Genomic DNA, 144179 nt, shown 5'->3' with positions numbered 1-144179 from the left:
ATGCGAACGTGGCCAGAATGTTAACGTAACATAGCTATTAAGATTTTTTCAGACAACTATAACATAAAGAACATGCTAAGTTTACCAAACCATCAGTGTCACTCCAAAACACCAAAATAACATGTGAAATGATATAATAATAACAATAATATACATATATATATATATATATATATATATATATATATATATATATATATATATATATATAAAAAATGAATGAAATGAACAAAAATACTTTTTATAATGGGTCGAAAATGTTTTTCGAGCACCTTAGAAAGTGAAATGAAGTGTGAAATGATATAATAATAACAATAATATATATATATATATATATATATATATATATATATATATATATATATATATATATATATATATATATTAGAGAAAAATATTTTTTTTAAATAATTTTTTTCTTTGATTGAAAATATTTTTTTTTTGATTGAAGCAACTTTTTGGGGGATTGAATGATTTAGACACAAAGGTCCTAATCATAATATGGCCTAAACACAAAAAGGATTGCTCCAATCAAAGAAAACGTTTTCGATGAAAAATTAAGTTTTCAAATGCAAGTTGTTCAATCTCAAATATTTTTTTGTATTCAAAAACTTTTTTCTATGATTGAAAATTTCCCTTTTTTTGATTGAAGTGATTTTCCTTTTGAAAATGTATATATTTTTTAAGCAACTTATTTTTTGATTGGTGAATAATTGAGAAAAATGTCCTAGCCAAAATGTGACCCAAACACAAATCAACATTACTTCAATCAAAAAAATCTAGACTTAAATAAAAAATCAATAAAATAAAATTTAATCAAAGAAAAATAGCTTTCACATGCAGTTTTTTGAGTTTCAAATTTATTTTTGCATTCAAACACATTTTTTTTTGATGAAGCGACTTTTTTTGGTTGAAAATATATATTTTAATTGAAGTAACTTTTTTTTTTTTAATTGAAGCAACAGTTTTGATTGAATAATAAAGATACAAATCTACCTCCATATGGCTCCGCCCAGGGAATACAATTTTTGACTGGGGTAACTACATTGGCACGACACCGGCGCGTGTACGAAATTCAATGGATGACGATCTTGGCGAAAAGTATTGCCTAAGCAGCCTGATTTACAATTCCCCTCAAGAATGGTTGGAAACAAAAAACGCTCATTGTCAACTTATTATTATAAATATTCTTGTGAGTTAATTTTATTGCTGACACTGCGTTTTGGGGTCATCAACATGTTGTGCCCCCCCTGCCCCAAAAGTCAAACTTCGCCTATGGCTATGCCTTAATCTCTGCGTATGCTAACGACACGTAAAAATTAGGGTTGGGAATCTCTGGCATGAAGCCGATTCGAAATGTATCTAGATACACAGGTTAAGATTCGATTAAAAAAAACGATACATTTTTAAGGCCGAGCAATTCGATACAATTCGATACAGTTTAAGAACGATACGGGTCGATACAGAGTGAAAACGATACGATAGTAAACATTTGTTGTGTGTGTTTCGTACAGTATTTTAAACATATAAAAAAGATTAATGATTAAATTAAACAACAAAATTTCATACCAATGTTATGTTTTATTTTTTTATGAAAAAAAAATAAAGCTTACTATATGACCGTCATTTTGTTGGATGGGATTGATTATAAAATAAAACTCCAGTGACAGACAACAATAAAGTGCAGTAATTTAATTACTGTATTTCCTGGTGTTTTGAACACAATAGGTCAGTAATTTAAGTGCAAACTTTCAACGTAAACATCTTTCAAGCGAAAAATATTAATTATATGCAGCAGCTCTAGAAAAAAGAATTAAACCTGCTAGTGTTATCATAAATAAATAAATTATGCTTTACCACTGGTATAACTGGGGGAATAAAAACATGGCATTTTAGACAGACAGGTCTATAATCATTACTTTAACCTTATACACAGCAAAGTCATTCACTTATGCCTGTGCATCCACATTTTTTTTATTTCTCATCACTGTCTATATCTTTTTTGAAGGGCAGATTTTTCTTGAGGAAGACCAACTGATCCACATGTTCATGTTTAAGTAGACTACATTTCGTGGAAACAATATGCCGCCCTTTTCACCATTGTAGTGGGTTATTTTTCAGGGTTAAAATCTCACGATCTCTGTACTGCTTCACACTTCACACTAGCTCTGTCCCAGGCGAACAGATCTGGCTGCCTTCGTCACTTCAAAGTCCGACTTTTATTTTCCGGGGTGCGTTGTAAATCAATCGCTGCACGTCATTGTTTTAGCATGTTGCTTCATTGCCACTGCTAATTTCGTTTTGGGCTGTGAAGAAAACGCTATGGAGCGTGCGTTACAGTGGTTTTTTTAGCTCTCGCGTTGTTATGACACGCCCATAGCGATCGGGCAATGACGGTGACTACTAGCGGTTCTGCCGAAATGAATGGGAAGTTGAGGCAACCATGACGGCGGTCACAATCTAAGTGCGCTGTGTGGTAAATGACACAAGCGCTGCATGTGAGGTAAAAGCTAAATTATCATATTAAGCAATGCATTGAACTAGGCATTAAAAGCTGATTCTTGTGCTCGCGATAGCCGAATTCTATCTCTACTATCGGTTCATTCAATATTTAATGGCTTATTACTGTCGAATGGTAACTTAACTATCGATACAGCTGTATCTCTCACCTGTAAAACCGGATATCCGGTCGTATCGGTTTATCGTTCTCAAGCTTAGTAAAAATGTTAAGCATTGTGAAGATGTGACGGAAACTATGACTCATTTTCGTCTTGTTCTCGTCTCGTCAGGTGAAAACTGACTTACGTTTTAGTCTTGCAAGACACATTTTTAGCTTGTTATCATCTCACCATCGTCATGGAAAAAAATTGTTTGTCGACAAAATATTTTCGCTATCGTTAATAAAAACAACACCGCTTCACTGGTCACAAACATTTGCATAACAACAGTCATGTTTCATTAGCGCACTGACGCTAGGTCTATAGGACTTCTGTCATTTATCGACGCAATAGATTATTTCATTCCGCCCTGGCAACGCCAATTAACCTCCATGGATTGGTAATGCTTCCTGGCGCAGGCTCCAATGTGTGCGGCCGAGCGGGACTGCCACACATGGAAAAAGAAAAAATTAGTGTCAGAAAGTTCTGTCCGTTCAAGTCACCTCAGGAGTGAATTCATATGGAGATTACTATTTTTTACCAACATCCACCTCGAGTACCTATCAATTTTGCTTCTCCTTCTCAAGGGATAAAAAACACTTTTACTGTTTATCACTGTAATATAGAGCCTGCTGAGCTAACTGGTTAACAAACAAGAAAAGTCTTGTTCTGCACTCTACTAAATCTTTTTTTTGGGGGGGGGGGCTGTGCGTTTATAGAAAGCTGTGATGTTAAAGTGCAGCCCGAGGCTCTTTCTGATCAAATGATTAGCTTTTTACAAAAGCAGAAAAATAACCTCAGCTACCCTCCTGAGCTACTGAGAAGCTGAAGCAGTTTGTAAAAAAAAATGTTTTAAAAAGTGCGAAGGCGCGTTTGCTTTGCTTTTTTTTTTCCGCATTTTGTTGGCTGGCACCCTGTTTAGCCTGGCTGGCTATGTGCTTACCAGTCGCCACTTTGATTGTACAAAGTGAAAGCACAGGCACGTACCCTACCTTTGCTTAAATTCACCTTGGACGTGCACTATACAACATGTCCATGTGTGCATCTGTGATAAAAGAGGAACCATCAAGTGATGAAGTCACCATGGCAACGCCGCACTGCTGGACCACAGTGAAACTGATGGTTGATTACTATGAGAGAGGATAGAAAAAACTGTCGGTGATTGAAACGTCAGTGAAAGGTCAGCCAGATAATAAAAGCAACCGGTGGAGATTTTACGATAACACGGTCGAATGATATGCACGCTGATAAGAGATCGTGTGAAAGAAAAGAAGCTACCCAGTCACGCTGGTAAGGAGATTATTGCGGGTCTCAGGTTCAAACAGCGACTTGAGTTCATCATTGTTGCGCCGAGAGCCGCCCTGAGCTACTCTTGCTCTGCTCTACCTTCCCTTCCCAGCAATCGCGTCTCTGCCTTTGATTCATCTCCTTCGATCCGTCTCTGCCTCTAAGCAAGGTGACATTGGCAACTTTAATGGATATTAATAGGATTTCTTTGGGAAGATGCAGAAGTGAAGCCGAGTGAGTGCGTCCCACATGCTGATTGACTTTTACAGGCTAGAAGAAAAAAAGAAAAAAGGGTGCACGTGCCAAAATTACTCAACAGCGTCTTAGAGCTGTAGGATGACGTACAACTCTACTTAATCGTGCTTTTTATACTTTTCATGTGCCTTCACCTATGGACAAGACATGCCTACAAAGACATTATTCTCTACAAAACCCCAACCTCCAGCTCTAACTACATATAAAGTAAGTGTTGTCAGTAACGTGTTACTGTAATCTAATTACCGTATTGGCCCGAATATAAGACAAACCTGATTATAAGACGACCCCCTCTTTTTTTAAAACTCAAGTTTGAAAAAAGACTTTTTGAACACCAAATTAATTTTTGTACAGAAAAAAATTACAGTACATCTGAAACATGATTATAACAATATATTTGAGAGAAAAAGCATGTTATTTTGCCTAATATCTGAACATTTAAATATGTAAACTAGAGATGCGGGTCCGATCACGCTATATTCAAAGTATCGGAATCGGCAAGAAAATATTGGACATGCCTTTTTTAAATATATATATATTTTTTTCTTTTATATATATTTTATATATATTTTTTAATCGTTTTCTAATTGTATTTAACGTTACAGACATAATATGTTACACTCATCCACTTAAGGTAGGGTTATCAAATTTATCCCGTTAACTGCGGTAATTTTTTTTTTTTTTTTTTAAATTAGCACGTTAAAATATTTAACGCAATTAATGCATGCGCTGCATGACCCACTCACACATTGTCGCGTTCAATCTGTAATGGCAGCGTTTTACCTATATACAGAGCTAAAAGGCAGCGTAAAATGAGTACAGTGAATTTTGGCAGCCTTTGGAGCATTTTTTTAATTGGCTAAAGCCTTACAATACCTCTCCCTACGATTAGAAATATCATGGGAAGCAATGTGGGGAAGAAAGGTAGTAATTGATCTTTTTCTTAACACCCTATGTTATTTCCCAACGCAGAGAAGATATATCAATTGGTGTCACTACGCACAGCCACGGGCACACTTCCCATCATGCATTTGGGCACAACAGTCAAATGGCTACAGCAGGGGTCAGCAACCTTTTTGGTGTGGCGTGCCACTTTCAAATTTTCTTGTCAATCAGTGTGCCACACCAAGATTAATGACGCACATCCGAATTTTTATATCCAACAGAGCTGTAATTTTACTCCAAAGAAAACAACATGAACATACGTTGAAATCTTACAACTACCATTCTTCTTTATCAAATAACTAAAAAATAAAAGTATATTGTAGAAAATATCAAAACTTGAGCATCATCTTATGTAAACATATCACACACACACACAACCCAGCAAGAAAAGAGGAAAGAGCGTGATTCTCAGTGCAGGTCTCTCACAGTACAGAGCGGGCTGTTTTAACCTTCAAAGTCAGGCGACTACTTTGTCTTTTTCACTAACAGTAAATTCTATGCACAATTTTAGATTTTATATAACAAATACAAAAGATGCCTACCTTAATGTGATCCCTGGCCCTGTTTTCCATGAATTTCATGTTTTGTCTCGTAGTTGCGTTTGACACTTGTGCGACACACACACAACGCTCCCGAGGCATAATGCACAGAGCAAGCGGAAGTAACCAGCCAACCAGTTGTTACCGGCACCCCCAAGGGGCCGCTGTCCCCTACAGTATGACCAGCTTACTAGTTAAGCGTAAGAAAAAGAGAGGCAGGGAGCAAGGTGTTGAGAGAGAGTTGTGCGAAGAGCGCCATGAAAAGTGGCTGTGTCCCATGCTGGTTTTAGTTTTGTTAATAAAAGTCTCCAGCAAAATACCATCCAACGTGTCACTGTGTTTTTATACACATCACCACCTCTCTGAAGTAAGCACCGGGCGAATCGACGACAACAAGCCACGTTAATCGGCTGTCCACTACACCCTCCGGTGCAGAGTTGCAATTACCAAAAAGTGCAATTGGTAACACAGTGTACTTCCGCCAGCTCTCTGATTGGTCGGCTTCGTGACATGTTAGTAGCGTGGGCTGAATTAAACGCGCAGAGAAAAAAAATCCGACAAGCGCAGAAGTCGAGAAATTGGGGAAGAGCTGGAGGTGTGCTCAAAATCCATTATTGCTCGCATATAACGCCACAGGCAGAGTGGGTGAGAGGGGCGGTCCCGTAAAGCCCCTAAATAACAGGGCGCGCAACTGAAAATGCCTTAATTTCTGGTAAAAAGGCACATTGTAAATGGGCTCGCTTCCGCTATCCAAACAGCTAAACATGAAAAGGTTCACACTCCGGATGTTTTCAGTAATCCTTTATGTGTCTCTTTTCTTTTTTATGAAACTAAAACAATGAAAAAATACATGCAATCAGCAACAATGCTGCAAATAACAAAAATGCCATCCATATATGCAAACACAATTAGCCTGTATTCAGTAGTTCTTAATTAGAAATATCAAACACATGTCCCCTCAAACATGCAACCTAAAGACAATATAAAGAGTGTAATTCTCAATTTGTGAACAAAATACTCACAGACGTTGCTCTAAAGAACACAAATGCCACTCAAGTTGTGAGAGTGGAGCTGCCATGTAACACACTGAATCCCATTTGAAGAACTTCCTATTTGCATTTTCCTTCTACTGTTTTAGAACCAATAAATAAAACGGCCACAAGATGGGGCGCTTGAGCAAGTGATAAAGATACAACCGACAATAAACATAACATGCATTTTTTTTTTTTTTTGCCATGCCCTCGCGTGTCACTGGTTGACCCTTCGCGTGCCAGTGCTGACACGCGTGTCATAGGTTGCCGACCCCTGGGCTACAGTATCATTTACTGAAAGCTCAACAAATACACTAGATGGAAATATTTAGTCACAATATACAAAGTCACATTTATCCTTTAAGAATGACAAGTCTTTCTATCCGTGGTTCTCTCTCACAGAAAGAATGTTAATAATGTAAATGCCATCTTGAGGATTTATTGTCATAATAAACAAATACAGTACTTATGTACTGTATGTTGATTGTATATATTCGTCCGAGTTTTATTCATTTTTTTCTTAATGCATTGCCAAAATGTATATGATTGGGAAAAGTTATCGGGAATGATTGGAATTGAATCGGGAGCAAAAAAAAAAAAAAAAAAAAAAAGCAATCGGATCGGGAAATATCGGGATCGGCAGATACTCATACTAAAATGATCGGGATCGGATCGGAAACAAAAAAACATGATCGGAACAACCCTAATGTAAACTAAAGTCCAATCACATTCGTAAATGAATGGCTTATGGTTTTTGTAATGTAAATAAACCAATCTATTGTGATAAAACAACAAAATTGCAATAACTGCATTAACCATCAAAGTGAAGTCTAACTAACTGTAGTCTTGAAACAAATCTGAATAAGGAAAAACGTTGCAATAAAATAGTACAAACTAGTTAAACTTGAGAGTAGCTGAGATCTGTCATGACAGAACATCGCTTCAATGATATCTGGCGCCATCTAGCGTCGTGAATGGGTATAACGTCTAGACCGCGAATATAAGACGACCCCCACTTTTTGAGTCTAATTTCAATGCAAAAAACACCGTCTCATATTCGGGTCAATACGGTACTTTCTTTCAGTGACAAGCAAGCTAACACTTTCATTTTTCCAAAGCAGTAATCTGATTAAAGTTATTGTCTGTGCGTTACTAGTTTGTTATTGCCTCATAATGTACTGTATGTAGAATGAAGAAGATTGTAGTCATGTACTAAGAACATTTTGAATAGAAATTTTTTGTCTCTGTGGTAACCGCTCATAGTTACTCCCTGTTGTTTGAATAGAAATTTTTTGTCTCTGTGGTAACCGCTCATAGTTACTCACTGTTTTGGTCTCAAGTAACACGTGCTAAGTGTTTTGGGACTGAGAAAGACCAATGCTAGAGCGGGGACACTTTCGAGCCGAGTGCAGCCAACTGTTGAGATGTGCGAGGGAATGTTCATCTGTGTGCGTCTTTGATTGAACGTATTTTTCCTTCATTCTGGAGGGTTCCAGCGATAGGTTGGAGCCGCTACGTTGCCGGTCGTTTCGTAGCTTTGCCGTTGCAACGGCGGGTAGTCATCGCTCCTGTTTGTCCTCGCGCAGTCCGCAAGAACTGTTTACATCACATTCGTGTTGCACATTTATGCCGTGAGGTGACGTGTTCGTTTAGCATTTTTGGGATGTGTTGTTAGTCCGACTGAGTGTAAAGTGCTTAGTTGCCGCCACGTTTTGTGGCCAAATTGACTGCTTGTTTGTACGGTGTACTTCCAGGCTGCGCGCATTCGCGCCCGCCCCCACATTTGTGTTTATTGCACCTCGCAATTAATTTGTGTGTTGTTGAGGATTGTGCAGTCAATTTGATTTGTTTTACAATGGCACTGATATGCTTATAACCCTAAACCGATATTCAGAATTTGTTACATTAGGCTTAATCTTCAAGTTAGCGGGGGTTTAATTAGTCGGTGGAGTTGATTTCAACAAATTCCATGCAGTTTGTCAGTTATTTGTTAGTTTGTGGCTAAGCTAGCCTGAGTCAATGCTGGTTGAAGTCAACTCCATCGACTAATTAAACCCCTGCTAACTCGAAGATTAAGCCTTAGATGAAAAATTCTGATCTTCTCCGATAAAATCAATTATCGGAAAGTCAATTACATATGATGACATTTTTCTATTGTCATTCTTATGTTGAGGCAGCAAAGGGAGAAAAAATAGTAAAAAAGTAACCGATAAATTACTTTTAAAGTAACTTAGTTAATAATAATAATAATAATAATACATTTTATTTATAGAGCGCTTTTACCGGTGCTCAAAGGCGCTTTACAGTTGAGGGAAAAAAATAAATAAAACTCACACAACGTGAGCAGTACAAAACAATAGAGGAAAGAATTACACATTAAAAGCTAGTTTAAAAAGGTGAGTTTTTAACAATTTTTTGAATGTGGGAAGATCAGAACAGGTGCGGATGGTTTTAGGGAGTGCGTTCCAAAGTGAGGGGGCAGCAATGGAGAAGGCTCTGTCCCCCCAAGTACGGTGTGTTATTTGTGGGGGCAGTGCGAGAATGTTTCCATTAGATGAACGGAGGTGACGGGAGGGGGTGTGGGGACAGAGAAGGTCCGTGAGGTAAGGAGGAGCCAAGTTATTGAGTGCTTTGTATGTGAGAAGGATGATTTTGAAATTTATCCTGTGTGAGATGGGAAGCCAGTGCAGTTTGTGAAGGACGGGGGTAATGTGATTCCTGTAGGGGGTACGGGTGAGAAGGCGTGCAGCGGAGTTCTGGATATATTGTAGTTTATTGAGGAGTTTGGCTGGAGATCCGAAAAGAATGCTGTTACAATAATCGAGTCTGGAGGTGACGAATGCATGTATGAGGGTTTCTGCAGCAGAGTAGGTGAGGGAGGGGCGGAGGCGGGCTATGTTCTTAAGGTGGAAGAAGGCGGTTCTGGTGATGTGGTTGATGTGCTGATCGAATCTTAGTTTATTGTCGAAGATGATACCTAAGTTGCGGGAGTGTGTTGAGATAGGGAGGGTGCAGTTGTCGATGGTAAGGGAGAATTGACTGTTTTTGATGTGAGCTGTAGGGTCTATGATGATTATGTCAGATTTGTTGCTGTTGAGTTGAAGGTAGTTAAGTTGCATCCAGGATTTGATTTCGCTGAAGCAGTTGTGGAGTGTAGTTTTAGTGCTGTGTGAGATGGTTTTAGTGGAGATGTATATTTGGATGTCATCGGCGTAGCAGTGAAATTGCAGTCCAAATTTGCGGATGATCTGACCAAGGGGGAGGATGTAAAGAATGAAGAGGAGGGGGCCAAGAACGGAACCTTGGGGGACACCTTGTGGTAGGGAAGCAGCAGGGGACGTGCAGTTGTTAATGCTGATGAATTGTTGTCGGCCAGTGAGGTAGGAGTGGAACCAGGAAAGTGCAGTGCCAGTGATATGTAGTGATTCTAGTCGGGAGAGCAGGATGGTGTGGTTGATTGTGTCAAAAGCAGCAGTGAGGTCCAGGAGGATGAGGATGGTGAGTTGTCCGGAGTCCGAGGAGAGGAGGATGTCGTTGGTTACTTTGAGAAGTGCTGTTTCGGTGCTATGTTGTGAGCGGAAGCCAGATTGGAAAAGTTCAAATAGCTTATTGTCGGTAAGGTGGGTTCGGAGTTGTGACGCAACTGCCCTTTCCAGTATTTTTGATAGAAAAGGCAGATTTGAAATGGGCCGGTAGTTGGTCGGGATGTCGGGGTCTAAACCAGTTTTCTTTATGATCGGCGTGATGACAGCCAGTTTGAGAAGTTTGGGGACAGAGCCAGAGCGTAGGGAGGTGTTAATGATATCAGTAATAAGTGAGGAGATGACGGGAAGACAGTCTTTTATTAGAACAGAGGGAATGGGATCTAGGGTGCAGGTGGCAGTTTTCATTCCAGACATAATGGTTGTAAGTTGAGTGGATGTTATTGGAGAAAGCTCAGTGAGTTCCTGGATAGTTGTGGGCGTAGAGGCAGATGGTAAAAAAGATGGAGGGGAAGGTGGAGCAGTAGACTGGATCCTGGAGGTGTTTAGGTTACTGTAAATGTTGTCTATTTTTGTTTGGAAAGATGAGAGAAATAATAAACACTTTTCAGGAGTGAATGAAGTAGAGGTGTTGTCATGCGGTTTGAGCAATGAGTTGATGGTGGAAAAGAGAGCCTTAGAATTGTTGGAGGCAGAACGAATAATGTTGGCATAGTGGGTGGTTCGGGCAGTGTTGATTGCTTCTTTGTATTGCAGTAAGTGGTCTTTGTATGCTAGTAGATGAACTGTTAAGCCGGTTTTCTTATGGAGTCTTTCGAGTTGTCTTTTCCTGGTCTTCATCAGGCGGAGAGTGGGTGTATACCAAGGGGCAGAGTGAGTAAAGGAGACTGTTTTTGTTTTAAGGGGGGCAAGCTGATTTAAGCAGGAAGAGAGTATGGTGTCATAATATTTTACCAGGATAGTGGGGTCATTAGTTGACGGGGGGGGGCGAGGTGGATAGATAGTTGGTGAGTGAGGCTGTTAAAGCTGTGGGAGAGATGGATTTAAGATTCCTGAAAATTATCGTGCGGTTTTGTTTGGTAATGGGAATAGGAGTGTCTATGTCCATAGTGATAGCTAGGTGATCAGAGATGTGACTTATGATGTGAGTTACTTTGATAATAAAGTAATCAGCAAAGAAACTAGATTACTTTTTTTAGGCGTAATCAGTAAATCATTTACTTTTTCAAGTAATCTGTGACAACACTGTATGGACCAAGGGCTTAAGTTTGGTCTCAATATTGGTAGGGACGATATAACAGCGTAACCTGCATGTACACTTTTTGCTGGGGACGGGACATTAATAAGACCAAACAGATTGGGTGAACGGCGGTCAGGGCTACATTTCTCACCAATATTATTCTAATTAATTGATAGGCTAAACGTTTTAATGCAAAATAAATCTGTATTGATTTGTCTGGTTTTTATTAGCAAATTTAAATTGCAATATTGAACACAAATTATATTAACATGCAGAAGACATAAAAACTTGGTAATAATCTCTTAATAATCCAGGAATGCAAAAAATATATATAAATAAACATTTGCCTTAAGACCACTCAAAATTGTCTAAATAAATTAAATATCACAACAAACTTCTTTGTCAGGGAATAACAAAAATAAACAAAAATGGAGCCTTTCTTCAGGTAAAACACTACTGCTTTTATCCACAAGCACTGCCAAACTCAACAAAAAAATGAAAGCTCGTTTGGGCTGCTTTCTGACAACATAAATAAATAAAAAATGAAAATTGCGGAAAAGGGGGTAAACCTTTGTTCATTACATTTCTCACAGCTTAATTAACGTGAACAGTAGAAAACACACAGGAAGATATTTCTCCGCGGCTTTGGAAAGTCGCCTGATTTAGCAAAAAAGTCACCAAATCGGCAACATTGCTCAAATTGTACCAATTCTGTAAATACATACACTATTTTGTCATTGTGTTCTACTGTTATCTACACTGCTGGTCAAAAGTATTGGCACACCTGCAATTCTGTAAGATAATGCTCAATTTCTCCCAGAAAATGATTGCAATTACAAATGCTTTGGTAATAATATCTTTATTTATTTTTGCTTGCAATAAAAAAACACAAGAGAGAATGGAATTTAAAAAAAAAAAAATCATTTTAAGTTTACACAAAACTCCAAAAAAAATGGGCCGGACAAAAATATTGGCATCCTTTAAAAAAATCATGTAATGCTTCTCTAATTTGTGTAATTAACAGCACCTGTTACTTACCTGTGGCACATAACAGGTGGTGGCAATAACTAAATCACGCTTGCAGCCAGTTAAAATGGATAAAAGATGACCCAACCTGTGTCCTTGTGTGTATCACGTTGAGCATGGAGAAAAGAAAGAAGACCAAATAACTGTCTGAGGACTTTAGAAGCAAAATTGTGAGGAAGCATGGGCAATCTCAAGGCTACAAGTCCATCTCCAAACACCTGAATGTTCCTCTGTCTACCGTGTCTTCTGGGCCATCAATAAGTGTAAAGCCCATGGCACTGTGGCTAACCTCCCTACATGTGGACAGAAAAGAAAAAATGACGAGAGAGTTCAACCAAAGATTGTGCAGATGGTGGATAAAGAACCTGACTAACATCCAAACAAGTTCAAGCTGTCCTGCAGTCCAAGACAGTGTCAACAGTGTCAACCCGTAATATCCCTCGGCGTCTGAATGAAAAGGGACTCTATGGTAGGATACCCAGGAAGACCCCACTTCTGACCCAGAGACATAAAAAGCGAGGCTGGAGTTGGCCAAAACTTACCTGAGAAAGCTAAAACGTTTTGGAAGAATGTTTTCTGGTCAGATGAAACAGAAATAGAGCTTTTTGGGAAAAGGCATCAACATAGAGTTTACAGAAAAAAAAAATAGGCCTTCAAAGAAAAGAACTTGGTTCCCACAGTCAAACATAGCGGAGGTTTCCTGATGTTTTGCAGTTGCTTTGCTGCCTCTGGCACTGGACTGCTTGACCGTGTGCATGGCATTATGAAGTCTATAGACAACCAACAAATTTTGCAGCATAATGTAGGGCCCAGTGTGAGAAAACTGTCTCCCCCTCAGAGGTCATGGGTCCCATTCCAGCAGAACAATGACCCAAAACACACTTTAAAAAAATACTAGAAAATAGTTTGAGAAAAATGGTTCGAGAAAAAGCACTGTTGACTTCTAAAGTGACCAGCAATAAGTCCAGACCTGAAACCCATAGAACACCCGTGGAAAGATCTGAAAATGACAGTTTGGAGAAGGTACCTTTCAAATATCAGAGACCTGGAGCAGTTGGCAGATGAAGAATTGTATAAAATTCCAGCAGAGCACTGTAAGAAACTCATTGATGGATACCAGAAGCGGTTGATCGCAGTTATTTTGTCTAAAGGTTGTGCTACCAAGTATTAGGCTGAGGGTACCAATACTTTTGTGCGGCCCATTTTTGGAGTTTTGTGTAAAATGATAATGATTTGATTTATTTTTTTTTCATTCTCTTTTGTGTTTTTTCATTGCAAACAAAACAAATGAAGATATTACCACCAAAGCATTTGTAATTGCAATCATTTTCTGGGAGAAATTGAGCATTATCTGTCAGAATTGCAGGGTTGCCAATACTTTTGGCCAGCAGTGTATCTAAAGTTTATCCACTTTCTGGCTCTTATAATCACATAAGTACAGCTACACTATCCAATTGGATGTACTGTTTCATGTGGGTTAGTAGCAGTAGATAATTAAAGATAATACTTCTACTAATCCTCATCTATTTAGCTACCAATTTATACCTGTGTAGTTTGACCTGACATTTTTTTCTCATAAACCAACAGTTTGCTCGCATTGACTAAAGCTTCACAATGTTCCAAATCTTAGTTAACTGCAGCAACTAAGAATAAAATAACCGAAATTATTGATCAATTGGAAAGACTACATCTTTCCTGATTGTATTTTTCACTTTCAAATCATGTTTTAAGCTTGCAAATCTGTTTTCCCATGCAGACTTGAAATAAAACATCAGAAATATACAGACTCAAATTCCTAATCATAACTGAAAATCTAAACTCCTTCTTTGCCTTTGATCGCAGTAGACGTCCAATACTTTTGAACTGAAGCAGTTCAAATGGGCCATGAGGTAAGTATGCATCCAACAATAACTTGGATAAACTTTCACTGTGATACTAATCCCCTGCTGTTTTTAGCTGTCAGAGCGTCTGTTTTCGCTTGAAAGCAGACGTCGACGTGAAGCTGCGTTTCCTCGCATCTGCTCTAATTGACACCTTGATCATCCCACACTGGATGACAACTCGGCAAAGACGAGGTCCAATTAGCATCTCTGCAAAACCAACCTCCAAGCCCAATCCGCCCTCCCCCCGTCTCCCCGCGAGCGAGTGCCAGGTGCTTCCACGGGATCTCATTTAAAGAAGAGCTGAAATGAACTCTTGAGTTGTCTCAATAAGAGGGGAAGAAAAAAAAAAGTTTCCCCACTTGTTATTGCCATGGCTTTATCTAGCTGCCAATCACTCGCTCTTGTTAGAAAATCCAGCAGTGTGAAGAAGAGAACGTGTTGAAGATAATAACACACTGATTGCGTCGTCTTCTGTGATCATAACGGCAGCTGTAAGACACCTGCAGAAAGCAAGAGAAAAGGTGGAGTGAGAGGTGCATTGTGGGAAATCCAGATGCAGTACAAAGGCTTCATTGCACATTAGAGAAATACCCAGAAAAGCACTAAAGGTGAAAATAGAGATCTACAGTCGCACTCAGGAGCTACAATGGACTTCATTTCATCAAACATTGATGCCATGCCGCAAGTACGATGAAAAAAAGTCAGTTGTTTTGGAAAATCTGAATAAATAGTGGCAATTGCTTCAAGACTGCTTCAAACAGCGTGGATGCGAGCAGTCTGCAGAGTTGAAAGTGAGTTGTTCCAGAGCAGCGAAATGAGTCGAGTCATTAGATATAGTGGGGCAAATACGTATTTAGTCAATCACCAATTGTGCAAGTTCTCCTACTTGAAAAGATTAGTGAGGCCTGTAATTGTCAACATGGGTAAACCTCAACTATGAGAGACAGAATGTGGAAAAAAAAAAACATAAAATCACATTGTTTGATTTTTAAAGAATTTATTTCCAAATTCGAGGGGAAAATAAGTATTTGGTCACCTACAAACAAGCAAGATTTCTGGCAGTCAAAGAGGTTTAACTTCATCTAACGAGGTCTAACGAGGCTCCACTCGTTACCTGTATTAATGGCGCCTGTTTTAACTCATTATTGGTATAAAAGACACCTGTCCACAATATCAGTCAGTCACACTCCAAACTCCACTATGGCCAAGACCAAAGAGATGTCGAAGGACACCAGAGACAAAATTGTAGACCTGCACCAGGCTGGGAAGACTGAATCTGCAACAGGTAAAACGCTTGGTGTAAAGAAATCAACTGTGGGAGCAATTATTAGAAAATGGAAGACATACAAGACCACTGATAATCTCCCTCGATCTGGGGCTCCATGCAAGATCTCACCCCCTGGCGTCAAAATGACAACAAGAACGGTGAGCAAAAATCCCAGAACCACACGGGGGGATCTAGTGAATGACCTATAGAGAGCTGGGACCACAGTAACACAGGCTACTATCAGTAACACAATGCGCCGACAGGGACTCAAATCCTGCACTGCCAGACGTGTCCCCCTGCTGAAGCCAGTACACGTCCAGGCCCGTCTGCGGTTCGCTAGAGAGCATTTGGATGATCCAGAAGAGGACTGGAACAATGTGTTATGGTCAGATGAAACCAAAATAGAACTTTTTGGTAGAAACAAAGGTTCTCATGTTTGGAGAAGAAAGAATACTGAATTGCATCTGAAGAACACCATACCCACTGTGAAGCATGGGGGTGGAAACAACATGCTTTGGGGCTGTTTTTCTGCAAAGGGACCAGGACGACTGATCTGTGTAAAGGAAAGAATGAATGGGGCCATGTATCAAGAGATTTTGAGTGAAAATCTCCTTCCATCAGCAAGGCAATTGAAGATGAGACGTGGCTGGGTCTTTCAGCATGACAATGATCCCAAACACACAGCCAGGGCAACAAAGGAGTGGCTTCGTAAGTGGCCTAGCCAGTCTCCAGATCTCAACCCCATAGAAAATCTGTGGAGGGAGTTGAAAGTCCGTGTTGCCCAACAACAGCCCCAAAACATCACTGCTCTAGAGGAGATCTGCATGGAGGAATGGGCCAAAATACCAGCAACAGTGTGTGAAAAGTTTGTGAAGAGTTACAGAAAATGTTGATTTGCAAATAAATTCTTTAAAAATCAAACAATGTGATTTTCAGTTTTTTTCCACATTATTTCTCTCATGGTTGAGGTTTACCCATGTTGACAATTACCTGCCTCTCTAATATTTTCAAGTGGGAGAACTTGCACAATTAGTGGTTGACTAAATACTTAATTGCCCCACTGTAACTGCATGGGCTTGCCCTGCCCATTGGACGCCGGGCATCTCTCGGGTTCTACGGGTAGTGGCGGGCCTCAGCCGGCCCGGGCTACACACTTCATGCATGGTGATTGGATGATCTGTCTGAAGCTGAATCCGTTTTTTTTCAGCGAAATAAGCGAATGAGTGATATTGTGGTGGAAATGTCTGTGCATAGACTTCATTACCTGACACTTCCTCATTCTTTGCGTCATGCTTTATCATAGGGGGCCGAGCTTCATTTAGTAATAGCTGAAGACGGTACACACTCATTTCTGATTTAAGCTTGGATTTTTGAAGAACTACGAAAGCTGTACCGCATACAAACAGGAAGGATTGTCTCAGGAGTGATTTGTTCGAGGATTCAAGGTAAATATTATATTTTTTGTACCATGCATGCATTTTGAAACATTATGGGAGAATGGGAAACGCTACGGCATTGGCGTCATTCTTCGACATAGGCTATATACTATGTAAAATAGATGTGTAACTGCCCGTTTTTTTGCTCTTATAACTAAGAATCGAGACAGTTTTTCATCCATATCTATATAGAATTGAGTGATTTAAGCATTTATTTACGAGAATTTTGAGCAGAAAAAGTCATTGTGGCAGCCCCCTTATCCTCAAAGAGCTAACTTGCTTTGTGCAGCCACTGTAACTCTGCTGCTCTCTGTGAACTCTCGTGAACTCTGAACTCAGCCGGAACGCGCACGGCTATTAAGTATATGTCACATGACTGTGACGTAGCCGGCAACGCGCTCGGCCAAACGCACACACAACTTCCGTGGGTGAATTATGTTCCAAAATAAAGGGTCACCACAATATTATAATTGATTCTGTATGCTTTCCTCAAGTATTAAGTTTCTGATGTGAAAATTGAGTGATTTATTATTATTATTATTATAGTGATTTATAGCTGTTGAAAACATTCAGTAAATACAAGAAAAAATAAGGTGGTATTTTGAGCTAAATCTTATATGATATGTTAAATATTGCTATTGATCCTGAAAATATAGGTGATTATCTCTGCATATGGTGATTTTTGTGAATCTAGTGTAAAATCTGAGAATTTTATATCCATTTAAAGTTTTGTTATAGTTATATAAAAATTAATTAATCAGGATTTTATTATGGAACGACTTTGAATTTTTTGATGCCGCTGCTCATGGAGACTCATATATTGCTAAGGTAGGAGCCTGTTTTGGATTTAGGTCAGTAGCAGCTTTGGTTTTGAAAATATTTGAATTTGAAGTTTTTGAAAATAGGCCCCTTATGGATCGTTCCCGTTTCCCGTGTCATGTCAATAGGTTATGAAATCAATGGTCTGTGATAGAATTATTCAATCTCCATTCTGTTGCTCTGAGTTGAACTGGAGACTTTCCTTATCATCCTAGCAACACTTTCTTTGTTAATAACAGCTAGCGAAAAATAGAGATCATTGCTGGTGTTTTTTTTTTTCTATTGTAGCTGCTTGCATTTGGAGACTTGACTTCTGGCACTCTCGTTTCTTTCCATACCGAGCCGCAGGTGCCGCTTAGCCCCTCCATCATAATGAAGCACTCACAGGTGGACGCATGCTGAGCTTCCCCTCACTGAAAGACCAGCATCTGCCTCTAGTATGTAGTAGACATGTGCTGATTACCAGGTTCAAGGTGTACCGTGGTATGAAAACGTCAAAGTTTCAATATCGCAAAAATGTTCCTTCATACCATCCCTAAGGTATTAGCTATTTTTTAGGGCCCAGCTGTGCTACACGATGGCTGAAGGAGGTGAAACTCCTGAACTTTTTCCAACATCGAAGCGATCTACCAACATCAGATTTACATACACAAGTGTTAACAACAAGCATAATAAAGTGCTTGTGTAGCGTAATCCGTTTCCACCGATATTTATTGTTTATTTTATTCCACGGACGGTATGGAGGTTTCCCAATCTGCTGCAGTTATCTGAGTCTGACAATGATGAGTCACGTCAACGTGCGAATGCAAAGCAAAACGCCTGGACTCATTTATCCGTTCAATTGGCTGACATTCTGACATGTGATCAGCAGAGATAGTTAGCTCTGGTTGGTTCAAATATGCATGTTTTCTTCAATTGGCTGACATTCTGACATGTGATCAGCAGAGATAGTTAGCTCAGGTTGGTTCAAATATGCATGTTTTCGGGAACAGCAAAAAAAAAAAAAAAAAGTGCTGAATTGATGCGATAAACAAAGGGCTAAATGGATCAAATCTTTAAGAGCAAGGAAAGAGTTGAGGAGGTTTATTTATCATATTTAGTTTTATTTGCTCTGATGGGCATGTTTAGAAGATCTTAAGTGTCAATGTCCACTTTGGACTTATATTTGTTCATTTATGTGAGGCTATTTATTCATTTCCCTATGATTTAAAAAACGTGTTTGCGCGGTCTTCAAAATATATTCCATTTCACTCTGCATAATATAAGTCATTTGTACTTATTTTTCTGAATGTACGTTACTTATATCTTTATTATTAAAAAAAAAGCCCTAAGCAAAAGTAAATGTTTACATTAACTTAAATTTGAATATACATCCTATGCTCTTAAGTAGTTAAAATTGAGATTTGGCATTTAGTATGTGAGGAAATGAGGGAAAATAAAAATTAGGAGTTAGAGGTTGGGTTATTGCTGTTTTTGCTAACCATTATTTTGCAAATCAGTGAAAAAACACCATTTTGAATTAAAAACAAGTTTTTGTATGTGTTATAGAAATAACTGTGCCAAAATAGTTTTCTTTGCATTTCAGTAGTTTTAGGAGGTTTGACCCCACCTCCCAAAAAATGAAAATACATACATTAAAAAAAATAACATTTCGGGGGACATTCACGTCGGGGAGTTCCGGCAAGAAATTCTAGCCACTTTCACCCCTGGATATAAGTCATACACATGTGCTTTTTATGGAATAGACAGGCTTATGGAGCTAAATTTAACATTTTTCAAATATGGAGTTTGTCCCACCTAAAATGAACCTAAAATGGCAGACTTCCCTTGTCTCTCAGCATTGCTTCTTCAGGCTTTTTTTTTGTGTGGGTCTCCTTTAATGATAGACATGCCAACCGAATTTCATGGCGCTAAGTTAAATCGGCTGTGGGGGCTGAATTTTCACGCGTCCTCACATCTGCAGTTGACTGTTAGTGTCTTGACTGAGTGTGCAGCCAGCAGCTCTCGACAAGTAGCCTGACACATGTTGCGATGCGTTTAGGGAGCGCTGGCCCTGCAGGTGCTTTCAACAACTGGGTCACATATCTAAAGAGCTCTGAGTGTGTTCGCGCCATCCCTGGCACGCCACACAACATTTGACGACACACAGCAGGTGTTGAATTTATAATGCGCTGACACGAAACAAGGCTGGGTGCAAAAGTAGCCTGAAAGCTTTAAGGCTTGCTGTTAACTACAAAAAAAATAAATAAATAAACAAACAAACAAACAAAAAGTAATGCAGTACAGTGATCCCTCGCTGCTTCGCGGCTCAGCTGTCGCGTCCCACTACATTGCGGATTTTTAAAACATTGTATAAGTACTGTATCTAGTAATGAAAATATAAGTTCTACAAACATTTTATGCATACTTTATTTACATGTATATACACTTACACACACACATGTCTATTATATGAGACAGTGAGAGAATAAATGTACAGTACATATTATCTATCTATCTAGCTATACTTATACATGAATATAACTTTGTGTGTGTGTCTGTGTTCATTCCCTATGGGGTCCGAAATAGCTGGGCAGATTTGGACAAAATTTTACACAGTTGTACTTTGTTTCTGGGAGTGTTTTTAATGGGTTTGGTCTCTGTAGTGTAGGCCTACATTTCGTGCGGAAAATCATTTCAAAACACCCAAAATTAGCATTGAAAATCCCTGATTGTGGAAGCAACAGCGCTATCTTTTGGGCAAAAGAGACATCTTTGCGATTGCAATGTCACAATTGGCTTTCAAACTTTACGGTTTCATGAACAAATTAAAATGTGCTGGGATGATACGTTGTGGTTTAGAGTACTCCACAACAAGATGCTGGATTAAAAAAACAAACAAACAGAAAAAAAGTATAATCTTCTGAAATATTACTAAGGGATTTATTTCGGCTGGATGGTCAAACTGTAGTGACTGTTATATATTACGTTTTACACCCGCAATGGTTCATGGGTAGTTGTGGCAACATGACAGAGTGGTGCTTGCCATATTGCGTTCACGTTACACAAACCCAAGTAACAGCTGGCCATACTGCTAGTTTATATAATTGATCCCTTATTTTATGTATGTTATTTATATTAATATTATATTTACAAGTTTCAAACTATTCTTTAATGTTCTAATGATAACATGTGCATTTATAGGGCTTTATATACACTTATTGATATTATTCATACACAGAGGTGGGTAGTAACGCGTTACATGTACTCCGTTACATTTACTTGGGTAACTTTTTGAGAAAAATGTACTTTTAAGAGTAGTTTTACTAAGTGTTACTTTTTACTTTTACTTGAGTAGATCTGTAAAAAAAAAAAAAATCCCGCTACTATTACTACTTTGGGCTACACAAGAGTCGTTACACAATAACAACAGTCATATGACTCCATTACACCAATCAGATGTAAGCTTGCTGTTCTATGAACATGCCAGCTTGTTCTATCCCGTGGCGTCTTTAAAGCACTGTAAAAAATGAAGTATTTGACACAAAGTGCTGCCCTCTTAATGACTCGAAAGCGCGGTTTTAAACCTCTGTCCCAGTCTTTATTTGGCACCAAATGACCATGGAAAACCAGCGTTATGATCCTTTTAGTTTCATAATAGTAACTATGAGAGGTGGGAATCTTTGGGCACCTATCGTTTCGATTATGTTTTAGAGGTTACGATTCAATTATACATCAATTTTTGATGCCCCCCCCCCCCCCCCTTTTAATGTTTTGTACAATAGTTCAAAAATTGTTCAAAAATCCTCTCAGGCTAAACCAAACCACTATTTCAGTATCAAGTTAACAGTTCAAAACAGTAAATAAAATACTCAAGTCCCCGTTCTGTATCAGCAGCTTTAAACTTCATTCAATGAATTTAATGTTGTGAATCAACCGTTAAAGTTGTTAAAATTGCTCCCGTTATACCATAACTTCCCTTCTGTCTACTTTCGACATGTGAAAGTTTTAAAACTGTTTCATCTTTTAACTCATTCACTCCCAGCCATTTTCACCGGAGCAAGGCCCTTCGCTCCTGGCCGTTTTACTGGATTTTGACTGATTTTGCAAGGCCCAGAGAAAATTCTGTTCTATTACTATATAAACATGGAACCTGCCAAAAGATAGATTAGACTCTGTTCTTTCAGCAGGAAAAAAGTAAGTTCATATCTTTTTCCATTCTTTAGAAATCAGCATTAGAAAATAGCTGAGTTTGAGCAATTTTCCAATTTCTGATGAAAAAAATAGAGAAATTGAGCTTTTTGTGAAAGCATACATTTCAAACATAACTTTGACTTTAACACAGTTATTTTTTGCTTGAGTTACATCCCAAACATCTGAATAGTGTCCCTTTTACAAAATAACATAAACAACAAGACAAATAGAGCTTTTGATAGCAAAGTAACAATTTATTTACACTTTAACTGAGAGATGACGTTGATGTCGCCGCGACAGCCGGGTAAACTTTTTCCTCATCGCAGCCTGTCTCATAAAGATGGATTTTTTTGAGTCTCTGCGGGGTCTGCTCGGCGGGCAGCACGGACTCAACGAGATTGTCCGCTGCACTGGTGGTCCTGGTGGTTCTGCTCGGTCGTCTAGCGCCTGGCATCCCGGGCGTCCTCTCGGTTATTCTGCTCGGTCGTCTGCCGCCTGGCATCCTTCCGCCAGCGCCCTGGCCATTCGTTGCCGCTGAATCGGGTTGCGGGTCTTACCAAATGCGCTACTGCCCTCCAGTGACGAGTTTTATTGCTTTAAAATGGATTTTCAGCTTTGTGCTTTGGAGCTCAGTTGAATCAAACCCCCAGAGATGTTTCTTACAAAAAAACTTAAAAAGACCTTTGGGACACTGAAACAATAAAAAATAGAACGTATTTATACGTTTTTGGGAGCAAATGAGTTAAAGATAGATTAAAGTCAAGATTTTTCCGATTTAGGAGTATTTTACATAAAATGTTAATTAGGTTCGCGACAAGTGAGCCTTCCAGAGAAGTCTACTGCTTTAAGATGGCGGCTGTTTACTAACGCTGGCAAGTCTGTCATTTCGCATCTAATTCTCTATATATGTTCTAACGCCGCTGTCGTCTGTCATTTCACATTTAGTTCTATATAAGTGTGATATCCACCGTAGCATTATGTGGCCAACTGGCTGTATGTTTGTAGCAACTCGCAACTCAGCGTTGTTTGTAGCGGCTGACGGCCGCATTCAGGTATTGTTTTTTTTTTATCTAGTGGCATGAGTTGAACATGATATTTACTCTCGGTCAGTTCCTTATTGCACCTGAAGACCGCGCTGACTGTGTTTAAGTTCCGCTTTACCTGGTATAATTCAATAATCAGAATTTGGATGTTTGTGAATCGTTCTCGAATCTTCCACAGCTGAATCGCGAATAATCTAAGAATCGGAAATTTTGCACGCCTATAGTAACTATGAAGGAACTACAGTATTCACTATTTAAAGTAGGAACTATTTTCTCCACAAGAGGACAGTCATACTCTTCGGACAAATAATGCTTCATTTTTGTCTTTTTTACTCCCTCTCTTGCCGGAATTCAATGTTTTTGTTATTTATTTATTTTTTTTGTATTTCTTTGGCTTGATGTGGTTATGTGATGGGTTATTGTACAGTATCATTATAACAAGAGTTCATACAGATATGTTTGAGCTGAGAGAGAGAGAAAAAAAAAACTAGTTTAAAAGAAAAAAAAAATCAAACAAAAATAAGCAGGTACTCACAATGCTACTCATTACTTGAGTATTCTTTTCACTTGATACTTTGAGTACATTTTTGGATGTCTACTTTTATTTTAGTAATATTATTTTTTAGTAACGCTACTCTTATTTGGGTAAACTTTTTGGCTATTCTACCCACCTCTGTTCATACAGTACATAAAAAATGTTAATGAGAGGGTGACACTACTTTGCGGTTGTTCACGTTACGCAGTCGGTTATGGTCCCCATTAACAGTAATAAGTGGGGGATCACTGTATATCTATGATGTGCAATTTTCGTCTGGTGAATGTTTTTACTGGTTAGTGTCAAACGGTATGTAGTACTACGAGCGGCATTCAAAAAGTAATGCATACAAGTGCATTGCTCGTACAGGATTTTACCAAATTTTGTTTATATTTGGCACAAACATGATACGACACACCTTTTTGCGATTATTACATGTTTTTCAAATTTTCTGATTTTTAAAGCTTAAACTAGCTTCCAAAATGTCTGCCCCTCTTGAAGCTCGTCAGAGGTGGATGGTAGAGCTGTAATCAAATTCCTTGTTGCAGAGGGGGAAACCCCTCTGAGGAGTCACAACCGGCTGGAAAATGTCTACAAGGATGATACCATAGACTATAGTACTGTAAAAAGATGGGTACAGCGATTTAAAAACAGTATTTGAAAACCATGTGGTGGGTAAAGCCAGCATAGCCGATAAGCCCCATAGTGGTCGCCCATCCACCTCTGACGAGCTTCAAGAGGGGCAGACATCTTGGAAGCTAGTTTAAGCTTTAAAAATCTGAAAATAAGAAAAACACATATAACAATCACAAAAAGGTGTGTCCTATCATATTTGTGCCAAATATAAACAGGTTTGTCAAATCCTGTACGAGCAATGCACTTGAGTGCATTACTTTTTGATTGCCCCTCGTAGTTATGATGTAACCATTTTGTTTTGATGCAGTCATTTTCGCCTCGGCCACATAAATTAGGTGCACATGTCTATGATAGCAGAATTCACGAAAAAGTTTCGACCAGAGCTGCCATTTTGGTTCACAGCAATAATTTTTAGACGAATTCCAGGATGTCAAGGAAAGATAAAACTACCCCTGACACCGGTTTTACCGCTTGACAAGATTTGCTGGACAAGCCTCTTAATGCAGTATACACAAAAAAGTGTCAAGGACCCAGAATTGAACAACAGGTCAGCCATTTTGTTTTGAACACACAATTTCAAGGCTTTGATGAACTCATACTAGAGAATTTGGCCAAATAAAACACATTTGGAAGCAGGCATCCCAGTCAGACGGCAACGTTATATTACGATGCTTTGTTGCTTATACGCCCTCTAATGCTGATGGAGCATGGTGTCAAAATTGGATTGTTTTCGAGCATTCACCACGAGAAATTGTGGTGTAAGCGCCCGTTCATCATTGTTTGTGGCTTCAATTGACTTTGCTCGAGAGAGCTTTTCCGCCAGATGACAATCCTCAGTAGCATCGCAAAGGTTCCCATGCTGTTGTTTTCAGTAAAAACGTTGCCTTAAGAAAAATAACAATGACAGAGCACTCGTTTACCCCAAACTCACCTCTAAAAGAATAATAACAAAGTAAAAAAAATCCTTGCCTTCATTGTTTCCCCTAAAAATGCTACTTTGCTTCGAGACAATCCAAGTGTGGCTCATTATTTGGATTTTTTTGTGCGGGGAAGAAAAACACCAACCAAAACAGGATCTTAATGTCACCTCAGGCTGAATTATTCTAGGGAATTAAAAAAGTTACAGCGTTACTCTTCATCTCTTTATCGCCGCCGTCCTCCCGCCGCGTAGATTTACGAGCGCATTAGCGTCACGCTAATGCCACGCGCTAGCTCATAATTCATGGTGAAAGGGAGACTGCAAAAAAAAAAAAAAAACGATCCTGGTGATCATTTGGGATGTCTCACTTCAATTTGGGTAGGCAGCTGGAAGATGGCAAGTTGTTTTAGCATTTATTCCACATCCTTGATACACTTTGTACTATTAGTGTGCATAAATATCATAATTTAGGGTGACCAAATGCCCTCTTTTGCCCGGACATGTCCACTTTTCACAGCCTGTCCGGGGCGTCCGGCGGCATTTTATAAATTCATGAAATGTCCGGTTTTCATTATTTTTCACAGGACTAATTAGCATGTGTTGAAATTGACTGACGCTTTGCACAGAATACTACGGTATTGTGCTGCCTGAGACGTGTTCCCAGAGAACTTGCTCAGTTGTCTGGAAAAAAAAAAATTCTTCTTTAAATGAAACTATCCCAACATGATATATACAATGGTTGTTTTGGTAATCATCTGTATAACAAGGTATTGTAATTCAGAATATTTTAATTTGCAATAGCTGATTGCCAAATGTAAAGTAAAACAAAATGTTTGCATATGTAACATAAAGCATTACATTTGTAAGATCAAAGTACTAACTGAGGATTTTCTTGGACGTTTATATTTTTGAATACTTATATACATATTACAATCTCTACCATGTAAAAATCTACCACGCCCTGCGTGTCTTGCTTGCTATACTTTCTCAGCACAACGCCGTCTATATGAAATATGATTGCACAATGATCTATTATATTACCATTTTAAGCCAAAAAAATAAAACCAAATTAGCCAATTCCGACTTGCCGTATATAAAGAAATGACGCCCCGTTCCAATAGCGTTAATGCCCTGTACTGTTCACTCATGCACACAAAAAAATAGTATATATACTATCAAATTAAAAAGATACTATCTCTAGTTTTCCGGAATCTATCACACGGGCGACGGTACGCGCCGTCGTTAATTGCCGTTTTTCCTGTCATGTCTTTCGAGTTCTTCCTATGCGTGTAACACCGTATCAACTCAACACTCGAAGTCAACATTGCTAACCGTAGGTAATTGGCTCGCCATCGATGTTCGTGCCCTATTTTAAATGCAAAATCAACTGATATTTAAATAGGGATTACGTTAGCTTGAAAAATCCTTTTAGTATATGACACCCAAGAGAAAACAAAGTAAACTCCTTACCTAAGGTGTTTCGCCATTTCTATCATCTGCCGTCATATGGAAGAGCAAGCAGAAGCCTAGCAGGTCGGCAATGGTGTGTCCCGCCCTCCTCCTGAACAATAGCCGTTCTGATTGGTCAGAATTTTGGCTCACATGCTTACCCCGAAATTTAGTTGTACATGCTCAGAAAACACTTGTAGACCATTAAAGAAAAAACACCCGAAAAACTATTCACTAGATTGTGTTCTTAACGTCTTCTTTTGACCACGACTTGGAATGATATTTTTGTTTTTGTGTTTTACAACAGATTATTTCGATGTACAAGTAGATTTTTTCATCTTTGGTTACAAGTGACTTTTGTCTCTGAAAACACGACAAGGGGGAGACATAACTCGCGAGGTTGTAAGCAAAGAAAAAACACCCGTAGAACAAAAAAATCACTTGTAAATGAAAAAAAAAACCCACTTGTAGAATTTTTTTTTATATTGTGTTTTTTTCATGTTTATTTCACAATGCAAAATTTGGAAATACAAGTTGTTGTTTTTTTTGTTTTACAAGTTAAAATGAGTCATTTTACAGGTATTTTTTTAATTTTAAAACTAGGTTACAAGTATCTTTTTTGGCTCATAAAACTCGACAAGAATGTGACAAAACTTGTGCACTTGTAATTGGTAATTTTTAACCCGTAGCGGAGAAAAAACACCCGTAGAACAAAAAAATCACTTGTAATTGGAAAAAAACGCTTGTAAAAATTTTTTTTTTCATTGGGTTTTTTTCATGTTTATTTCACAACGCAAAATTTGGAAAAAAAAGTTGGGGTTTTTTTGTTTTACAAGTTAAAATTAGTCATTTTACAGGTATGTTTTTATTTTAAAACTAGGTTAAGAGTATCTTTTTTGGCTCATAAAACTCGACAAGAATGTGACAAAACTTGTGCACTTGTAATTACTCATTTTTAACCCGTAGTGAAGAGAAAACACCTGCAGAACAAAAAAATCACTTGTAATTGAAAAAAAAAACACTTGTAGAATTTATTTTTTACATTGTGTTTTTTTCATGTTTATTACACAACGCAAAATTTGGAAATACAAGTGTTTTTTAGTTAAAATTGGTCATTTTACAGGGATAATTTTCATTTTACAACCTCACTTCTTTTCGCACTATTCTATCTCCATACTTTCGGAGCTTTGTACTGGTGTGATCTGTAAAATCCCGTTTGGTGTCGCATGATCGCATCGTTGCGCTGTCGATGATTGTAAACTTTTGTAGCTATGTATGATTTCGCCTCGGCTACCGGTGCTCACTATTAGGGTAGCTATACGGCTCTGGGGTAGCTGTCAGTGAGCTAAGCAGCGCTAGGCATTATGGGAAATATAGTTTTAAACTGCTGCATTTGGAAACAGGCTGGTTGAATCGTTTGTCAGTTTATTTCGGTTATTTTTTGCGTGCAATCTAGAACATTGAAAGAGTATAACAATTGAGAGGGAATGACAATTTGTCAATGACGATTGTCGCGATAGTAATTTATAAAAATGTTGAGTTGGCATATAGCCTACTGTGTGTGTGTATTGACTGGACAACATTTCCATGGGTCTGCATTATATTGCTATTTTTTCCATCAACATTTCATTTTTTTTTTTTTTTCCTCGATTATTTTTTAGGGAAAAAAAAGCCTGCTGAGTAACTTCTGAGAATTTGAATTTGTGTCTTTGGTTATATACTATATGGCTATAATTTTTTTTTTTTAACAAAACAGATTTATTTTTTTCCAGACGGAGAAGGCACACTTTAAATATGTTAAAGTGAAATATCTTTGAGTGAACTTTGAGTAAAATTCAAGTATCTCGGGGCTGGGCAGTGTCCTGTTTTTTGTTCACCCCAATACAGTTCTATTATGCTTTCACATCCAATCTGCTTTTAATCAGTACCCTGCTAAGAAATCCAGCATATGCTGGTTCATGTACCAGCAAAACCAGTAGCAAAAGTCAACAAATCCAGCACAACTTTACTGGATTTGTTACTGGTATTGCTGAAAAATGTGATGGATTTTTTTTAAATCAGGGTAGTGTGCTAAAATTATTTACTAATGAGGACATGGAGCATACTAGTACCCATTCACCTGCCATTGATTTGGCAGACATCCATCCAAAAATTGACGGCCGATAGATTTTTAGTGCAGACTGATAGACGAGGGACCGTCCTGATGAGACCGAGACAAATCTCGGGCGATTTGGAACGGATCCTTCTCATCCTGTGACAAGCGCATTCATCATCGGCGCTTGGAGACCAACATTTAGCTGTCACTGGCCGGACAAGGGAGGCGACGGGATGTATGTTGGAATGCCAATGAGGCATCGTTGAATACCTGAAGTCCATGCAGAAAACATCAATTATGCAATTGAGAAATTAAAATCTATGTATTGCATGTTATATTTTATTAGTACTATTAGTTATTTTTATTAGTTCAATACAAATGGTGAAATTTCTTTCTTTTTTTTTTTTTTTAATTAAAGTCTACAGATAATCAAAAACATTTCTCAAATAGCATTTAGAAAAATAAAACAATAACTTCTAGTATGGATGTTTTTCAAATATAGAAACCTTTATTTTCCTTTTTAAAACAGCTTCAGCAAAATATCATACAATTCCAGCTTTATTATACATAGTTAAATATCTAAATAATTTTTTTTTTTTTTAAACACTTTTTGCGACGTCAGTAGAAAATAAGATGCCACCATCATTCACGGAGTACAAAATTTACAATTTGCTACACACAAATTGGTCATATGACAAAGAAACACACCATAGGATTCATTCGTTCGCTGAATTGTTTGAACACAAGAAAAAAACAATTATAGAAATGGCCACAAATTTGCATAATACAGCATAGTTTTTAGACATTTAAAAAAAGCATTTTGGGTGCCTCAACATGCCCAAAAATTCCCCAATTCTGGCAAGAGTGTAAGGTAAAATAGACCACTTTAGTTTGCAATGGGGAAAAAAAGTCAAAAGAGTAAGGATTCCTTGGACTTTTCATATTTGATGGTAGAAACAACTTGTTGGACGACTGTCAACACATTTGTTTTTATCTTAAACACAAAGTCAAATCTATTTTGGGTTTTGTTTTTTCCCCCTAAAAATCCCAACAAAAGGTGTTGTTAAACCAGTGTCGGTAGTTCTGGGTCTCAAAACAATTTAGGTCATAAACTTGATGGAGTGAAATTGCTCTTTTGGAATGTTAAAAAATAAGATAATCCCTCTCACTTTCAACAATGGACATTTTAATGGCGTGAATAAAGCATATGTTTGGTCAAATGTATGTATACGTTCCCTGTGCAAATCCTTAGGTGTCTAAGGTCCAAAATAAAGAATGATATATTGAGAATTTGAAAAGGCAAACATGTATCATCATCATTGGCCATTTTCTTAGACTTATGACCTTGAATTTCCTAAAAAACACATACAAAAAAGGATTACTTTGTCAATTCTGATCGGATTCCAAATTTCTTGTGACAAAAGCTCATCGAAAGCTATTTTTAAAAAAAACCTTGGATCCAATTTTCTAGTGAATGCGCTTTTAAGCATTGACGACTTTGTGGTTTAAACCAACGATTGTAAAGGAGAGAAAATCTTTTGGCAAGTTTACTGCTTCTCGCATGACAAACAATAGGTCTTGAAAAAAAGAGAATGCCTGAATATGTCCACCGCAATCTTCGGACTATAAGCCGCTAGTTTGTTTCCTTTATTTTGAATCCTGCGGTTTATAGTCCAGTGTGGCTTATTTGTTGATTTATTTGGGTTAATAGGTAACTCTTTATTTGACAGCGGTGGCATAAGACTGTCATAAATATGACATGACACTATCATGGGCATTAATGAATGCCTATAACAGATGTCACGAACCCCTATTTATGTCCAGCTTGGATCTTTTACATCCATTCAAAAGTGGGATAATTGGCCGGATAATCCTAAATGACACTGGTTATAAGCGTCCATTATTGCTCACGACAGTGTCATGTCATAATTATTAATTTTCTAATGACAATCTTATGGTGCCACTATCCAATAAAGTGTTACCAAATACCGTAACTAGTAATTAATGAAACAACTGGAACAGTAACTGAAGAAATAATTAGCACAAACTATGAATTTGGATTGATATTTACATCTGTAGCGCTGCCATGCATGCTAGGAGGCATGTTGGACAACAAGAGTGTTGACAGCAGGTGGTAGCAGAGGTTGATTGTCTCCCCGAGCAGTGATGGCCAAATGAAGCTTCTTGAAGCAATGAAGCTTTGCAGGCAATTGGTACATGGTGACTCATTTGGTCTTATGACAGACACTTATAATACAGTGAGGACAGCTGTGACTTATAGTCCAGTCCAGCTTATTTATGAACAAATGCTGTTTTCATTTAAATTTGGTGGGTGGTGGTAAGACGTTCAATGAGTAACCGTTGAGCAATGAACAAAATGCAAACACGCCCTACTACTAGACTAGTTTTTCCAACTGACATGAGGAAGTGCTTTACAGGCCTGTTGAGCGTCCCAAAATCATCACGCTTAAGGATTACAAAAAAAAACAAAAACAAAAAAAAACAAAACTGTAAACCAACAACAAAAAAAGGCAAAGGTATAGCAGGTTTCATAAATCACTTAGAGCATCACGTAATGACTGAAATAGAAGTCAGTCAAATCGATTTTGTTGCCGTGAATCCACAATCTCATCACATGCACACACACACCTTCATACAGCTAAATTGCTCAACAAGGCACTAAGATTTTATTCAAGTTTATCACAAGTGCATTAAAGTTGCCCCCAGGAAGCCCATCCCTTCCTAGGTACCCTATCCCACCTGCCAATCATACACCAAGCGGGGCAAAACGGGGTCAGCCCATGCTCAACCGCCTGTGACGGAGTCCGTCCAGTGAGCGGTGACATCCACAGAGTCGAGAAAAGGGATAAAAAAATGAGGAAAGGGCAGAGAACAGGGGTCAAAGAAATTCTGGATGTATGTCAGGGTCTTTTCTAAGACATTCTGCCTGGTTTCACCACGATTTCGGCAATGATGCCCACTCCTAAAGGGGTCATTGAGAGGTAAAAAGGACGGTGACGGGACAAGATAAGGAACTCAGCGGTGAAGAAAAGGCCGGAAAAATAAGGCGAAGAAAAATAGGCTGGAGTGGAGGAACGCGTACGCCCAATGCGGCGTCAATCGGGCACACCTGGTAAGATAGTCAACAGCAGCGGCAGGTGGTTCCCGTTCAATTGACGGCCAGGTGGTTAAATCCTTCCAGCACGGTGGCATTAGTCTTCTCGAAGAGCCAACGCTGGCTGGACGAAGACGGGTCACAAGTGTTCATGAAGATGCGGTGCTCCGCCACGTTACCGTCCACGCAACTGTTGCTTACTGGGTGGTACAAGCTTTTATCCTGGTTGGTTGGGGTAAACAATGAGGAAATCATTTATTGGGGTGTTGTGGACAATCTTTCAAGATTTTTGCGGTTCAAAAATGGGAAACAAATGAGATTTACAGTGATATGACAAGTATCTGAACCTTTTGGAATTTCTCACATTTCTGCATAAAATCACCAATAAATGTGATCTGATCTTTGTCAAAATCACACATGGAAAAACAGTGTCTGCTTTAACTAAAACCACCCAAATATTTATAGGTTTTCATATTTTAATGAGGATAGAATGCAAACAATGATAGAAGGGAGAAAATAAATTAGTGAACCATCACATTTAACATTTTGTGACTCCCCCCCACCCCCCCCCCCACCCCCCCCGGCAGCAATAAATTCAACCAGACGCTTCCTGTAGCTGGAGATCAGTCTGGCATATTGATCAGGACTAATCTTGGCCCATTCTTTTCTACAAAACTGCTGTAGTTCAGTCAGATTCCGGGGATGTCTGACATGAATCACTGTCTTTAGGTCAAGCCACAGCATCTCAGTGGGGTTCAAGTCTGGACTTTGACTTTGCCATACTAGAATGTGTATTTTGTTCTTCTGAAACCATTCTGAAGTTGAATTATTTCTGTGTTTTGGATCATTGTCATGTTGCAGCATCTATCCTCCTTTTAGCTTCAACTGTCTGAGAGACGGCCTCAGGTTTTCCAGCAAAACATCGTGATAAACTTTTGAATTCATTCTTCTATCAATGATTTCAAGTTGTCCAGGCCCTGAGGTAGCAAAACAGCCTCAAATTGTGATGCTCGCTCAACCATGCTTCACGGTGGGGATGAGGTGTTGATGTTGGTGAGCTTTTCCGTTTTTCCTCCAGACATGACATTGCGTGTTACTCCCAAACAATTTAACTTTGGTTTTATCAGTCCGCAAAATATTTTGCCAAAACATTTGTGGAGTGTCCAAGTGTCTTTTAGTGAACATTAAACGAGCAACAATGTTTTAGACAGCAGTGGCTTCCTCCGTGGAGTCCTCGCACGAACACCATTCTTGGCCATAGTTTTACATGTAGTTGATGTGTGCACAGAGATATTGGACTGTGCCAGTGATTTCTGTAAGTCTTTTGCAGACACTCTGGGCTTTTTTACCTCTCTGAGTATTCTGTACTGAATTCTTGGCAGAATCTTTGATGGATGGCCACTCCTTGGGAGATTAGCAACAGTGCCAATCTCTCTCCATTTGTAGACAAATTCTCTGACTGTCGATTGATGAACATCGAGACGTTGAGAGATGGTTTTGTATACTTTCTCAGCTTTATACAAATCAACAATCCTTGAACGCAGGTCTTCAGACAGCTCTTTTGACAGAGCCATAATGCACATCAGACAATGCTTACCAGGTGTGTGTTTCATAATGGGCAGGGCAGCTTTAAGCAACTCATCAGTTATTGGGCACAAACCTGACTTAAATTGTTTCGCAAAAATTGGTTTCAATTGCTCTTTAAGTCTCCTTAGGCAGAAAGCTCACATATTTTTCCCCTTCTGTCATTGTTTGCATGCTATCCTCATTAAAATATGAAAACCTATAATTGTTTGGGTGGTTTTAGTTAAAGCAGACATTTTTTTTTTACATATGTGTGATTTTGACAAAGATCAGATCACACTTGATGGAGATTTTACGCAGAAATGTTAGAAATTCCATAAGGTTCACATACTTTTTCATGCCACAGTATTGCACAGACCAGTATTGTTTTTTGGCAGACCTTTTAATTTTTGCCTTAGTCTTTTGGGTGAAAATATTTATTAGACCTAAGCCCCTCATAATCTTTTAATCAAATCTTAATCTTTTTAAAAATGTGTTCGTCTTCGTCTAGTTTTAGTGGATGAAATCTCATACAAATTTCCTCTAGTTTCAGTCGACATTTACTCAAAATGCTTTCATCTGTAAAATTCAAAAGTTTTAGTCCAAAAATAAATGTTTCCAAAAATTTCGAATGAACGAACGTAGACAGACGAGCACATATTGTAGCGCGTACAAGGACAATGCCAACTTCGTAATGATAGCACACACAGAGCAGGAAAAGCAGAACATTATTATCATTATTGTATGTAAAAAAAATAATAAAAAAAAAGTCGTGTAAAGGGTTGATGCCAACGCTAACATGAATGCTATGCTAATGCAATGAGTTACATTTAGTGTGTGATAATCACTCAGCAAAGACCTTTAAAGGGAACCTCAGATAGAAAGACTTGCAGTTCTTAAAAGATAAACGTTATTATGAGTTAAATTAATTTGATATTAAACCCCCCCTAATGTTTTCATTTTTATACAATTTGTAAAATTAGTTTAACTAGTAGGTCGCCATTGTTGTTGATGTTGCAGGGCGGTAACGTCACTGAGTTACGCTGCCGGGCTACCAGAGTATGACACTAGTGACATAAACATGTCATCTGTTCAGTCCTTTCAAATTGAGCCCGAGAGGAACATTAATGATTATGACAGCACTGTCGATATTTCACAAAACAAGCAGCAAAATGAACAAGAAAGACAAGATGAGACGAGAGTAGACAAAAGCAGTGTTCTGCCAACATGTGCTACACCGGCAAAACGTGCTACAAGAGGCGAATTTGAAACCCAAAGTACTACCGTGCGCTTTCGGCTTGTTTTGCATAGATGCATACAGACAGAACATACTAATGATGCCTTAAGAAAATACATAGACATAGTTATATCAAATAAGGGTGGTTTAAATACGCTAAAATCAACAATCTGCTGTAAAGCTGCCACAAGAAAACACAATGTTAAAAAGTATGAGAGGGAAACACATGCAAAAAGTATTTTGAGGCAATGAAAGGGTAATAAAAGACTATAAAAACACAAATAGTAAGTACTCGCCGCTTTTAACTGATGAGCGCATGTGTTGGACATCTCGCCAAGTAGGAAGGAATTGCAGAACATCGGTAGTGTTCGTCGAGTGACAGTGACTAACTACGTCATCACGCCGAGCGTCCATTGCGCCTATAAAACATGGCGTCCTCCGTAGGTGAAAACATGTACTAAATATTATAGATTTTTAAATCAATGGAAATATTCTATGTGTTTCTACAACATATTTTAGTAAAAGAGAACAATTGTGGCTTATTAGAGCCTACAAGTATTTAAGTCCGAGGTTCCCTTTAATGGCTAAAGCTATGATGCAAGCTGACGTACTCCACGTATAATATAAAAATATAACGCATTTTCGTCTCGTTGCAGTCTCGTCAGACAAAAACTGGCATTCAGCTCAATATGTTCTAGTTTCCCAAATCATGTTTTTAGCTTGTCATCATCAAATCATCGTCATGAAATAATTGTTCGTCGATTAACTATTTTCCTTATTGCCACTGTTGACGAAAACAACACTGGCACAGTCAGAATGACGATTACGAAACCTGCTGTCACACGAAGCGTGAGTCACCTCGTTACAGTATTTTTGAGCATCTGTACCTTGCGGTAGCGCCACAGCTGGTTTCCCTTCATGCCATGGCAGTCGTAGAGCGTGACGGGGCTGCTGTGGGAAACAGCGTCGAAGCAAACCTTCTTAGTGTGCAGAGGGTCGCCAACGCGGATGTCCTCGCGCCAGCCAAATGTGAACACCTGCGAGCAAGAGTTGAACAACTGCAAACTAAAACGCGTTGACATTTCACAACCCACGGAACATTGTTTAATCATGGAATACGCACACGATTCCAGCAGTGGAATTTGCCAAAAATGTCCATTTCAATCCTAAATGAGAATTCCTCGTCAATTTTAATCATTTCTTATTTATGACAAGCTCAAAGAAGCAAAACGGATCATTTCAAACCAAACTAGCAAACCTGTTCAATTGCAGTCCTTTGTTCCAAAGACTTCTTGCATCCTGTTCCAACTGAATTTGTTTGTTCAGTCAAATTGCCCTCAGTTACTCTTGTTTTTAAAAATGTCACCAGTTTAGTTATCCAGTTTTGCGTTCAACACCACCTAACTGACAAGCAGGCTACACACGCTTGCAAAAATTGGTTATTTCTCGAAAAATCCCGACAAGGATGTCTGTCAGATATTTCTGCTTTGATTTGCGTAGAATCACATTCTTGGCTGAACACAAATGACAGATTATACAACAACGCGTCGCAAGATTCAAGCAATTAAAGTGTCGGAGTAGCTCAGACGTGCATTTTCAAAAACAGACTCACAATCCATTAGGGCCATTCTATAAACTGGAATTAGACATCTCCCAACAAACACACTCAGTCCTCTGGGAGCGTGTAAACTAAATCACTAAGTGTGTGTGCGTGCGTGTGTTTGGACGTACAAACACAATTACCTGAGAGACAATTTATTGCAACAACAATAGGACATCGTCGCAGCAATTCAGCTCTGCCTATCTCAAAGCAATATGCACATTGTCAAAGTAATTCAACTAGCGTTAATAGCTAATTTGAGCATGTCTATCACAGAGTGGAAGCTTCTCTTATTTGACGTAAAGTGGACCCAATCGACTCACTGGGGTTATGGACCGGGCCCGATAGCAAAAATCTGAAGATTGATGAGAAAACCCAACAAAATTCAAGGATAATCAGGGGCTTTTTGTTCAATGTTTTCATTTTTAAGAATGGTTGGAACAATAAATCATGAATGATTTTGCTTTCAGTTGTACTCACCTGCCCATGGCTCCAGCTGACCTCACCCCTCGCATTGCCACAGTTTTCCATGCGGATGAGACTTCCCGACACAAAGTGCTTGGTTTCCATACACAGGTTGCTCGCCTCATTTCGTATCTGGGACACAGACAATAAAAAAAAAAAAAAAAAAAAGGATCGTAACAGTAAAAAGATAGCACCACACAATATCTAAGGGCGCTTTCACACAAGACCAGTACTTCTCAAATAGTGGGGTGTGCCGCCCCAGGGGGGCGCATGTGACCTCGGGGAACATACTTTTTTGCAGTACGAGAACAAAGTGTAATTTCACATCCACTCAGTGGGTGTCAGTGGCACTGTCATTGTCAGAGTGTGCGCAGTATTTTTGAACCAAACAAGAGCACACAGCAAAGAGCACTGGAGATTTGAAGAGCTAAGACGAGGAAATATAAAACATCTCTGGTGTGTCCCGGCACCGGAATGTTCTGTCTTTGTCATGCCTGTGTCTAAATGTAAGTGTGAGTTCTTTTCTTATTCCTGAAATCTGTGTCATTATCTCCTGTTCGTTATGAGAATTAAGAACCTGTAAAAGAGAAAATCGTATTTTTTCCTTCAAATGCCGTCACGGTCCACGGACAGGATTCTTGAAACGGAAGAGGTGACACAGATTTCAGAGAATTCAAGCCTCTTTGGTGACAGACAGTGGCGACAACTAAAAAGGTGGGATAAATTATATGGTTTTAAAATATACTGTGCCAAAGAGGATTGAATTTCAATTAACTAATGTAGGATGATCGCGGGGCGGATCCTTTAGTGTCGAAGAACGCGGAGCGGCTCTACAGCGTTAATTATTTCTATTTTATTCCTGAAATCAGTGTCATCATCTCCTGTTCATTATGAGAATTAAAGAACCTGCAAAAAGGAAAAATCGAAACTTCAATGATGACGAGTATGAAGCGTTTGTCTATGACTTTTAATAGTGGGAGACAAGGAAAGACCTGTCAGTTTACTGTGTCTAAAAATGTTAAGGCATTCATTCCCAATCACATTGATAAGCAGTTTGATTTTTATTTTTTTTTCCCGGAAAAAAAACGCGCTGAATATTGCCAACAATCGTCCTGCTTTGTCAATGTTACATCAGTAAACCAGCGAGCACTGTTAGCATGATATAAGGTGGCATACCATGTTGTTCAGTGCAAAATAACTCCATATCATGGCAAAGGAGCTGATACTGCCTGCAGCAAAAATAAAAACTGTTTTTTTTTTTTTTTTTAATTTCCTTTTCAGGCATGAACCCGAAAAGGGCTGACGGGAGATGCCGAAGCTTATTAAATCCCGCCCCCAGTCCCTCTGTCCAATGACACTGTTGTTTTTGTTGGATTATTTTTAAATTTTTCGGTCAAATTGTTCGGCATCTTGTCCTCATGAGTTTATGTTGCTAATCAATTTGAAGTTATTAGTTATTGATTTTATTTTTCAGTATCAAATAGTCCAAAAATATACATTGAGTGTATTTTTACAGTTTGGATGTGACCTTTTTTTTTTTTTTTTTTTTTTTTAAATTCCGGCAAACTGATGCGCTTTAGGTCTTTTCTTTTTATAAACAAAACAATGTTAATAAAGTTATACTTTATTGGAAATTGATCTATATTACTTTGCATACAATATTATGCAGAGGTGTTCTTATGATAATACAGCATAATAGTAAAATAGATAATAGATAATTGTAGCATAGCATAACAAGTCGCCAACAGCTGGGTCGCTCCCTCCCGACTCGAGCAAACTGGAGTATAACCACTAGAGATCGATCGGGATGCCGATCGATCGGGTCCGATCACGTCATTTTCCAAAGTATCGGAATCGGCAAAAAAATATCGGACATGCCTTTTTTGAATATATATATATATTTTTTAAATAAATCGTTTTCTAATTGTATTTAACGTTACAGACATAATATGTTACACTCAGCCAGAGTCTTTAGTTTAGGCTTAAGGTAGGGTTATCAAATTTATCCCGTTAACGGCGGTAATTAATTTTTTTGTTAAATTTATCACGTTAAAATATTTAACGCAATTAATGCATGCGCTGCACGGCCCACTCACGCATTGTCGCGTTCAATCTGTAATGGCGCCGTTTTACCTACATACAGAACTAAAAGGCAGCGTAACATGAGTAGAGTGAATTTTGGTAGCCTTTGGAGACTTTTTTTAATTGGCTAAAGCCTTACAATCCCTCTCCCTACAATTAGAAACATTGTGGGAAGCAATGTGGGGAAGGAAGGTAGTAGTTGATCTTCTTCTTAACACCATATGTTATTTCCCAACGCAGAGAAGATATATCAATTGGTACCACTACGCACAGTCATGAGTGCACTTCCCATCATGCATTTGGGCAGAACAGATGGCTACAGTATCATTTACTGAAAGCTCAACAAATACACTAGATGGCAATATTTAGTCACAATATACAAAGTCACATTTATCCTTTAAGAATGACAAGTCTTTCTATCCGTGGATCCCTCTCACAGAAAGAATGTTAATAATGTAAATGCCATCTTGAGGATTTATTGTCATAATAAACAAATACAGTACTTATGTACTGTATGTTGAATGTATATATTCGTCCGGGTTTTATTCATTTTTTTCTTAATGCATTGCCAAAATGTATATGATCGGGAAAAACTATCGGGAATGATTGGAATTGAATCGGGAGCAAAAAAAAGCAATCAGATCGGGAAATATCAGGATTGGCAGATACTCAAACTAAAACGATCGGGATCGGATCGGGAGCAAAAAAACATGATCGGAACAACCCTAATAACCACGAAAGGGAACCGCATGGTACCCCAAGCCACTCTCGCTTTCGTGACTTTATGGACTGTCAAATTGTTGCCACTTCAAGGAGAGCGAGAGTGAGGATAGAGCCACACCGAGAGGCTCCGCATGTATCAGCTTCTGTCACTATCACACGGTACCTTCAGCAACAGCATGCAAAAAACATCCGCCACATTAGAGCTCGATTCTGTGTATCAAATGCAACTGCTTAGCGCAGCACAACAACATTTGGCCGTGGTTTGTTTGTCATCTTGCCATTGTTGATTTTGAATAGCGTGCGAGCTGTAATTTCACTTCTAAGGATTCCCTGCGTGCACCGTCACAGCTTGGAGCATCACAGCTCCACGCTGCACATAAAGTAGCAAAAGCACACCCTGCTCCGGTTGCATTCACGAGCGAAGCAGGGTTCGCTTAAAGCAGACCGAGACCCACGATTTTTGAGCGGATCAGAGTTCGTTTGTTTGGTCCGAACTACAGTTCGGGTGCGCATTCACATTATCGGACTATCTGACTCCGGTCTGTTTAGAATGGACCAAACAGTGCTGTGTAAAAGTGAGAGAGAGAGAGAGAGAGAGAGAGAGAGAGAGAGAGAGAGAGAGAGAGAGAGAGAGAGAGAGAGAGACAGAGAGTGACACACATCAGGCACTCTCTGATGAAGACGGAAGTGTTCACCAAAACATGTCAGGTAATTAAAACTACCTATAACTATTGTCTGGGATAAAAGAAAAATATCAACTGATTATTTCGCTTCTAGTTTAAGAGGAATATACCGTTCCCCAGGCGGCGGCAGGCGGCTCCACAGGTGGGTAGTGTTGCGGCAGATCCCAGGCCACCTCATTCATGAACCATTTGAAGCTCTTGCATCCAAGGCGGCTCCTCAGCTCCTTCTGCGTTGCTACGTCACCCACAGACATGTGGCGGTACTCGGGCCGCCGCTGATATATGTACTCAGCATACTCATCCATCCAAACCTCAGCCACGCGCTTCAGATTCTAGGAAAATAGGAATGCTGCTGTCAGATCAATTGTAAACAGCAGCTGTTTAATTTGTAAAGGATGAAAATAGTAATGAAGGGCATGGCTCAAGTAGTAGAGTAGTCGTCTCCCAAAACACTACATCGAAGGTAGAAAATCGTAAAACATTACACAGTGGACCTAGCGGTTATTAATTATTTTTTTACAAAACGGTTCTAAAAACTAATATCAACATTGTGAAAACCATATCCAAACGAGCGCTTATGTGCTACTACAGGCTGGAGGCAGGCAGCCTTCTCTTGGCTAACTCGTAAAGGCAACACAGGCACCAATAAGTACATGTGCATGTCCTCTACTGGCCAATTGCTAACCTAAAGAAGGCTGCCCTCTACTGGCTAACTCCTAACTATATTTTAAAGAAACAGAGCTGAAACGATTACTCGAATAATTGGAGTAACTTGATTTTAAAAATTGATCAAGGAATTTTTTCCGCCTCTAGGAATCATTTAATTCTGCCAGCTCTAAGCATGACGTTTTGCCCCGACTACTTTTAATGCGCGCCGACGTCACGTGCGTACAGGAAGAAAACTGAGGCGGTGGATATATTTCATTTCAACCATGCATGAATATAGAGGTAATGACGAAGAAGCCGACGAAAGCGAAGGGAAAGGTACCAAGAAAAAGCAGAACATGTCAAAAGAGTGGGAGCATTCTGTACACCAAGGCGAACACTAGGGGTGTGACAAAATATCGAAATGGTGATATATCGTGATACTTTGATTCCCAAAAGGGTATCGATATGCTCCTGCCAAGAATCGAGATGTTGTTTTAAAAAGGTGTCAATGTCTAAAATAAAAAGGAACCAACAAGTTGCTGCCAAAATCTTCTACCATAATACCCAGATAGCAGACCAACATTGAACAAACGTTGATTTTCCGTCAAAATCATCATTATGGTTGACATCAAAATTTTTGACGTCAAATGACGTTGAAACAACGTTGTTCTGTAGTATGTCAGGCAATGGTTGGATTAACATTGTTTTATAGTTGATGAACTAATGTTGGCAAATAGTTAATTTATGATTGACCGGGAAATATGATCGAAAAGTCATTGAATTATGGATGAGCGGGCGTTTTGGTCGAAAACATAACATTGATTCAGCGTTGTTGCAATAATATTAATAATCGAAATGACATTTAGGTTTTGTAAGGATTTTAACGTTGAAACAACATTAATTGAGGGTGCAAAAGTGACGTTGATTCAACGATATAAGATCAACAGCAGAATGTTGAACAACAACATCTTTTTAACGTGGGTCTGCTGCCTGGGTAGTGTCTGTTAACTCTAAGGCTGCATTAACGGTGCTGGACGGCCAATCCATTTAGACTGGGAACGTTCGTTCATTCGAAACCAGAGCATTCACAATCATTCTGCCCGATTTTCAGGGCATTTACAGGTCACTTGCTGTTCATTTCCAGGTCATTTCCTGTTGAGTTTGAATCACTGCCTATTCATAAGAGTGATTCCCAGGGCACTTCCTGTTCTGTAACTCAAAATAAACAGGAAGTGACCCATAAAATACCCCAAAATCAACAGGAAGAAACTGAAAATCAACAGGTAAATGACCTTAAATGGCCCAAAATTACCTCATTATCTGGCATTGGCTGCCACTGACGGCCAGAGACGTTCAATCCGTTTGAAGTGGGAGGGATGGCAGCGAATGAACGTTCGTTCATTCGCTGCCATCCCTCCCACTTCAAACGGATTGGATGTCTACTAGTGATAAACTCATTCCAATTCACGGCAGAAGGTTGTTTTTCTGTTTATTAGTTGTTTGTAGAATATCCTAGAATGATTTCCTGACCAATGTTTCGATAATCGTTGTATCGCCATATCTTCAGATCATCGTTATTGTGAGCTGTGTATCGCAAATCGTATCGTATCGTGAGGTAACAAGAGGTTCCCACTCCTAGTGAACACTGTTTCATGTATTCACTGTAAGACTACAGCATGTCTTCAATGCTGCAGCTCCACCGAAGGCACCACGTTTACACCGAGAGTGAAGGAGCGATACTCGAGACAAGGTAAAATTAAGTTAACGTAGTGCTAACAAATAAGACTAATGTTATTGTACCTTGCAAATATAACATTAGCCCTGCGGAGGGCTGGGTTTCTATTAAGTTTGACTACTGCCTGAACGTAGAACTACCTCATACATATTTTATATTTATTTAGATTTTATATTTTATTCTTGCAAGCCACTTTTGAGATTTTTACTTGTGCAATATTCAATGCCTTCACTGTCAACTGCTGCTACTTCACTTCAATTATTAGCTCTGCCTGCACATAGGACTACCTCATACATATTTTATATTTATTTAGATTTTATACTTTTATTCTTGCAAGCCATGCACTGTAAAGGGAGATGCTCCATAATTTCATTGTACAACTGTATGACAATAAAGGGCTATTCTATTCTATTCTATTCTATTCTATTCTATTCTATTCTATTCTATTCTATTCTATTCTATTCTATTCTATTCTTTTAGTGTCTTTCATACAGGCTTTATTTAATCTGTAAAAACAGCGCTGTAGAGTGATGAGGGTGTAAAATAAAAGCATAATAAAGCTAACTGTAAATTTAAGCTCAGTAGTCACTGATGGATAAAACACCAAGTAACACCGGTGGCTAATGTGCTCCAATACAGCACGTATCATACATTTATTTTGAGCACTGCAAAAACCCAAAATCTTATTAGGATTTACAATTTAGACTAAAATTTTAAAATTAGCTTGACACAAATAGAAGTTCAATTGAAACACGTGGGAAAAACACCTAACTTTTGAGTGATGTGCGTTATCAAGCGTAATGACATTTTTAGGTGGGATTTTTTTTTTTTTTTTTAAATAAGATCTTAATTTTTTTGAGTGAAAGCAGTGAATTTGTTGTTGTTTTTCTAGTCACATTTGAGATGCAATTGCTGACTTGTTCAACAATGTACTGTATATCTAAAACTAAAATAAAGACATTGACTGTCTAAAAATGCTTCAATGTTAGGTGAAATGTCTTTTTTTCTCATGTATATTTATAATTGCTCGTGTTTTATTCGATTATTCAATTAATCGACAGAATTTTCTGTAGAATACTCAATTACTAAAATATTTGATAGCTGCAGCCCTACAAACAATTAATATATACAGTACATACAGTGGGGCAAATTAGTATTTAGTCAACCACTAATCGTGCAAGTTCTCCCACTTAAAAATATTAAAGAGGCCTGTAATTGTCAACATGGGTAAACCTCAACCATGAGAGACAGAATGTGGAAAAAACAGAAAATCACATTGTTTGATTTTTATAAAGAATTTATTTGCAAATCATGGTGGAAAATAAGTATTTGGTCAATACCAAAAGTTCAATCTCAATACTTTGTTATGTACCCTTTGTTGGCAATAACGGAGGCCAAACGTTTTCTGTAATTCTTCACAAGCTTTTCACACATTGTTGCTGGTATTTTGGCCCATTCCTCCATGCAAATCTCCTCTAGAGCAGTGATGTTTTGGGACTGCCATTGGACAACACGGACTTTCAAATCACTCCACAGATTTTCTATGGGGTTGAGATCTGGAGACTGCCTAGGCCACTCCAGGACCTTGAAATGCTTCTTATGAAGCCACTCCTTTGTTGCCCTGGCTGTGTGTTTGGGATCATTGTCATCCTGAAAGACCCAGCCACGCCTCATATTCAATGCCCTTGCTGATGGAAGGAGATTTTCACTCAAAATCTCTCGATACATTGCCCCATTCATTCTTTCCTTTACACGGATCAGTTATCCTGGTCCCTTTGCAGAAAAACAGCCCCAAAGCATGATGTTTCCACCCCCATGCTTCACAGTGGGTATGGAGTTCTTCGGATGCAATTCAGTATTCTTTCTCATCCAAACACGAGAACCGGTGTTTCTACCAAAAAGTTCTGTTTTGGTTTCATCTGACCAAAACACATTCTCCCAGTTCTCTTCTGGATCATCCAAATGCTCTCTAGCGAGCCGCAGACGGGCCTGGACGTGTACTGGCTTCAGCAGGGGGACACATCTGGCAGTGGAGGATTTGAGTCCCTGGCGGCGTATTGTGTTACTGATAGTAGCCTTTGTTATTGTGGTCCCAGCTCTCTGTAGGTCATTCACTAGTTCCCCCTGTACGGTTCTGGGATTTTTGCTCACCGTTCTTGTTATCATTTTGATGCCACGGGGGGAGATCTTGCATGAAGCCCCAGATTGAGGGAGATAATCAGTGGTCTTGTATGTCTTCCATTTTCTAATAATTGCTCCCACAGTTGATTTCTATACACCAAGCGTTTACCTGTTGCAGATTCAGTCTTCCCAGCCTGGTGCAGCTCTAAAATTTTGTCTCTAGTGTCCTTTGACAGCTCTTTGGTCTTAGCCATACTGGAGTTTGGAGTGTGACTGACTGAGGTTGTGGACAGGTGTCTTTTATACCGATAATGAGTTAACACAGATGCCATCAATACAGGTAACGTATGGAGCCTCGTTAGACCTCGTTAGAATGAGTTAGACCTCTTTGGCAGCAAGAAATCTTGCTTGTTTGTAAGTGATTAAATACTTATTTTCCACTCAAATTTGCAAATAAATTCTTTAAAAATCAAACAATGTGATTTTCGTTTTTTTCCACATTCTGTCTCTCATGGTTAAGGTTTACCCATGTTGACAATTACAGGCCTCGCTAATCTTTTCAGGGAGGAGAACTTGCACAATTGGTGGTTGACTAAATACTTATTTGCCCCACTGTATTAACTCATTTGCTCCCAAAAACGTATAAATACGTTCCATTTTTAATTGTTTCAGTGTCCCAAATACGTCTTTTATTTATTTTTTTTTTTCCATAAAGACATTTCTGGGTTCTGATTCAATTTAGCTCCAAAGCACAAAGCTGAAAATCCATTTTTAAAGCAATAAAACTGACCACTGGAGAGCAGTAGCACATTTGGTAAGACCCGCAACCTGATTCAACGGCAACGAACGGCCAAGCCGCACGGCTGGGCGCCGGCAGAAGACGACCGAATGGATGCCAGGCGGCGGACGACCGAGCAGAAAGACCGGGACCACTAGTGCAGCGGACGATGCCTTTGAGTCTGTGCTGCTCGCGAGCAGAGCCCGCAGAGACTCAAAAAAATTCATCTTTATGAGACAGACATCGATTAGGGAAAAGTTTAACCGGCTGTCGCGGTCAGAACAGCGTCATCTTTCAGTTAGTTATGTGTAAATAAATTGTTACTTTGCTATCAAAAGCTCTATTTGTCTTGTTGTTTATCATATTTTGTAAAAGGAAAAAATTATTGAGAAGTTTGGGATGCAACTAAAGCAAAAATTAGCTGTGTATAAGTCAAAGATATGTTTGAAAAGTATGCTTTCACAAAAAGCTCAATTTCTCAGTTTTTTCATCAGAAATGGGAAAGTTGCTCAAACTAAGCTATTATCTAATGCTGATTTCTAAAGAATGGAAAAAGATATGAACTAATTTTTTTTCCTGCTGAAAGAAGAGAGGCTAATCTTTCTTTTGGTGGGTTCCATGATTATATAGCCATACAACAGAATTTTCTGTGGGCCTCGCAAAATCAGTCAAAATCCAGTAAAACGGCCGGGAGCAAAGGCCTTTCTCCGGTGAAAATGGCTGGGAGTGAATGAGTTAATGTAAATAATTTCATCCTTAAGTGGAACCACATTAAAATAAAAGCTCATTAAAAAGATTTAAATGGCAATAAACTACAGTGTAAAAACAACATATATAATATAATTAAAAAAAAAAAAAAAATTAAAATAAGTGTAAGCAACCAGATCCCCCCCCCCCCACCTAAATTTTGGCCAAAAGCTGAGAAAACAACCTTTAAAGTGCTTTTATATTGGGAAACCAGACATTCAAGTATTGTCTCACCTTCTCAAGTCTTTAAGGGGATAAAAAACAGCAACCCGTTTCCTTTCACAGACCTCTTTTCAAGCTTTGACAATTGTCAGCATCAAAGACTGTTCTTCAGAGCAATGAAGAACAAACCATCCATCTGAAAACTTCTCTACAGGATAGCCATGTACAAACCCCCCCCTAAAGTCATCAAAAATAAATAAATAAAAGTCAGCCTTAGCTGCATGAGCCGACGTACTAAGGCGCTGTATGAGTTAGAATGAATAGAAATCCCCTAGCCTTCGAAGGTCGGCGGTTCACGCTCAAACACTCATACAGACACACAGACAAAAGATGCACCCACACAGCCCATAGCATGCGTCAGTGCTTTTAGCACGACACCTGGTGAAGCAACCCTCTTTGGTTCATTCAATTGCATACAATGGTGATAAAATTCAAGGTCGTGGCGAGGTTGATCTCCTTTTCAGACTGGAGACTGAGAAAAAGATGTTCTATACATTCACTTCCCATAGTATCCCTGCTTTAGAGCACCCATTGTCAACTGTGTGCACGAAACAGATGACGAAAGAGTGACGTATTTTTCTGCGGGGGATCTGACATGACAGCCATCAGTGTAGACACTGGCTTGACAGTAGCGTGCATGTCAAGCATATGGTGGAAGTTACTTTATGTTTAGGCGTACGAATAATATCATAAGCAGCAGAAAAAAGGTAGATTTTTGTTTTTGCGTTCAGTTTCAAGTAATTTTTTTAAGTGTACTTATGTAAAGAGTTGAAGAGTCTACAGTTAACCTTGTACAGTGAGTGCATACTTTTGCCACAAGTAGCAATTGGATTCGTGTTCATTAGTGTTGTCACACATTACTTGAAAAAGTAATTAATTACTGATTACTGATTTCGCCTCAAAAAAGTAAACTAGTTACTTTGGTGATTACTTTAATATCAAAGCAACCAACTTACTTAAAAAGTTTTCTATCAGTTACTTTTTCTCCCTCTGCTGCCTCAACATGAAACAACAACAGAAAAATGTCATCGCATGTAAGTGACTTTCTGATAAATGAATTTAAAGGGATTGATCAGAATTTTTCATATAAGATCACAATTGACTTGCACTATCTTAGCCACTCCAGAGCACCTGAAACTAACAAATAACTGACAAACGGCATGGAATTTGTTATAATCAATTCCACTGACTAATTAAACCCCGATAATTTGAAGATTAAAGTGCCTGTGACACGGAAAAGCATGTTTATTTCATAACAGCACGGTATTTTATGCTCCTGAATGAAATGGACCGCTTGGATGTGTGTGGAAGTGATCGCTATATTTATTTAGTTTTTTTTTAATCCCGCGCCATGAAAATGAGTGACTTCCGGCAACAGACTCGAGTTAAGAAAGAGGGCGCTGTGACGTGTACGGAGGAAGGAGTCTTCTTCACTATATAGCCGTACTGTTGTATAAGAAGGACTAAGGATTCAGCCGATTTTGCGGATTAATACATTTATTTTTCGCATCACGCCAGCCAAACGGCTGCAGAAAAATCTTGCTGTACGAGGGAGAGGCGTGTGCGCCTTTTTGGGGTTTCAAAAGGTTCCCATTCACAGGTGGATATTGGCCAAAACAAGCCCTACTACTGTGGGACCATGGGACTTACGAGGAAGTTAGTAAACATCGTGTTTTGTATTATGTCAAATACTGGTATCATACTAATACGGAGGTGGCTTGCATTTTGTGGCTGACATGCACCTTGTCCACTCCGCTGACGCAAGCGGCTTGTCGCACATCCCCCCGCCGGGCGAGCACTATACTCGGCTTTTGCCCTCTTGGTGTGCCAGGTGTTCTGTTAAATTTTCCACCCAATCAGAAATTGCAACTTTGTGTTAAAAATAGACGCGAATACAGTGATTACAAAGTAAACACTACAAACTTTCTTTAAATAAAGGACTACTTACGTTTGATCATGAATGGGCATGTAAAAAGCTCTCCTCATACACATTAGCAACATTGTCCAGCTGCTTCCCCAGCGAGCTCTTCTGTCCTTAGTAGCAGGGGAACGAACTGTTAATTGCTCTCCGCCGGGCGGGTTAGAATGTCGGCTAGCTGTCACGCCTCTTGGTTTGTTTACATTCTCCGAAGTCGGGGAAGGGAAATGACATAACCCGATTTAGGTGGCATAAAATATCGTTCGGGAGGTGTGACAGCAAAGGTAAAGTCGACAGTTTTGACCATTATGGAGTAATTCTGCCATGTCGTCTTGAATAAATGCATTTTTATTATTTCATATTCCATTTAGCACAAGACTTTTATTGGTCATGACCATGCCATTTATTTAGCTCTTGGAGAAAAATACCAGGATAAAAAGAATATCCTGTAAAAATATTGGAGAAGAGAGACTGAAACAATGACATTTTTCCGCTCTCTTCGTCACGTTTTCCTCGTTCTGAATAATTCCCCCTCAACGGGCTGACTGGTCCTTCTCAAGCCATTTATTTAGCTATTGGGGAAAATTACTCGGATAAAAAGAATATCCTGTAAAAATATTGGAGTAGAGAGACTGAAACAATGACATTGCGGCTCTCTTTGTCGCGTTTTCCTTGTTGTGAATAATTCCCCCTTGATGAGCTGCATACTAAATCAGATGAAATCGTGACTCCGCTGACGTCATCCACCTGTTGGGGACGCTAGAGCCCTATAATGGTAGGCGTGGCTAACCAGCAGATTAAAAGACTAATTTCTCGTCATCTGCGCTTTGCTAAATTGTTGTATATAGTCGAATCGTCTCAAAATATGATTCTAATTCACATAATAATCCTATTTAAGACTTTTTCTCTCCTGTCGTACGTACTTTAAAGATTAAGCCTAATGTCATAAATTCTGAATTTCGTGTGAGGGTTTAGGATTATCAGCATATCAGTGCCAATATAAAACAATGCAAATATGCTGCACAATAATCAGCAACACACAAATGAATTGCACAGTGCAATAAACACAAATGTTGGGGCGGCCGCGAATGCGCCCGCACAACCCGGAAGTACGCCGTACACACCTACTATCAATTTGGCCACAAAACCTGGCGGTAACTAAGCACTTTACACTCAATCGGACTTACAACACTTCACAAAGATGCCAAACGAACACGTCGTCTCACCGCATAAATGTGCAATACGAATATGATATAAAAAATTGTCGCCGACTTCGCGAGGACGAGCAGGAGCGACCACTACCCGCCGTTGCAACGGCAAAGCTACGAAACGGCCGCGCATGTACCGGCTCCAACCTATTGCTGGAACCCTCCAGAATTAAGGAAAAATACTCACGCTCAGTCATGGATGCACACAGATCAACATTCTCTCGCACATCTCAACAGGTGGCTGCACTCGGCTCGAATGTGCACCTGCGCTGGCACCCAAAACACTTAGCACGTGTGACTCGAGTCCAAAACAGGAATAACTATGAGCGGTTACCATGGAAACGAACATGTATAAAATTTATTCAAAATGATCTTCGTACATTACTACAATATTCTTCATTCTACATACATTATGAGGCAATAACAAAATCTTAATGGACAGACTCTGAGGAAACTAACTTTAATTAGATTACTGGTAGAAGAAACTCACCCTGGCGAGGCTGACCCCTCCAGGCACTTTGTACGGGACGTATTTCCTGTAAATGTGTCCCACTCTGGAACACGGGATGTCCTCCATACGACCACCGCACATCCATACCTGGGCAAAGAAACTCAGTATTTAGTATTATTACAGGCATAGAATTCAGTCCCTGTCAACGGATACATGTAAACAGACAGTATAAAATGGAGCAGATTTGACATCTCAATTCATATTCATATCAAAGCTGGTACGGCGCAGACAACATTTAATCTCCCGTCACGGAATCCGTCCCGTCACATCAGCCTCCCCTGAGGGAAAGTATGGGCGGGGCAGTCAGGGGGTTGGGGGCCCTTTGTGCTTGATTAAGTGAGACGACAAAAGCGAGGCGCGCCTTCAAAGCACAATTCGATTACGGAGCGACGCCACACCGTCAGCTCGCTCGACTGACTGGAAGAATGGCGGGACGATTTCTTGTGATGCTGACCACGTCGACGCCGCTTAAACGGAATAATTCACGTTGAAGCGGCAAACAAAAGCTCAATCTAATAATAAGGCACTGTGAGCGTGATTGACGTGAAGTTGCTTGGCTTTGACTCTAACAAGATCCGAAAACCGAATGGAGAACACTCGCTGGGAACCTTTTACTTCAATCAGGTTTAATATGTTTGACATTATTACGCATTATGAGCGTCTGAGACTGATTTATTTGCCTCTTAGACGGGCTCTACTGAGAACAAGTCGACATGGAAGTCATGTTTGCTGTTGGGTGAATTTGAAACTCGCGCACCGTAATATTCAGACTATAAAATGCTAGTTTTTTTCCCCCACTTTGAACCCCAATGCGTCTTATAAATGAACAATTTTCTGGTGAAATGTGATGCCGTATTGTCAGGTACAAAAAAAAAATTAATAAATACAAAGCTATTTTTGTGGGGTATTTTTTTTGCTGAAACATTTCAGACATTTGATTAAAAAGTATTTTTAGCAAAACCACACATCCAAAAGAAGACTGATTGATGTTTTGCATTTGGATAAATTTTGATATCATTGTGCCAAACCAATCGATGTAGTGATACAGATCGATCCAGTGTTATTTTCATAAAGGATGATGAAAATATTTCCTCGCCGAACAATTTTTTTCATGACAATGATGAGTTAAAAACATTTCTAGACTAAAGCATAACAAGACAAATGCCTGTTTTCGTCTGACGGGACGAGAACGAGATGAAAATGCGCTATAGTTTCCGTCACATGTTCACACTGCGTGACAGCCTGCATCATAGCAGTGTTTGGTCTTGGCATTCATGCACCCCCTGCCCCATGCATACACTCACCGGTGTCCTCTCCAGGCTCCAGACTTTTGTTTTGAAAGAAAAACTTTTGTTTTCTTATCTTTGCTTGAAAGAATATGACAAGGTGCTTTAGCCTTTAAAGGTCTGAGCTGAGCCATCGTCACACACTAAATGTTACTTGTAGCGTTAACATAGCTTTTGCATTTAGCATGGCGAGCGTCGTCTTAAAATCTTGGACTTTTTTTTTTTTTTTTTAACATACAGTTCATGGTGTCCAGGTGAGTTTAATTAATTGAAAATGTTCTGTTTTTCTGCTCAGTGTGCATTATCATCATAAAGATGGCAATATCCTTGTAGTCGCTACAATTATGTGCTTGTCTGTCAATGTTCATTTGAAATTGTTGGAAACCTTTCTTTATTTATTTGTTTTATACATACTTTACTATACTTTTGAATTTTGCGGAGGAAAATATTTTGAGTAATTGTTGACTAAAACTAGATAAACACAAACACATTTAGAAATGACTAAAATACGACTAAGACAAATAAGTATTTTTGTCCAAAAGACTAATATTAAAATTAAAAAGGCTGCCAAAAACAACACTGGATCGATGTATCATCACACCCTTGATGTTTACTGTACATACAGTTGTGGTCAAAAATTTACATACACTTGTGAAGAACATAATGTCATGGCTCTCTTGAGTTTCCAGTTATTTCTACAACTCTGATTTTTCTCGGATAGAGTGATTGGAACAAATACTTCTTTGTCACAAAAAAACATTCATGAAGTTTGGTTCTTTTATGACTTTATTATGGGTTAACAGAAAAAGCGATCAAATTTGCTGGGTCAAAAATATACATACAGCAACACGAATTAGTAATTTCTTGTGAGTGATTATTGACTTCAACAATCATTGACTTGAACAAGTCAGGAAAGTCACTTGGAGCCATTTCAAAGCAGCTGCAGGTCCCAAGAGCAACAGTGCAAACAATTGTTTGTAAGTATAAAGTGCATGGCACTGTTTTGTCACTGCCACGATCAGGAAGAAAACGCAAGCTATCACCTGCTGCTGAGAGAAAATTGGTCAGGAGGGTGAAGATTCAACCGAGAATCACCAAAAAGCAGATCTGCCAAGATTTAGAAGCTGCTGGAACACAGGTGTCAGTGTCCACAGTCAAGCGTGTTTTGCATGTCCATGGACTGAGAGGCTGCCGTGCAAGAAGGAAGCCCTTGCTCCAAAAGAGGCACCTTAAGGCTCGACTGAAGTTTGCTGCTGATCACATGGACAAAAATAAGACCTTCTGGAGGAAAGTTCTGTGGTCAGACGAAACAAAAATCGAGCTGTTTGGCCACAATGCCCAGCAATATGTTTGGAGGAGAAAAGGTGAGGCCTTTAACCCCATGTACACCATGCCTATCGTCAAGCACGGTGGTGGTAGTATTATGCTGTGGGGCTGTTTTGCTGCCAATGGAACTGGTGCTTTACAGAGAATAAATGGGATAATGAAGAAGGAGGATTACCTTCAAATTCTTCAAGATAACCTAACGTCATCAGCCCGAAGATTGGGTCTTGGGCGCAGTTGGGTGTTCCAACAGGACAATGACCCCAAACACACATCAAAAGTGGTAATGGAATGGCTAAATCAGGCTAGAATTAAGGTTTTTGAATGGCCTTCCCAAAGTCCTGACTTAAACCCCATTGAGAACTTGTGGACAATGCTGAAGAAACAAGTCCATGTCAGAAAGCCATCAAATTTAACTGAACTGCACCAATTCTGTCAAGAGGAGTGGTCAAAGATTCAACCAGAAGCTTGCCAGAAGCTTGTGGATGGCTACCAAAAGCGCCTAATTAAAGTGAAAATGGCCAAGGGACATGTTACCAAATATTAGCGCTGCTGTATGTATATTTTTGACCCAGCAGATTTGATCACTTTTTTCTGTTCACCCATAATAAAGTCATAAAAGAACCAAACTTCATGAATGTTTTTTGTGACAAAGAAGTATCTGTTCCAATCTCTCTATCAGAGAAAAATCAGAGTTGTAGAAATAACTGGAAACTCAAGAGAGCCATGACATTATGTTCTTCACAAGTGTATGTAAACTTTTGACCACAACTGTAGGTAATTTTGAAAAGTACCGTATTTTTCGGACTAAAAGTCATAGTTTTTTTCATAGTTTGGCTGGGGGTGCGACTTATACTCTGGAGCGACTTATGGGGGAAATTATTAACACATTATTATAACATTTCACATGTTATTTTGGTGTTTTGGAGTTACACTGATGGTTTGGTAAACTTGGTAGCATGTTCTTTATGCTATAGTTATCTGTTCGCGTTAACGTTCGCATTTCGTTGTTCATGCATCATGTAACATTATCATGCTGTACACTTATTCAGCATGTTGTTCTCTATTATATTTTTATTTTAAATTGTCTTTTAAGATGACATATCTGGTATGTGTGTTGGATTTTATCAAGTAAATTTCCCCCCAAAATGCGATTTATACTCCGGTGCGAAATATATGTTTTTTTCCCTCTTTGTTGGGCATTTTATGGCTGGTTCGACTTATAATCCGAAAAATTCAGTAGCAATTGATTGAATGTTAAACTGGTTCTTAATCAATGTGATAAACAAATGTCAATGCCTTCATTCATTGTTCTCTACAAACAATACAACAATCATATTAAACATTTGTCGTAGACTAATCGGTGAGCAACAAGGTGTTTTCTTCACCTTGAAAGAGATCTCGTACTGCTCTCCTCCCCAAATCTCCAGACCTGTGTCGTACCCCCCTAGTTCCCAGAACCATTTCCTGTCCATGGCAAACAGCCCGCCGGCCATTACGGGAGACCTAAACAGACAGGGGAAAAAAAAGCATTGTGGTTAAAATCTGTTTCATTTAGGCCACGTTTACACGGCAACAATCTTATGCAATAACACAAAAATGGCGTTTTGCCGTTATTTTAATTTCGCGTCTACAAGATCATTATGTGCGGGGAAAACTACGTGCACACGGAAGCGTAAAAGTGAATGAAACCTCCAATTTGCCGATGTAGTATGCATTCCCTATGTGTAAGTGGCAGTGTTGTTAATCTTACTTTAATAAAGTAATTAGTTATAAATTATTTCTCCCAAAATGTAATTGAGTAACTCAGTTACCTCATTGAAAGAGTAATTAAGTTACTCAACGCTCTGAGCCCCCTAGCCAATCATTATTGCGTTTGCAACGGCGTCACCACCGCCTTCCCTCCTCCTCCCTCCCGTTCTGCTCTCTCCCAGGTAGCTGTGACAAAATCAGACAACTCGTGCTTGATTAAACCAAATTTTAGTAATGCGCTCCCTTAAATCCTCAGGAAAGGTAACGGTGTTGCAAAGACTGGAAAAGTAATTAAATCGATTACTCACTACTGAAAAAAATAACGCTGTTAGAAACTAACACACTAACAGTTATTAACAACACTGGCACACCATCAAAACTTGATTGGAGTCTGCGGTTTCCTCTTTCATCCTGGTCAAATAACATCATGTTTTCATACACTGTCGGACTGTCCGCCTGCACCGACATCATCAAAATCTTCACCGCCTTTACAGACAAATATCTCGGAGGAATATCGCCACCTACTGTTCCGGAGTACGGAAGTCAGTTGTTACCCAAAACTAACTTTTGCGTTGTCAACTAACAGGAGGGAGCCTTTTCGAGATTTCCACTCTGGAAGGTGTTTTCAACTCCCAGAGACTCCATTCCTGATAGGGCTCTCTGGAAAAGTTTTTGCGTGGACACCCCCCCCCCCCCCCCCCCCATTGCGGTTGTCATGTAAACGGCCCCTTACTACAGTCATGTGAGAAAATCGGACACCCTATGGAAGCCTGTGTGATTTCTAACATTGGGTCATATGGATATTTAACATCAACTTTAACAATCTTGAGAGATTCAAGTAATAGAACTAGAAAATTGAAACTGAAAAAAAATACTTTTTGTAACTTTCTTTGAAATGTAATTTTAAAAAAAATGTAATTTCTGTTGAGGAACAATTTAGGACCCCCCCACCCCCCCGGCATTCAATCCCACTTAAAATGGCTAACATCACACACACAGTGGTATCACATCAGGTGCACATGATTAGAACATCATTACCCAGTGTTTTGAAGGAGGCTTGCCTTATTTAAACCTCACATTTAGTTTGGTGTGCCTCTGACTGTTGAAGTGAGAGAAAACATCATGGTGAGAGGTGCTGTCTGAGGCCTTCAGAGATAAGATTGTAGACGCTTATGCGTCTGATAAGGGCTTTCAAAAGATCTCAAAAGAATATAAATCAGCCATTCCACTGTCCGGAAAATAGTCTACAAGTGAAGGACATTCAAAACAACTGCCAACATGCCAAAGTCTGGCCGTCCACGCAAGTTTACCCCGAGAGCAGACCGCAAGATGCTTAAAGAAGTCTCCAAAAACCCTAAAATGCAGGCTGTTGCTACCGTTGATGTGAAAGTGCATGCCTCTACAATCAGAAAGAGACATCACAACCTTCATGGGAGGTGTGCAAGGAGGAAACATTTGCTCTACAAGAAGAACATAATGGCCAGACTGAAGTTTGCCAGAGTGACTGTAGACAAAGACCATTACTTCTGGAATAATGTTCTTTGCACAGATGAATCTAAAATTATTATCTAAGTTATTTGGACACCAGAAAAGAGGACATGTTTGGCGTAAAGCAGCATTCCAGGAAAAGAGCCTCATACCAACTGTGAAGCATGGAGGTGGAAGTGTCATGGTTTGGGGATGCTTTGCTTCAGCAAGACATGGCTAGCTAACCATCATAGAATCCACCATGAATTCTCTTGTGTATCACAGGGTGCTTGAGGAACATGTGAAATCATCTGTGAAAAAAATTAAAGCTGATGCGAAACTAGACCCTGCAACATGACAATGACCCAAAACATACCAATAAATCCACCAAGGACTGGCTGAAAAGTAAGAAATGGAGAGTCCGGGAATGGCCGAGTCAAAGCCCAGATCTTAATCCCGATGAGATGCTGTGGGGTGACTTGAAACGGGCTGTACATGCAGGAAACCCGTCAAACATCTCACTGTTGAAAGTATTCTGTTTTTCTTCAGACCAATGTCAAAGACTGGTAGATGGCTACAAAAACCGTGTTATGAAAGTTATTTCAGCCAAAGGGGTTAACAGCTAATGTGATAGGGTGTCCTAACTTTTTCCTCAGTTAGAATATGCATTTTTGTTGATATATTTGGTTTAATGAGTAAAAAAATGTTAATTTTTGTTGTTTACCTGCAATTAAATCACTTTTCCAGAGATAAGGGAAAACAAGATCAGACATTGATATGTGAAAATTTCTTACTAAAAAACTGGATATTTAATGGGGTGTCCTAATTTTTTCACGATTGTAAATTCCCCAAACTTCTACTATTGAAGCTGTGACATCAGTTGCCGCCTGTTATTTTGACAACCCATTTGGAAAACAGTCGTGTTTGACAACTCGAAGCCAATATCATTTCTCTCAGCTGAATACTTATCAGTATCAAGTGTCATAATCACACTCAAGGACTCAACTCAATGGCCAGTGAGTATTCCAGCCCAGACTGTAAATTTAACTAGAATGGACGACTTAATGCTTTCTATTTCTGCTCAATTGACATTTTGAGGTGGGCGTGATATTTTTTTTTTAGTCTTTTTTTTTCTTCTTCTTCCCTTTTTAATAGCTTAGACCGCAACTGTGTCAATGTCAATCAAAAAGAAAATGAAAATCTTTGCAACTTCAATTGGATTTGCACTGGAGAAGGTCATCTTGTCAGGCAAGAAGAGATGACTAATTCCAAGAAATGAGGATTGATTCTGCCTGTGAGGCAGCTATTTTTTCCTGGTTCATCCCCCATCATGATAGTGTATTTCCATGCCCAAAACTCCTCAACTGCTTCTTCCACACTGAATGTCTAAATGAGCTTTTTCATAGCTTGCTGTGCTGTTTAAGGTAAAGGCAGGAGCATCGATTTTATGGGTGCAGATCATACACTGCAAATTTATAACGTCTTAATCAGATTATTTTTCTTAACTCTTGTCAAATAATTTTCTACATCTTGTTTTGAGTGTTAAATCTGTTAGATTATTCAATTTACTTTAATTAAATATTACTATTTGTTCTTATTAAGCCCATACATCTAAAAGTAAATCAAAGAAAAAAATACTTTCAAATAATGTTTTGAATATCTATTCTGGAATTAACAACATTTCTGACAAACAGTCTGTTTTTAAAATTAAATAAACTAATTTATTGCTTAAAATAAGTCAGTTAAGATTATTTTCTGATCGCTATTTTTCTTGTTTGAGGAAATCTGAGTAAAATTTACTCAAAGCGCTGGCAGATAATTTTACTTATTTTTAATGAATTTACAGTGAAAATTTGACTAGTTTTAAGGAGGTGTGTTTTCACAGTGTACACAAGAGCACATTCAACTTGAAAAATGATGGTACTGGCGGCTTAACTGTTGCACTAGAAATAGAACAGGTCGGAGTGAGTGCAACTCACTCAAAGGGCTCGCTGGGGTCGTCCTTCTGCAGCCGAGCGGGGATGGGGATGCGCTTGTAGTACATTTCCCAGTCGAACGCCCCGCGCATGGCGTCACCCGCCTGTGTCTCGTAGCCGAAGTTGTCATGGTCGATCACGTCAATCATTGGGCACACGATGGTCTTGCGGTTCTCAGCGATTCGGTCTGAGAATTACAGACTATATTACAACTTCATGTACAGAATTTTTCAGATTCAATGTGTTTATTAAGCACCAGCGAAAAACCTACATAATCAAGAATTAAAAAAAAAAAAAATCTAAGTTGCACTGGCGTTCAATCCGAATTTTGGGGGTAATTTTAGAACAAACATTAAACATTATGTTAATAAAAGACACAATAGGACAACAGGCTAAATAGCTGTCTATTAATGTAATATAGCCATAACTAGAGGTGTGCGAAATTTCCGATTCTTAGATTATTCACGAAGAAGATTCGAGAACGATTCACAAACATCCAAATTCCGATTATTGAAATATGCCAAGTAAAGCGGAACTAAAACAGTCAGCGCGGTCTTGAGAACGCAATAAGGAACGGACCGAAAGTAAACATCATGCTTATCATTCACCGAGTAATGACAATGCTTAACTCTGGGCTCTGGCTCAACTCATGCCGCTAGATAAAAAAAACCAAAATACCTGACTGCTGCTGACAGCCGCTACAAACGATGCCCACATAATGCTACGGTAGATATCGCGCATATAAAGAACTAGATGCGAAATAACAGACTCGGCTGCGTTATCAGCACATGTACAGAAAACTAGATGCGAAATGACAGACTTGCCGGTGTTAGTAAACAGCCGCCATCTTAAAGCAGTAGACTTCCCTGGAAGGCTTTTGTACCGAACCTTCCAAACGAACCTAATGAACTTTTTATCTAAAATACTCTTAAAGCGGCAAAATCTTGACTTGAATCTATCTTTAAATGATGAAACAGTTTTAAAACTTTCACATGTCGAAAGTAGACAGAAGGGAAATTGCAGAATAACGGGAGCAATTTTAACAACTTTAACGGTTGATTCACCACATTAAATAAATTGAATGTAGTTTAAAGCTGCTGATACAGAATGGGGACTTGAGTATTTTATTTACTTTTTTGGACTGTTAACCTGATACTGAAATAGTCATTTGTTTAAGCCTGAGAGGATTTTTGTACAATTTTTGTAACTAATGTACGAAACATTAAAAGCAGCTAATAGCCGGCGGGTGAGGGTGTGCATCAATAATTGATTTATAATCGAACCAAAGCCTCTGAATCGTAATCGAATCGTTCAGTGCCCAAAGATTCCCACCTCTATCCATAACTGTTATTGGTTTCCAAACTCTCACTCTCACTCCCACTCCAAACAACAGGGAAAATTCAATGCGTTCATCTTCAGAAAAAAAATCCAAAACAAAAAAATCCGCTAACTCTAGAAGTAGAGGGAGTACCTACAGTTCCCTTCTTTTGGATGTCAGTGTAAAAAAAAAAAAACAACAGTAAGTCGCAACTGAGTAGAGGTCGACCGATATGGAATTTTCAAATGATGATGCAGACGTCTAAAAAAAATGTCTGCCGATTGCAAATGCTACGCTAATGCAATAAGTTATATTTAGAGTGTAAGGATCAATCTGTTAACACCTTAAAAGGCAAAAGCAACATTGCATATTCTATCAAGCAAGATAAAAAAATATTTTAGTAATATTATATATAATAGATATTATATACAATATTTACAAAACAGGCAAGCCCGAAGCTTTCTGTAGCAGCCTGCCTTTAAGCTGCTGCAGGGTCCTTCCCGGGTTTTCCCGTCAGTCAGCGGCCCCCACAGATGCCTGATCAAAATCCTTTTTTATTGGCTTATTTTTATTGTTAATCGGCTGATGCCCGATGTTGGAAAAAGGTCCATATATCGGTCTACCTCTAAAACTGAGTATAAGTCACAGGCCTGCAGTGCGGAATATACAGTTCGTTTTTTATTCATTTATTTATTTATTTATTTTTTAGGCAGAGGCACTGGTGTGTGCAATATATGACATTTATTGTACTATTTCAGCTTCTGAATGGCATCATAATTTATTGAGATTATCTGGTGTACATTTAGTGTTTTCACAAACTTTTATTTATTGGAGAATTTTATTTTGGCAGCTCGCAGATTTTATTGTCATTAATTTCATTTATTTTCATTTAAAAAGTCAAGTAAGTAAAAGTAAGTAGACATTGTGAACTTAACCTTGACCCTAAATCAAAAGCACCAACCAAACAGTGATTTTTTTTGTACTGTTACACCACTAGTTACTATTATCACTAGTTCTCCAAGTGGCTGACAGACTGTTTTTCCTCACCGAGTAGCGGAGGCAGCCAGTTGACGTTAGCCTCGCAGTGAGAGTCCAAAAAGGTGATGACCTCGCCCTTGGCAGCAGCTGCGCCCAGCAAGCGAGTCCGGATCAGACCCTCCCTCTTCTTGCTCCTCAGGATGCGCACTTTGGGAAAGCGGACCATGTACTCATCCAGAGGTGCCTTGAGGTGCTCTGTCAGGGGAGAGAAAATATTGACCGTTTCTGTTTCTGCTTCACATTAAAAAGGCTGACTTGCTGTGTCTTTTACGACACAAATTAAAAAGCAGGCCAGAAGGCAAGAGTCCTAGATGATGTCACCCAAAAATCCTGGCAGATGAGGACATGAAAAAGAATTTCTTGCCATTACTCAGAGATTCAGCACTAAATTTCTCTTATCCTGTGCACATTTTTCAGCATTCATCTTAATTTCATTTATCGAAGCAAAATGACTGCACAGTTTCTTAATCATCACACCAACAAATCAACAACATAAATATAACAAGAGGTAACATGCCTACCATATACAGTGCTGGCCAAAAGTATTTGCACCCCTGCAATTCTGTCACATAATGCTCAATTTTTTCTCAGAAAATGATTGCAATGACAAATGCTTTAGTAGTAATAGCTTTATTTATTGTGCTTGCAATGAAAAAACAAAAAAGAGAATGAGGAAAAAAATAAAATCATTTTAATTTTACACAAAACTCCAAAAATGGGACGGACAAAAGCATTGGCACCCTTTGAAAAAAACCATGCGATGCTTCTCTAATTTGTGTAGTTAACCCTACCTGTTTACTTACCTGTGGCACATAACAGGTGGTGGCAATAACTAAATCACACACTTGCAGCCAGTTAAAATGGATTTAAGTGGACTCAACCTTGTCCTGTTTCGTTGTGTGGACCACATTGAGCATGGAGAAAAGAAAGAAGACCAAAAGACTGTCTGAGGACTTGAGAATCAAAATTGTGAGGATGCATATACAAGTCCATTTCCAAAGACCTGAATGTTCCTGTGTCTACCGTGCCCAGTGTCATCAATAAGTGTAAAGCCCATGGCACTGTTGCTAACCTCCCTTGATGTGGATGAAAAAGAAAAATTGAGAAGAGACTTCAATGAAAGATTGTGTAGATGGTGGATAAAGAACCTCGACTAACATTCAAATCATTTCAAGCTGTCCTGCAGTCCGAGGGTACAACTGTTTCAACCCATACTATATGTCAGAATTTGAATGAAAAGGGAATCTATAGTAGGATACCCAGGAAGACCCCACTTCTGACCCAGAGACATAAAAAAGCCAGGCTGGAGTTTACCAAAACTTACCTGAGAAAGCCAAAAATGTTTTGAATGAATGTTTTCTGGTCAGATGAGAGAAAAGTAGAGCTTTTTGGGAAAAGGCATCAACATAGAGTTTACAGGAAAAAAAACAAGGCCTTCAAAGAAAGAACACGGTCCCCACAGTCAAACGTGGCGGAGGTTCCCTGATGTTTTGGTGTTGCTTTGCTACCTCTGGCACTGGACTGCCTGACCGTGTGCATGGCATTATGAAGTCTGAAGACTACCAACAAATTTTGCAGCATAATGAAGGGGTCCAGTGTGAGAAATCTGGGTCTCCCTCAGAGGTCATTGGTCTTTCAGCAGGACAATGACCCAAAACACACTTCAAAAAGCACTAGAAAATGCTTTGAGAGAAAACATTGGAGACTTCTAAAGTGGCCAGCACTGAGTCCAGACCTGAATCCCATAGAAACCTGTGGAGAGATTTGAAAATGAGAGTCTGGAAAAGGGACCCTTTAAATCTCAGAGACCTGGAGCAGTTGACCAAAGAAGAATGGTCTAAAATTCCAGCAGAGCATTGTAAGAAACTCATTGATGGATACCGGAAGTCGTTGTTCGCAGTTATTTTGTCTAAAGGTTGTGCTACCAAGTATTTGGCTGAGGGTGCCAATACTTTTGTCCGGCCGTTCTTTGGAGTTTTGTGTAAAATGATAATGATTTTTTTTTTTTTTTCATTCTCTTTTGTGTTTTTTCATAGCAAGCAAAATAAATGAAGTTATTACTACCAAAGCATTTGTAATTGCAATCATTTTCTGGGAGAAATTGAGCATTATCTAACAGAATTGCAGATGTGCCAATACTTTTGGCCAGCACTGTAATAAGAGAACGTGAAAGTCCTGGAAAGTTGCATTTTTTGAGCACTATGTATTCAGAGCAGCATCAGTCCGGTGAATTAAAACTTTAATAGCACCTTACTATCGTTACAATAGATAAAAACAGTTACTCATCCCCATTAAATAAGGCATCTGGCAGTGCCACCTGCTCCAAACTTTAAATGTCCCCCTTTTGGCCTTCCATATCATAACTCCATATGTAAACTTTTTTTTCTCCCCGCAAACTTTCCTGCAATCTGCTGATTTTTTACTTTTAACTGCTGTCGTTGGACTATAGGGAGAGTGAAACGCAACCAAGTATAAGACATTAAAAAAAAAAAAAAAAAAAAAAAAAAAGGAAAAAAAAAGCGGATGCATGCATAAACACTGCTGGCACAGGAGTAAGACTAAATGCTCAGTATTCAGCAACAGTACGCTTTATCGGAAATGTATTTGCTAACAAGGAAGTGTTGTCGCAAGTCAACACTTTGAGAGACCAGACATTACATTGACTTTTTGAGTCTCTTTTTCAAAGAATGGGAAAACGAAACTAAGTGCTAGGAACCACAAATGGGATGTAGAAAAAGGACAAGTTAAAGTAATGCTAATAAATAATAATAATATAACTATGATAATAATAAATAAATAATAAAATAATTAAAATGCTAATAAAAACTTTCCAATATTAAATATACAGGTAGTGACCGAGTTACAACGTACTCGACTTACGCAATTTCGACTTTACGACGTGGGAGTCTCATCCGCCATTTTTCTCCAATCTTTTTTTTTTGTCACACAAACAATACCTAGTTGTACTTCACAGTATCTTACTTTTTACTTGACTGCATTAAAATGACTTGTTCTGTCCTCACGAAACGTGAAGTTGTTTTGCTTGATATCCAGCAAACAAAGCAATTGTGCTTTTTACTTCCTTCACTTTTGACAATTTCTAAAGCTGTAAAACACATTTGTGCATGTCTGTTCAGAACGACACATATAATAAAATACTCAATACAAAACGATTGGTGTTCAAACGTCCATTTGATCAATATGTAAATTTAGTAAATTTAATTAGTCGCATTTGCTTCACAAAAGTCAGCTAGCTTAAATGCTACAAATGCTAATGTACTTACAATTCTCATAGCAAATCGCTCACACGTAACTCCACAAACTGTAGCTCTAAACCTAATTACAAATGCATACACAAACATATATAGCTGACGCAACTTATAGCCTTACGTGGGCCAAAATCAGAGTGCAGCGATCCTTGATCTATGTGAGACGTCTGAGTGCTCCTGCATGGAAGCATTATTAAACGACACCCCAGCCAGACCCAACCCTGCCACCAAAGGGCAGCGTATCTTCCACATTAAATGAAAAATGATACTTTGGGAATTTTGAAAAGTTATTTTGAATTTTTAAAGGGTTAATCCTGTTTTAGGTGAAAATTCTGGTTAGGTCGCCAGCGTAGGAACGGAAGTCGTTTGTAACCTGGGGACTACCCGTATTAGCCAAGTTCATGCACCAAAACCAAATTAGATGAGCTTTCTAAAACTGCAAAGGTATTTGAGATCTAATTCAAATTGGTGAAATAATCCCTTTTTCCCATTCATAACTGAGGAAACTCTAAATAAGACAACTGAAAACATGCATAGGGTCTGTACACATTCTAATAGCCAGTACAGTACAGTGGCCAGCACTATTGCATACATTGTGCAGCATACTCTGTAGAGTGCTTTGTTGACACCATTTCAGCTTTTTTTGCCTTCAAAATGTGCACTCGCCTGTACTAAGCCTACACATCCAACACAAATCCACGACACAAAAGCCCATTTAAACTGACTTCTGAGCCTTATTTTGAAATTTTATTTATTTATTTATTTTTAAACCTGCCCTGTTAAGCTGTTTGACATGGAGAATGGAAGTCTAAGTGCCCGGTTGGTCTGAACAGTTTTAATGTTTCACAATGAGAGTATGACATGCTCCCATTGTGATCATTCAACATACCTCGAGTATCATGACAAACCAGTGAACATTAAGGGGTTATGGGGGAACAGAAGAAAAGAAACACAAGAGAAGAAAGAAAAGAAACACAAACAAACAACAACAAGAAATACATTGAACGTCTACACTAACTACTAATATGTTGGTGCTATCGTCAGCTAGATGTATTTCCGGTTGACACCATGTGGGGCGCCTTCTGACAAGGGAAAGAGGGGGACGGGGGTGGGGGAGTCTATAAGCTAAGTGATTAAAAGGGGTAGCGTGTACACAAATCAGCTCTGTGATCAAGAGTCCAATAATCGTGTGAATCCCTTGTGAGTGTAAGCCCATTGGTGACTGACCCTACATCGCGCCATCGCCACTCCCGGCACGGGACCCCCCACCCGAGCGCCCCCTATCACATCCAGCCGCACGCAAGCCCCACCAAGCGCACGACAGCCACGCAGACGAGTGGAGACACCACGCGGGCGCCAACCCAGGGCCACGGCCCCCACCCAGCCAGCCCGGGGAAGGAGGGCAGTTTAGGTGGTGGGGGTTCAGCGCACCCCATCCCTCCTCCTGCAGCCCAGCAAAGGAGCCATCATCCCCCACGGGATCCAGGGTGGTCCCCCGGGCCACCCGCCCACCAATCAACTGGCCTTCAGGGACGGCAAGAGGGGACGCACCATCATTGTGAGTTACCCATAGGTTCTCACCCCTAACCCTTTATTGCCTGCAATATGAAGCAATTGTCAGAGAATCACAAAATTTGAAAAATAAGGTCTTGATGAAACTTTTTTTTCAAATTTGTAAAAAAGAAAAAAAAATATGTCATAAGCACTCAAATATCTATAACCCTTGCTGAATCCTTTTTTTTTCTCATGGAACCTGCAGATGCATGAGTTGACTTGCATCCATTATTTTTTTTTTTAAGGAAAGATATTTCAAAATTCTGAATTAGTCTCAAAATCATGAAATTCTAAGCGTATCAAATGTGACACATTTGGCAAGGAGAGGTTAATGCAGTATGATCTTCATCAATCAAGGAAGAAAATGGCGTTGGCTTTTCTCCTTTGTCGTCCTCATGCAAATAAAACCCGTAAATCTTCACATCTTGCGGTTGTAATTCATACTGTGCAGTAACTGTCTTTTCAACGAGGCGAAACAAACAAAGCGCCCGGTTGCACTGTCTATGTTTTTAGTGCTAATTCAATAAAGGGAGCATTTACAAGGCCCCGAGCAAGCTCGCTCTGGTCCGTCTCGTCTCATAAAAGCACTGTGACAGGCGAAAGTGAGTCACGGTACAGTGGAGGCGGAGTTCCAAGGTCTGGCATTAGCTTCCCTTGCAACTTCTAATAGTCACTTCATTAATCATTAAGAATTATTGATTCGCTCGCATTTCACTGCTGATGGGATTTGGTTGCTTGGGTGTTGGGCCGCTCTAATTATTGCGCTCAACTTTTTTAACAGTAATGTCTGGCACTGCAAGGCTCAGTAATCCTTGTCCTGTCCTTTTTACTACCTGTTGTGTCCCTTCACCATGTGTATAACAATTGCCAGCTCACTATGCCTCGTCCTGTTCAGTCCTGTCACTTTTTGTTACTCATCGCATCCTCTTCCCCCGCAGGCTACACTGCCAGGCTCACATCCTTTATCTTGTCCAGTTTTACACTGTCCTATTTGCTCACTAACCTTGTCCTTGTCCATCCTGTCCTCGTCGCTACCCGTCATATTCTTTACTCAGACGTTGTAGCACTGTCTTACCCATAACCACCAATATTATTTGCTACTGATGTGTGCTACTGTGCTACTGATTCTTCACAAAATCTAGAACTGTCTCACTAGCGCTTTCCCATCCTGTTTGCTAGCTGCTGCATTCATTAGTCATTGGCATTAGAACAGATTGGCTTACTTTGTCTATTCTGCTTCTGTTTGCTGATCTTATATTTTCCTCGCACGTGATACCATTACCTGGGTCACGTACCGTCCTGTCCGGTCTTTATTTGCTGAATGCAATGCCCCTTCTTCACAGGGTCTCAAACCACCTGGCTTACTACATGCAGTATGTTTTGTCCAGTGTTGTTTTTGGCAGCCATTTTAATTTTCGTCTTAGTCTTTTGGACGATAATACCAAATAGTTTTAGTTATATTAGTTATCTCAAAATGTGTTTTTCTTTGTCTAGTTTTAGTCGACGTTTACTCAAAATGTTTTCCGATTGTAAAATTCAAATGTTTCAGTCTCAACAATTTCGAATGAACATTGGCAGGCTAGCACATATTGTAGCACGGATTGTAGTATTGTACCCACCTGAATGCCACGAACTGTATGTTAAAAAAAAAGAGTTTATGAGGATGCTTGCCATTAACATTAACCTAATGCTAATGCGAATGTGAATGCTATGCTGATGGTACAAGTTACATTTAGTGTGTGATGATCACTCAGCACAGACCTTTCAAGGCTAAAGCAACACTGCATATTCTTTCTTGCCAAGATAAGAAAACAAATCTTACGGGTATGTGTTTCAAAACAAGCAAGCCTGGAGAGGACACTAATGATTTTGGTTGGACGCAGCACGTCACATGAGCAGCACAACCAGACACTGCTAAAATGCAGGCTAACTACACATAAAAATGTTACACATTGTGAACAGCCAGAAACTTTGGCGCATTTTCGTCTTGTCAGACCAAAACTGGCATTCGTCTTGTTATGTTTTAGTCTACCAAGACACGTTTTTAGCTCTTTCTCGTCTCATCTTCGTCATAAAAAACTCGTTCATCGACAAAATATTTTCATCATCGTCATCATTGACGAAGACAACACTAGTTCTGTCCCATTCTGTTCAATTTGCTACACGATGCATCCTGTTGTTATAGGAAGTAGAACTGCCTTCCCTTCTCATTCTGTATACAGATAAAAATCCAACCCCTAACTGACAAACTGTATTACACTGTTGTTTCTATTTTCTATAAACAGTGAGACACACTGACACTTGATTAAACCTTGAAGCAAAGAGTGCATGTTTTTATTCCTAAACCCCCAAAAGTTATCAGCAAACTTCCCCTAATTTTGTTGTACCAAGGCCTAAAGTTGGCTGTAGCTCCTTGAAGAACACGAGCTCTCATTAATAAAATATTAGCCCAGTCAGTGTTCCTCCTTGATAGCAGTTCTTACAAATGGCCTGCTGTCACTAAGACACCCCCCCGTTCCCTTAGCCTCAAACCCCCCACCCTTGCAACACATCTACTAATTGGATTCTGAATATCAGAGGACATGGTGGAGGACAGGCAGTGGTCCTTTCAAACCATTAAAGGATAAACTACCGCTGTTAGAATGACATACAGGCATGTTTTATCTGAGCGCTGACTCAATATTCCATTGCCTTCGTGCTTCTTCGCGTGCGCTTGTCGGTTTTGATGTCACTTGGCAGCACGGTCCTCTCGGGAAGGCATCGTTGATCCCGGCGGACAGCGGAACCAGCCAAAACCAACAAAACCTCCAGCGACGCCTTTCAAGCCTTCTCTGGCTTGACCTGCCTTTTAGTTTCTTCTTTAATGGATTTTTAACAATTTTAATCTTTCAATTTAATGGGTTGCACTTTATCATGTTACCTAAAATCTGTAAGTAAATGTCAATCAAAGTAACTGCAATCAAAGATTAGGTGACGTCATTGCCGGCGCAAATTATCCATTCTTAAACGTGCATAAAATCAGTACTAAAATGTACCACTTAATATAAATCCTGGAAAATTACAAAGAGGTTGGATTGCTATCAAATCACCATAACTTGCTGCCATGCTTCGCCCATAAGCAAACAAGCAATGACCGAAAACAAAAATGTTTAATATACACCGTAATTTTTGCACTATAAGGCGCACCTGACTATAAGCCGCCACCCACCAAATTTGACACGAAAACGGCTTAAGTTCATAGATAAGCCGCGCTGGACTATAAGCCGCAGCTGTCCTTACTGTATTATAAGTGTCTGTCATAGGACCAAATGAACCACCATGAAGCTTTGAACCAATTGGCTGCAAAGCTTCACTGCTTTAAGAAGCTTCATTTGGCCATCACTCCTCCCTTGGGTGACACAGTTAACCACTGCAGCCCCATGCTGTCAACGCTATTGTTTTTCAACATGCCTCCTAGCATGCATTGCAGCGCTACAGATGTAAACAACAATCAAAATTCATGTTCTGTGCTAATTATTTGTTCAGTTACTGTTCTAGTTGTTTCATTAATTGCTAGTTTATGGTATTTGGTAACACTTTATTTGACAGTGGCGCCATAAGACTATCATTGGACAATCATAATTATGACATTGTCATGAACATTAATGAATGCTGAAACAGATGTCATTTCGTGTTATCCGGCAAATTATCTCACCTTTGAATGAATGTAAAAGATCCATGCTGAAGTTAGTGACATAATTTGCCGGATGACACTTGATGACATCTGTCATAGGCATTCAGTAATGCCAGGCATGAAAATGGGTCAGAGGTTAAAAAGGTGAGAAGGGTGTGGAGGAAATATGTTCCGGTAGGGCTGTCCCAAACGACTAATTTTCTCCCGATTAATTAGCCGACTATTTTTACAATTAGTCGCCTAATATTTATTTATTATTTTTTTAAAAAACTAATTTAGCAATGAAATTTTTGTTGACGCTTTTTGGAACACTTAAATTCTTTATTAAAGTACAAATAAACATGTAAATAACAATAATTAATCACACATGAACACTGAGGTCAAATGCTGATAGTAGGCCTGAACGATATTGGAAAAAACTATCATTGCGTTTTTTTGGGGAGTTTGCGATATTACATTGCGATATTAAAACGAGGAAATTTTCACCAAACAACTTGAATAGCTCCGTTCGGCATAGCTGCACTGTTGACGAAAAAACAGTTTGGTCGCGCTGCCTAGCAGGAGGGAGAGTGAGACACTGTAGTGCTGTATGAGTGTGAAGCAGAAAAACATGAATGTATGTTTTTTTTTTTAATTCTGATGCTCTGAAAAATGGCGCCATCGGCCCTACATTTAGTAACTCAGTTTAATCCAGGATCTGCACACTTTCTGCGTTCATGAAGTAAAATTAAGTTTAAATGTTGAAAAAAAGGAAAAAAAATTGCACGTCCTGCGATGTGACTATTGCGCATGCGCACATTGCGATGGCGATGTTCAAACGATATATTGTGCAGGCTTAGCTGATAGCATTAACTTGTGCGAAAGAATGGAATGTAAACAGATTCAGAACATTGACTTCGCCTTTCCAACATTATTAAAATCAATTCTTATTAAAAAATGTCTAGCATTATTATTATAGTATATGACTATATATAATAGTATTGTAATAATTATAATATTAATTGCCAAACATTTTTTAAAAAGGGTGTCATTTTAAAGTTATTCTTAGAGTAAAATCTGAATTCTGTAGTATTATTGTATTTTCATATTATAGTATTGATTCTGAAGTATGTATTGATTCTTAAGTATGTGGGATTAGCTCCATAGATCGTTATTTATATGACAAACGTGACATGCTTTTATTTTGAAATGTTCACCGGAAGTACATTCGCTAAAATGCTAACAACTTTACATTCCGCAAAAAGCACTTTTCGTCATTGCTTGTGGTGTCACTCATAGATTGCTTTTTTTTTTTTTTTTTTTTTTTTCATTTTTTCCGTTTGCTAATGCTGTTAACTAGCGATTTTTTTATGTTTGAAGTGTCACCTTTTAACTGCACGTTTGCGTTTTGGAAAAGACTGCCAATGTTTTATAGCAGGCTAAAGTAAGTTGTCTTTTTTCCCCATTAGTCTCAGTGTAGCAATGCTAACGTTTATAGTGTTTCATATACGTAGATGTGTTTCCTTATTTTGTATGTGTGAACTGTAACTCTACGGCGTGCTGTTGACCAATAAATATCTGGACACAACAACTGGAGTCTCATATGTCATCTACATGCACCCACAAATGTATGCACGCACACGGTGATAAAACGCAGCCGTGAAAATTATCGCCCTCATTTTTATTTACCTTGCGATAAATGGACTCATTGCATGTCGTGACAGGCTTAGCAACTTCAATAAAACAAGTCGTTAGTTAGTTAGATGGACTTACGAACCCCCTCTCCACCCCCCCTAAAAATTTTCTCCTCGGATCTACACAATTCATGTAGGTCACCCTTTTTTACTTCAAACTGGCGAATTTCGCCGAAAGGTGAGTGATTTTCATGCCTGTAATGCCCATGATAGTGTATTGTCTAGGCATGTGCCAGTATGAGATTTTGACAGTCCGATAACCGTGAGCAAATATACCGCAGTTTCAAAGTATTGCAATTATAGCTCTATAATGTGTTACTTTGAGATGTATGGGTTTAAAAAACTTTTTTCCATTGAACAGGATTTGTTTTATTTTTCAAAACATATCTGCAAATTGGAGCATGAATATAATGTTAAAATATATTAATAAATAAACAAAAAATAACAAATATTTTAAATAAAATTAAAATAAATAGAACTTAAAGACTATACCAACAGTCACAGTTGAAATTGCTCAAGATTAGAGCAAGAACTAAATAATTGCTATCAAAAAACAGGAAAAACAATTCTAAATAAAAATTAAACAAATATATATATATACTGTATGACTTTTTTGGGGGGGGGGGGGGCAAAGCTCAAGTGAAGTTTCGCCTTTTACAGCCACTGTGTCAACTCTAGTCTACATAATGTCATGTGTTTGTGTTAAAAAGAACATAAACAATTCATAAGTTAATAACTTAGTTAAAAATGTATAAGTTAGTTAAAATGTAAATATTGTTGTGGAAAGGTTTCTTCCATAAAAACATTGGAAGTGAGACCTCTTCTCGTCCAGTGAACGTGGATTTGTGCTTAGGGCAAGATCATCTTTTGCAATTAACGATGTTTGACGCTATCCTTTTGTCCCCCCTTCATTCAAGCTTGCTTCTCACTCAGTGGCTGCGAGACTTAAAACGTCGACAAAGTTGCTCTCCCAGCTAAGCCTAGGCTAACATTTGTCTTTGTAAGTTTTTAGTTAGATGGTATATTGAATTTGAAAGGAAAATGTGTTTTGTTTTCATGGTGCTAACCTGTTAAACCTACTCACACGTGGAAAAATACAATTGTACAACATTTTAAAAGTATTCATTTTGTATGTTTCACTTACCATGATTTGAGAGCTCAATAAATTGAAGAACAGTAGGCCTTGTGTTTGGAGTGTTTGTTTTTGGGTTTGCTGGCTGTTTAGCAGAATAGCGTCACTGACACACAGCAACAAACAGGGGAAGGGGTGAGCGCTGCCGCGCCAAGCCACTTCTGGCCTCATTTTTGGCACATGAAAAATAGTGAATACCGTACTACGGTATGACGGAAACTTTTAGTGGTTCTGAAACCGCGCCGCTTTCACACCACGGTAAACCGTGAAACCGGTAACTGGCACATGCCTAGTCTTGTCATAATTATGACGGTCTTATGACAGTCTTATGACGCCGCTGTCAAAAAAAGTGTTACCTATTAACCCATATATATCAACATATAAGATGCACTGGACCATAAACCGCAGGATTCACAATGAAGGAAAAAAGTAGCGGCTTATAGTCCGAATATTACGGACAGTGTTTGGTAGTAATCAGGCAAAATCTCTTTTGAAGGACCGTTGAAAATGGACAAACTGCATTTAAATGTCCACTTCAAACCAAAAATAGCAGCCTTCCTGAATCCTATTGGGAATGGCTTCTAAATACTAAATTTCATGCTGCTAAGTGAAACTGGCTTAAGGTGTTGAATTGTCCATGAATTTCAGAGAACTACTGCATTACATAAACCGTTTGAAAGATTATGCCTACACTGGCTTACAAAGTTAAAATTTCAACAAAGTGAACACTCAAAAAGGCAAGGTATTTGACTTACGGATCACTCCACAAAGCAGGAACACAAGCCTCTGCTTAATCCTAAAGGTGCTATTTGGTATTATCCATCTCATATATGGCCCAAAACGTTTGAAAGATATGCCCTCAACATCATCATATAATGGTGTAATTTGTTATGTTGTGTTCCAAACAAATGAGTCTGCCAAAGAAAAGCAATGACTATAGAGAGCTGATGCCACTTGAAGAGGGGAAAAAAATCCAGCCGTCACCTTCATAACATAACCATAGGTCAGGCCATTAGCGAGAACCCATTAGCAGATCGATTTGGGCTAAACTCCGGGCGTCCACGGCTTGAATCTTGCATAACCTTCTCCCTAACAGGCAGGGTCGAGGAAGCGGCAAGCATTTCATTACATGTTCACACATTAGGGAACAATGTGAGGGAAAGGTTACAGCATCTAATTATTTATGGTTAATTTGCCTGGAATAAATTGGGATATGGCTTCACTGGTTTACGAACAATTGGCAGGGCTGTAAATCACGCTAATTGAGAAAGGGTCCATGTTAGGAAACACATTAGTCTATATTAAAAGTGCGGTGTCCAGGTCTCGGACATTATCACAGCTTAGGTCATGTATGTAAACTTCATTAAAGGCTCATTCATGCGGTACATACATGTTCTGTAGCTCTATTTTCTATTTCTGATCATCTCCTTGAAGCTACGCATATGGACCGAACGTAGCATACAGCTGATGAAATATTTGTATTAGCTTCACTCTGTCTAGTACAGGTGTGTTCAAATTTGGTAACATTCAGAAGGACGGGGTACCTCCCCATGTCTGAAAGCCATGACACTGGTAAATCCCGCATTACCTTACACAAGAATTTACCAGGATATAAATCGGGAAAGGGCAATGGAATTGGATTTGTATTTATTTATTTGCAGTATTCTAATACCTCTGGATTATTTTGTTGCATATAGCCCTTAACTCATTCACTGCCATGGAGAATGATAAGCATGAAATCCATTTCAAATGGCTGGCATTTAAGTGATTTTTCAAAGCCATTAATGGCGATAGACGTCCAATCCAATTTCACCTTTAAGCTTATCCCCACCAAAATCACTTAACTCATTTGCTCCCAAAAACGTATCAGTACGTTCTATTTTTAATTCTTTCAGTGTCCCAAAGACTTACGTTTTTTTTTTTTTTCTTCAAAACCGACATCTCTGGGTTCTGATTCAATTTAGTTCCAAAGCACAAAGCTGAAAATCCATTTTAAAGCAATAAAACTGGCCACTAGAGGGCAGTAGCGCATTTGGTAAGACCCGCAACCTGATTCAACGGCAACGAACGGCCAAGCCGCACGGCTGGGGTGCAGGCGGAAGACGACCAAATGGATGCCAGGCGGCGGACGACCGAGCAGAACAACCGGTAGGACGCCCCGGACGCCAGGCACTGGACGACCAAGCAGAACGACCGGGACCACTAGTGCAGTGGACGATGCCTTCGAGTCCGTGCTGCTCGCGAGCTGAGCTCGCAAAGACTCAAAAAAATTCATCTTTATGAGACAAGTGGCGATGAGGGAAAGTTTAACCGGCTGTCGCAGCCGTAACTACGTCATCTTTTCAGTTAGTTATGTGTAAAAAAATTGTTACTTTGCTATCTATTTGTCTTGTTTATCTTATTTTGTAAAAAGAAAACATTATTCAGATCTTTGGGATGTAACTAAAGCAAAAAATAGCTGTGTTAAAGTCAGTTATGTTTGAAATGTATGCTTTCACAAAAAGCTCAATTTCTCCGTTTTTGCATCAGAAATTGGAAAATTGCTCAAACTAAGCTTTTTCTAATGCTGATTTCTAAAGAATAGAAAAAGATATAAACTTTTTTTTCTGCTGAAAGAAGAGAATCTAAACTTTCTTTGGTGGGTTCCATGTTTATATGGCAATAGAACAGAATTTTCTGTGGGCCTTGCAAAATCAGTCAAAATCCAGGCAAAGAGACAGTTTTGGTAGGCATAGTCATATACATTTTCCTTTAGTGAAATTGGCTGTGGAGGTTTAATTTTTCTAAAATTCCGATGGTATTTTTTGGTTCAAAGTAGTGGTGGAACCCAGGCTTCTAAGGGGCCCGGTCTGCTGACCTAAAGTGGGCGTAGTTGGTCGAGGAGAGTGTCAAACTGAAAGGTAAGATGATACACGGAGCTTCAATATAGTGTTTAAATGTGTAAATATATCTCTGCTAGCCGCTTAGCCAGTTGGCTGGAGGGGTCCACATATAAAAATTCACTTACACCCCCACACACACCAGATGATCATCTTGAGGGGCCTGAGAAAGTTTGAAGAGCCCAGCTAATAATTGTCCATCGGCACCCCCTGTTGGACAATCCACTCAAGGGGGCCCCTTTATGCTCATCCACCCGGGGCCTGTTCACATTTGTTCCGCCACTGGTTCAAAGTGTTTATAGTTCACATTGACTTCTTCAAAACCATTAAAACTTTGGTTGCCAGCTGTCTTAATTATACTGTACGTCTGAGACTCATTAAAACAACCAATGATCAGGAATTAAATTACACTTCTAGTTCTTTGCGACTTTCATGCATCCTGTTATGATAGATTTCATTGCCAAATTGGATGTCAATTTGGTGTAACTTGTGTCCAAGGCAAATAGTTTTCAATTTTTTCACGTGACCAGGGCACATCTGGGCGAATTCCCTATGAGTTCATCAAAATATGCCTCGTAATTTACCAAGAAATGGCTGCCCTCCTGTTGACATTGGGGAATTATTCATTGAGACTTTTTATGTAAGAAGTGTAAAGACAAATCTACTTGTCAAATTTTATGTCAGTTAGCCAACTGGTGGTGTGTGGCTATTTCTTTTTTTTTTTTTTTTTTTTTTTTTTTTTAATTAACACAAGTAAAAGTAAAAATAAGCGTGGAAATCTGGGCGCTACACCTAAAAAAATTCAATCTGTTGCGAATGTGTAACCCAAGATGATCCACAGAGGCGCAGATTCCTTTTGTGGGCGATTTAATTAGCCTCAGTTTACAACAGAATCTACTAAAGCAGCGGTGCTTTTTCTTGTCAAACTGCTGGATTATTTCCTGCAAAGGAAGAGCCAAAATGCTAATTTATTCCTCCAAAATATGCCGCACATACTGCACTTTTTTTTCGCAGGCTGCCAACAGAGGCGCATTTCGAAGCTGCTTTTCTGCAAGCATCATAAAAATAAAATAAAATAAAAAAAAAAAAAAAAAAAAGAGGATGCCAAGGGAGAGTCTGTGATGATATAAGACAGTCTCGAGGGAATTTAAAGATCTCCTCCCTCCTCTACCTTATGTTTTTCTGCTTTCACACGGAATACACAGTTTTAAGAGCCTAGGAGAAATTATGTTATACACGAATACTTAGCATTGACCTTGCAACATGATGAAAGGAGCATTGTGATGAAAGGAGAGTACAATTTCAGCTTATTACTAATGGCCCTGCCTGAAACTGTGTGGCTATCAGCATTCAATTTAGTCAATAATCAACAGATGAATTTTCTTTCACGTCGTGGTAAAAACTACCGTGATCAAAGTTTATCAAAGGAGGTACGCTCATCCCCCACCCACAATTGATGAGAATTAAGGAAAAGTCTTAAATTTCTTCCTTTCTACATGCTTTAAAGACGTTTACATTTAGACAAAATTACGAAAATACAGTTTTGAAAGTACTGTATTTTATAAGAATCACTGAGAAAAAAGACGTCGAATTGTGCTTGGTTTGAATTGTTTGTTACTCCCATTTGAAGTTTAACATAAAACTTGCACAGAAAATAATATCAAATCAAACATAGCCAAATTAATCAGTGAAAGCTTCAACCAACCGAAGGTAAATTAGCATACTAATTATAAATCTTCAAACTTCTTTAACACCTCCTCTTTCTCTTCTTAATCTTAATTAAGCTTTCAATCTTGCACTAGACTTTAGTGCTGCTCAAGATGCTGTGGGTCAACGGGCTGACAGTGATGGCTTGCGTCTCTAAAAATTCACGACATTGCATGGGTGACCAAACGTGTGTTCAGGCAAGCAAAAAAGGGGGCAACAAATTCAACGCAACAAGGAGAATATCAAGTGGCTTCACAGAGGCAGAGCACAGTCACCATTAGTCATCGTTAACACGACCCCCCTCGCTCAAAATCGTGTGCCTGACAAACATTGCAAAAATATACCAACCCCCCAGTGCGACGCCTCAGTCCTTGAGGGAGTCATTGCCAAGGGGGTTATTGTCTTTGCACAGGGTGAACTGGGGGAGCTTGGATGGCAAGCATCTTGAAACTAAAAAAAGCTAACTTTAAAGTGCGTATGACACCAAAAAGCATGTTTATTTCATATTTCACGCAGGGTTTTTTGCTCCTGAATGAAATGGACCGCTTGGATGTGTGTGGAAGCGATCGTTTTATATATTCAATTTTGAATCCCGCGCCATGAATATGAGTAACATCCGGCTCCAGTCTCGGGCTAGGACAACAGCGAATGTGACGTCACCCGGGTCAGCATCTCACAATACAGCATTGCCTTATACCATGCAGATGGACTGCGGATTCAGCTGATTTTGTGGATTAATTTTTTGTTTATTTTTCGCATCACACCAGCCAAATATGCTGCAGAAAATTGTTGCTGCACCAGGGAGAGGCGTGTGAGCCTTTTTGGGTTTCAAAAGGTTCCCATTCACCGCGGATATTGGCCAAAACAAGCCCTAGTACTGTGGGACCATTGGACTTAAGAGGAAGTGAATAAACATCGTATATTGTATTATGTCAAATACTGGGATCATTGCACACGTTTTAATACGGTGGTGGCTTGCATTTTGTGGCTGATTGCCCACCGAGAATGCCACTCGGCCGCACACCCCCTCGGTCCTTCGCGTGACCGCCGGGAGAGCGCTATACTTGGCTTATTGCCCTCTTTGTGTGCACGGTGTTCCGTCAGAATTTTCAACTCCATCAGAAATTGCAACTTTTTGTTAAAAATGGCCACGATTGCAAAGTAAACAGTACAAACTTTCTTTAAATAAAGGACTATTTACTTACGTTTGATCATGGACGGACATGTAGAAAAGTTCTCCTCAGACACATCCTGCCATGTTAGCTGCACAACAACTGAACGCCGCTCTCTCACTGTTTACATCTTCGACGTGTAGTAAAGCATTATTTTATGGCATATTTGTGTTGACAATGTGGCAGCTACGCGCTCCTCTGACGTCGCCCGGTTTGTCCCCCGGCTCTTCTGCCCACAGCATGGGAACGAATCTGACGAGTTGTAACTTGCTCATCGCCGGGTGGGTTGCCGATCGGCGAAGACAATCGAGAACCCCGCCGCCGTGTGACATGATCCTGGGTAGTTTTGTGTGATTTTTCGCTTTGAAAGCCGAGAAAAATACTTTGAAACATCACTCGGTTCGGGTTAGCATGTCGGCTAGCTGTCACGCCTCCTGGTTTGTTTACACTCTCCGAAGCCAGGGTAGGGAGATGACAAAAGCCGGTCTAACTCTGGTGGCATAAAATATAGTTTGGGAGGTGCAAGAAGTGGACAGTTTTGACCATTAGCACACAGACCCAACCGTGTGCTTTGGTCAGATGAGACCAAGCTTGAGCTTTTTGGCAACAAACACTCTAAGTGGGTCTGGCGTGCCACGAAAGATGTGAATGCTGAAAAGCATCTCATACCCACTGTGAAGTATGGGGGTGGGTCAGTGATGCTGTGGGCTGTTTCGCTTCCAAAGGCCCTGGGAACCTTGTTAGGGTGCATGGCATCATTAATGCTTTGAAATACCAGGACATTTTAAATCAACATCTGTTGCCCTCTGCCCGAAAGCTGAAGATGGGTCGTCACTGGGTCTTTCAGCAAGACAATGAGCCTAAACATATGGCCAAATCTACACAGAAATGGTTCACCAGACACATAATCAAGATCCTCCCATGGCCATCTAAGTCACCAGACCTTGTTTTGTTGGCAAAAGGGGGTTGTACAAAGTATTAATACCAGGGGTGCTAATAATTGTGACACACATTATTTTTTTTCTTTATGTGGGATTTTTTCCCCACTGAATGAATGCACTTGTATTGAAGGTTGGATTTTTCTCTTTTTTTCCATTAAGGTCCCATATTATTTGAATTAAAAAAAAATATTAGAAGCTAAAAAACACATCTTTTTCAGGGGTGCCAATAATTATGGAGGGCACTGTATCTGTGCTATGTGTGGGATTTTATCAAGTAAATTTCCCCCAAAAATGCGATTTATACATGTTTTTTCCTCTTCGTTGGGCATTTCATGGCTGGTGCGACTTATACTCTGGTGCGACTTATACATGTTTTTTTTTCGCTTCGTTGGGCATTTTATGGCTGGTGTGACTTATACTCAGGTGCGACTTATAGTCCGAAGAATACAGTACATTTTTTTCCCTCTTCATTGCAAATTTTTGGGCTGGTGAGACTTATACTTAGGTGCGACTTATAGTACGAAAAATACGGTAAATATTTTCTGAAAGGACATTCATTAAAATGCTTTCTAATGATGCGGAGCAAAAGGTAAAAAAAATGTATACAGTATATATACAGCATATATAAAATGTCAAAATACTTGCCGTGGTCCTTCGCAAGGACCATGTTTTTTCTTAATTTATCTTAACCTCATATATTTATTTAACAGTAGGAACTAGAGATATCTTTCAAAGTATCGGAATCGGCAAAAAAATATCGGCCATGCCTTTTTTAATATATATATATATATATATATTTTTTTTAATTAAATCGTTTTCTAATTGTATTTAACGTTACAGACATAATATGTTACACTCATCCAGAGTCTTTAGTTTAGGCTTAAAGTAGGGTTATGAAATTTATCCCGATAATGGCGGCAATTAATTTTCTTAAAAAGTGTCACGTTAAAATATTTAACGCAATTAATGCATGCGCTGCACGACCCTCTCACTCAGTGTCGCGCTCAATCTGTAATGATGCCGTTTTACCTATATGGAGAGATAAAAGGCAGCGAAAAAATGAGTAGAGTGAATTTTGGCAGCCTTTGGAGCCTTTTTTTAATTGGCTAAAGCCTTGCAATCCCTCTCCCTATGATTAGAAATCTCATGGGAAGCAATGTGGGGAAGCAAGGTGGCAATTATCTTTGTCTTAACACCTTATGTTATTTCCCAACGCAGAGAAGATATATCAATTGGTAGCACTATGCACAGTCATGGTTCCACTTCCCATCATGCATTTGGTATGGCCACAGTATCATTTACTGAAAGCTCTACAAATACACTAGATGGCAATATTTAGTTACAATACACAAAGTCACAAGTCTTTCTATCCGTGGATCCCTCTCACAGAAAGAATGTTAATAATGTAAATGCCATCTTGAGGATTTATTGTCATAATAAACAAATACAGTACGTTGAATGTATATATTCGTCCGAGTTTTATTCATTTATTTCTTAATGCATTGCCAAAATGTATATGATCGGGAAAAATTATCGGGAATGATTGGAATTGAATCGGGAGCAAGAAAAAGCAATCGGATCGGAAAATATCGGGATCAGCAGATACTCAAACTAAAATGATCGGGATCGGATCGGATCGGGAGCAAAAAAACATGATCGGAACAACCCTAGTAGGAACACAACCACACAGGCACATACATAAAAAGGAAACTTGTGGGAATAAAAATCTGTTTTCTATGGTCATTAATCCATACGGGGAGATAACGCCGAAATGAATGAGCAAAAAGCGTGCTTAGTGTTAAAACTTCTCATCTTTTCCTGATTGATTGGTTAGGTTTGCTTTACCAAAGCATGCTTTTAGTTCACCAGGAAAGGCCATTAAACTAGCATAAAATGATGCCCTGTCAGACATTTGTCATAGTGATGCCATTTTTTTCCCACCCCCTGATGCGTTTTATTAAAACGAGCATATCTATTTTTTGTTGTTTTGTTATTATGAGCGAACACATTAAACTGTCAGACTGCCAATTACATATACAATTTGATGTGTTAATGGAACTGAAAAAAATAATATTTTCCAAGTACAAAATCACAAAACTATACACAAAATGAGTTTTAAACCAATATAGCCAACTTCCTGTTCCATTTCTGGCATGGGCCCTTGAGAAATACTTGCGTACCCTGTTTTGATAGGCATGTAAACAAAATTCTGAGCCAACTACTGAAACTGGTGTAAGCGATTTATTATTCCATTCCAATTGGCTGCTTTAAAGTAAAATCAGTGATATTTTGTTCAAATTTGGTCAAGTTCATGTCTGCAAATTTACACAACCAGTACCAGGGGGTGCCAAAAGGAATATATTTTGGGCCTACAAGACTAATTGCAGTTGCAAAAATGGGTCCTATTGATGTATTGTGTATAACCTCCTGAAGTTAAGAATTTTTGACATTACGCTTAATCTCCGAGTTAGCAGGGTTTTAATTAGTTGGTGGAATTGATTTCAACAAATTTCGTGCAGTTTGTAAGTTATTTGATAGTTTTAGGGCTCAGGAGTGGCTAAGCTAGCACGAGTCAATGGGACCAACTTAGCATGCCAATAAAAAAAATGGTACAGATTTACAAACAGATCCAACATAGTCAAATAACTTCAAAATGCAGTTCAAACACCCATGCAGCCAAAACAATGTCACAAAAAAAAAAAAAAAAAAAAAAAATGGCCGTAATTCATTTTATTCTGCAGGACTATTTTTTTTTTTTTTTTTTTGCGTAATACGACCACAATACAGAGGAGTGCTTCGGCCACTCGTGCTCATGCTGCATTCGAGGAAGGTTGGAAGTTGGACATCACCCGCTCGGAGGGTACAAGTTGCGACCTCAAAGCGTCGGATGTAAACAGCAGAGATGGCTGATCGCGGCAAGTTTATTTTGGCCTTCAAAAGACATTTTGACCTCCAGCAAACCTGCCTTTTCGTAAGTGATGATATAGTGGAGGGTTTCCAATGATATTTTTACAGATAGGAGGTTGGAAACTTTGACTTCCCACCTTCCTCGAATGCAGCATCAGTTTGCTGAGTTTACTGATGGCCGGCAACATGGTGACATGCATTTAGAAGCTGTGGAAACAGACAGAAGAAATGGGCAAAGAGAAAGTTTCTACAAATTCCCTATGAAGAACAGGGAACAATATAAACTGGTAACTTGCTGCTGGCTACAACATAAAAAATCAGCGGGGAAAAAAACTATGTGATATCACTCCGCCCTGCTCCTCTGCAGTTTTTCTGGATTACACACGTTGCTGTTCATACTGCAAATATTGACATGCAATGGTCAGTTTAATAACTTTATCCTGAAAACATAGCGAACACTATTGATTGCATGGGTCATCGATGATTTTCATGTGTAGATGTTTTTTTGTTTTTTTATTGGCATTCAAGTCGGCCTAATTGACTCGAACTAGCTTAGCCATTATAGAGCTCTGAAAAACTACCAAACTACACTGAATTTGTTGGAATCAACTTCACCGACTAATTAAATTCTTGATAACTCGAAGATTAAGCCTGATGTCAAAAATTCTGAACTTCCTCTTTAACTACTCACTCTAACCATTTGTTTCAGAACAACCTTACGTCATCTTCAATTTCTTCATGCTAAGGGAAGTTGTTGAAGCGAGTTGAGTATATACTGGGCAAAAGGTAGTGCATTGCCACCATATTGTGGCATTTTAACCCTAAAGAACTCAAGTTTTTTGAGGGAGTTACAGCCATAATTTGGCCAAACGTGACCCATGGGTTCTCAAAAGTTCATCGAGGTTTGGTGGAGGCAACGTCACTAGCAGATTTTTAATGCTCACATGAGTAGAATAATAAAGAGAAATTCCAAGAGGGCCTTCTCACCACCTACGCTAATGTCGTTTTTCCATAACGAGTGAGTGTTTATTAAAGTCTACCCGAACGTGGCTTCTCATGCTCGTCTCTCCTCTAACAAGCTTGGACACTTAACAGGTGCTAATGAAGTGTCCCCTGAGAGCAGTTCTCATTTCCAAAATACACACCAATTATAAGCAAGAGGAGGAGAGAAAAAAACTAAACAGTTGCTAAAACAAGACAGCACGTTGCTTTGCCTCTTGATTTAAAAAAAAAAAATGCACGTACTTTTCATCCTGAGCTGTTGAAAAGAAAAAGTGCTTTTGTTCGGCGAAAGAAAAAAAATTCAAGAAATGTTATATAATGAGTGTATGCACCGTTATTAGAAGCTGCAGCATCCAACAACAATGCAGCTCTGCAGGGAAGTGTTATTTAAATAAGCCTAAGTCAAAGTAGGGTCAATATGACTGAATTTGTAAATTGTGTTTTCTTTATCGGGTGAATTTACAGCTTTAGTCATGTAAATTGGCAACTTGTATTTTTTTTAAACAAAATCAAAAGAGAAAATTGAGTTGATTTGATATGAGCTAGAGCCCAAATATCACACGTCTGTTAAATAAAGCTATATTGAAGATGAAATTAAAACTTTGCAGAAATATTCGTCTAAGCGTTAATTCAATTTACTGGTGTTAGTAAGAGTAAATTTTTTATTATAAGGCACACCTGACTATAAACCGCCACCCACCAAATTTGACATGAAAACAACAGTGGCTCATAGATAAGCCGCACTTGACTATAAGCCGCAGCTGTCCTCACTGTATTATGGGATATTTACACCAAAAGATATTAACCCATAACACTTTAAGACAAAATGAATCACCCTGAGGCTTTGGAAATATTGGCTGCAAAGCTTCATTGCTTCAAGAAGTTTCTTTAGGCCATCACGGCTCGGGGAGACGATCAACCTCTGCTACCACCTGCTGTCAACACTCTTGTTGTCCAACATGCCTCCTAGCATGCATTGCAGCACTACAGATGTAAATAACAATCAAAAATTCATGTTCTGTGGTAATAATTTCTTCAGTTACTGTTCCAGTTGTTTCATTAATTGCTAGTTATGGTATTTGGTTACACTTTATTTGACAGTGGTGCCATAAGACTGTCATTAGGCAATCATAATTATGACATGACATTGCCATGAGCGTTAATGAACGCTTATAACAGATGTCATTAAGTGTTATCAGGCAGATTATCACACTTTTGAATGGATGCAAAAGATCCGAGCTGGGCATAAACTAGTTAGTGACATAATTTGTCGGATGACACCTAATGGTATCTGTCATAAGCATTCAGTAATGCCCGTGATAGTGTCATGTCACAATTGTGACGGTTTTATGATGCCACTGTCAAATAAAGTGTTACTTATTAACCCAAATAAATAGACAAATAAGATGCATTAGACTATAAGCCGCAGGATTCAAAGGGAAGGAAAAAAGTAGCGGTTTACAGTCCGACAATTACGGTACATCACTGGAGTGCAAGTGCAAGGTTAGCTATTGTTTTTTTACCGAGTGTTTCCCTTTATCATCACGTTAAAGAAGTTTATTACTAGATCAGTGCTAGTCTTGAAAGAAAACCTCAGGTCTGGCAGTCTGAGACTAAGACAAGACCAAGATCATTTAAAGACCGTTCCTGAGTGTAACAACACTAGCATTTGGTGGTTTCACAGTTTCCCTGTTTAGCTGCCAGCGGGGTCAGAATTCATCAACTCCAGTGCAGGACTGGACTCTCTTGGAGAAGAACAGATGGTGAGCACAGAAATCCGCAGAGAGTGGAGCCCATTAGCACTCCTCACCTTGAAAGGATGCTGTGGCACCCCCCCAAATATCTGCAGGGACAGTAAGGATTGAACAGGCTCCCCACATGGGCTGAGGAAATTCAATTAGGGGTTAATGAGGCTGGAGCTTGTGGTACACCCCGAAAGGCGGATTAGAGGGTCCTACAATTTTCAACACCCAATTCCACTCCCACTGCGCCGTTTCTATCCATAACAAACTGTTTTCACCCCCTTCATATATCATCCTGCCTTGAAGTTCCCTCACTTCCAATTCGGGTACACCACTGCAGATTCAGAGAATATTTTGGAATTTAGATTCAACTGGATAGTATTCATGTAATATCAGAACTGTTTTTTCGATGAATACAACAAGCAAATGAAGTTACTAGTTTATTAAATCATTATACCCTATTGAAATAAGGCTAATTTGTTCCAGTTCTCCAAAACACTTTTTTGAAACATGTTTTTGGTAAAGAAACACAGTATTTGAAAATATAACTACTGGAGGTGTGCGAAATTTCCGATTCTTACATTATACGCGATTCGGCCGTGGAAGATTCGAGAACGATTCACAAACATCCAAATTCCGATTATTGAAATATGTCAAGTAAAGCGGAAGTAAAACACAATCAGCGCGCCGCGCGGTCTTCGAGACGCAATGAGGAACGGAGCGAGAGTAGCTAAACATCATGCTTGTCATTACCCAGCCCCTCGGGTAATGCCAATGCTCAACTCACGGATCTAGCTCAACTCATGCAGCGAGATAAAAAAACAACAACATACCTAACTGCTGCCGACAGCTGCTACAAAGTACGTCCACATAATGTTAAGGTATATATCATATTTATATAGGACTAGATGCAAAACAGACTCAGTGGTGATAGCAGCACATGTGCAGAAAGCTAGATGGAGGCGTTAGTAAACGGCCACCATCTTAAAGCAGTAGACTTCCCTGCAAGGCTGTTGTAGCGAACCTCCCAAGCGAACCTAATTATCTTTTGATCTAAAATACTCCTAAATCTGTAAAATATTAACTTGAATCTATCTTTAAAATAGTTTTAAAACTTCCACATGTCGAAAGTAGACAAAAGGGAAATTATGGAATAACAGGAGCAATTTTAACAACTAATTGAATGTAGTTTAAAGCTGCTGATACAGAATGGGGATTTGAGTATATTATTTATTGTTTTTAACTGTTAACTTGATAATAACTTGATAGTCGTTTATTTAAACCTGTGAGGCTTTTTTTTTTTTTTTTTTAGTTTTTGTAACTAATGTACAAAACATTAGCAGCTAATAGCGGGGGGTGGGGTGTCTTCAATAATCAATTTATAATCAAATTGTACCCTCTGAATCGTAATCGTAATCGAATCGTTAGGTGCCCAAAGATTCCCACCTTTAATAACTACTTTTATGTGACTTATTGAAATTAAAGTTTGGCTTACAACACCAAGTAAAAAATTGACCAAGCAATCCTTGTAATTTAAAAAACTAAAATATAGGGTGTTCTTAAAAGGCAAACGAAGAGTTCAAGTTCAGTGGTCTGAGCACTAACAGGCTGACTCCCCACCTCTTCAATCTCTGCAGCACTGCTGACAGGACTCCTGTAATGAGTCACATGACATTTTGGAGGGAAAATGACAAGCAGTACTCAATTTGGACATTTAGGGATGTACGTAGTTTCTAAGGGGTGCACTCACTTTTGTTGCCGGGGGTTCAGATATGAATGGCTATATTTTGAGTTATTTTGAGGGGAAATTAAATGAACTCTCTTATATAAGCTGCACACAGACTACTTTTCAGTGTGTCAAAGTGTCATTTTGTCAGTGTTGTCCCATGAAAAGATATACTTAAATATCTGCAGAAATGCGAGGGGTGTACTCACTTATGTGATACACTGTATATATAACTACTCGACTACTCGGCTGTTTTTACTATCATGATTCTAGACTTAGGGGCAGTTTACATGGCGACTCTGCGACACGAAGACGCAATGACTGTGTTGCGGATTGGCCTCGTGTTCGTATGGTGTCGGCGAAGACGGAAGGCAAAGACGCAAACCTTGGAATCCTGCCTCCAAAGTGGAAGAATTCGACTGCGGGGGCTTGAGGGGGGGCTTGCTCCGCATGCATATCAAAAGCTCCCGCGGCACAGGACCGCGCCGATAACGTCAGAACTCGTACACGTCACATTGGGCTGGCGCAGCGGTGCTACTAAACATTAAAAAACAGCAAATATGGCGGAATATTGACTTTAATTTACTGTTTTTATACTATTTTAAATTTAAATATGTTGAATGTTTCCATTTTCGTGGCTTTTTTCAACAAAAGAAAATGCCATTGTTGGAGTGGGCGGGCATGTTGTCTTCCGGACTGAGGAGGTCAAAGTGTATAATTCGCTGTCGCCTTGTAAATCTGCACTGCCGCCTAGGGTATCGTTTTCATGCGGAATTGCGACATTGTTCAAATGGAGACGGAACCATATAAATGCAAACATGAAATTTTCCGTCTTCTCGCAGAGTCACCATGTAAACGGCCCCTTAGACTTAACACTCTTCCTTTCGTGAAGTGTCGAGCCACTAATCGGCGTCATCACCACCCTGTTCTGTGCCAAGTAAATTGTCATCATCTGACGCCTCAGTTTCAAACATGTAAGATCTTTCCTGGAAGCCGTCGTTGTCACTAACATCACGAAAAAGCTATCCTAAACGGCTACTTTCACTGGAAATATCACTATCGCTGGTGCTGCTATGGATAAGGTCCACTGCTAGAGCCATTTTATGTTATGACTAAATATGTATATTGATGTGGTTAGATTAATATTTGGAATTTATAATTTAATTTACAAGTGATGTAAGAATTTATTTAGTAGAATTCACCCGGCGCTGTGACGCAATTGATTGGCAATAATTGTCAACACCTGGTGGTGGTAACGGCCCAAAGACAGAACAGACGCCATGAACCAGGCTGGAAGCCTCACAGTCTTTTGACAGTCACATTAAGTTCTGAATTAATCTTTTGTTTTTGTATCATGTTAAGCTTCATAAAAAGAAAGACATCAACATAAAGCTTGGATTCAAGACTTTTATTTTTTTTTATGTGTCGCATCCGAAATAACTTAGGTCAAGGCTGCACTCACAGTCCGCCATGTCTTCATTTGCCTGTAAATGACATCACACTTCCAGGTTTGGAAAGGCAGTATTGACGGAGTGCTAAGGTACAACAACAACAACAACAAAAAAACCCTGCAAATTCTTCTGTCAGTTGGACGTTAGAAATGACATAGTCGTTTCGACGAACTTGTCCAAAGTTTAAATTGTTGAAATTACACCAACATTTGTATGTCTTCCGTAACTCATCTGCAATTTGAGTAAAAGTAGCTTCTAGCTGAAACATAGTTATTTGGCAGCAAGAGGCAGCACTAAGATGCAGATGCAATACTTTTAATTATAAGAAATAGGGATTTTAGGTAAGAGACAACAGCTTTTCCAAAATTTATACTGTAAGAGCTGAATTTTGAAATGGCACCTTTATAAACTATTAATGGAATTTCAATTCATTTACATGCAGAGAAATTATGTAATTAAACTAATAAGTCAAAGTACAACCGTATTTTATCTCGTCAAGACTGGCTGGATATCTGAATGATTATGTTTTTCTTTCACTCTAAGCGTTTGGTCTCATATTTCCCCAACGTAATGGCAACTTTTGGCGCGTTACAAGCAAAATTGATATTTTTCATTAGCTGCTTACTTAACAAAATGAGCGGCGACAGCTGAGTGAGTTTGTCTGAAATGCTTCCAGGTGACAGGAGGAGACTTCCAGTGTTGGCGTGCGTTTGGGTGAGTCAGGGGCCGGCGTAGGCGAGGAAGCAAGCGGGCAGGAGGCGGGGGGTTGTTGAAGAGGGCAAGAGGAAAGCTCTTGAAAACATTCGTATTCCGGTATAAACATAGCAAGATATGATTCCACGCTGATGTGGGCGGAAACATTTCTTACTGCACGAGCACATTTAATTGCAATCTCTTCCCTTAGCACATGAGTAAATTGCAGTGTCGGTCTGTGCATTTGGTGCCTGGATTTTGAGTAGACAAAACCTCCAGGTCGCCTTGCAATTTTACAAAAGATCAAGACTATAGAAAAATTGATTACAGTACACAATTATGACACAAACATCATTTGAAGCAGTTTAAGTGGTGTGTGCAGATCGCCATGGATGTGATTTGCTAGGATTCTTGGCAAACGTTACAATGGGAAAGTTGATACCTGGTTGGTATGAAATTCCAGTATAAAAGGTGATTGAAAAGTAACTCCTAATTTCAAAATACTTGTAAATTATCAAGCCTTTTTCTATTTCTATTACAATAGATTTTATGAATTTAGGCCGCCCAGGAAAAGGCTTTCCCCCCCCCCATTCAAAGCATGGAGATGTTACACTACCTCAGTTTGAGGGGAACACTAGCAATATGACAGGCATTGCTCGGGATTGTGTAACGTGGACGCAATACAACCGAATTGCAGCTAAAATATGCTTTCCTTAGAGATGCAGCTGTAATGTAATAATAGTAAAACGACACCATAAAGCGTTAATGTACAATCGCTTTTCCATCACTGTGCAGAGTAATGGGGCGAACGACATGGAGAATGAGAGACAGTTTTTATGTTTCACGCTTGCTGCTCTTGTGCCCCATACAGTACAGTATGACTATCCAGGCGAAATGAATACCTTTAGCCTGAGTTATGCTCCTGCGTTGCGGTGACGGCGCAGCGACTACAACGTCATTCGACATTCGATGGTTCTCCTGCCAGGTGTCTCGTTGCTCTGTAATTCACCGCCAAGCCACTAGAGGGGTGTGGTGTTATGTTTGTACGGTTTTGGGGCATGCTTGTTGACTTCCTCTTGTCTAGTTTAACTGAGAAAAAAATAAACAATGCAAGATGGAACGCTTGAATGTGGCTCTTCAGCTCATCAACATTGAATAAATGTTGATCCTACAAATGTTGAGGCGCAGGCGACGCAGAGGACGGTTTCAAGGCGGTCTGTCCAACTTTTGATGCCGCATAGAGAGTTTTAGCCTTGGGTGGAAACCAGCTAGCTGTGGCTGCTAGCTTCAAACTGGAATTGAGCACTGTGTCCAGCATTTTGTCCGAGGTCTGCAAAGCCCTCCAGCCCAATTTATTTGCCATGTTCTACAACCAGCCAGTGGGAAGCCATAGCAGATTTCTGGCGTCTATGGAACTTCCCAAACTGCGTTGCAAGCCTTGATGTTAACGTTATCATAAAAGCACCGAGGCAATTGGTGATGATGTATGGTGTGTGAACTGTCTGTTGTTGAAAACTAAACATCAAAACACCCCTTTTGGCACCAAACCTGTGCATTATTCTTCATATACTTGAAGTGTGACATGTAAATAAGTCACAGACTGACAGCAAACATATGTACACATTAATGATGAAGTGCACCAACCAAAAATATGACAAAGTGATAAAAAGCTGGCAGTTTTTGGCCGACTGGGTCAACGCTTCGTGTGGCCACTCGATTCCGAACACACACGTCTCGGTGGTTCTTCAATTTTTTTTTTTTTTTTTTTTTTTTTTTTATTCAATCACTGACCTTGCCATTTGGCAGTCTTTTTGATGTCTTGACGAGACTTGCTGAACCGGAAACAACAGCCTGAGCGGACCAATCACAGTCCATTTCCGTCACGTCATATGCGTCGACATGACGCTAGGGTTTGAAAATTCAATAGGACCGCGTCAGACTACGGCGCAGGATCGTAAATCGGGTCTTCCTTGATGCTGCAGGTCTGACGCGGAAGCACAACTCAGCCTTAAGTAATCTTCCAGATTTTTTTTTTTTTTTTTTAATCCAGCATCTTGTTGTGGAGTACCCAAAACCAAATACGTATCATTACAGCACATTTAAATTTGTACATGAAACCGTAAAGTTTGACAACTGCGACATTGCAATTGCAAGAGACACGTCTTTTGTACGAAAGACAGCGCTGTCACTTCCACAATTAGGGATTTTCTATGCTAATTTTTGGAGTTTTTGATTAATTTTCGGCCTACAGATATCAAACCCATCCAAGAACACTCCCAGACACATAAAGTACATCGGTGTAAACATTCGTCAATATCCACCCAGCCGTTTCGGCGTCCATAAAACACGAACACACAAACAGCCACAAAGACAAACTCGCCTTTCTATAGAGATTAAGATTTTGAATAGATTTCAGACAGACAATTGATAATGCCGTTAATTGTAGGAACTCATGGCACAGTGGTTACATATTTGCAATTAGTTGGGAGTTCGATATCTGTTAGCTATTAGCTATTTCCAGCTATCAAGAATAGCAAACCTTACTCAGACATAATGATTACATGCTGATAGAATAGCAGATACTGTAGGTTTATTGAAAATATAGGAATAGGGTAATAATCATTGTAATTTCATATACCCCTCTTAAGACTAACATCTGGTGACGGGCCTGTACCATAGGCAGGCAGCTTGTGTTTGCAGCATTTTGTAATTGCTGTACCTTTATCGCTGAAGTCGTCCACCAAGATGACCTCGGCGATGAGCTGCGGAGGCGAGCGGTTAAGAACGCTGTGGACAGTCCTCAGTAATGATGACCAACCCTCATTGTGGAATGGAATGATGATGCTGGTGCTGGGAAGCTTCTTGCTGTACAGCTTGTGTTTGCAGCTAAACACAAAGAGAGACAAAATTGCAACCTGTTTACATGAGAAGGCCAATAAAAAGTAGGACCCCTTTATTAGTGTTTGAACAAGTAGTTGTACTCTACTAGGCCTGAACAATATATCGTCTGAACATCGTCATCGCGATGTGCGGATGCGCAATACTCGCATCGCAAGGACGTGCGATATATAATATATTTATATGCTCGAACAGTGCCAGGCCTCTCACTCTCCATCCTGCTAAGCAGTGCGACTAAACTGTTTTTCTTGGTCACCAGTGCAGCTGGCGCTTGGTACTTAAACTTTGATCTGGCCAGAGAAGACTAGGTAGCTCTACTATCAAAGGAACAAATGTGTTAATTATCGTTAAGCTTGTTACACACTACCGGCAGCCCAGTCTGAAGTGTGCTGTGACAACGCATTCATTGTGTAAGTGAGAGGCGTACCCCACCTTCTGCTTCGTGTTAGGCTCCAGCACCCCCGCGACCCTCTTGAGGATAAACGGTTCAGAAGATGAATGAATTATATGAATGCTATTTGAGCGTGATTAAAAATATGGCGTTAAAGGCGATGCAATGAAAAATGTGGGTGTTCTTACATTTTGTGCTCGTGCACCTTTAGAAACAAGTTAGGCGCAAAGTTACACACACCTGTGCAAACAATGCAAAAAGTAAGTGTGCAATGTTATTTTTTTTTCCAGTATCATTCAGGATGATCCCAAACAGCTATTCAAGTTATCTGGTGAAAATCTTATCGTTAATATAGCAATATAATAGCATATATTGCAAACCCCCCAAAAATCGCAATGGTAGTTTTTCCCAGTATCATTCAGGCCTGAATTGTACTGTATGTAACATTTATGCTCGGTGCACCCAAACATTGCAGGTAGTTTTACTTACTTAACTAATTGTACGGAAAGCTATTTAGCCACCCAAACATTGCAGGTAGCTTTACTTACTTACAGTAACTAATTGTACGGAAAGCTAGTTAGCCATCTCAGCAAATAACAGTTGCAAAAAACACACTTTGAATCATTTAGCCCATCCAGAGTTGTGTTTGGCAGCCCTTTTAATTTTCATCTTAGTCTTAGTCTTTTGGACAAAAATAATTATTAGTCTTAGACTTAGTCATATTTTAGTCCTTTCAAAATGTGTTTGTCTTCATCTCGTTTTAGTCAACAAAAACTCAAATTTTGTCAACTTTCACTCGACAATTCTCAAAATATTTTCGTCTATAAATTTCAAAAGTTTTAGTCCATGAATAAATAAATAAAAGGGTTCCAACAATTTCAAATGAACATGAAAGACGAGCACAGAACTTTAGAGACTGCAAGGACATCACAATTTTCATGCTCATAATACACTCAGCAGGAAATTAGCACATTATTTGCAATTAATTAAACTCACCTGGATGCCACAAACTGTATGTAAAATGTTTTCCATGCAAATGCTAAAGCGAACGCTATGCTAACGCTACAAGTTAGTTTAGTGTGTGATGATCACTCAGCACAGACCTTTAAAGGCTAAAGCAACGTAGTATATCTACCCAAGATAAAAAAGAAAAACTTACCAAGCAACACCTGACACATACTAGTATGTTTCACAAAATGAGCCTGGAATGGGCAGAGGGTACTCATCGGTCGGTGAGTAAGCGTGTGTGTGTGGGGCGGGTCACATGAGTGACACGACCAAACATTGTGAATTTATGACGGAAACTATGGCGAATTTTCATCTCGTTCTCGTGTCGTCAGACAATAACTGGTATCCATCTTGTTATGTTTGAGTCTCCCATGACACGTTTTCAGTGCGTCATCGTGACTAATCGTCAATAAAAAAATTGTTCCTCGACGAAATATTTTTGTTCTCGTCATCGTTGAGAAAAACAACACTGAGCACATCACTAGATCATTAGCAAGGTATAAAGCTAGTTTCACATTTAGAAAAAAGGTATGTACAATTTATTACAGACTGTTCCCCAGATTAAACCACAGAAAAAAAAAAAAAAAAACTAACCAATATGGTACAAGCCCAGACTTGTAACGGTGACAGTGCCTCACCGAAAAGATTCGCAAGTCACCCAGGCGACAGTAATTTTCATTCCTCACAACTCAAGCCGTACGACATCATGTCGGAACTAAAGAAAAGAAATCTCCAAGAGATCATTTCACGCCCCTTGCCGGCAATATACATTACTGTTACATCTTGACACGCCCGCCTGAGAAGCTTAACGGCCTTATAATAAGCACGTCTAATGGCCCTCTCTGCCACTGATGTGTCTGTCCAGACTGGATCATCTTTGAAGGGGGGACTTTCGTCTCTATTCCCAAGTCAATGTCCCCCCGTCGCCTATCTCGGTGAGGGAGGACAAGAGGAATGAATAATTGCGGGAGGTCTATGACGCCTTCCCATTAGACACTGTTTACTCTGCTGTCTCACTCCAAAAAAACACAGTAGAGTCATGGAGAGGAATTTAAATCAACACTTGATTTATACTAGAGATGTCACAATCGATCGGCATCCCGATCGATCGGGTCCGATCACGTCATTTTCAAAGTATCGGAATCGGCAAAAAAATATCGGCCATGCCTTTTTTTTAATATACTGTATATATATATTTTTTTTTAATTAAAACGATTTCATCATGGGAAGCAATATGGGGAAGCAAGGTAGCAATTGATCTTTTTCTTAACACCTTAGGTTATTTCCCAACGCAGAGAAGATATATCAATTGGTAGCACTACGCACAGTCATGGTTCCACTTCCCATCATGCATTGGGGCATGGCTACAGTATCATTTACTGAAAGCTCAACAAATACACTAGATGGCAATATTTAATCACAATATACAAAGGCACAAGTCTTTCTATTCGTGGATCCCTCTTACAGAAAGAAATTAAGAATGTTAATAATGTAAATGCCATCTTGATGATTTATTGTCATTATAAACAAATACAGTACTTATGTACTGTATGTTCAATGTATATATTCGTCCGAGTTTTATTCATTTTTTTTCTTAATGCATTGCCAAAATGTATATGATCGGGAAACATTATCGGGAATGATTGGAATTGAATCGGGAGCAAAAAAAAGCAATCGGATCGGGAAATATCGGGATCTGCAGATACTCAAACTAAAACGATCGGATCGGGAGCAAAAAAAACATGATCGGAACAACCCTAATTTATACATATAGACAAACAGAAAGATATACACTGATCGGTCACTATATTAGGTACACTTGTCTAACTGCTTGTTACACACATTTCTAATCAACTAATTACATGGCAGAAATCGATCTGCTGCTGTTCAAACTGAGCAGCAGAATGCGGAAGAAATGTGATTTAGTGACTTTGAAGATGGCATGGTTGTTGGTCATTTCAGAAACTGCAGATCCTCATGGTTTGTCACGCACAACCACCTCTCGGGTTTCTAGAGAATGGTCCGAAAAAGAGGAAAAATCCAGTGAGCGGCACCTCTGTGGGCCAAAATACCTTGTCATACGTCAGAGGATAATGTCCAGACTGCTGTGAGCTGATAGAAAGGAACCAATAACTCAAATAACCACTCATTACAATTGAAGTATGCAGAAGAGCATCTGTGAACGCACAATACATCGAACCTTGAGCCAAATGGGCTACAACAGCAGAAGACCATACCGTGTGCCACTCTAGTTACCTTGTGTTACATAGCATTATTAAGCAGCAACTTACTTGGGATGTCGAATGTCAGGGATGGAACGATTCAGGGAGATCCTGTCGCTGACAAATATGTTGAAGCCATTCTCCCAGTAGGCCTGGTCCACCATGTCGGCATCCGTCAGCGGGAACGGCTTACCCTGCTCGCCGTTACCTGAATCAAATCATATACAGCTTGACGATGAGGTATAAAGCAACAATCCTGTGGGATTCCCACTCAATGTTTAAATTACATTACAAGTGCAAACAATGGAGTATAAGTTTTGTTATCGGACTCACCAGATCTTGAGGCATCCCTTTTGATTGCATCGTAGTCGTGCCAGTCTATCCTCTGTAAAACATTTTGGGCCACTGGATTGTCTTTCCGCTGTTTGACCACATCCTGAAAAGTAAAAACACAAACATTTCATAGGTTTATTTGGACCACTGATGACTGAGAGGTAACACCACTCTCATAGCTGTATTATCATGTAAACCATTTTGGAAGCGATATACTATTTTTGCCAACTTATAGGTCCATTTCTCTGTTACTGGATGAATTTTGAAGACAATTATTATTATGGTTGTGTTTAAAATACTGCATTGTCAGAGCAAAAATGTGTTTTTCTTCTGAATAAATATATACTGTATCTACCAGAAAAATAATCCCAGATTTAATTAGACTGTTTAGCTGCAACTTTGGACCCCAAGCCCTCTTGAGCAGTGATACTTAACTCATTTGCTCCCAAAAATGTATAAATATGTTCTATTTTTAATTGTTTCAGTGTCCCAAAGACGTATTAATACATCTTTTACGTTTATTTTTTCATAAAAGACATCTCTGGGTCCTGATTCAACTGAGCTCCAAAGCACAAAGCTGAAAATCCATTTTAAAGCAATAAAACTGGCCACTGGAGGGCAGTAGCGCATTTGCCACGACCCGCAACCATATTCAACAGCAACGAATGGCCGGAAGTTTGGAGCGCTGGCGGAATGATGCCAGGCAGCGGACAACCGAGCCGAACGACCGGGACCACCAGTGCAGCGGGCTCGCCAAGCAGACCCCGCAGAGACTCAAAAAAAATTGTCTTTATGAGACAGGCAGCGATGAGGGAAAAGTTTACCCGGCTGTCACGGTGACAACAGCGTAATCTCGGCGACAACAGCGTCATCTCTCAGTTAGTTATGTGTTAATAAATTGCTACTTTTCAATCAAAAGCTCTATTTGTCTTGTTCTTTATAATATTTTGTAAAAGGAAAACATTATTCAGACGTTTGGGATGTAACTAAAGCAAAAAATAGCTGTGTTAAAGTCAAAGTTACGTTTGAAATGTATGCTTTCACAAAAAGCTCAATTTTTCTGTTTTTTTGTCAGAAATTGCAAAATTGCTCAAACTAAGCTATTTTCTAATGCTGATTTCTAAAGAATCGAAAAAGATATGAACTTTTTTTTCTGCTGAGAGTCTGTGGGCCTTGCAAAATCAGTCAAAATCTAGTTAAACAGCCAGGAGAGAAGGGCCTTGCTCTGGTGAAAATGGCGGGTAGTGAATGAGTTAACATGGGGTCGATCGAGCCCTAGGGGTTCGGTGAGTAAGTCTTTAGGGTTTGGCGAAGGTAAAGAAATGAAGACCCTTTTTTTCGTAGGCTGATTAAATCCAGGCAAAGTGGCCTTTTATATCAGGTTTTGGACTGGTTTGCTCCCAATTTACAGACTTAATCCATTTCTTTTAACAGCTAGTCCTCGATCTGATGGGAGGAGGAACTGGTTTACTCAGTGGAAGGTTGACTCGGTGCACTTGGTTTGAGGGAATACAACAGACCAATGGGCAGCGTGGGCTGAAATTTTGACCTGCTTATAAAAAATGCTGTCAAAATGAGAAGATTTTTTAATGGAATTTTCTAAATGGTTAGCTTGCTAGCTTAGACATATTGGTTTTGAATTAGAAAAGAAAGCTTTATTATCTAATTTCGAAGGGCTCAGTGAATCCACATGTGAAACTTGTGGGGTTCGGTACGTTTAGCGGCCGATCGGATGCGGCATCTCGTCAATTAATAGATTTTCATCCATGACACAATTCCAAAACCTTGTTATTGTGGATATAGACAAGACTGCGATTTTTCTTTTCTATAACCACAACACTTTTAATGACACTACAGGATTTCTTGCCTTATGGTATCCGTGACATTTTTTTTTGAAGCCGCATCAGCTTGCTAGCTGCTCCACTGAGAGTTTAGCCACAGTAAAGTGTACTCTTCTATTTCACGCTCGGCGAAGCTTGCAGGGTGAATACCAATGTGGCGACACTGGGCCTTGCATATACTGTAGATACGAAGCACTCCAGCCACCCCACATAAAAAGGCCCTTTACTTTGCACTAAATGGCTCGCACGCAGATACAATGTTTTGCATCACACAGCATCAGTGCAGAAATAATTAGTTAAGAGGAAGTGGCAATTAGCCCCACTCTTCAAATACAAATGCCGGGACCACCAGACATGAATTAGCATGAATTATTAACCCGACTGGAGGTTCACGGCAATGTGACACCAACTAACAAACTACCGTGTCACACATGCTCTAATATTTATCAGTTGTTAGTGAAGGTTGGAGCGGGTCGCTGTCATAAATCTTGAGTTAGATTACACACAATTACATTTTTATGTGCGCGTTTTTGAATAACATTCTGTTAGGCAGATTTAACAACATAAATGATTGAGCTGAATTATTTCGAATGGCACATTAAGGTTGGATTTATGTTGCTCTCTTTTCTATCTGACGTTAGTGCATGAAGAAAAGCTGTGCAAGCCTGAGCAGATTTCAACCTGAGAACTGTGTGGCAGCTTGGGTCCACAAGAAAGCTGATAGTTATTTTGTGAAAAATAGTACCATTATTTGTATGATTTCAAACCATATCACGAACCAACAAATAGCCCCAAAATGTCTGACGATGGAGGACTATTTACTGCACTCTTACAATGTGACAACTCTGTCTGGGTCAGTGTGACACACACACAGTCACACAGAGAAAAGCATGAGGTGCTTGTTAATTTTTGTCGCGCAAGGGGAGAGCCAGTCAGGCATTATTTGGTGTCCTCTCACACGCCCTAAATGCAACCGAGAAACCGAAAGAAAAAAAAAACACCCAGAAAAAGCATTATGTTGATTTCAATTCTTCCTTCCCTTCACCCTTGTCAGATATGAACACATCGGATTAGTCCCATATGAGGATGAGACAAGCAAAGAGTCCATCTGTGCAAATGTATACTGAAGAAGAAAAAAAGTTGACAGGATTTTTGTGCTGCCCCATTTTTTGCTCCCGTTAAAAATTTCAGCACGTCGACCCCGTCGTGTTCCTTTGGGGGTTTTCTAGCTCACTAAGTAAGAACCTTGAGAAAACAAGGCAAGGAGAAAAGAAGGGTGGAGTGAAAGTTTTTAGTTAATGCGCACACGTGTTCTGCGGAGAACGTGGGCGGCGGATTGTAATCGGGACAGACAGTAAGCGAAGACCAAAGTGGGAAAAAGATGGAATCATCTGGAGGAGCAGATGGTAGGGTATGATTGCAAGAAGAAAAAAAACCTCTTGGAATCACAGTAAGTGCTCATTTCAGAACAATTGAGAAGAAGTCTATTTTAAACTTGGTAAGCACTGAAAGAAACAGTTCCGAGCTCAAACGCATATTAAGAAGCAACTAACACGTTGGGTTTCTAAAATTAACCTCATTTTTACTAAATCTAACACCTAACTAATCGTATTTCCCCCATAGCAAGAGGACTAAGATTTCTTCACACGAACCGGTGGTAAACATTTGGTCTTCAAAACATTTTAACCAAAAACTGATAATGCAAGTTTAGCTCTTTTCGGCCGATAGTTTTCGGCGCTGAATTTTCGGTCACGTCTCTAATTATTAGTAGACATGCTGATTACCATTTTCAAGGTATACCGTGGTGTGAAAACGTCACGGTTTCAAAATCTCAACCCACCGTTTTTTTTCTCAGTGAGTCAGCTTTGCTACACATTGGCTGGAAGAGGTGAAACTCCTGAACTTTTACCCACATCGAAAACGAAATCGCTGGTATGGGAATACTTCAGCGAGAAAAAAAGTTACAGATGGCCGCAGCTTAGGGGAGGAGGGCCAACTGACATGTAAAACATGTTTGCGGAGGGTGGTTGCCAAGGAGGCAATACCTCCAATATGATTTCACATTTATACAAAAATAAAGGTTAGTGAACACTGTCATGAACGTTCCCCACCAACTACGAGAGTTAACTCCAGCGTGTTGTTCCAGCGGCAGAGGTGGGTAGTAACACGTTATATGTACTCCGTTACATTTACTTGAGTAACTTTTTGGGAAAATGTACTTGTAATTAGTGCTGCAACGATTAATCGATTAACTCGAGTATTCGATTAGAAAAAAATATTCGAATTAAATTTTATTGCTTCGAGTATTCGTTTAATTAAAGTGGTGTTGTAATTGTTTATTTTGAAAGTGTTTGCATTTAGTTTTATTGATTAGGGTGGATACACTGCCCTCTGGTCGGACTCATTTCACATGGCTGAATCCAACTGCTCCCCGTTAAGACCAACATAAGTTTTTGTTTGAGCTAATGGTTTTTATGCATTCATAATTTTGTTTACAGGCATATTTAGCAGTTTTTTGTGGGAATATGTGTCTGAACCATTTGTTAAGAGTATTGTAAATAAAATATTTTAAAAAACGTTAGCATTTTATAGCATTTAAGCTAGCGGACTTTAGCTATACTAGTATATGTTAGCCAACTGTTCTTTTGTTGTACATAGATCTTCATTTTTTTTGTTTTTGATGCCGTTTGAGGCTCAGCTCAGGTATGTTGATTTCATGTTCCTGATCTAATTACTCGATTATTCGAACTAACTATTTCATCGATTAATTGACTACTATAATAATCGATAGCTGCAGCCCTACTTGTAATAGTAGTTTCAGTAAACCATACTTTTTACTTTTACTTGAGTAGATTTGTGAAGAAAAAAACGTTACTCTTACTTCGCTACTTTGGACTACACAAGAGTTGCTACATTTTTCCTCTTTATTCTACGTTTTAGATTTCTTTTTTTCCCCAGCGATATCAAGAGTAGCTGTACCAATTTCACCACAATGAGACATCGCAACAATGATCACATGACTACAATAAACCAATCAGACGCAAGCTTGCCATTCTATGATCACACCAGCCTGTTCAATAACATGGCGTCTTTAAAGCACCGTAAAAAATGAAGTATTTGACATAGAGCACTGCGCACAACATGACTCAAAAGCGTAGATTTTAACCTCTTCCCCAGTCTTTATTTGGCATCGATTGACCTCGGAAAACCGGAGACGTGTTCCTTTTACTTTCATAAGGGAATGGGCGCCTGTGGCACAGTTGGTAGCTGGAGTTGTCCTTGGACCGAAGGTCGAAGTACCTTGGGTAAGGCACTGAACCCTAATTTGGGTGATGCCTTGCATGGCAGCAGCAGTGTTACTAATAACGGCATTGATTTTTTTCAGTAGTGAGTAATCCAATTTCCGGCTACGACTGCCCACTGTCGAAGTACCCTTGGGTAAGGCACTGAACCCTAATTTGGGTGATGCCTTGCAAGGCAGCAGCAGTGTTACTAATAACGGCATTAATTTTTTTCAGTAGTGAGTAATCCAATTAGTTACTTTTCTCATCTTGTCAATGCTGTTACCGTTACTGAGCCAGGAAAGGCATGCGTTACTATTTTGGTTGAATGACACGAGAAAAGTCTAAGAGAGAAGGACTCACGGAGACGAGAGAGTGGTGCCATTGCAAACGCGACGCTAGGTGGCTCCAATAATACCCGACTATAGCCGATAGCCTACAAACTACACCCACATGTTGCTACAGTAGAAATCGCATATTATAGAACTAGATGCAAATGACAGACACGGCGGCATTAGCAATAAGTATAAAGAACTAGATGCGTTAGTAAACAGCCGCCATCTTAAAGCAGTAGACCTCTCAGGAAGGCTCTGTTGTAGAGAACCTTCCTAGCGAACCTAAGTAACTTTTTATCTAAAATGCTCCTAAATTAGGAAAAATCTTGACTTAAATTTATCTTTAAATGATGAAACAGTTTTAAAACTTACACATGTCGAAAGTAGACAGAAGGGAACTAACGCAACAACAGGAGCAATTTTAACAATTTCAACGGTTGATTCACAACATTAAATGACTTCCACACATTGCAAAGGTTACTATCTAGTTATCGCAATATCCGCAATACCCCTGTGTCTAGTTAAGTTTAGGGTAAAGAATTGGGCTAGGGCCAATTGTACCAAAAATCTTTTAAACTTCACATTGTGTGACCCGTATTTTGTTTTGTTTTTTGTTTTTTTTTTAGAAAAAAAATCATGAAAATTATCACCAACTACTTTGCCAAGTAATTAATTACTCTTACATTCAAGTAACTGAGTTACTAACGCAATTACTTTTTGGGAGAAGTAATTTGTAACTGTAATTAATTACCTTTTTAAAGTAAGATTAACAACACTGACCATTAGTGTGTAAATGCGTGTTTGAACGGGTATTTGTGTGCTAATGTAAAGCGCTTTGGGCATGGTAACCATGTAGATAAATGCGCTATATAAGTACTATCCATTTACCATAATAGTAACCATGATGGAACTACAGTACTCACTATTCAAACTAGGAACTATTTTCTCCACTAGAGCTCATGCTCGTTGGACAAATAATGCTTCGTTTCTGTCATTTTTTTTTTTCTCTTGCCAGAATTCAATGATTGTTTTTCCTTTCTTTAATTTGGCTTAATATGGTTATGTAATGGGTTATGGTACAGTATCTTTGTAACAACAGTTCATACACATAACTTTGTGCTGAGAAAAAATACCATTGTTAACAAAAAAATACATAAAACAAATTTGTAAGCAGTTACTCACAATGTTACTCATTACTTGAGTAGTCTTTACCCCAAATATTTTTTTACTTGTACTTGAGTACATTTTTTGGATGACTACTTTTACTTTAGTATTATAAGTTTTAAATTAACATTACTCTTACTTGAGTACAATATTTTGGCTTAAATTTATCATATCTTCAGAATCTAATTCCGGCACATGCCTAATTATTAGTTAATATTAATTCTTCACAGAGGATAAAGAATGTGTCCAAAAAACTGTATTTTCTCCACTTGGAAACTGTATTTTATATTTCCTTGTGTTGTCTCTGTTTAATAATGAAATTGGTTTGATGAACTTAAACCTTTGTGTGTCAGGTCATTCATATCTGATGGTAGGACTGCATTTTATGTTTTTTCAACAAATCTCAAAACCAGCAATGATAATACATATAGATAACGTAACTAGATAACGAAAATTTCTGAAGATATTTTGAGGAGTGAAGCTATGCTTCATTATCCCTGAAAAGCTAAAACTCTTTAGATTCTTGTTGTTCTGGACCAATCTGGAAGTGAGAAGTTGGGTTGAATACTGTATTTGATATCGAATCACCAAAACTAATCCAAACACTGACATTTATGTGGTTGTGTTGTCCATTTTTGTTTTTTCCATCCCATTTGGATGCAGCCACTATGGTGTAGAATCTGCGAAAACACTGATTGACACATGGCCTTTTGTCATCGGTTAAACGGCTCGCTAAAAGGCAGCATTAAATTTAATGAGGCAGGGTTGAGGGGATGTCAAGCTGCGGGGGTGGGGGGGGGTCACGCTTCGCCAGGTGCTCTCATCTCGCTTCTTCCTTGTGGAAAAAAATAGTGTCACACTTGGAATTTGTGCCGCTGTTTCGCATGTCGCAGCTTCTTCGGTCGGTCACGCAGCCCAAGTGCGTTGCATCCGACTGAGCCTCTCCATGAATATTAATAGAGTGTCAAAGTCTGCACCGAGTGGAGAGAGTTTGCTGCGGTGCAGAGATTTTCTTGATGATGGCGATTAGAAGACTAGAGAAAATTTACAGCGTCGTAAAAGGGATAGTAACCTGGCTGAAATGGCTGTTTTTACTTACTTACATCCCCACTGTTTTAAGACGGTTAAATACTGTACTTGTAGGTGATACTTTTTTCTCCCACTTTGAACCCTACATTTTATAGACCAGTACAGATTTTTATATGCTAATGAGCTTTCCTATAATACAATGTGGACACCTGTGGCTTATAGTTCAGAGTCGTTTATACAATTTTATTGTCAAATTTAGTGGGTGTGACTTTTAGTAAGCATTATAGTCAAAAAATTGCTGTAATTTTAAATATTTTAAATAATAAACAAATCTATTAGCTGAATTAATGTCCGAGTTATTTAAATGACTTATTTTTCTAATAGTTATATAAGTAATATCAGTTTTTATTCAACAAAAACTGCCAGACCAGATATAATTGGTACTAATGTGTTAGTTTATGTATGTTATACGTGCAGAATACAACCCTCCATTTATAGCCGCTTTTCCACTGTTGGAACTATCCACAGCTCCTAGAACCTTTTAGGGGACGATGATGTAATTTTGCGTGTTCCCGCATGTAGGAACTAGGGACCAGGAACTCGAGTTCCGAGAACCATTTTAGTTCCAAGCCGCCATTGAAAAGAAAAGAAAAAAAATGTCTGGTCGTTAAATGCTAGATTTGCTCGCTGATGGAAAGCATTCCCTTCAAACACGCAACAACTGACGCTGTGTCCTCGACGGTTGTTTTCCGTTCAGCAAGGCCAGGGGTCTGCAACCCAAAATGTTGAAAGAGCCATAATGGACAAAAAAACAAAGCTGCAAAAAAATTGAAAGCCTTATATAAGCCTAATAATGAAGGGAACACATGGTGTATGTATCTATAATAGCCTACTGTCAAAAATGACGATGTTGGCTACAAATCCATAATGAGCCTTAATGATTAAATGTTTTTTTTTCCCTGCAGTGTATCCTATAGAGCCGGGCCGCGAACCGGTACCCTGCTTAACACACCTATAGACCCTACTCACGTGACGTCACAGCCACGCCCCCGTGCCATGTTGTCCGGATACTAGTCATGTTAATGCATTAGCGCTTCGTAAATTCCTCCTATTATGGCGTGTTTTTCTGCTCGTTAACATTAAACAATCAAAATGGTGAAGTCGTGTGTGGCGGTCGGTTGCAAAAACAGAGAAGATAGACGGAGAGACTTGAATTTTTACCGTATTCCGAGAGACCCGAAGAGGAGACCGCGATTGACTGCTGCAATTCGACGAGAAAACTGGGCTCCAAACGACTACCACAGATTATGTAGTAGTCATTTTATATCTGGTAAGATGCATTTAATATATATTTAGAGGGTTTTGGGCTGACAACCACAATTAAGATCATTGCTAGGCTAATCGCCGACAACATACACGTATGTATGTAGTGAGTGCTATCGCTAAACCATATAAACATTAAAAGCCCTAGCTCCATTGACAAATGACATGAAATACATTAGACTTGACAGTGGATGTTAGCAAGAACAAAAGATTTTGAATTGAAAATTTCGTAACTCACCTTCCGAGCACAAGATTCCTGCCGAATTTTCGTGTACGAGGACGTGTTTCACCCAACCAGCAACGTAGCATTTATAAGCCTCCAAGCTCTTGAAGTTTTTCAAACTTTCGTGAGAATAGGCTGATTTGTGTGGACAAGATAGTTGTAAATATCAGGATATCAGATGTCAGGCGAAGCCAGCGGGTCGAAAAACATCGATTTAGGCATCAAATACGGATCTGGCGAATGGATAAACTGAAGCTTTTCCACGTAACGCCTTTTATGCAACGGATCCAATGAGTTTACAGCGTCAGATAACACCGGGGCTTCCATGAATTGCTCTATAACTTGCTCGACTAATTGAAAACAATGAGAATAGGTCTGAAAAAGAGGTACAATATGGCGGCCGGAAATAGCGACACGCCCATTTTGTGACGTAGGTGAGTAGGGTCTATACTCCTGTGTACTCTAGATATAATACTACAGGATAGATTAGAATGTCGTCATAGAAATCCATTGATTGGACTGCTAGCAGTACATCTTGTTTTGTGTATATAATATACAGTGCCCTCCATAATTATTGGCACCCCTGGTTAAGATGTGTTTTTTAGCTTCTAATATATATTTTTTTCAATTCAAATAATATGGGACCTTAATGGAAATTAAGAGAAAAATCCAACCTTCAATACAAGTGCATTTATTCAGTGGGGAAAAAATCCCACATAAAGAAATAATTATTTGACATCAAATAATGTGTGTCACAATTATTAGCACCCCTGGTGTTAATACTTTGTACAACCCCCTTTTGCCAACAAAACAAGGTCTGGGGACTGAGATGGCCATGGGAGGAGCTTGATTTTGTGTCTGGTGAACCATTTCTATGTAGATTTGGCCATATGTTTAGGGTCATTGTCCTGCTGAAAGACCCAGTGACGACCCATCTTCAGCTTTCGGGTAGAGGGCATCAGATTTTGATTTAAAATGTCCTGGTATTTCAAAGCATTCATGATGCCATGCACCCTAACAAGGTTCCCAGGGCCTTTGGAAGCGAAACAGCCCCACAGCATCATTGACCCACCCCCATACTTCACAGTGGGTATGAGGTGCTTTTCAGCATGCGCATCTTTCATGGCACGCCAGACCCACTTAGAGTGTTTGTCGCCAAAAAGCTCAATCTTGGTCTCATGAGACCACACAAAATCAAGCTCCTCCCATGGCCATCTCAGTCCCCAGACCTTGTTTTGTTGGCAAAAGGGGGTTGTACAAAGTATGTGCCAGTGCACAGCTAGACGAACAAAGCGCAGGGACAGGGAGGGAGGGAGCAAGAGTGAGACTATACAATCGGCTCGGGAGAGCTTATCTGTATTCTTTTATTTTTTTAACTGAAAAAAAAAAAATCCACGATGGACTGAGGGCGCAAAGTTTCAAGCGCAAAGTAGTGAGGGATCACTGTATTTCCTTCCCCTATCTTTTTCCATTTTTCAAAAAGCTCCAGGGAGCCACTAGGGCAGTGCTTAATATGCTGTAGAGCCATGGGTTGCTCACCCCCGAGCTAGGTTTTCCCAGTTTTAGTTTGCAAAAGGTGGGTGTTGCAAGTACATAATGCATCACTGGCGCAGACTACAACGTCACAGCAGTGCACATGAGCGAACACTACTGCCTGGCGAAGGATAGTTCCTGTAACTACTGGAGAGGCCTATAGTTATAGGAACTCAGTACTCATGTTCCTACAGTCTGAAAGCAGATAATCACTCAGTTGCGCCCCTGTAATATTGCCCCAAACACTAAATTCAAAGAAAACTTTTTAAAATAACTCACACAAATAATTTCAAGCACCCATGCAAGAATGTGACAAAACCATTTTGGTTGAAGTAGTCATTTTCTGCAAATTCCAGAAGTTGTATAATGTAGAATTCCTACATCACAAAAATTAGCTCCAATCGAAGGGTGCTAAACATTGACATCGTTAATTGTGGTCGATTTAATGATTAAATGATTGCTTATTAGTATCACTTAGGGGTGTGACAAAATATCGAAATGGTGATATATCGTGATACTTTGTATCCCAAAAGGTTACTGATATGCTCCTGCCAAGAATCGAGATATCGTTTTAAAAAGGTGTCAATGTCTAAAAAAAAAAAAAATGAACCAACAAGTTGCTACCAAAGTCTTCCACCATAATAGTGTCTCAGTTAACTCTAGGGCTGCATTGACGGTGCTCGACGCCTAATCTATTTAGACTGGGAACATTCGTTCATTCGAAACCAGAGCATTCACAGTCATTCTGTCCGATTTTCAGGGCATTTAAAGGTCACTTGCTGTTCATTTTAGGGCATTGTCTGTTGAGTTCGAGTCACTGCCTATTCTTTTGGGTGATTCCCAGGTTACTTCCTGTTTTGAGACTCAAACTGAACAGGAAGAGACCCATAAAATACCACAAAATCAACAGGAAGTAACTGAAAATCAAAAGGAAAATGACCTTAAATTGCCCAAAATTACCTTATTGCCTGGCATTGGCTACCACTACCGGACATAGACGTTCAATTCGTTTGAAGTGGGAGGGATGGCAGCGAATGCACATAGTTCAAATGGATTGGACGTCTACAAGTAATAAACTCATTCCAAATCACAGCAGAAGCTTGTTTTTCTGTTTATTAGTTGTTTGTAGAATATCCTAGAATGATTTCTTGGCCAATGTATCGATAATCGTTGTATGGTCATATCGTCAGATCATCGTTATCGTGAGCTTTGTATCGCAAATCGAATCGTATCTTGAGGTACCAAGAGGTTCCCACTCCTAGTATCACTGGCAAAATATTGCAATATTATACTATTAGGAGTTCAGTGATATATTTCTATAATGCTTGAACAAATAAATATAGATCAAATTAAAATCAATAGAGGGCAGTATTTCAACTGTGACTAGACAAAACCAACTTAGTCTGTAGTCATCCAGCAAGTCTTCGTCGGGTTTCCTCTTTCTGACCTCTGTGGAAGGATTTTCAGATTAGGACAAGCCTCTCCGAAACGATGACTGCCTAACCTCATTTCCATGCCGCTGTGGTCGACTGGTAATCCGCTCGACAGCAGATTATGTTTGCAATTCAGCCGCGCAGGACGGGATTGGTGCCACCGCCGGAGGTTCAGTCCGTCGACAGATGTTGTGGGACATTATACAGCGATACACGCCAAAGATACAGTACAAGCCGCCTCTTTGATCTTTCGTCACGACTATACCTTCGGGGTAATGTATTAGTGCATGTATGAACGTAATATATACATCCACACACACATGCATACCTCATTTCAAATAGGATTTTACAATCGTTTGTTTTTATGATTTTACTAGACATGATTAGACTGGCGCAAAGTTTCCAGGGTGGTCCTTCATATTTCAAGGTTGGATGCTCTGGTAATACTGCTGTCATCCATGAATGATCACCTAATGCGGCGGCGAGGGGAGGAATACAATGCATTTGTTTCTTCCTGCACTAAAAATTCATTTTATTGCCAGCGGCCTGACACCCTCATACATTCATTATGAAGAATGTTTGCCCTGGGCCTACAGCCTCGTAAATTACTCAAATTAAACAATCACATTTGGGGTGGTGAGACGGCAGTTAAACAGCAAAATGTGTAATACTGCAGAATTTGTCAAAATTAGCGCAGACTCTGGAAAAATTCCACTTTAAAAGTAATTTGACTGAAGAAAAAGCGGCACTCTCCGTCCTTGCCGAGGCCGTTACCTCACCTTTCGCTTCCCTTGACCTCCTGCTGAGCACAAACAGACGCTCCAGGTGAACAGGAGGAGACCTCCGGTTCTGCCGAGGCCCACAGAGACACAATTATCCGCCTTTCACGTGCCAGCTCGGCCTGTTTCTTGTCCTCCACCTTTCAAACGCCCCACAGACGTGTCTATTTGCTCTTCTTGTCCTGGCTCATCACGCAGAAACAAAAGCCGCCAACCTGCTTAATCTAAAAATAGGCAGCGGTAGTTGGTGTTCACTGTCAAAAGCTATGCTTCTGACTGAACTGGACTATCATTTTTTAGCACAAAGTTTTACCAGCTTCAGCCAGTTTTGTTGACAAGTGATAAGACTTCGTAATAAAAGTTAAGAGGACAAAGTTTCGTCCAATCCAGTCGACATCTATCTTTGTCTAGAGCTGCTGATTGACAATCAAACAAATGTAATTAGGGGTGCCTTTTAAAATCACATCATTAAATCTCCCAAGCCACCTAATTACCAGTAATTTCATTTGATTCTTATAAATTCTTTTTTTTAATTCATAATTTTCAGTTGATTTGAAAGGTTACTTTTGAGACAGAAATTCCTCAAAATTGACAGTAGGTCTGTCCATTTATTCCCCAGCTCTTTAAGATTGCAAGTTCGAACTAGTTGCAAGGGTGCAAGTTTTATAAACTTCCCTTGTGTAGGCTGCGGATGTGAAACTTTCATCTCAGATGTCAGGAGCTGTTACTGTCGTTTACGCGTCTCCAACCCCCAAAAGATCATGAAGAAATTGGTCCATCACATATAAAGTAGACCTGGCACTCATTCATAAGTCAACAATGTGGAATTCTGCAGCAACTGTGTGCATCACACACCAATGAGATGAGATGTTTGAAGCTACGGTCATTTAAATCCATTGAGGACTGTGGAAGATGGAGGACACCATCCTTTTTTAAGGTCAACCGCACCTTCCTGCCATGATTCCCATTCCAGTGTTGTAGGGCAGTGTCAGTGCATGTTAAAATTATAGTCGCAACAAAAAGACAAATATAGAGAATATATGATCTCTGGGACAAGTGGGAGCAAAGAGAAAACAAAAAAACAACAGCCATAAAAGATGTGACGTAGAGGCCAAAGGGAAAGAAAATGTCATGAATAAAACATTGGAAAGAGATGTGAAAGCATCTACTGGCATTGACTGCTTTGCCAACTTCTTCTTTCGGAGAATAAGAGTTTGACAAAAGCCAGCCGGGAGTTTTGTCAGTGGATCTAATCCAAACGCTTGAACTGTCCGCCCCCCCGGGATCCACTTCCACGGTCTCTTTGCAGTACACGTCGAGGCTGGCCAAGCAGAGATTGAGGCATCGAGACCTCCCTAGCAGCGCATCCCTGCAGTGCCGCCTCACAGCCTCTCATCTCCCGACACAAGTCATTATCCATAACTCTACTGCTACTACCGATACTGGACAAAGGCCATGACAGATGGCTGCCTCCCTGCTTTCAGCCTGCAGAGAATTGTACTTGGTGCTCGCAAAAGAGGCAGTTTGGACACTTTCATGTTGCTTCTCTTGTAGTGTATCCATCCTGCCAAATAACAGTGAATCAGTGTTTACCTTAGCAACCATCAAAGCCAAAACAAAAGCATTTCCTATTGACTCGGTTAAGTATAAGGTGCTCTATCAAAGTCTAGAAGTGGATACAAGTTGGTCTGAAATGTCTTATCAAATAACTAGAATCATTAAATGGCAAAAAATAACATAAGAGCTCTGCTTTGATCGTCTTTTCACACAGATTAATGTTATTGCAGAAGCAAGCACCACTCCAGGATAGAACTGTGCGTAAAAGATAAATATCCCAACTCTGAGACTGTTTGACAGCTAGAAAAGAACATTGACTTATTTGAATGAAACATACAGTGCCTTGCAAAAGCATTCGGCCCCCTTGAATCTTGCAACCTTTCGCCACATTTCAGGCTTCAAACATAAAGATATGAAATTTAAATTTTTTGTCAAGAATCAACAACAAGTGGGACACAATCGTGAAGTGGAACAACATTTATTGGATAATTTAAACATTTTTAACAAATAAAAAACTGAAAAGTTGGGCGTGCAATATTATTCGGCCCCTTTACTTTCAGTGCAGCAAACTCACTCCAGAAGTTCAGTGAGGATCTCTGAATGATCCAATGTTGTCCTAAATGACCGATGATGATAAATAGAATCCACCTGTGTGTAATCAAGTCTCCGTATAAATGCACCTGCTCTGTGATAGTCTCAGGGTTCTGTTTAAAGTGAGAGCATTATGAAAACCAAGGAACACACCAGGCAGGTCTGAGATACTGTTGTGGAGAAGTTTAAAGCCGGATTTGGATACAAAAAGATTTCCCAAGCTTTAAACATCTCAAGGAGCACTGTGCAAGCCATTATATTGAAATGGAAGGAGCATCAGACCACTGCAAATCTACCAAGACCCGGCCGTCCTTCCAAACTTTCTTCTCAAACAAGGAGAAAACTGATCAGAGATGCAGCCAAGAGGCCCATGATCACGCTGGATGAACTGCAGAGATCTACAGCTGAGGTGGGAGAGTCTGTCCATAAGACAACAATCAGTCGTACACTGCACAAATCTGGCCTTTATGGAAGAGTGGCAAGAAGAAAGCCATTTCTCAAAGATATCCATAAAAAGTCTCGTTTCAAGTTTGCCACAAGCCACCTGGGAGACACACCAAACATGTGGAAGAAGGTGCTCTGGTCAGATGAAACCAAAATTGAACTTGCAAAACGATATGTTTGGCGTAAAAGCAACACAGCTCATCACCCTGAACACACCATCCCCACTGTCAAACATGGTGGTGGCAGCATCATGGTTTGGGCCTGCTTTTCTTCAGCAGGGACAGGGAAGATGGTTAAAATTGACGGGAAGATGGATGCAGCCAAATACAGGAACATTCTGGAAGAAAACCTGTTGGTATCTGCACAAGACCTGAGACTGGGACGGAGATTTATCTTCCAACAGGACAATGATCCAAAACATAAAGCCAAATCTACAATGGAATGGTTCAAAAATAAACGTATCCAGGTGTTAGAATGGCCAAGTCAAAGTCCAGACCTGAATCCAATCGAGAATCTGTGGAAAGAGCTGAAGACTGCTGTTCACAAACACTCTCCATCCAACCTCACTGAGCTCGAGCTGTTTTGCAAGGAAGAATGGGCAAGAATGTCAGTCTCTCGATGTGCAAAACTGATAGAAACATACCCCAAGCGACTTGCAGCTGTAATTGGAGCAAAAGGTGGCGCTACAAAGTATTAACGCAAGGGGGCCGAATAATATTGCACGCCCCACTTTTCAGTTTTTTATTTGTTAAAAAAAGTTTAAATTATCCTATAAATTTTGTTCCACTTCACGATTGTGTCCCACTTGTTGTTGATTCTTGACAAAAAAATTAAAATTTTTATATCTTCATGTTTGAAGCCTGAAATGTGGCGAAAGGTTGCAAGGTTCAAGGGGGCCGAATACTTTTGCAAGGCACTGTAGGAGGGTACAATGTTGTGTCCTGTCTCTTCAATGCCAATGCTAGTATACCAGGCTGCACGTTGGCCGTGAATGAACACCAAAAGTGCCGTCAGTTGTAATTTTGGAAGATGAAAAGAGACAATAAGCTGGCAGGTTGTAAGTCCATCTAACTAACAACCAACAACATTTTTTAATGAAGTTGCTAAGCCTGTCGCGATATTCAATTAGTCCATTTATCGCACGCTTGATAAAAATGGGGGAGGTAATTTTCACTGGCTGTGTTCTATTGCTGCGTGCGCGCGTGAGTGCATTCATCCATTTGTGCGTGCGTGTACATGTGCGTGTTGATCGCATATGAGACTCCAGTTCCTTTCACAGATGTTTATTGGTCATCAACACACCGTAGAATTAAAGTTCAGACGTATAAAATAAGGAAACACATCTATATTAAACACTGTAAACGTTACCATTGCTACATTGAGGTTAATGGGAAAAAAGACAACCTACTTTAGCCTGCTATAAAACATTGGCAGTCTTCTCCAAAATGTAAACTTGCGGTTAAAAGGTGACAGTTCAAAAATGAAAAATCGCTGGTTAACAGCATTTGCAAACGAAAAAATGAAAAATAAAAAAAAATTATTACTGACACCACATGCAATGACAAAAAGTGCACTTATTTAGCGGAGTGTAAAGCTTACTGTTAGCGGTTTAGCAAACGTACTTCCGGTGAACATTTCAAAATAAAGGCACACCATGTTCGTCACATAAATAACGATTTTTGGAGTTAATCCCACATACTTAAGAATTCAGATTCTACACTAAGAATAGCTTTAAAATGACACCACTTATGAAAAATCTGATAAGCAATGAATAATTATTAAAATTATTATAATACTATTATATACAGTATTATAGTATACTATAATATTAATGGCAGATTTTTTTCAAGAATTGTTTTGAATCATGTTGGAAAGGCAAAGTCAGTGTTCTGAATCTGTTCATTCCATTCTTTTGCACTAGTTATTGCTATCAGCATTTGATCTCATTGTTTATTTGTATTTATATTGTTATTTACGTGTTTATTTGTAGTTAATAAAAAAAAATTAAGTTATTCAAAATGTTTTTGTGATTTAATTAGCGTCAAAAATCATTTCATTGCTAAATCAGTAAAAAAAATAATAATCGGCTGTCAAATCGAGAGAAAATTAGTAGTTTGGGACAGCCCTAGAAGAAACACTTGCCAATAACTGATATACGTAAAATCGTTTATGATAGTCCACCACTGAAACTCAGCTGTCACTCAACACCCCAGTTATCTTATTTGAGAAATTCATTTTGTGGTTAAAGTATTTCTATGCAGTTTTGAACATGTGTAATCAGTTATGAGAATTTTTATATGTGCAATTGAAGAAATAGGTACAGTATACACACCACTGTGTTTAAGCTAATTAGCTAACACAACTAATGCAGCATGGATGGCTAGCATCAGTTTACTTTATCGCCAATGCTTCAACACAGGGCACAGAAGTAGATGGTCATTTTTATGAGAAATAGGTATGGTAGGTTTGTTTTGATTTTGTTTGGCAAAATTACATATTCTACATTTAGTTTACTGCTGTATCTTGGGTTGTAATGATACATCGATTCGGACCGTTACATCAATGGATTATGTGGAGATCCAATCAAATCGATCAAAACATCAATCAACATAGTCATGTCTTACGTATGCTCTTTTGTTACAAGTATAGATCTGGAACATATTCAAACAATATATTGAGGTTTAATGCCAGTTTGGCAGGCAGTGGATCATCCTGCTTTGTTCACCAACAATCCCGAGTTGAGCTTTATTGCCTGGTCACCTGCTCCGTTTTTGTACGACGCAGCCAGCATTGTCCCCTTACTTTGTCTTTAAGCAGGACATTAGCAATTCGCATTGCTGCCAGCTTTGCGTGGGACGACCGGGAGCTACCAAGAGATGTGGAGTGATTGTGGGGCAGGGGACAGATGTGGCTTACATAATGACCCTTACATCAGTTTTCATTGTGATACTAATCCTGCTAGCATCATTTGGCGGAGTTGTCTGAGCTGGGTCACAGAGTACTGTGTTTCTGACAACCAGAGAGCAAAATCAACAGAATTGGTGGTCTGTGATTATATTTGTTTATGTGCGGTTAAGGAGTGCTTAAATTTAAGTGAATATATTGGAGTGGTTTAACAGCTCCTTTAAATCCTTGTTGACAAACTTCTGGACACGGGAGCTAATAAATCATTGCTAAATATGAGAATATGAAAGAAACAGAGGTCAAGACAATGGTTACAAATTAAGGACATGTGATACTGGGCTTGGTCCCTTGTTGTATATTTATACATTAGCCCAGGGCCATGTGACGAATTGCCAAGAACCGTTCACCTGTGAAGAACACTGCAACAAACATGACTAATCAAGTTTGAAGATAAAAATAAGAAGATGCTTCTGGGGCCTTTGAATTTCTTCTTCTGATAACCTAAAAGGGATGGCATACAGAAAAATTCCCAGTTTATTTTCGTTTCAGGGCTTCCTTAATATTTTCTTAGAACATGAGGCTGTTTTTCACTAGCTCAACCCTTTCATTATTTCTTGGTTTCCATTAAAGTTGGACTCTCAATGAAAATATTTTTTTCAAGGCATAAAAGCAGGAAATTCACATATTCTTGGGCTTGTTTTTTGTTTTCTGTGCACATTCATAGAAGTAATTTATGAAACGATGTTAAGGAGAGGAGTTAAGACCAAGTTTGCAGGTCAAAGTATAAGACAGATGTAAGAATATCTATGGAGAGGATTACAGCTGTTAGAATGGCGGTATTCCACTATTTGTATTCAAATAGCTTGCTTATAGTGGTAGCAGTGCAACTCGAATGCTCTTCCAATGTTTAATTTGAAAGTAAACTTCAACAGGGTGAGATAAGACTAATATTGGCCCGTTCTTCTCTATAAAACTGCTGTAGTTCAGTCAGATTCCTGGGATGTCTGGCATGAATCGCTGTCTTTAGGTCATGCCACAGCATCTCAATGGGGTTTAAGTCTGGACTTTCACTTGGCCACTCCAGAACTTGCTCTTCTGAAACCATTCTGAAGTTCATTTACTTGTTATTTTGTTGCAGATTCAATCCTCTTTTTAGCTTCAACTGTCTGATAGTTGGCCTCAGGTTTTCCTGCAAAACACCCTGATAAACCTTTAAATTCATTCTTCTATTAATGATTGCAAGTTGTCCTGGCCCTGAGGTAGCAAAACAGCCCCAAATCATGATGCTCCCTCCACCATGCTTCACGGTGGGGATAAAGTATTGAAGTTGGTGTGGTGTTCCATTTTTCCTCCCAAACAATTCAACTTTCATCAGACCACAAAATATTTTGCCAAAGCTGTGGAGTGTCCAAGTGCCTTTTTGCAAACACTAAACGAGCAACAATGTTTTTTTTAGACAGAAGTGGCTTCCTCCGTGGAGTCCTTCCAAGAACACCATTCTTGGTCATAGTTTTACAAATAGTTGATGTGTGCGCAGAGATATTGTACTGTGCTAGTGATTTCTTTAAGTCCTTAGCAAACACTCTAGTGTTCCTTTTTACCTCTCTGAATATTCTGCGCTGAACTCTTGGCGTTATCTTTGATGGACTGCCACTCCTTGGGAGAGAAGCAACAGTGCCAAACTGTCTCCATTTGTAGACAACGTCTCTGACTGTCGATTAATGAACCTCCACACTTATAGAGATCGTTTTGTATCATTTCCCACCTTCATACAAATCAACAATTCCGTGATCACTGGTCTTCAGACAGCTCTTTTGACTGACCCATGATGCACATCAGACAATGCTTCTCATCAAGACATTCCTAGTAGGCAGGGAAGCTTTAAAACATTCATCAGTGATTGGGCACACACCTGACCTAAAATGTAAAAATTGGTTTCAATTGCTCTTTAAGTCTCCTTAGGCAGAGGGTTTACTTATTTATTTTCCCCCTACTGTCATTGTTTGCATGCTATCCACAGTAAAATATGAAAACCTTAAATGTTTGGGTGGTTTTAGGTAAAGCAGACACTGCATTTTCATCTGTGTGATTTTGACAAAGATCAGATCACATTTGTTGGTGATTTTATGCAGAAATCTGAGAAATGTATATTACGTGTATAACGTATATTATTGTATATTGCGGGTGTAACGGTTGAGGGGAATGTATTGAACCTTTTCGATTTTGCGTGTTCAGTTCGGTTCAGTTGCGTACCGTTTTGGTTTTGTTTCATGCAATTTTTTCCTCATAAAAAATTTTATTAGTGCGAGCTAAGCACTGCATGCAGAACCAAAGTCCTGTGGGAGTTTCCGCATGGATGCTTTAAGTCTTGGACATTCAGGGCTCTGAATGATTGTTATTTGCAGGCACGACAAATTATGGCATCGTGACAAATGCGAGTGAGAAGCTTGAGCTAAAAGACAATCTTATTTCACAGTTTGGCTGGCCTGCCTTAAACGGCTGGCAGCTCTGCGACGGGTAACAAGGCTATGGCCGGCTAGAGACGCTACCACCAGAGCTGTTGAACACTTTTTGGCTTCCTCGTTAAACTTACCAATGGATAAAGACAAGTGGATAAATCATTGTTATGTCGACAATTGCAGCAAGGATATGTTAAACCACTTAAAACGGCACAATCAGACAATGAATGTTGAACGGACATGTAAGAAAATCAGCTTGATATGTGCTTTTTGCAGAAAATGTGTTTATGTGAATCTTTTTAGCAAAAAAAACAACAACAAAAAAACACAGCTCCCGGTTTTGCTTGTTTACCTAAAATTTAAAGCTGTTATAAGTATTACAACTGTTTTACGTGTTTTTTTATTTTATGAACTCAGAGCGTGATTTATTGGAAATATCACCCAAATGGGTCACTTTATTTATTTACGCGAGTTCTATTGTTTGTATTTTTAAAAACAAAACCATTTTAGGTATTTTTCCCGCCTTTTTTGTACTGAAAATGAACCGAATCAAAATTACATTTTTGTGTACCTTTACACCCCTGATATATATATTTAGTGATTCCTTCCACTAGTGGTGTGTGTATCACACTTTTAAGAATAACTTCTCTTGTCCAAAGCATAAAAAGGACAGGAAGTGTCTATGTTGTATCGCACTTGACAGAGTAGGAAAAGATTAATAGGAGGGAGCAAAAAAGACTTATCTACAAGATACAGTAGCTTCAAGCAGGGAGCAAAACAACACTGCCAGGCAAGTGAGCAAAATGTTGATGCCACCCCTTCACACAAAAGGTTGCCATGTAAACAGTTACTACCAGAACTGCCACCTACAAAAATGTAGATTCAGGATTTGAGTAAATGTCAGAATTTACAAAAAAAAAAAATTGCCCTAAAACTTTTACAGGAGGATTGAAAAGTGGTACTGAAACCTCTAGAAAATAAAGCCAATGTTTTCCACCAGGACACTTTACAATCGAAATTATGAAAAAAAATACACTTAACTGAACAAACTGTAGTTCTTAGGGGAAACGAGGGTGATCATTTCGACCTGTGCCAATTTTAAGGCTTTTAAAAGGTACAATCCAATTTTAAGGCTTTTAAAAGGTACAATCAGTCAAATTGGAGTTCATGAATTGGACTGGTTCAGATCATAATGAGCCCAAAGTTCAGTGCGGCAGTAAAAAGAAGCTTTTTAAGTACTGCCGTAACACCTGACATCGGATAATGACACCCATCTAGTCAAATCCATCCCCATTTCTAATGGATTGTAGTTATATTTCTGTTTATGTGTCGTCGAATAGCGTCTTTCACAGGTTGTCAAGGACTCAAACCAATTTAATCTATGAATCACCGAAAAAAAACAGCACAAAAACGCCAACTCTCAACATCTCATATTTTAAACATCTTAACCAAAATTGAAAAGGTGAAGGTTCTACAAAAAATCCACGGGAGGGCAAATTCTTGTCTTTTTTATCCCAGTGCTTTTAAAATGCTGTTTGTATATTCAAAAAAAGCGTACCGAGTCGTATATTTTCAGTTTCTCAAGGTCGTGCTTTAAGAAAGGGAAGGTAAAAAAAACTGTTTTCCAAAGTGGCCACTCATAAAAACATTGCAACAAAATACATTTTTTAATTAATTCTCAGTAATATTTCAAGAGACTCAGCTTAGTTAGCGGGCTTTTAGCAGCCTAATGCTAAAAGCCTGCTCACCCCTCTGATTATCTTAATCACCTGAAGATTTAAAAGTTGAAAAAATTAAATAGATGAGGGGCATGTTCCGCTGCAATCAAACTGCTAACTTCTGGCAGGCTGTCTTGCTTTGATGCACCTGTCCCTGGTTTGGCTGGCTCGTCTGGGCCAAAGCGCAAAACGCAACAGGCCTGAGCGGAATACTGAACAGCCTCTGCACCTCAATCTGCCGGCGGCGGCAAGTCAACGTCCGCCTTGTGTGCAGCAGGACCCGGGGGAAGGAAATGCTCTCAACAAGGTCAGCCTGTGAACAAACACTTCTTTTACCTGCACACGCTTGCCTTTGCCTCCTGAGGTGTTTTATCAGGACCACCACAAGCAACCTGACATTCTCGTGCTGATACAAGTCTGCTGCAAGCATCTCCAGTCGTCTTTGTAAATGACTTTCAAGATCTCCGCCTCACTACTTTCGAGAGGCTTCACACATTCAACATGCAATCTACCGACCTCGTTTGGCTGCCAAGCTAGCGCGCAGATATCCAATGGTGGGTCGTAATCAAGTGCAAATACAGTACTACCTTGAGTTTTTTGAGTTTACAAGGTGCTCCACGGTAAACTCCTTTGCCCAAAATTTGATTCAAGGGCATGCTTCAGACAGCTCGAGTGCAGTGAACCTTCAGCATTCGCGATCTTGTGTTTGTCTTTGAAATGTCATGTTTTGTTGTCAGTCCTTGAATTCACAAACTGCAACCGAAGTTTATTTTAACGATACTGATAATTGATGGTGCAGTCCCCTTTGTGAACAGTATTGTATGTAAACATCAAGAGATTAACTGAACGAATGTTTATTCACGTAAAATGGATTGGACATGTAGTGCTATTAGTAGCACTGAAACATGAGCCTATAAGATAGTTTGCGGAAATGGCAACAAAGAGGAGACAAAAAAGTGGATAGCGGATCAAACGTTCTGACTGTTGTTGGAGAGTCAAGACAAGAAAGGCTGCAGTGCTCCGGCCCTGACAGCCAAACGTATAAAAAGGGCATCGCGGTCTGACACATTGGGTTCACACTTGTTTTCTATAGAGATCGCCAACTTACACTGTTGGACTGAGCCGAAAATACTCCCTTCTAGAAATCATGAGAAGGGCAAAATGTGGGAGCCGTGTGATGTACTTTGTGTAACAAGGGTCAGATAGAAATAAAATCAATGTTAAGGTACAACAGGAGTACATTTCAGGAAACTGCGAAAATCCCTTAACTAACATTGAATGCATTCTTCGGACTAAAAAACGGACTACGATAAGATGTTGGCAGTGATTTAGACATGAATACTCTGTTGAATTATTCTCAAGGCGAGTAAATTGTCATATTGTTATTAGAGGAGTTCCAAAAAAATCGATTATTACGCGCATCGCTATTAGACACGTGACGATTCGAATTCGATTCATAAAGGCTCAAAAATGATGATTTTAACTTTATGACAGCCACTCGTAGCGGAACGAAATTCAAGACCCGGACACCGTTAACGGACGCACGCACATGGATGCTCCCGGTTACTGGGAGAGAGATTTACACCTTTTTAAAAGACTGGAAAATAAATTTGTGTATGAGGCAGGCAGCACGTTATTCTTTAGAGCAAGAGGGGAAGAGAGATAGTTCTTTGCTCTTCGTCTTTCAGATGTCCAGATGTGGTTTCAAGTCATGCCAATTGAAAAATATCCTGAGTGTGTTGCCAAGACCCGTGTGCGTCTATAAGAGGTGAGTACACGAACCCTCTTGTATTGTTTAGCCTTTATTGTTATTGTTTCTGAGGTGTTAATAGTTAGCTAAGAGTGCTAAGCTAATTAGCTAATTCGCTAACGTGTATTTCATATGAAGAATGCTACAAACATTCAAAATAGTACAGAAATCTGTGAAAACAAAGTATATTGTTTAAAAGAAGGCTTATTTCTTAAGACACTCTGTTTCCAGAAAATGTGGAATTCATTCCACCTGTGTAAATTTTATTTTATTGTTGAGTGAAATAAGTACTCCCTTTAAAATGGTTAACGTTTTTGCACTTTGTTGTAAACATAAATCAATATAAAGCAGTTTAAGAGCAGCTTTTTGTTGTATGGGCATGTTTCCATCGATCCTCTTGAATCATTAGGATATTTAAAATAAATGATGGACAAAAATTTGTTTGTCTACTTTATTAATTAGTAATGTACGATGCATCGATAATCGTGATAACCGTGATCATTCGTCAATACTGTGATCATCGTTCAAGAATCGAATCGTATCGCTTGCGTTTGTCCCTAATGCTAAATGCATGGAAATAGTGTATGAACGAGACGTTTACTGACCTAAACCTACCAATTTTGAAACCCCAGGGTTTCTAAAAGTACTGTCGGAGCTAGAGCCTTTAGCCACCAAGCCTCTGTTTTATGGAATCAGCTTCCAGCTAATAGTAAAGAAGCCGAGACAGTCTGCACATTTAAGATTAGATTAAAAACGTTCCTAGTCAACAAAGCTTAGGGTCAGGCTAGTTGAATTCAGAGTAGACTCAAAGTTTAGTCTAAGCTGCACTAGAAGCTATAAAGCTGGGGGAAGTACAGCCACTGAGTTCTATCTCCTTTTTCTCACTCTACCTACCACTTATCTTACTTTATTTCTATTTTCCAATGTTAATATCTAGTTGTCTAGTCTCTTCATCACTAGTCATCTGGTGTCCCCCTTTCCCCCCTCCCCTCTGGGGAGGGGCTATTTTTCAGCTGCAGCCTCCTGACTGTCCGGACCCCAAGCTGGATGGACGTCCTCGTTGCTACCCCCGTCTCATCTGGCTAGATGGACCGCTTCTTGTTCCTTTACTCCACTGCATCTTTACAGACTGTAACTTGGCCTGCTAATTCCCATTAGCGGTCCCGGGGCTTCCTGTCTATCCATCCTGGGAGTGGATCTCTCCTGACTGTGGTACTCCCCAAGGTTTCTCATTTTTTTCTTCCAAAGACTCTGGAGTTTTGGGAGTTTTTCCTTGCCGACATGGAGGAAACCCGGGACTTGAATTTATTTATTCATCTTTGTTGCTTCATTTGCTGTTTCTGATTGTGTATCATATTGCCTCTGCAAAGCCCTTTGAGACAACGTTGTTGTGATCCAGGGCTATACAAATCAAATTGAATTGAATTGAATTTTGTCCGAAAATGATGCCCCTGGTGCCAAATTCACTGATAAAGATGTGGAAGAACATACAAATGTTCAGTTAAAGAGACGGCTTGAGTGTCGAGGGCTGAAAGAGACAAGAAAAAAAGCCGACCTGATCCATAGGTAGCTTTTTATCAACGCATTTTTCTTGTACGCATTGCCTTACGCCATTGACAATGACATTCTCCTGTTTCAACAATCTATCCTTTACCACCATATGCTCTGTCTGTCTTATATATTATATCCTCTGGTTGTATTTTGTCTCTGACCATTCTTGGGGGTAATTTACATTGCTATTTTTGTATAGCGATTGCAAATGCTACTCAGTGACAGCCAATGAACACTTTTAATTTTTTCATTAATAACAAATCTTAATTCTATAATTTATTTACACTTCCCCCTCACTAAAGTGTTTTTACAACAGAAAAGGTAACAACAGTGGCAGTCAGATACCATTTTAATTTTTTTCAGGTCATTCATTGTCAAACAGAAGCAGCACAGCAAAACGTCACGCTAAAAAATAAGTACAAAATATCAAAATGGCTTACTTCTTTGTACTCTGTAGAACCATGGCCCCCAACAAAATGTTTACTGCATATGATATGTGAATGGCTTCACCTTGCTGGCGTTAAACTGGTCTTTTGGGCGTCTGCGCAAGTTGATCCATTCTTCACAATTTTTCCTCCGGGTTTTTAGCTTCGGGAAGCGTATGAAGAAATCATCCTTCATATGTCGTAATGTCTAGAGTTCTTTCTACAAGTTCCATAGCAACAGTGTTTCCTCGGCATGTTCTTTTTTGAAAGATTACTGGCAGAAAACAAGCCGTAATTACATGGATTGTACACATGGAGCGTGTCCATGTTGACCCACTTCTGGGTTACGATGGCGATGTCACGGTCTAAAAATAGCATTTGTGCGGTACGCTATAATTTTTGTTTTATGTTAGTTTTGCTGTAAACCTTGACTGAGAGTGGCAATAAACAGCTTTAAGTCATGACTTACTGCACTCATAAGATTGGGCATTCCCAAATCAAGGTAGCACAGTTGTTGCAAAAATGTGAAGGGTTTACAAACCCTGAGAGAAAACGAAGAACAAAGTATGTGTTTGTTTTGTTCAGAAGGACAAGCAAACCCCCCACAGTGCTCGCATGATCAAGGGCCCGAGGGAGCCCCCATAGGACAGATGAGTCAAACACATCATATCTGTGTTAGGCCTGAGGGGTCAGGAATCCATAATGCCGCAAACAGTCATCGAGGGATTTCGCTTTTCGCGCCCTACAAAGTGAAACATCAAAAGATGGTCAGCCAATGACCAGCACAGTACATCTACCCACAAACGTAATTTTGTTAGTACAATAGACGTTAATTGTAAAGATATAATGGATTATAAACATGATTGAATGATATTCTACTGTAAGTGCGGCCGAAACTCACAAGGTCCCCGCAGTGATGAATGTGCAGCAATGCAGCCAACAGTGCGCAGCTCGTAAATGTAGCCTCCAGTGTCCAGAAGGCCCACATGATTCTCATTTGCCCGAGACACTGCCGTCAATCTTTGCCAACTTCCCTTTCAAGAGTGCACTTTATCTTCCCTGACTGGCTTTGGAACACGCACCGGAGCGCTCACAACCACCCAGCCCCTTCAAAAATGGAACCCGACTACGAGGATTGCAAATTTGTGAAACATTTCACATAAATTTTCAAAAAGTAAATTTCCATTTTGGAAACTTTCCAAGTAATATTATGTGGATAAGGGTAATTTTAATTTAGGTTTTCAAATGCAAACATAAATATTTAATACAAGTTTTAATTCAGTTTCAAGGCCATTACAGTACTTCAACATACTGTAGCTCAACTTTTCAAAAACTGTTCCTCATTTTGAGTCTTTTAGAAAACCACAAAATATTGTCTTCTGTGACAATATAAGTACCAAATAGGCATGTGCTGGTATAATATTGTGACGGTATGATAACCTTAAGCCAAAATATCACAGTTTCACAGTCTCACGGTATTGCAAAAAACAAAACAAAAATCCAGTTCAACGGAAAAAAGTTTTATTGTTAAAAATATATTACCAAATTGGAGCATTATTATAATGTTGAGTTAAAATAAATGTAAAAAAAATATATATTCTAAATAAAACTAAAATGAATGCAGTCCTTTAGGTGAGCCTAAACCCAAAGCCACAGCTCAACATTACCACCATCAGAACAAAAATAATTTAATTATTTTGCATAAAAAGCACGTGTGTATGACTCGTACCATGTTTACATTATACCACACTCTCTTTCTCAACACAGATCGTTGCCAGAGAGAAAAAAACACTACGTTTTATCACCACCAAGACACACGAAATACGCTGTTAACTTTCGTAGCTGGTGGGAAACGTTCATGAGAGTTTTTACTAAACTTTAATTTTGTATAAAGCCTGAGTTATGCTCCCGTGTTGCGGTGACGGCGCAGCGACTACGGCATCATTCGACGGTTGTCCGGCCAGGTGACGCATTGCTCTGTAATTCACCACCAAGCCACTAGAAGGGTGTTGTGTTATGTTTGTACGGTTTTGGGGCATGCTTGTTGACTTCCTCTTGTCTAGTTTAACGAAGAAAAAATAAACAATGCAAGATGGAACGCTCGAATGTGGATCTTCAGCTCATCAACATTGAATAAATGTTGATCATACAAATGATGAGGCGCAGGCGACACAGAAGACTGTTTTGAGGCGATCTGTTCAACTTTTGATGCCGCATAGAGAGTTCTAGCCTCAGGTGAAAACCAGCTAGCTGTGGCGGCTAGCTTCAAGCTGGTGTCAAGCACTGCTTACAGCGTTTTGTCAGAGGTCTGCAAAGCCCTCCAGCCCGATTTGTGTGCAGTGTCCTACAACCAGACAGTGGCAAGCCATAGCAGATTTCTGGCGTCTATGGAACTTCCCAAACTGCGTTGGGAGCCTTGATGTTAACGTTATCATAAAAGCACCGAGGCACTCTCAATCAGTGATTATGTATCGTGTGTGAACTGTCAGTTGTTGAAAATTAAACATCAAAACTCTTTTGACACCAAACCTCTCCTTTATTCTTGATATACTTGAAGTGAGACACGTAAATAAGTCACAGACTCACAGCAAACATATGTACACAATAAATGATGAAGTGCACTAACCAAAAACACGACATAAAGTGATAAAAAACTGGCAGTTTTTGGCCGACTGGGTCACCGCTTCGTGTGGCCACTCGATTCCGAACACACACGTCTCGGTGGTTCTTCCATGTTTTTATTAAATCGCTGACCTTGCCATTTGGCAGTCTTTATGATGTCTTGACGAGACTTGCTCTTCGATGATACTCCCGTCGGCTTGGTCCATTTTTGCGTGTACAAAAATAATGTTTTACAGTGGTGGTGATTTCGCACTGAACCGGAAACAACAGTCTGAGCGGACCAATCACAGTCCATTTTCCCCACGTCATATGCGTTGACGTGACGCTAGGGTTTGAAAAATCAATAGGTACACATCAGGCTATGGCGCACTGTCGTAAATCGGGTCTTCCCTGACGTCGCACGTCTCACGCGGAAGGACAACTCGGCCTTAAATGTGAAATCATAGTGGAGGTATTCCCTCCTCGGCAGCCACCCTCCGCAAACATATTCTACATGTCGGTTGGCCCTCCTCCGAGGAGCCACCACCGTCTGTAACTTTTCGTAGCATCAGTATTCCCATACTAGTGATTTCATTTTCTTCAATGGGGGAAAATGTTTTACCTCCTCCAGCCATCGTGTAGCACAGCTGACTCACTGACACTGAGCAAAAACCAGTTGGGGAAGCAAGAAGCAAGGGATTTCTCGATGCATTTTTGGGACATGAAAAATGGCTAATACCTTAGGGACGCTATGATGGAAAATTTTAGCGGTTTTGAAACCTTGACGTGTTCATACGAGGGCATACCTTGAAACCGGTAATCGGCACATGTCCAGTACCAAATATACAAAAAAAAGTATCAAACAATGTCGTTTCCACTTTTTTCTATTCTTTAGTAATATAAGTTGATAAGCTGATAAGCAACGAAAAGCAGCGCCAAACAGCTTCCTGTGAAAAGAATTCTAGGCAAAATAGTGACATTGACGCTAACATTTTTTGTTTGTTGCTTCACAATACCAAAGCAATTTCAGACCACTACTGCATTATGTAATCAACATTAGAGTACAGTACTTTCTTAGGTTATTGATTGAGTGACTTAATCAAATGGACAAATTGCGAGCGCCAGAAGAAAGTGAGTCAGCTCTTATATAAGTGTTTGTAAACTGTATCTTCTCAATCACTGACTTATTAAATGCCTCCGTAGCTTGACAGCTGTTAGCGCACTGTTTGTTAAAACGTAACAGGCTCTCTGCGCCGTTAATCCCATTCATTACGTGGCTTGTCAGGCGAGATATCAAATCCAGACAAGTCAACTCCAGAGGCGACGCGCACTGAATGAGAACACGACGACTCACAAACTCAGCAAATTAGCTTCAACCTCCATTAAAAAGCAAGATATTTCACCACCGCAATACTGGCTATTTGGATAATCAAAACTTTCTCATGAGGAACGTACTCAGAAACAACAATCAATCTAGTCAGGCCAGTTTGCAACACTGCCACTGCACAAAGCTCACTCCAACACATACACACACATTCCATGAAAGCCTCTATTCAGCAGATTTTGGCACATTTAAATAAGAAGGAGCACTATTGTTGGTTAGCAAGGGTTTGTTAATGGGGGGTGTGGAGAAGTTCAACTATAACTTCAGCTGACATATTTCCTTATTTAAACATTTGCTTGATGTACTGTGAACCCATTCATTGGGATAAGAGCTACAAACGTACACGATTAGTCTGCCATTAACTGTATGAGACAAAAACTTTGAGGACAAATGGTAAGAAACCTAAATCAGACAGCATATCAGGGTAAATACTATCAAAATGCATGTTTACACTGAGATTCCACTTGAACTGTGTTCCAAATTGTTGAACAGCATTTATAGTGATGCCAGAGTATGGCCAAGAAGGGTTGCTATGACAACGACCACCTGCTATGTGGGGTCCTCAAGTGAGAGAGGGAAATGCTGGGAATTGTGGTTATGGGTGTACTAATGGCACAGGCTATCGAAGCAATTGCCTGGGGCCTTGCGTGGAAGTATGAGCTGATATTAGCACAGAAATTAAAACAACGACACTGCAATGACTTGATACCATATGACCCTCCCACCCCCCCTTATAGCGGCCTCTAATAGTTGTTGATGGCTGGTGGCTATTTGGGGGTCCCAAGGGACAGTAGTATACTATAAACTGCTGAAATTCACGTTATAATATGCTAATCTGCATCTAGAGACTTAAAGTATAAGAAATGGCTTTGATTTGTTAAACCAAATGCAGAAACTAAACGTACTGTATATAACATAACTTTTCAAATTAAAGGGAAGTTATCAGTTTTTTAAAATAATTATTATCATTTAAATGTGCTAAACTTTTCTCAATCAGGTGAGGCAGCAATATGCTTTAGCAAAATCAAGAATATTTTTTAAGTACAGTGGTACCTCTACATACGAAGTTCATTCGTTCTAGGACCTTGCTTGTAAGTCGGAATAGTCGTATGTCGAGCAGGATTTTCCAATAAGAATACATTAAAATTCCAATAATTTGTTCCACAGCCCAAAAACTTACACTAAATCTTTAGTAAGTACTGCTGGTACTATTGCAAATAGCAATTACAAAGACCAAAACAAAAAAAAAAATCCAAATAAAATTCATAATAATAATATAATAATAGTAATAATAATAATAATTAGTGTAATAATGTAATGATTTGGGTTCTAATGTGGCGGTGGTGTTTTGAGTGGTGTACCTGAACGCACCGCGTGGCTGACTTGACAGAGAGAGAGGATTTTTTTACTTTCACTTTGCATGTTCTGTCGATGGCGTCAGCTGCGGCAGACAGTAGGCATGTTGTGATGCACAAGGTATGAAATAAATGATTAAAAATCTGACAAAGCCAGCAATTTCTTTGGCAATGTTACAATAATCATCACCTTAACTTATAAAGACTAAGGAATAGAGGTCAGATGAGGACCGTCGAGATTGTAGACATTCTACAGACGTAATGTCAAGCCAGTACACGGACGCGGACACCACGCTCATATTTTTCTATCATTCATTTCCATCTTCATTTCAATGGAAAGCCTCACCTTTTTACTTTTTTAACCATCTGCACCAACATTCCTGAAACTCATGTTGATTTCTCTCACAAGAAAATCGGCTGTGTGTCTGTCTTAGGGGAAAACCAAACTGCGGCGCTGTCATACATCGTCGTATTTCGAGCATGTCGTCGGATGTAAAAACAAATGGACAGTCCAATTTTAAGTCGGATGTTGAAAAGATCGTGCCTCGAAGCAATCCTGTGTTGAGGTGCCCAAATGACCGAAATCGCCAAAACGTCCTACAGGAGGCCAATTTGACACCCAAAGTACTACCGTGCGCGCTCAACTTGTTTTGTTCACATGCATACAGGCAGAACATATTAAAAATGCCTCTTAAGAAAATACTTAAATGAATCAAATAAGGGTGGTTTAAATATGCTACCTGCCTAATATGGTCAAAAGCTCAACACTCTGCTTAAATGCTACCACGAGAAAACAAAACGCTTAAAAGTATGAGAGGCAAAAAGTATTTTGAGGCGGTGAAAAAGTAATAAAAGACTCAATAAAAACAAAAGTAGTGAGTACTCGCTTCTTTTAACCAATGTGCGCATGCGTGCGCAAGCACACTATGACTTGTGTAGGACGTCTCGCTGCGTAGAAGTAATTGCAGAACACCGGTCATAAAATGCTTGAATTGAATTCCAAGTTAGATATTAACCAGGAAGAACTATCTTTGGTAACCTGGCAAAACAGTGAAATTAAGAGTGTTATTATTGTATGATATTGTCAAAATATCAATTACAACAACCTGCCAAACATTTTAGGTTATTTTTCCTTTGCGTCTGTTTAACTTGTCAGTCATCCTGGCCAATATAATTCATTGAGTTTGAATTGCTTTGTGTTGTGATTATTTAATGTTTACAAAAAAAGTTTAAAAATGACTCAAGCAATCACGGTATTAGGCTAATGATAATTGATTCAATCAAGGGCGTAGGATTGGTCTCAATATTGGTAGGGACGATATAAAAGCATAACCTGCATGTACACTTTTTACTGGAGAGGAAATTACAGATCGGGTGAACGGGGGTCAGGGCTACATTTCTCACCAGTACGAACCTAATCAATTGATAGGCTAAATGATTAATGCAAAATAAATCTGTATTGACTTATACCAAGTTACCAACTTTCACACTGCAAATTTATAATGTCTTTATCTCATTATTTTTCTTAAATCTAGTCGAATAATTTTCTTCACTAAGTTTTGGGTGTTAAAACTTAGTTAACAGATTATTCCACTAACTTTAAGTAAATGTCACTATTTTTTTTTTTTTTTTTTTTTTTTAAAGCCAAACGTGATAATCATCTTTTAACTATCCAGGAACTCCAAAAAAATAAATATCTGCGTAATACCACTCAAAATTGTCTGTCTGAATAAATTGAATATCACAAAAAAACTTCTTAGTCAGGGAATAACAAAAATATACAAAAATGGAGCCTACCTTCAAGTAAAACACTATTGCTTTTGTCCACAAGCACAGCCAAACTCAACAAAAATGAAAGCTCCTTTGGGCTGCTTTAAGACCACTTAAATAAAATAAAAATGAAAACTGGGGACAAGGGGGTAAACCTTGGTTCACTACATTTCTTGCAGCTGAGCAGAGTTCACTATATTTCTCACAGTTTAATTAACGTTAACATAGTAGAAAACACATGCAGGAGGATATTTTTCCAAAAGCAGCGTGTTCCTCGAGCTCGAGAAATTCACAGGTTAATGTTATGGTACTCTGATGCAGATTGGACTTTCAGTAGCAAAATTAGAGGTGTGTTCCCCACATCCACAACATTGACGTCTTTTTACATTACTTACAGTGCCTGCTGATGGTGGAAAAAACTTATCATAACCCTTGTCTTAGAAGGGGGTGGCGGAGGTGGCATGTTGTTTTTCTGTCTATAAGTGAAGTTAATATATAATGCAAATAAGGTTGCTTTAAAGTTGGTGGGGACAATTTGAGCATTCTGAAAAGTTGCTAGTGTTATGTCCCTACCGTCCCTTTGCAAACCTACGCCCTTGAATGCAATATAGTATTTCAAATTAATTGTGGAAAAGTGATATATACTTTTATAGTAGTATATTTATTTCAAAACCGGTGGAAAATGGTAAAAACAATTGTATAAAAATGGCTTAAATATGAGTCTGATGAAAATTTTAATTTTGACGATTATGAAATAACCTAATAATGCATTCTAATGATTAATTTGAGGTTATTTACATAAATCAATGTTGGCGGAAATATAATGAGGAAAAAAAATCAAAACTAAAGTTTTACGTTAAAGAAAATGAGACATAAAAGTGATTAAGAGCGTTTCATTGTGCTTGCCAAAGGCCTTGGAGGGTATGACAATTGACAACAAGTCCCTTTTGAATGTTAGGGGGCTCCCAAAATAAGGTCATACTAAGCTAACAACAAAAGCAGTGCTGCGTTCAACTGTCAACCTATGAACGCACCACCAGCAACTTCCTCAAATCTATGTTGTCCCAACTTTACTCGCACCGCGATTGCTACGTGGTCCCCGGACATCCTGGTCGTCGGGGCTGCTTGCCGACCTCGCTGAACGGGCTGCATATTTAATTTTTACCAGGCCCCCGTCAACGTTGCTAAATCTACCCCACTCACACACATTTTATGCGAATGCCTGTTGGCAAAAATCAGTACTTCAATCCAAAACCACTGTCAGAACCACTGTGACACTCGCATTAGTTTATTTACCAACACATCCGTGTTAGACGACGCTACGGTTAGGCTGCTTCCGACTCACCTGGATCTGCGGTCGAGCACCCGGTCCGTCCACCGACGCCGCTGCTGACAAAGCAACGTCCGGCGGGTTGTCGAACACCCGGTCCCGGTATAACGACCACAAGCCGACGTTGGGGAGGAAGAGGAACGCCGCTACAAGAAGCCCGGCAAACTGCAGCAGTCGTTTCTCCCTCCGCCTCATGTCTCCAGGAGGGAAGAAAAAAGAAGCTTAGGGAGGAAGCGGCGGTGGGGGAACCAAGAGGAGAGCCTCCCCCGGGAGTCCGCGTTCGTGGTTGGGGCCGAATGGAGGGAACTTCCACTCTGACAGCGGGACGGAAGGAGCTCGTCAGCCCGGAGTTCTGACGCCGAATGGGCGCCGACAGTCTACCGCTAGAGGGCGAAAAGCAAAATCTGAAAAGGAGGGGAAACAGATTTTAACATTTTTATTTTACAACTGCATTATTTAAAAAATGAACAAAGACGTGTCCTAACTTGAATGGAAAACAAAAAAAGCTACAAACTTAAATGACAAGTGTTGTGTTCAATGCACCTCGGAAATTATAGTTTCATGCAGGGGTAGGTAACATCAGGCTCAGGGGCTTCTGAGAGTCAAGACCTCGTTTAAAGTCAAATTCCTTTCAACATCAACAGAATATATTCTCAGATTTCTTATATTTATCATAATAATACAATAAGCATTTTTGCATATTTACTGACATGCTATGGACAAAACCCAGCTCAGTTCATGACATAAAAATGTTTATTTTTTATTTTTTTTTGTCTATCCATTCTATCATCAAAATAATTGACAGATCATTTATCAAAATAATCACGAATTGCAGTCAAATTCATTTTAATTCAAGCGTAAACTATCCTCATAGCATTCTTAAATATTTCCTGTTCATTTTCATTGTGTTTCATGTTATTAGTGGGATGTCTACAAATTAAAAGGGTTTTAATGTAATCACGCAGTATTTAAATTGTATATGTTATAAAAAAAAATTATGACCATTTTTTTTTTTTTTTTTTTTTTTTTAGTAAATTCAAGTTAAAAATAATGTAATGCACTGGACTAAATTTACTTCAATGTATTTTAAGATATTTATGTTATTTTGTCATGGTTGATAAAAGGGTTTCATTAAAAAGGTTTTTAATCTCAATGAAGTATGTCCTGGTAAAATAATGGTTAAATAAAAATAAATGTTTTTTTTTTTTTTTTGTCAAGCTTAAAAAAATGATTGCAACTAGACATGTGCCGGTTACTGGTTTCAAGGTATACCGTAGTATGAAAACGTCAAGGTTTCAAAACCGCCAAACTTTTCTGTCATACTGTCCCTACAGTATTAGCTATTTTTTATGTCCCAAAAATGCATGGAAAAATCCCTCTCTTGCAGCTGCAAGGCTCTACCCTCCCCCACCGGTTGTTGCTCAGTGTCAGTGAGTCAGCTGTGCTACATGATGGCTGGAGGAGGTGAAACTGCTGAACTTTTTTCACCCATTGAAGAAACGAAAATCGCTGGTATGGGAATACTTTGGCTCCAGAAAAGTTACAGACAGCTGCGGCTTAGAGGAGGAGGGCCAACTGACATGTAAAACATGTTTGCGGAGCGTGGCTGCCGGGTAGGCAATACCTCCAATATGATTTCGCATTTATGCAAAATAAAAGGTTAGTAATCACTGTCATGAACGTTTCCCACCAGCTACGAGAGTTAACTCCAGCGTGTTTAGTGTGTCTAGTGGTGGTAAAACATTCAATGTGTATATAATGTAAACATGATACGAGTCATGGACACATGCTTTTTATGAAAATTAATTCAATTAGCTTTGTTCTGATGGTAATAATGTTGAGCTGTGGCTGTGGGTTTAGGCTCACCTAAAGGACTGCATTTATTTTAATTTCATTTAGAATGTTTTGTTATTTTTTCCAATTTTATTTTAACTTAACATTAAACTGGACTTATGTTCCAACTTGCTAATATTTTTTGAGAAATGAAAATCCTGTTCAATGGGGGAAAAAAAGTTTGTTTTTTTTTAAACCCAGATATCTCAGAGTAACGCATTTTAGAGCTGTAATTGCAATACTGTGATACCGTAAAACCGTGATATTTTGGCATAAGGTTATCACCGTTATGACCGTGATACCGTCAGAATCTCGTATCGGTACATGCCGACGTGCAACAGGTGGTTGCTAGTAGACATGAGGAAAAACAATGAGTCACCCCATTAAAATCACAAAAATAAATGCAGAGCGCATTGCAACAAAATATGGGAAGGTCAGGAATCGCAGCACAGTTGGTTGCCCATAATTTGTTTCGGTAAGTGTAGACAAATACACTGCCGTGCTCCAAATGGAAGGAACAGCAATCAATGGTAAACAGTTTGGCACAGCGTCTCCGGCAAGCGAGCAAACTGGGATTTGCTTCATTCATATTCTTTGCATGCATGTCTCTACTCTAAAAGTTTTCATTCCGCTTGCTCGCCGTTGTCATTTTTCTCCCCCGTGTCGTTTCCTCGCTTTGCCGTACGAGCACGAAATGACTCGTGAATGGCTGAACAAGGAGGAGAGATTAAAATGTTCCCCGCGTAATGTCTTTGAGGAGAGAAAGGTCCACATCCATCGGAAAGGATACACTGATAACGTAACACTTATTAAGAGGCTGGTTAAACAAATACCACACAATTTACAATATTTAAAAAAAAAAAAAAAAAAAAAAAAGCTTTGACAGTACAGAAGTAAAAGCAAGGGAACTTTTGGAGACGTTAAGAAGGGACATTGGTCAGTAGAAAGATTGAGATTGGTCATGGTAGCTTGGTGAAAGCGGGCAGAGAGGAATGTAGAGAAGATGGTGGTTCAGTTGAATGAATGACTACGTAAGTATAGATTAGATGGGTAAAGCTTGGTTTATGCTTGCCATGGATGACAGGCGTGGAGTGATTCAAGAGGCCAAGAGCTTTTGCAGTATGCACTGAATTCTATGTGCTGCTTGCAATAGCATAGTGCCTGAATGCTATTTTTAGACCGCAAGGCTCCGTGACGTCACCATCGTAAACCGGAAGGGGGTCAACATAGAAGCGCCTTCACATACAACACGTTAGTACTGATTGTTTTCAGCCGGTAATCTTCCAAAAAAGAACATGCCGAGTAAACACTGCTGCTATGGAACTTGTAGAAACGACTCAAGACATTACGAAATATGAAGGATGTTTTCTTCGTACATTTCCAGACGCCAAAAACTTCAAGGAAAAATTACAAACAATGGATCAACTTGTAATGCCAGCAAAGTAAGGCCATTCACCTTCATATGCAGTAAATATTTTGTTGGGGGCCATGGTCCTACAATGCTTGTCCTTTCCCTGCCACAGCTTGCTCCGAAGAGGTAAGCAATTTTGATATTTTTAATTATTTTTTAGCGTGGCTTTTTGTCGTGCTGCTTCTGGCTGACAATGAATGACCTGAAAAAAATGAAAATGGTATCTGACTGCCACTGTTGTTACCTTTTCTGGTGTAAACAAACAACCTTAGTAAGGAGAAAGTGTAAATACATTGGAATTAAGATTTGTTATTAATGAAAAAATTGTGAAAAAGTGTTCGTTGGCTGTCACTGAGTAGCATTTGCGATCACTACACAAAAATAGCAATGTAAGTTACCCCCAAGAACAGTCAGAGACGTAAGATAACCAAAGGATAAAATATTAACTGTAAGAAAGACGGGGCATATCGTAGTAAAGGATTGCTTGTTGAAACAGGAGAATGTCATTGTCAGTGACGTAAGACAATGTACACAAGACAGAGGTTTCGATAAAAAAGCTACCTCTGGATCGGCTCTTTTTCCCGCCTGTTTCAGCCCTCGACACTCAAGTCATCTCTTTAAATGAACATTTGTATGTTCTTCCACATCTTTACCAGTGAATTTGGCACCAGGAACATCATTTTCAGACAGGATTGGTAGGTTTAGGACAAACGCAAGTTTGACCCCCCCCCCCCCCCCCCCCCAGCAACAGTTGCTAACGTCAAGAATATTAATGAGCAAAGGTGACGTGCTACGTGCAGTACGCTATTGCTGTTAGTCAGTATCCTCCCAGAATATAGGGGGCAGTGTAGGGCATCAACAGTATAATAGAAGTAGAAAAGATGGATATTATTGGCTCTAGTAGGAGCTTGTATGGCACGTTTTCCCCAAGACGGCAACCACATGGGTGTAAAAATGAATCCCCAGAAGTGTTTTATAATCCTACAGTACCTGAGATTGCCACTTGAAGCTGCCTTCATAAGAGAGCAGTGTTCTAGCCGAATGGGCACCTCTGTCAGTAGTTCGTCTTTTGGCATAAAAGCCAAACTATGGGGATGCAATTTTTGTTGTTTTGTAAAATGATGAACTCCCTTTGCCCATTTTAACATCACGTGCTGCACCCAAAGGTTGAACCTGAATGAACCGTTAGCATGAATTCTAATCCATGCCAAGATTCTCCCGACTATTGTTGCAGTATTGTTTGGCTAAACTACTATTTACACCATTAATTGACAGTTGATTACACAGCGCATTTAATGGCTTCATGTGCTAAGCCGTCAATCACAAACGAGCAGGCCCACCAGCCGAGTCTGCTTCCCCCTGCAAATTGTCTTGTTTTCTTTTTTTTTTTTATCATCCCTATTCCTTGGCTCAAGCCTTGTGACACGGGTTATAAAGTGAAGGGCTGCTCGATCAACGTAAATCCCCCACCTCATTCTCAGCTTTTCGGGAGGGGGCGGTGGGGTTCATCTATAATTCATAGCGGAAGACCTGGAACAGATTGAATTGTCACAACTCAGCCTGGTAGACGGCAGGTTGGGGTGACTGAGCGTGAGCCATCCTAATCAGGAACAGATTAGTGCTGTGAATCACAAATAAATAACTTTGCTCGATGCAAAGGGCTCGGAAGAATAGGCATTTTACTATGTTGCCTTGCCTTGATAGATGATAAAGTAGTGATGAGGATTAAGTCCGTGGAGAACACTTATAATTTTAACCTTTTTTTTTTTTTAATTTGCTATGAAAAAAGTTGTATAATGTTGCAGGTTAAAAACATATTCTGTTGTCTACTGTGTGACTTGATCTTTTTTATTGCCTTTTAAGGCAAAATTGGAGTTGTACAATTTGCATATCTGTTTTGTTGATAGTCTTGTATTACTTTTTTTTTTTTCCATGGTACTGAATTACTCCATAGAAAAATACAGTACAGCATTAATATCGGTACCCTATTCAATTTAACCACCATATCACGAACACCCATAATCCTAGGTGTGACATCCCTCTCGTCAAGCCAGATCCAGAAGGTAAGCAGAGCTGCACCACTCTCATATAAAAAGTATGGCTAACAGTACGTTACTCACTCTTTGATGCCAAATGAGAATTTGAGCCTGGAATATTTGTGAGGTCGTGCCCATTTTTCGTAAACCAACCACTTCTTAGCATGTCACTGTAACACACCAACATATAGGCGCCTTCTGACAATGACCCATAGAGATTTTTGTCCAAAATCGCCTAATAAAATGAGAATGAAGTATCATTGGATTATATTGCTGACCTGGATGAGGTCTCCCAGGCGACGTTTACGGTCCTTGACATCTGCCTGCTATCTCATCTTGCTCCCCTGAAGGCTTGTTCTTGGTGGGACGTTATGTACATGTGTGTATATAACTTCATTACTGAGCCACACAGATGCTCTACCTGGTGTGCACCCGCCCATTAAAGCACTCCAGACGCCACTTCCCACTAACATGAGAGCAACTTGAACACATGTCGCGGTTTGATACCCCAGTGTAATGACCTACCAATCGTTGTTCAATCACAACCTCTGCAATTGATCGATACGTAGGTATGTTGGTAGCTGTAACTCATCTTGGTAGCAGGCAGATAGACGTAACGAGGTATGCAGAGGTTGGTCTCAGTTGGTAGAGGTTGTAGACAGGTATGTAGGTTTTGGTCTCAGAGGTAGGATGGTCACTAAGGAGTTCATTTCTGTAATTAGGCAAGAGGTGTGGTGTGTGGTTGATTGCTGTATTCTGGTAGGTAGGTACTGTGCTGACCAAAAGTGTTGGTACCCCTGCAATTTTGTCAGATAATGCTCAATTTGTCCCAGAAAATGATTGCAGTTACAAATGCTTTGGAAGTAATATCTTTATTTATTTTGCTTGCAATGAAAAAACACAAAACACAATGGAAAAAAATGTAAATGTTCGACAAAACTCCAAAAATGGGCCCGACAAAAGTTTTGGCACCCTTTGAAAACTCATTTGATGCTTCTCTTATTTGTGTAATTAACAGCCCCTGTTACTTACCTGTGGCACATAATTCAATTCAATTCAATTTTATTTTATTTGTATAGCCCTGGATCACAACAACGTTGTCTCAAAGGGCTTTGCAGAGGCAATATGATACACAATCAGAAACAGCAAATGAAGCAACAAAGATGAATAAATAAATTCAAGTCCTGGGTTTCCCACATTCTCATTCTCACATTACAGGTGGTAGCAATAACTAAATCACACTTGCAGCCAGTTAAAATGGATTAAAGTTGACTCAACCTCTGCCCTGTGTCCTTGTGTGTACCACATTGAGCATGGAGGAAAGAGAAAAGACCAAAGAAATGTCTGAGGACTTGAAAAGCAAAATTGTGAGGAAGCATGGACGATCTCAAGGCTACAAGTCCAACTCCATAGACCTGAATGGTCCTGTGTCTACCTTGGGCAGTGGCATCAATAAGTGTAAAGCCCAAGGCACTGTGGCTAATCTCCCTAGATGTGGACGGAAAATGAAAATTGACGAGAGATTTCAACACGAGATGGTGGATATAGAACCTCGACTAACATCCAAAAAAGTTCAAGCTCTCCTGCAGTCCGAGGGTACAACAGTGTCAGCCCGCACTATCCGTCAGCGTCTGAATGAAAAGGGACTCTATGATATGATACCCAGGAAGACCCCACTTCTGACCAACAGACATAAAAAAGCCAGGCTGGAGTTTGCCAAAACATACCTGAGAAGGCCAAAAACGTTTTGGAAGAATGGTGTCTGGTCAGATGAGACGAAAGTAGAGCTTTTTGGGAAAAGACATCAACATTGAGTTTACAGGGAAAAAATGAGGCCTTCAAGGAAAAGAATACGGTCCCCACAGTCAAACATGGCGGAGGTTCCCTGATTTTTTGTGGTTGCTTTGCTTTCTCTGGCACTGGACTGCTGGACCGTGTGCATGGCATTATGAAGTCTGAAGACTACCAACAAATTTTGCAGCATAATATATGGGCCGCTGTGAGAAAGCTGGGTCTCCCTCAGAGGTCATGGGTCTTCCAGGAGGGCAATGACCCAAAACACACTTCAAAAAGCACTAGAAAATGTTTTGCGAGAAAGCACTGCAGACTTCTAAAATGGCCAGAAATGATTCCAGACCTGAATCCCATAGAACACCTGTGGAGGGATCTAAAAATTCAGTTTGGAGAAGGCACCCTTAAAATCTCAGAGACCTGGAGCACTTGGCCAAAGAAGAAAGTTCTAAAATTCCAGCAGAGCATTGTAAGAAACTCATTGATGGATACCGGAAGCGGTTGTTCACATTTATTTTGTTTAAAGGTTGTGCTGCTAAGTGTTAGGCTGAGGGTGCCAATACTTTTGTCCGGCCCATTTTTGGAGTTTTGTGTAAAATGATAATGATTTCATTTTTTTTTTTTCATTCTCTTTTGTGTTGTTTCATTGCAAGCAAAATAAATAAAGATATTACTACCAAAGCATTTGTAATTGCAATCATTTTATGAGAGAAATTGAGCATTATCTGACAGAATTGCAGGGGTGCCAATATTTTTGGCCAGCCTTGTATGTAGGTTGCGGTTACAGTCGAACTTACAAAAAAAAAAAATTCCGGGATGAAGAGCTATCATGTATCATCCCCTCAATTTCCTGATTCAAACTAATCTAACTTCAAGAATCACATTCTGCATTCCGACAATGAATAAATTCCTCAGCATTTCATTTTTAACTATTCAAAATTCACACATTTTCCTGTACTAATTATTGCTGTAATTCTACCTTACAGCTACTAGTTGCAGCAAAAACTGACATGAGTATTTTGTGGAATCCTCATGAAGCTAGTGTTGGCCATCTATTGCGTGTGACTGAACACCTCGACTGAGGAATGCACCGAGGTGGCAGGTGAAGTGGAGAGACGGCAGAGTGATGGCTCCTTATCTCCCCGTCACCCTGGTGTTGCCATGGCGATCGATAGATTGCTGCCAGGGTCGATTAGCGCCGCCGTGACTCTCACCTTCCTCGTCCATCCTCATTTCACTTCACAAATTCTTATCCGTCCCAAGTGAGCGGTGCCATAAAGAAAGTCACTCCAGTAACCACGTGCTGGAATAAGCTGTGTGCTGTGTCATTGCTGCTTTTACTGCAGCTGGTGGTTATGGATGAGGTGCAGATTTGGAAATGTAATAGTAGTATATGATGCTCTTATATTACAAAGGAAGTAATCATTTTTTGTTTGTAGTTCGGGTATCAACATTCGGCCCTAGTTTCACTCAAAAACATGTAATTTTGTATGCACTCTATCATAACATGATCAAACAGTTTTAAAAAAATAGTGCCGTAGAAACACACAAAAAATGGCTTTACATTTTTTAAAAGTAAATTTCACACACATTTTGTCATTTCAATGTCAGTTGCATTCCTCAAATATCTTTTCAGCCTCTGAAGCTGTCGGATAAATATCCTATTCTCATCCCATGTCCCAACTGGATTTGAAAATAATCGAAATTGGACGGTTCAAACAGCATGAAAAAAAATCTTGATATGTGTCGCATATGGGCAAAAATAGGGGAATTGACCTGTAGTGTGAACCAGTGGCGGATGCTGGTCTTTCAATGAGGGGAAGCTCAAAGTGTGTCAGCCTCTGAGTGCTTTGTGACGGAGGAGGGGCTCAGCGGCACCCGCTGCCTGGTACGGAAAGAAACTAAGAGTGCCAGAAACTAAGTCTCAAAACACAAGCAGCTACAATAAAAAACACCACAAATAGAAGCTCATCTAGCTTTTTCGGTAGTCGTTTTTAACAAAGCAAGTTTCGCTGGGATGATTACAGGGCCGGCCCAGGCCATTTGGGGGCCCTAAGCAAAATAATGCAAAGGGGCCCATATTTTTGGCCCACTATTTTGTCACAGTGTACTGTGAAACCCATACATGCAATCCAACCCATACGTCCATATTTTGTATATTAATCAGATTTTTTTGCACTGCATACTTCAAATTTCTCACCCCAAATGATTGTCAGTACTTACAGTAGATAGCGCCAAACCTTTTTTCTAAAAGAGGAAAGAAAGAACTTAAGGAAGGGCTTTTATGTTTTTTAAGCTTGTAATCAAGTATCAAAACTCACAAAAGTCAAATAAAGCAAACTGTAGTAAACAAAATAGAATATAAATTAAATAATTGCCAGATTGGGGGCCCCTCAAGTATCAAAACCCACAAAAGTCAAATAAAGCAAACTGTAGTAGACAAAATAGAATATAAATTGAATAATTGCCAGATTGGCTGGCCCCCAAGCGGTCAGGGGCCCTAAGCAGCTGCATAGTCTGCGTATAGGCTGGCCCGGCCCTGGATGATTATGAAAGTCTCTGGTTCAACTCAGAACAACGGTATGAAAATTGCCTCCCATAGATGTTAAGACAACAAGATCCCTGATTTACTCATTTCGCTGTTAATCAAAAAGGGATTTAGCCTCAGACAGATCATCCAATCATCATACAAAGAAGCCAGCGTCTGGGCCTGCTGAGCCCCGCCCACTGCCCATTGACCCCCAGAGAAGCTCAACGTCCGATGGGTGGGATAAACCCAGCCTTTAGCCAATGACTCGTCTTGTTTCGCTGCAGTGGAAGAATGCAAATAAAGTCTATTCTATTCTATTCTATTCTATTCTATTCTATTCTATTCTATTCTATTCTATTCTATTCTATTCTATTCTATTCTATTCTAATCTAAGATGAGCTTCCCATGCAGTCTTAGAGGAAGTATTTCCAAGTGACTATTGCAGGATCAACTTCAAACTTGTCCTGGAAACTTTGTCCAATATTTCAAAAGGTAAATTCAAATCCGTGTATAACTCTGAGTCCTATTTGGACCTTGGCAGAAAAGCCTACACTAGTAAGTCAGCTTTCAATCTAATTAATATTCGCTTTTGATAGAAGCATGAAAAACAATAAAGCATATTTATGTCTTGAGACCAATACTGACAGAATGCTCACATGTCCTGCTAACAGATGATATACAATCGCCGTAAGCGTTACTGATATTGGATTGATCTAATTTTTTTTCTTCCCACCAGCATATTTCAAGGTTGGGAGAAGATGTGGAGGGAGCATAAACATATAAACACTCACATATTAATGCGGTGCTTCACATTGAGGAAAGAGGGGAAGTGCATGAAAGGGGATCATGCATTAATCATCGGCTGCCTCGCAGAGCCAACGCACATACACACCCAACGAGATCAAAAAGAGGCGTTTAAATCATCTTAAGTCTTGCGAATGTTTCCCTGTGGTCTTAAGAGTGGGAGACAACATGCACTTTTAGGATGTTTGTTCTGATTGAAGCATTTGGGCAAATTACCTTTTTTACCGCTTCAACCCTGTCAAAGTTTGAGCATGGGCCCTAAAGATATTACATGATTCATGTTATGATTGGACATCTAACAGTTTTGTGTTCATAAATCAAAGCGGATTCAGGGGCTATTTTTTCTGGCTTTTCTGATATTTCCGAACAAAATCACCGACCTCCTTTCAAATTAAAGACAAAAAACTTTTTGTGCGTTCTGTTACCTTAGCTACATACCAGGAGTCGGAACCTCTTGGTACCACACGATACGATACGATTTGCGATACAAAGCTCACGATAATGATGATCTGTCGATATAGCGATACAACGATTTTCGATACATTGGTCAGGAAATCATTCTAGGATCGTCTACAAAGAACTAATAAACTGAAAAACAAGCTTCTGCTGTGAATTGGAATGAGTTTATCACAAGTAGACGTCCAATCCATTTGAACTGGGAGGGTGGCAGCGAATGATGTTGATTTGCTGCGATCCCTCTCACTTCAAATGGATTGAACGTCTATGGCCATCAGTGGCAGCCAGTGCCAGGCAATGAGTAATTTTGGGCCATTTAAGGTCATTGACCTTCTGATTTTCAGTTACTTCCTGTTGATTTTGGGGTATTTTAGGGGTCAACTGGCTGTTTATTTTGCGTTACAGAACAGGAAGTGACCTGGGAATCACCCAAATGAATAGGCAGTGACTCGAACTCAACAGGAAACGACCTGTAAATGCCCTAAAACACAGGTGTCAAACCGATTGCAGAAAGGGCCTAGTGGGTGCAGGTTTGCTTTCCAACCAATGAAGAGGACACCTTTTCACCAATTAGATCTTTTACATGTTTAATCAGTTAAACTTTGTCAGGTGCTGCTTGTTTCAGCAGGAAGTTCATTGGTTAAACTCTGCGCGTTATCGGTTAGAACAAAATCCAGCACCCGCAAGGCCTGTGCCCTAAAATGAAAAGCAAGTGACCTGTAAATGCCCCGAAAATCGGACCGAATGACTGGGAATGCTCTAGTTTTGAATGAACGAACGTCCCCAGTCTAAATGGATTGGGTGTCGAGCACCGCCAATGGCAGCCTATTTTTTTTATTTTTATAATTATTTTATTTTAATTGACACCTTTTCAAAATTATATCTCGATTCTTGACAGGAGCATATCAATAACCTTTTGGGATACAAAGTATCACGATATATCACCATTTTTATGTTTTGTCACACCCCTAATACATACATACCAAATTTAGCGCCAATTTTTGGATCTGGTGTCTAAGGGGCTGTGTACATAGTGATGCTCCAAAAATACGACAAATTTCACGTTTGTATTTATATGGTTTCATCTTGATTCCGTCTCCATTCGAACGACATTGCAAGTCGCGTGAAAACGATTTAGTATTCATGCCGGGCTCTAGGGGCAGTTCCGTTTTACAAGACCAAAGCCAATGATGCACTCCCTTGACAACAACCTCCGCAGCCCGGAAGACAACATAACCACCCACTCCAAGAAATGGCGTCCACGTGGTTTATTGTTTTGCTCTAAAAGGGACAAAAAAAGCGAACATTAAATACATTTGATTAAAAATATTATAGAAACAGTAAATCTTTGATAGTAAATTTGCTGTTTTCAATGGTTAGTAGCAGCGCTGTGCATGCCCTAAGTGACATGTGCGAGCGCTGACATCATCAGAGCGAGAGCTTTCCATTTAAACTGTTGCGGAGTAGACATGTGCAGATTACCGGTTTCAAGGTACACCGTGGTGTGAAAAGGGTTTCAAGGGCAAGGTTTAAAAAAAAAAAATCCGTCGTACCGGCCCGAAGGTATTAGATATTTGTTATGTCCCAAAAATGCATGGGGAAATTCCTCGCTTGCAGCTGCAAGGCTCAACCCTCCACCACTGGTTGTTGCTCAGTGTCAGTGAGTCAGCTGTGTAACATGGTGGCTGGAGAAGGTGAAACTCCTGAAGCCCCCCCCCCCCCAGCGAAGAAAACAAAATCGCTGATATGGAAATACTTCAGCTACAGAAAAGTTACAGACGGTCGCGGCTTAGAGGAGCAGGGCCAACTGACATGTAAAACGTTTGTGGAGGGTGACTGCCGAAGAGGCAATACCTACCAATATGATTTAGCATTTATACAAAATTAAAGGTTAAACACTGTCATGAATGTTTCCCACCAGCTACGAGAGTTTAGGGTGTCTAGTGGTGGTAAAATGTGATTTTTTTTCTCTCTGGCAAATGTCTGTGTTGAGAAAGAGAGTGTGTGCATAGTGTAAACATGATACGAGTCAAACACACGGGATTTTTATGGTAATAATTCAATTACTTTTGTTTTGATGGTAATAATGTACAAGTCCTAAAGGACTGCATTTATTTTAATCTTATTTAGAATATTTTATCTATTTTTTTACTTATTTAGGTTTAAAAGTTAAAAGTTTTTTTGTTTGTTTGTTTGTTTTTAAACCCCGATATCTCAAAGTAACACATGCTGTAATTGCAATATCATGATCCTGTGAAAACGTGATATTTTGGCTCAGGGTTATCATACCGTCAGAATATCATACTGGCACATGCCTATTGAAAGCAAGCCCCTCAATCGAATCATTCCGCTTTGGAGGCCGGAAACAAAAGTTTGCGTCTTAGTCTTCCGTTTTTTCTGTCACAATGTAAAGGCAAGGCTATTCCTCAACACAATCGTTTCGTCTTTGTGTCGCAGCATTCTCAGACGTTTCCAGAGGGCACTATTCAGTGTTTAAAGGGTTGCATTGGGGAACCCTTAATATATAAAATTTCATAAGGGGAAACCTACTTTAAAAATTGAATATTTCTGGCAGTCGGCCACACAAAATTATACAGTGGGGCAAATAAGTATTTATTCAACAACCAATTGTGCAATTGCTCCTACTTGAAAAGATTAGAGAGGCCTGTAATTGTAAACATGGGTAAACTTCAACCATGAGAGACAGAATGTGGAAAAAAAAAATTCACATTGTTTGATTTTTAAAGAATTTATTTCCAAATTAGAGTGGAAAATAAGTATTTGGTCACCTACAAACAAGCAAGTTTTCTGGCTGTCAAAGAGGTCTAACGTCTTCTAAAGAGGTCTAACGAGGCTCCAATTGTTACCTGTATTAATGGCACCTGTTGTAACTCATTATCGGTATGAAAGACACCTGTCCACCAGTCACACTCCAAACTCCACTATGGCCAAGACCAAAGACCTGTCGAAGGATACCAGAGACAAAATTGTAGACCTGCAGCAGGCTGGGAAGACTGAATCTGCAATAGGTAAAACGCTTGGTGTAAAGAAATCAACTATGGGAGCAATTATAAGAAAATGGAAGACATACAAGACCACTGATAATCTCCCTCGATCTGGGGGTCCATGCAAGATTTCCCCCCGTGGCGTCAAAATGACAACAAGAACGGTGAGCAAAAATCCCAGAATCACACAGGGGGACCTAGTGAATGGCCTACAGAGAGCTGGGACCACAGTTACAAAGACTACTATCAGTAACACAATGTGCGGCCAGGGACTCAAATCCTGCACTGCCAGACGTGTCCCCCTGCTGAAGAAAGTACTCGTCCAGGCCCGTCTGCGGCTGGCTAAAGAGCATTTGGATGATCCAGAAGAGGACTGGCAGAATATGTCATGGTCAGATGAAACCAAAATAGAACTTTTTGGAAGAAACACAGGTTCTCGTGTTTGGAGGAGAAAGAATACTGAATTGCATCCGAAGAACACCATACCCACTATGAAGCATGGGGGTGGAAACATCATGCTTTGGGGCTGTTTTTCTGCAATGGGACCAGGACGACTGATCTGTGTAAAGGAAAGAAAGAATGGGGCCATGTATCGAGAGATTTTGAGTGAAAATCTCCTTCCATCAGCAAGGGCATTTAAGATAAGACGTGGCTGGGTCTTTCAGCATGACATTGATCCCAAACACACGGCCAGGGCAACAAAGGAGTGGCTTCGTAAGAAGCATTTCAAGGTCCTGGAGTGGCCTAGCCAGTCTCCAGATCTCAACCCCATAGAAAATCTGTGGAAGGAGTTGAAAGTCCGTGTTGCCCAACGACAGCCCGAAAACATCACTGCTCTAGAGGAGATCTGCATGGAGGAATGGGCCAAAATACCAGCAACAGTGTGTGAAAAGCTTGTAAAGAGTTACAGAAAACTTTTGGCCTCCG

At 39.5% G+C, this 144179-nt stretch overlaps 1 protein-coding gene across 2 annotated transcripts; it reads right to left on the bottom strand.

The window, feature by feature from the left end:
• Positions 1-29213: 29213 nt before the first annotated feature.
• On the bottom strand, positions 29214-129886 carry LOC130906196 (polypeptide N-acetylgalactosaminyltransferase 10-like). 2 transcript variants are annotated; one of them, XM_057820231.1, is made up of 12 exons: positions 129402-129886; positions 94607-94709; positions 94343-94481; positions 90474-90640; positions 60243-60428; positions 57881-58064; positions 54071-54188; positions 50053-50160; positions 40296-40517; positions 36713-36829; positions 35520-35669; positions 29214-32054 (listed from the first exon to the last, which is right to left on the bottom strand). In XM_057820231.1, exons 1-12 carry the CDS (start codon positions 129579-129581, stop codon positions 31887-31889), a joined length of 1842 nt encoding a protein of 613 aa, XP_057676214.1. In that variant the 5' UTR covers positions 129582-129886; the 3' UTR covers positions 29214-31886. The 2 variants fall into 2 exon arrangements, with proteins under 2 accessions (XP_057676214.1, XP_057676215.1); XM_057820232.1 differs by lacking the exon at positions 129402-129886 and adding an exon at positions 107548-107811.
• Positions 129887-144179: the final 14293 nt, after the last annotated feature.

This window comes from Corythoichthys intestinalis, chromosome 18 (assembly GCF_030265065.1).
Source record: "Corythoichthys intestinalis isolate RoL2023-P3 chromosome 18, ASM3026506v1, whole genome shotgun sequence".
Classification (NCBI taxonomy): domain Eukaryota; kingdom Metazoa; phylum Chordata; class Actinopteri; order Syngnathiformes; family Syngnathidae; genus Corythoichthys; species Corythoichthys intestinalis.
Note: the sequence above shows the minus strand (reverse complement) of the source record. Positions and strands in the feature narration are given on the sequence as shown.

Excerpts from the sequence above, each read along its gene's own strand:
- LOC130906196 (XM_057820231.1), bottom strand. The coding sequence starts at position 129,581 with ATGAGGCGGAGGGAGAAACGACTGCTGCAGTTTGCCGGGCTTCTTGTA. Across the intron at positions 90,641-94,342 it reads CCTGACATTCGACATCCCAA|CTGCAAACACAAGCTGTACA; the intron begins GTAAGTTGCTGC and ends CTTTGTGTTTAG. Across the intron at positions 50,161-54,070 it reads AGTACGAGATCTCTTTCAAG|GTATGGATGTGCGGTGGTCG; the intron begins GTGAAGAAAACA and ends TTCTTTGCCCAG.